Source organism: Triturus cristatus, chromosome 1_1, assembly GCF_964204655.1.
Source record: "Triturus cristatus chromosome 1_1, aTriCri1.1, whole genome shotgun sequence".
Classification (NCBI taxonomy): Eukaryota; Metazoa; Chordata; class Amphibia; order Caudata; family Salamandridae; genus Triturus; species Triturus cristatus.
Genome location: NC_140579.1, coordinates 404,152,435 through 404,289,119, shown reverse-complemented (window position 1 = coordinate 404,289,119; position 136,685 = coordinate 404,152,435).

Genomic DNA, 136,685 nt, shown 5'->3' with positions numbered 1-136,685 from the left:
GCGTTCGGACAATGTAGGGGTTGTGCAGGGAGTGGAGTTTCAGTGTTTAGGGCAGTGCAGTGGTGTTCGGGCATTGTATGGGGACGTGTTTGGGGTGGTGTTTCAGGGTTTAGGGCAGTGCAGTTTTGTTCGATCAGTGTAGGGGTCGTGCTTGGGGTGGTGTTTCAGGATTTAGGGCAGTGCAGTGGTGTTCGGGCAGTGTAGTGGGTCATGTTGGGGGTGGTGGTTCAGGGTTTAGGGCAGTGCAGTGGTGTTTGGCCAGTGTAGTGGGACGTGTTGGGGTAGTGTTTCACGGTTTAGTGCAGAGCAGTGGTGTTCGGGCAGTGTAGGGGTCATGCTGAGGGTAGTGTTTTAGGTTTTAGGGCAGTGCAGTGGTGTTCGGGCAGTGTAGGGGGTCGTAGAGGGGGTCGTGGAGCGGGTGGTGTTTCAGGTTTTAGGGCAGTGGTGTTCGGGTAGTGTAGGGGTCTTGCTGAGGGTGGTGTTTCAAGGTTTAGGGCAGTGGTGTTCGGGCAGTGTAGCGGGCCTTGCTGAGGTAGTGTTTCAGGGTTTAGGGCAGTACAGTGGTGTTCAGGATGTGTAGGGAGTCTTGCTGGGGTGGTGTTTCAGGGTTTAGGGCAGTGCAGTGGTGTTCGGGCAGTGTTGGGGTAGTGCTGGGATGGTGTTTCAGGGTTTATGGTAGTGCAGTGGTGTTAGGGTAGTGTAGGGGTCTTGCTGGGGGTTAGTGTTTTAGGGTTTAGGTCAGTGCAGTGGTGTTCGGGCAGTGTAGGGGTCGTGCTGGGGTTGGTGTTTTAGCATTTAGGGCAGTGCAGTGATGTTCGGGCAGTGTAGGGGGTCTTGCTGGGGATGGTGTTTTAGGGTTTAGGGCAGTGCAGTGGTGTTCGGGCCGGGTAGGGGGTCCTGCTGGGGTGGTGTTTCAGGGCTTAGGGCAGTGGTGTTCGGGCAGTGTAGGGGGTCTTGCTGGGGCTGGTGTTTCAGGGTTTAGGGCAGTACAGTGGTATTCGGTCATTGTAGGGGGTCGTGCTGGGGCTTGTGTTTCAGGGTTTAGGGCAGTGTAGTGGTGTTAGGTCAGTTTAGGGGGTCGTGCTGGGGATTGTGTTTTAGGGTTTAGGGCAGTGCTGTGGTGTTCAGGCAGTGTAGGGGGCCCTGCTGGGTTGGTGTTTCAGGGTTTAGGGCAGTGCAGTGGTGTTCGGGCAGTGTTGGGGTAGTGCTGGGATGGTGTTTCAGGGTTTATGGTAGTGCAGGGGTGTTAGGGAAGTGTAGGGGTCTTGCTGGGGGTTAGTGTTTTAGCGTTTAGGGCAGTGCAGTGATGTTCGAGCAGTGTAGGGGGTCTTGCTGGGGATGGTGTTTTAGGGTTTAGGGCAGTGCAGTGGTGTTCAGGCAGGGTAGGGGGTCGTGCTGGGGGTGGTGTTTCAGGTTTTAGGGCAGTGCAGTGGCGTTCGGGCAGTGTAGGAAGTCCTGCTGGAGGTGGTGTTTCAGGGTTTAGGGCAGTGCAGTGGCGTTCGGACAGTGTAGGGGTCGTGCAGGGGGTGGAGTTTCAGTGTTTAGGGCAGTGCAGTGGTGTTCGGGCATTGTATGGGGACGTGTTTGGGGTGGTGTGTCAGGGTTTAGAGCAGTGCAGTTTTGTTCGATCAGTGTAGGGGTCGTGCTTGGGGTGGTGTTTCAGGATTTACGGCAGTGCAGTGGTGTTCGGGCAGTGTAGTGGGTCATGTTGGGGGTGGTGGTTCAGGGTTTAGGGCAGTGCAGTGGTGTTTGGCCAGTGTAGTGGGACGTATTGGGGTAGTGTTTCACGGTTTAGTGCAGAGCAGTGGTGTTCGGGCAGTGTAGGGGTCATGCTGAGGGTAGTGTTTTAGGTTTTAGGGCAGTGCAGTGGTGTTCGGACAGTGTAGGGGGTCGTAGAGGGGGTCGTGGAGCGGGTGGTGTTTCAGGTTTTAGGGCAGTGGTGTTCGGGTAGTGTAGGGGTCTTGCTGAGGGTGGTGTTTCAAGGTTTAGGGCAGTGGTGTTCGGGCAGTGTAGCGGGCCTTGCTGAGATAGTCTTTCAGGGTTTAGGGCAGTACAGTGGTGTTCAGGATGTGTAGGGAGTCTTGCTGGGGTGGTGTTTCAGGGTTTAGGGCAGTGCAGTGGTGTTCGGGCAGTGTTGGGGTAGTGCTGGGATGGTGTTTCAGGGTTTATGGTAGTGCAGTGGTGTTAGGGTAGTGTAGGGGTCTTGCTGGGGGTTAGTGTTTTAGGGTTTAGGTCAGTGCAGTGGTGTTCGGGCAGTGTAGGGGTCGTGCTGGGGGTGGTGTTTTAGCATTTAGGGCAGTGCAGTGATGTTCGGGCAGTGTAGGAAGTCTTGCTGGAGGTGGTGTTTTAGGGTTTAGGGCAGTGCAGTGGTGTTCGGGCCGGGTAGGGGGTCCTGCTGGGGTGGTGTTTCAGGGCTTAGGGCAGTGGTGTTCGGGCAGTGTAGGGGGTCTTGCTGGGGCTGGTGTTTCAGGGTTTAGGGCAGTACAGTGGTATTCGGTCATTGTAGGGGGTCGTGCTGGGGCTTGTGTTTCAGGGTTTAGGGCAGTGTAGTGGTGTTAGGTCAGTTTAGGGGGTCGTGCTGGGGATTGTGTTTTAGGGTTTAGGGCAGTGCTGTGGTGTTCAGGCAGTGTAGGGGGCCCTGCTGGGTTGGTGTTTCAGGGTTTAGGGCAGTGCAGTGGTGTTCGGGCAGTGTTGGGGTAGTGCTGGGATGGTGTTTCAGGGTTTATGGTAGTGCAGTGGTGTTAGGGAAGTGTAGGGGTCTTGCTGGGGGTTAGTGTTTTAGGGTTTAGGTCAGTGCAGTGGTGTTCGGGCAGTGTAGGGGTCGTGCTGGGGGTGGTGTTTTAGCGTTTAGGGCAGTGCAGTGATGTTCGAGCAGTGTAGGGGGTCTTGCTGGGGATGGTGTTTTAGGGTTTAGGGCAGTGCAGTGGTGTTCAGGCAGGGTAGGGGGTCGTGCTGGGGGTGGTGTTTCAGGTTTTAGGGCAGTGCAGTGGCGTTCGGGCAGTGTAGGAAGTCCTGCTGGAGGTGGTGTTTCAGGGTTTAGGGCAGTGCAGTGGCGTTCGGACAGTGTAGGGGTCGTGCAGGGGGTGGAGTTTCAGTGTTTAGGGCAGTGCAGTGGTGTTCGGGCATTGTATGGGGACGTGTTTGGGGTGGTGTGTCAGGGTTTAGAGCAGTGCAGTTTTGTTCGATCAGTGTAGGGGTCGTGCTTGGGGTGGTGTTTCAGGATTTACGGCAGTGCAGTGGTGTTCGGGCAGTGTAGTGGGTCATGTTGGGGGTGGTGGTTCAGGGTTTAGGGCAGTGCAGTGGTGTTTGGCCAGTGTAGTGGGACGTATTGGGGTAGTGTTTCACGGTTTAGTGCAGAGCAGTGGTGTTCGGGCAGTGTAGGGGTCATGCTGAGGGTAGTGTTTTAGGTTTTAGGGCAGTGCAGTGGTGTTCGGACAGTGTAGGGGGTCGTAGAGGGGGTCGTGGAGCGGGTGGTGTTTCAGGTTTTAGGGCAGTGGTGTTCGGGTAGTGTAGGGGTCTTGCTGAGGGTGGTGTTTCAAGGTTTAGGGCAGTGGTGTTCGGGCAGTGTAGCGGGCCTTGCTGAGATAGTCTTTCAGGGTTTAGGGCAGTACAGTGGTGTTCAGGATGTGTAGGGAGTCTTGCTGGGGTGGTGTTTCAGGGTTTAGGGCAGTGCAGTGGTGTTCGGGCAGTGTTGGGGTAGTGCTGGGATGGTGTTTCAGGGTTTATGGTAGTGCAGTGGTGTTAGGGTAGTGTAGGGGTCTTGATGGGGGTTAGTGTTTTAGGGTTTAGGTCAGTGCAGTGGTGTTCGGGCAGTGTAGGGGTCGTGCTGGGGGTGGTGTTTTAGCATTTAGGGCAGTGCAGTGATGTTCGGGCAGTGTAGGAAGTCTTGCTGGAGGTGGTGTTTTAGGGTATGGGGCAGTGGTGTTCAGGCAGTGTAGGGGGTCTTGCTGGGGGTGGTGGTTCAAGGTTTAGGGCACTGCAGTGGTATTTGGACAGTGTAGGGGTCACGTGGGGGGTGGTGTTTCAGGGTTTAGGGCAGTGCAGTGGCGTTCGGGCAGTGTATGGGTCGTGCAGGGAGTGGTGTTTCAGTGTTTAGGGCAGTGCAGTGGTGTTCGGGAATTGTATGGGGACGTGCTTGGGGTGGTGTTTCAGGGTTTAGGGCAGTGCAGTTTTGTTCGAGCAGTTTAGGGGTCGTGCTTCGGGTGGTATTTCAGGATTTAGGGCAGTGCAGTGGTGTTCGGGCAGTGTAGTGGGTCATGTTGGGGGTGGTGGTTCAGGGTTTAGGGCAGTGCAGTGGTGTTTTGCCAGTGTAGTGGGACGTGTTGGGGTAGTGTTACACGGTTTAGTGCAGAGCAGTGGTGTTCGGGCAGTGTAGCAGGTCTTGCTGAGGTAGTGTTTCAGGGTTTAGGGCAGTGCAGTGGTGTTCGGTCAGTTTAGGGCGTCGTGCTGGGGCTGGTGTTTCATGGTTTAGGGAAGTGCAGTGGTGTTAGGGCAGTGTAGGGGGTCTTTGCTGGGGCTGGTGTTTCAGGGTTTAGGGCAGTACAGTGGTATTCGGTCATTGTAGGGGGTCGTGCTGGGTCTTGTGTTTCAGGGTTTAGGGCAGTGCAGTGGTGTTTGGTCAGTGTAGGGGGTCGTGCTGGGGATTGTGTTTTAGGATTTAGGGCAGTGCCGTGGTGTTCAGGCAGTGTAGGGGGCCCTGCTGGGGTGGTGTTTCAGGGTTTAGGGCAGTGCAGTGGTGTTCGGGCAGTGTTGGGGTAGTGCTGGGATGGTGTTTCAGGGTTTATGGTAGTGCAGTGGTGTTAGGGTAGTGTAGGGGTCTTGCTGGGGGTTAGTGTTTTAGGGTTTAGGTCAGTGCAGTGGTGTTCGGGCAGTGTAGGGGTCGTGCTGGGGGTGGTGTTTTAGCGTTTAGGGCAGTGCAGTGATGTTCGGGCAGTGTAGGGGGTCTTGCTGGGGATGGTGTTTAAGGGTTTAGGGCAGTGCAGTGGTGTTCGGGCAGTGTAGGGGGTCATGCTGGGGGTGGTGTTTCAGGTTTTAGGGCAGTGCAGTGTCGTTCGGGCAGTGTAGGAAGTCTTGCTGGAGGTGGTGTTTTAGGGTATGGGGCAGTGGTGTTCAGGCAGTGTAGTGGGTCTTGCTGGGGGTGGTGGTTAAAGGTTTAGGGCATTGCAGTGGTATTTGGACAGTGTAGGGGGTCACGCGGGGGGGGTGTTTCAGGGTTTAGGGCAGTGCAGTGGTGTTCGGGCAGTGTAGGGGTCGTGCAGGGGGTGGTGTTTCAGTGTTTAGGGCAGTGCAGTGGTGTTCGGGCATTGTATGGGGACGTGCTTGGGGTGGTGTTTCAGGGTTTAGGGCAGTGCAGTTTTGTTCGAGCAGTTTAGGGGTCGTGCTTGGGGTGGTGTTTCAGGATTTAGGGCAGTGCAGTGGTGTTCGGGCAGTGTAGTGGGTCATGTTGGGGGTAGTGTTTTAGGGTTTAGGGCAGAGCAGTGGTGTTCGGGCAGTGTAGGGGGTCATAGAGGGGGTCATGGAGGGGGTGGTGTTTCAGGTTCTAGGGCAGTGGTGTTCTGGCAGTGTAGGGGTCTTGCTGAGGGTGGTGTTTCAGGGTGTAGGGCAGTGGTGTTCGGGCAGTGTATCAGGTCTTGCTGAGGTAGTGTTTCAGGGTTTAGGGCAGTACAGTGGTGTTCAGGATGTGTAGGGAGTCTTGCTGGGGTGGTGTTTTAGGGTTTAGGGCAGTGCAGTGGTGTTCGGGCAGTGTAGGGGTCGTGCTGGAGGTGGTGTTTTAGGGTATGGGGCAGTGGTGTTCAGGCAGTGTAGGGGGTCTTGCTGGGGTGGTGGTTCAAGGTTTAGGGCATTGCAGTGGTATTTGGACAGTGTAGGGGGTCATGCGGGGGTGGTGTTTCAGGGTTTAGGGCAGTGCAGTGGCGTTCGGACAGTGTAGGGGTCGTGCAGGGGGTGGAGTTTCAGTGTTTAGGGCAGTGCAGTGGTGTTTGGGCATTGTATGGGGACGTGCTTGGGGTGGTGTTTCAGGGTTTAGGGCAGTGCAGTTTTGTTCGATCAGTGTAGGGGTCGTGCTTGGGGTGGTGTTTCAGGATTTAGGGCAGTGCAGTGGTGTTCGGGCAGTGTAGTGGGTCATGTTTGGGGTGGTGTTTCACGGTTTAGTGCAGAGCAGTGGTGTTCGGGCAGTGTAGGGGTCATGCTGGGGGTAGTGTTTTAGGGTTTAGGGCAGTGCAGTGGTGTTCGGGCAGTGTAGGGGGTCGTAGAAGGGATCGTGGAGCGGGTGGTGTTTCAGGTTTTAGGGCAGTGGTGTTCGGGTAGTGTAGGGGTCTTGCTGAGGGTGGTGTTTCAGGGTTTAGAGCAATGGTGTTCGGGCAGTGTAGCTGGTCTTGCTGAGGTAGTGTTTCAGGGTTTAGGGCAGTACAGTGGTGTTCAGGATGTGTAGGGAGTCTTGCTGGGGTTTTGTTTCAGGGTTTAGGGCAGTGCAGTGGTGTTCGGGCAGTGTTGGGGTAGTGCTGGGATGGTGTTTCAGGGTTTATGGTATTGCAGTGGTGTTAGGGTAGTGTAGGGGTCTTGCTGGGGGTTAGTGTTTTAGGGTTTAGGTCAGTGCAGTGGTGTTCGGGCAGTGTAGGGGTCGTGCTGGGGGTGGTGTTTTAGCGTTTAGGGCAGTGCAGTGATGTTCGGGCAGTGTAGGGGGTCTTGCTGGGGATGGTGTTTTAGGGTTTAGGGCAGTGCAGTGGTGTTCGGGCAGTGTAGGGGGTCGTGCTGGGGGTGGTGTTTCAGGTTTTAGGGCAGTGCAGTGGCGTTCGGGCAGTGTAGGAAGTCTTGCTGGAGGTGGTGTTTTAGGGTATGGGGCAGTGGTGTTCAGGCAGTGTAGGGGGTCTTGCTGGGGGTGGTGGTTCAAGGTTTAGGGCACTGCAGTGGTATTTGGACAGTGTAGGGGGTCACGTGGGGGGTGGTGTTTCAGGGTTTAGGGCAGTGCAGTGGCGTTCGGGCAGTGTAGGGGTCGTGCAGGGGGTGGTGTTTCAGTGTTTAGGGCAGTGCAGTGGTGTTCGGGCATGTATGGGGACGTGCTTGGGGTGGTGTTTCAGGGTTTAGGGCAGTGCAGTTTTGTTCGAGCAGTTTAGGGGTCGTGCTTGGGGTGGTATTTCAGGATTTAGGGCAGTGCAGTGGTGTTCGGGCAGTGTAGTGGGTCATGTTGGGGGTGGTGGTTCAGGGTTTAGGGCAGTGCAGTGGTGTTTTGCCAGTGTAGTGGGACGTGTTGGGGTAGTGTTTCACGGTTTAGTGCAGAGCAGTGGTGTTCAGGCAGTGTAGTGGTCGTGCTGGGGGTAGTGTTTTAGGGTTTAGGGCAGTGCAGTGGTGTTCGGGCAGTGTAGCAGGTCTTGCTGAGGTAGTGTTTCAGGGTTTAGGGCAGTACAGTGGTGTTCATGATGTGTAGGGAGTCTTGCTGGGGTGGTGTTTCAGGGTTTAGGGCAGTGCAGTTTTGTTCGAGCAGTTTAGGGGTCGTGCTTGGGGTGGTATTTCAGGATTTAGGGCAGTGCAATGGTGTTCGGGCAGTGTAGTGGGTCATGTTGGGGGTGGTGGTTCAGGGTTTAGGGCAGTGCAGTGGTGTTTTGCCAGTGTAGTGGGACGTGTTGGGGTAGTGTTTCACGGTTTAGTGCAGAGCAGTGGTGTTCAGGCAGTGTAGTGGTCATGCTGGGGGTAGTGTTTTAGGGTTTAGGGCAGTGCAGTGGTGTTCGGGCAGTGTAGGGGGTCGTAGAGGGGGTCGTGGAGGGGGTGGTGTTTCAGGTTTTAGGGCAGTGGTGTTCGGGCAGTGTAGCAGGTCTTGCTGAGGTAGTGTTTCATTGTTTAGGGCACTACAGTGGTGTTCATGATGTGTAGGGAGTCTTGCTGGGGTGGTGTTTCAGGGTTTAGGGCAGTGCAGTGGTGTTCGGGCAGTGTAGGGGGTCGTGCTGGGGCTTGTGTTTCAGGATTTAGGGCAGTGCAGTGGTGTTCGGTCAGTTTAGGGGGTCGTGCTGGGGCTGGTGATTCAGAGTTTAGGGCAGTGCAGTGGTGTTCGGGCAGTGTAGGGGGTCATGCTGGGGGTGGTGTTTCAGGTTTTAGGGCAGTGCAGTGTCGTTCGGGCAGTGTAGGAAGTCTTGCTGGAGGTGGTGTTTTAGGGTATGGGGCAGTGGTGTTCAGGCAGTGTAGTGGGTCTTGCTGGGGGTGGTGGTTAAAGGTTTAGGGCATTGCAGTGGTATTTGGACAGTGTAGGGGGTCACGCGGGGGGGTGTTTCAGGGTTTAGGGCAGTGCAGTGGTGTTCGGGCAGTGTAGGGGTCGTGCAGGGGGTGGTGTTTCAGTGTTTAGGGCAGTGCAGTGGTGTTCGGGCATTGTATGGGGACGTGCTTGGGGTGGTGTTTCAGGGTTTAGGGCAGTGCAGTTTTGTTCGAGCAGTTTAGGGGTCGTGCTTGGGGTGGTGTTTCAGGATTTAGGGCAGTGCAGTGGTGTTCGGGCAGTGTAGTGGGTCATGTTGGGGGTAGTGTTTTAGGGTTTAGGGCAGAGCAGTGGTGTTCGGGCAGTGTAGGGGGTCATAGAGGGGGTCATGGAGGGGGTGGTGTTTCAGGTTCTAGGGCAGTGGTGTTCGGGCAGTGTAGGGGTCTTGCTGAGGGTGGTGTTTCAGGGTGTAGGGCAGTGGTGTTCGGGCAGTGTATCAGGTCTTGCTGAGGTAGTGTTTCAGGGTTTAGGGCAGTACAGTGGTGTTCAGGATGTGTAGGGAGTCTTGCTGGGGTGGTGTTTTAGGGTTTAGGGCAGTGCAGTGGTGTTCGGGCAGTGTAGGGGTCGTGCTGGAGGTGGTGTTTTAGGGTATGGGGCAGTGGTGTTCAGGCAGTGTAGGGGGTCTTGCTGGGGTGGTGGTTCAAGGTTTAGGGCATTGCAGTGGTATTTGGACAGTGTAGGGGGTCATGCGGGGGTGGTGTTTCAGGGTTTAGGGCAGTGCAGTGGCGTTCGGACAGTGTAGGGGTCGTGCAGGGGGTGGAGTTTCAGTGTTTAGGGCAGTGCAGTGGTGTTTGGGCATTGTATGGGGACGTGCTTGGGGTGGTGTTTCAGGGTTTAGGGCAGTGCAGTTTTGTTCGATCAGTGTAGGGGTCGTGCTTGGGGTGGTGTTTCAGGATTTAGGGCAGTGCAGTGGTGTTCGGGCAGTGTAGTGGGTCATGTTTGGGGTGGTGTTTCACGGTTTAGTGCAGAGCAGTGGTGTTCGGGCAGTGTAGGGGTCATGCTGGGGGTAGTGTTTTAGGGTTTAGGGCAGTGCAGTGGTGTTCGGGCAGTGTAGGGGGTCGTAGAGGGGATCGTGGAGCGGGTGGTGTTTCAGGTTTTAGGGCAGTGGTGTTCGGGTAGTGTAGGGGTCTTGCTGAGGGTGGTGTTTCAGGGTTTAGGGCAGTGGTGTTCGGGCAGTGTAGCTGGTCTTGCTGAGGTAGTGTTTCAGGGTTTAGGGCAGTACAGTGGTGTTCAGGATGTGTAGGGAGTCTTGCTGGGGTTTTGTTTCAGGGTTTAGGGCAGTGCAGTGGTGTTCGGGCAGTGTTGGGGTAGTGCTGGGATGGTGTTTCAGGGTTTATGGTATTGCAGTGGTGTTAGGGTAGTGTAGGGGTCTTGCTGGGGGTTAGTGTTTTAGGGTTTAGGTCAGTGCAGTGGTGTTCGGGCAGTGTAGGGGTCGTGCTGGGGGTGGTGTTTTAGCGTTTAGGGCAGTGCAGTGATGTTCGGGCAGTGTAGGGGGTCTTGCTGGGGATGGTGTTTTAGGGTTTAGGGCAGTGCAGTGGTGTTCGGGCAGTGTAGGGGGTCGTGCTGGGGGTGGTGTTTCAGGTTTTAGGGCAGTGCAGTGGCGTTCGGGCAGTGTAGGAAGTCTTGCTGGAGGTGGTGTTTTAGGGTATGGGGCAGTGGTGTTCAGACAGTGTAGGGGGTCTTGCTGGGGGTGGTGGTTCAAGGTTTAGGGCACTGCAGTGGTATTTGGACAGTGTAGGGGGTCACGTGGGGGGTGGTGTTTCAGGGTTTAGGGCAGTGCAGTGGCATTCGGGCAGTGTAGGGGTCGTGCAGGGGGTGGTGTTTCAGTGTTTAGGGCAGTGCAGTGGTGTTCGGGCATTGTATGGGGACGTGCTTGGGGTGGTGTTTCAGGGTTTAGGGCAGTGCAGTTTTGTTCGAGCAGTTTAGGGGTCGTGCTTGGGGTGGTATTTCAGGATTTAGGGCAGTGCAGTGGTGTTCGGGCAGTGTAGTGGGTCATGTTGGGGGTGGTGGTTCAGGGTTTAGGGCAGTGCAGTGGTGTTTTGCCAGTGTAGTGGGACGTGTTGGGGTAGTGTTTCACGGTTTAGTGCAGAGCAGTGGTGTTCAGGCAGTGTAGTGGTCGTGCTGGGGGTAGTGTTTTAGGGTTTAGGGCAGTGCAGTGGTGTTCGGGCAGTGTAGCAGGTCTTGCTGAGGTAGTGTTTCAGGGTTTAGGGCAGTACAGTGGTGTTCATGATGTGTAGGGAGTCTTGCTGGGGTGGTGTTTCAGGGTTTAGGGCAGTGCAGTTTTGTTCGAGCAGTTTAGGGGTCGTGCTTGGGGTGGTATTTCAGGATTTAGGGCAGTGCAATGGTGTTCGGGCAGTGTAGTGGGTCATGTTGGGGGTGGTGGTTCAGGGTTTAGGGCAGTGCAGTGGTGTTTTGCCAGTGTAGTGGGACGTGTTGGGGTAGTGTTTCACGGTTTAGTGCAGAGCAGTGGTGTTCAGGCAGTGTAGTGGTCATGCTGGGGGTAGTGTTTTAGGGTTTAGGGCAGTGCAGTGGTGTTCGGGCAGTGTAGGGGGTCGTAGAGGGGGTCGTGGAGGGGGTGGTGTTTCAGGTTTTAGGGCAGTGGTGTTCGGGCAGTGTAGCAGGTCTTGCTGAGGTAGTGTTTCATTGTTTAGGGCAGTACAGTGGTGTTCATGATGTGTAGGGAGTCTTGCTGGGGTGGTGTTTCAGGGTTGAGGGCAGTGCAGTGGTGTTCGGGCAGTGTAGGGGGTCGTGCTGGGGCTTGTGTTTCAGGATTTAGGGCAGTGCAGTGGTGTTTGGTCAGTTTAGGGGGTCGTGCTGGGGCTGGTGATTCAGAGTTTAGGGCAGTGCAGTGGTGTTCGGGCAGTAACGGGGGTTCGTGCTGGTACTGGAGTTTCAGGGTATAGGGCAGTGCAGTGGTGTTCGGGCAGTGTAGGGGGTTGTGCTTCGGGTAGTGTTTCAGGGTTTAAGGCAGTGCAGTGGTGTTCGGGCAGTGTAGGGGATTGTGCTGGGGTGGTATTTCAGGGTTTAGGGTAGTGCAACGGTGTTCGGGCAGTGTAGGGGGACGTGCAGGGGTAGTGTTTCAGGGTTTAGGGCAGAGCAGTGGTGTTCGGGCAGTGTAGGGCTCATGCTGGGGATGGTGTTTTAGGGTTTAGGGCAGTGCAGTCGTGTTCGGGCAGTGTAGGGGGTCTTGCTGGGGGTGGTGTTTCAGGTTCTAGGGCAGTGGTGTTCGGGCAGTGTAGGGGTCTTGCTGAGGGTGGTGTTTCAGGGTGTAGGGCAGTGGTGTTCGGGCAGTGTATCAGGTCTTGCTGAGGTAGTGTTTCAGGGTTTAGGGCAGTACAGTGGTGTTCAGGATGTGTAGGGAGTCTTGCTGGGGTGGTGTTTTAGGGTTTAGGGCAGTGCAGTGGTGTTCGGGCAGTGTAGGGGTCGTGCTGGAGGTGGTGTTTTAGGGTATGGGGCAGTGGTGTTCAGGCAGTGTAGGGGGTCTTGCTGGGGTGGTGGTTCAAGGTTTAGGGCATTGCAGTGGTATTTGGACAGTGTAGGGGGTCATGCGGGGGTGGTGTTTCAGGGTTTAGGGCAGTGCAGTGGCGTTCGGACAGTGTAGGGGTCGTGCAGGGGGTGGAGTTTCAGTGTTTAGGGCAGTGCAGTGGTGTTTGGGCATTGTATGGGGACGTGCTTGGGGTGGTGTTTCAGGGTTTAGGGCAGTGCAGTTTTGTTCGATCAGTGTAGGGGTCGTGCTTGGGGTGGTGTTTCAGGATTTAGGGCAGTGCAGTGGTGTTCGGGCAGTGTAGTGGGTCATGTTTGGGGTGGTGTTTCACAGTTTAGTGCAGAGCAGTGGTGTTCGGGCAGTGTAGGGGTCATGCTGGGGGTAGTGTTTTAGGGTTTAGGGCAGTGCAGTGGTGTTCGGGCAGTGTAGGGGGTCGTAGAGGGGATCGTGGAGCGGGTGGTGTTTCAGGTTTTAGGGCAGTGGTGTTCGGGTAGTGTAGGGGTCTTGCTGAGTGTGGTGTTTCAGGGTTTAGGGCAGTGGTGTTCGGGCAGTGTAGCTGGTCTTGCTGAGGTAGTGTTTCAGGGTTTAGGGCAGTACAGTGGTGTTCAGGATGTGTAGGGAGTCTTGCTGGGGTTTTGTTTCAGGGTTTAGGGCAGTGCAGTGGTGTTCGGGCAGTGTTGGGGTAGTGCTGGGATGGTGTTTCAGGGTTTATGGTATTGCAGTGGTGTTAGGGTAGTGTAGGGGTCTTGCTGGGGGTTAGTGTTTTAGGGTTTAGGTCAGTGCAGTGGTGTTCGGGCAGTGTAGGGGTCGTGCTGGGGGTGGTGTTTTAGCGTTTAGGGCAGTGCAGTGATGTTCGGGCAGTGTAGGGGGTCTTGCTGGGGATGGTGTTTTAGGGTTTAGGGCAGTGCAGTGGTGTTCGGGCAGTGTAGGGGGTCGTGCTGGGGGTGGTGTTTCAGGTTTTAGGGCAGTGCAGTGGCGTTCGGGCAGTGTAGGAAGTCTTGCTGGAGGTGGTGTTTTAGGGTATGGGGCAGTGGTGTTCAGGCAGTGTAGGGGGTCTTGCTGGGGGTGGTGGTTCAAGGTTTAGGGCACTGCAGTGGTATTTGGACAGTGTAGGGGGTCACGTGGGGGGTGGTGTTTCAGGGTTTAGGGCAGTGCAGTGGCATTCGGGCAGTGTAGGGGTCGTGCAGGGGGTGGTGTTTCAGTGTTTAGGGCAGTGCAGTGGTGTTCGGGCATTGTATGGGGACGTGCTTGGGGTGGTGTTTCAGGGTTTAGGGCAGTGCAGTTTTGTTCGAGCAGTTTAGGGGTCGTGCTTGGGGTGGTATTTCAGGATTTAGGGCAGTGCAGTGGTGTTCGGGCAGTGTAGTGGGTCATGTTGGGGGTGGTGGTTCAGGGTTTAGGGCAGTGCAGTGGTGTTTTGCCAGTGTAGTGGGACGTGTTGGGGTAGTGTTTCACGGTTTAGTGCAGAGCAGTGGTGTTCAGGCAGTGTAGTGGTCGTGCTGGGGGTAGTGTTTTAGGGTTTAGGGCAGTGCAGTGGTGTTCGGGCAGTGTAGCAGGTCTTGCTGAGGTAGTGTTTCAGGGTTTAGGGCAGTACAGTGGTGTTCATGATGTGTAGGGAGTCTTGCTGGGGTGGTGTTTCAGGGTTTAGGGCAGTGCAGTTTTGTTCGAGCAGTTTAGGGGTCGTGCTTGGGGTGGTATTTCAGGATTTAGGGCAGTGCAATGGTGTTCGGGCAGTGTAGTGGGTCATGTTGGGGGTGGTGGTTCAGGGTTTAGGGCAGTGCAGTGGTGTTTTGCCAGTGTAGTGGGACGTGTTGGGGTAGTGTTTCACGGTTTAGTGCAGAGCAGTGGTGTTCAGGCAGTGTAGTGGTCATGCTGGGGGTAGTGTTTTAGGGTTTAGGGCAGTGCAGTGGTGTTCGGGCAGTGTAGGGGGTCGTAGAGGGGGTCGTGGAGGGGGTGGTGTTTCAGGTTTTAGGGCAGTGGTGTTCGGGCAGTGTAGCAGGTCTTGCTGAGGTAGTGTTTCATTGTTTAGGGCAGTACAGTGGTGTTCATGATGTGTAGGGAGTCTTGCTGGGGTGGTGTTTCAGGGTTGAGGGCAGTGCAGTGGTGTTCGGGCAGTGTAGGGGGTCGTGCTGGGGCTTGTGTTTCAGGATTTAGGGCAGTGCAGTGGTGTTCGGTCAGTTTAGGGGGTCGTGCTGGGGCTGGTGATTCAGAGTTTAGGGCAGTGCAGTGGTGTTCGGGCAGTAACGGGGGTTCGTGCTGGTACTGGAGTTTCAGGGTATAGGGCAGTGCAGTGGTGTTCGGGCAGTGTAGGGGGTTGTGCTTCGGGTAGTGTTTCAGGGTTTAAGGCAGTGCAGTGGTGTTCGGGCAGTGTAGGGGATTGTGCTGGGGTGGTATTTCAGGGTTTAGGGTAGTGCAACGGTGTTCGGGCAGTGTAGGGGGACGTGCAGGGGTAGTGTTTCAGGGTTTAGGGCAGAGCAGTGGTGTTCGGGCAGTGTAGGGCTCATGCTGGGGATGGTGTTTTAGGGTTTAGGGCAGTGCAGTCGTGTTCGGGCAGTGTAGGGGGTCTTGCTGGGGGTGATGTTTCAGGGTTTATGGCAGTGGTGTTTGGGCAATGTAGGGGGTCTTGCTGGGGGTGGTGTTTCAGGGTTTAGGGCAGTACAGTGGTGTTCGGGCAGTGTAGGGGGTCATGCTGGGGATGGTGTTTCAGGGTTTAGGGCTGTGTAGTGATGTTTGGGCAATGTAGGGGGTCATGCAGGCGGTGGTGTTTTAGGGTTTAGGGCAGTGCAGTGGTGTTCGGGCAGTGTAGCGGGTCTTGCTGAGGATGGTGTTTCAGGGTTTAGGACAGTACAGTGGTGTTCGGGCAGTGTAGAGGGTGTACTTTGCGTGGTGTTTGAGGGTTTAGGGCAGTGCAGTGGTGTTCGGGAAGTGTTGTGGGTCATGCAGGGGGTGTTGATTCAGCGTTTAGGGCAGTGCAGTGGTGGACAGGCAGGGTAGGGGGTCCTGCTGGGGGTGGTGTTTCAGGGCTTAGGGCAGTGGTGTTCGTGCAGTGTAGGGGGTCTTGCTGGGGCTGGTGTTTCAGGGTTTAGGGCAGTACAGTGGTATTCGGTCATTGTAGGGGGTCGTGCTGGGGCTTGTGTTTCAGGGTTTAGGGCAGTGCCGTGGTGTTCAGGCAGTGTAGGGGGCCCTGCTGGGGTGGTGTTTCAGGGTTTAGGGCAGTGCAGTGGTGTTCGGGCAGTGATGGGGTAGTGCTGGGATGTTGTTTCAGGGTTTATGGTAGTGCAGTGGTGTTAGGGAAGTGTAGGGGTCTTGCTGGGGGTTAGTGTTTTAGGGTTTAGGTCAGTGCAGTGGTGTTCGGGCAGTGTAGGGGCCGTGCTGGGGGTGGTGTTTTAGCGTTTAGGGCAGTGCAGTGATGTTCGGGCAGTGTAGGGGGTCTTGCTGGGGATGGTGTTTTAGGGTTTAGGACAGTGCAGTGGTGTTCGGGCAGTGTAGGGGGTCGTGCTGGGGTGGTGTTTCAGGTTTTAGGGCAGTGCAGTGGCGTTCGGGCAGTGTAGGAGGTCCTGCTGGAGGTGGTGTTTTAGGGTATGGGGCAGTGGTGTTCAGGCAGTGTAGGGGGTCTTGCTGGGGGTGGTGGTTCAAGGTTTAGGGCATTGCAGTGGTATTTGGACAGTGTAGGGGGTCATGCGGGGGTGGTGTTTCAGGGTTTAGGGCAGTGCAGTGGCGTTCGGGCAGTGTAGGGGTCGTGCAGGGGGTGGAGTTTCAGTGTTTAGGGCAGTGCAGTGGTTTTCGGGCATTGTATGGGGACGTGCTTGGGGTGGTGTTTCAGGGTTTAGGGCAGTGCAGTTTTGTTCGAGCAGTGTAGGGGTCGTGCTTGGGGTGGTGTTTCAGGATTTAGGGCAGTGCAGTGGTGTTCGGGCAGTGTAGTGGGTCATGTTGGGGGTGGTGGTTCAGGGTTTAGGGCAGTGCAGTGGTGTTTGGCCAGTGTAGTGGGACGTGTTGGGGTAGTGTTTCACGGTTTAGTGCAGAGCAGTGGTGTTCGGGCAGTGTAGGGGTCATGCTGGGGGTAGTGTTTTAGGGTTTAGGGCTGTGCAGTGGTGTTCGGGCAGTGTAGGGGGTCGTAGAGGGGGTCGTGGAGCTGGTGGTGTTTCAGGTTTTAGGGCAGTGGTGTTCGGGTAGTGTAGGGGTCTTGCGGAGGGTGGTGTTTCAGGGTTTAGGGCAGTGGTGTTCGGGCAGTGTAGCGGGTCTTGCTGAGGTAGTGTTTCAGGGTTTAGGGCAATACAGTGGTGTTCAGGATGTGTAGGGAGTCTTGCTGGGGTGGTGTTTCAGGGTTTAGGGCAGTGCAGTGGTGTTCGGGCAGTGTAGGGGGTCGTGCTGGGGCTTTGTGTTTCAGGGTTTAGGGCAGTGCAGTGGTGTTCGGGCAGTGTAGGGGGTTGTGCTTCGGGTAGTGTTTCAGGGTTTAGGGCAGTGCAGTGGTGTTTGGGCAGTGTAGGGGACTGTGCTGGGGTGGTGTTTCAGGGTTTAGGGAAGAGCAACGGTGTTCGGGCAGTGTAGGGGGACGTGCAGGGGTAGTGTTTCAGGGTTTAGGGCGGAGCAGTGGTGTTCGGGCAGTGTAGGGCTCATGCTGGGGATGGTGTTTTAGGGTTTAGGGCAGTGCATTGGTGTTCGGGCAGTGTAGGGGATCTTGCTGGGGGTGGTGTTTCAGGGTTTATGGCAGTGGTGTTTGGGCAATGTAGGGGGTCTTGCTGGGGGTGGAGTTTCAGGGTTTAGGGCAGTACAGTGGAGTTTGGGCAGTGTAGGGGGTCATGCTGGGGATGGTGTTTCAGGGTTTAGGGCTGTGCAGTGGTGTTTGGGCAGTGTAGTTGGTCATGCAGGTGGTGGTGTTTTAGGGTTTAGGGCAGTGTAGTGGTGTTCGGGCATTGTAGCGGGTCTTGCTGAGGATGGTGTTTCAGGGTTTAGGGCAGTATAGTGGTGTTCGGGCAGTGTAGGGGGTCGTACTTTGGGTGGTGTTTGAGGGTTTAGGGCAGTGCAGTGGTGTTAGAGAAGTATTGTGGGTCGTGCAGGGGGTGTTGATTCAGCGTTTAGGGCAGTGCAGTGGTGGTCAGGCAGGGTAGGGCATCCTGCTGGGGGTGGTGTTTCAGGGCTTAGGGCAGTGGTGTTCGGGCAGTGTAGGGGGTCTTGCTGGGGATGGTGTTTCAAGGTTTAGGGCAGTACAGTGGTATTCGGTCATTGTAGGGGGTCATGCTGGGGCTTGTGTTTCAGGGTTTAGGGCAGTGTTGTAGTGTTTGGTCAGTGTAGGGGGTCGTGCTGGGGATTGTGTTTTAGGGTTTAGAGCAGTACAGTGGTGTTCGGGCACTGTAGAGGGTCATACTTTGGGTGGTGTTTGAGGGTTTAGGGCAGTGCAGTGGTGTTCGGGAAGTGTTGTGGGTCATGCTAGGGGTGTTGATTCAGCATTTAGGGCAGTGCAGTGGTGGTCAGGCAGGGTAGGGGCTCCTGCTGGGGGTGGTTTTTCAGGGCTTAGGGCAGTGGTTTTCGGGCAATGTAGGGGGTCTTGCTGGGGCTGGTGTTTCAGGGTTTAGGGCAGTACAGTGGTATTCGGTCATTGTAGGGGGTCGTGCTGGGGCTTGTGTTTCAGGGTTAGGGCAGTGTAGTGGTGTTTGGTCAGTGTAGGGGGTCGTGCTGGGGATTGTGTTTTAGGGTTTAGGGCAGTGCCGTGGTGTTCAGGCAGTGTGGGGGGCCCTGCTGTGGTGGTGTTTCAGGGTTTAGGGCAGTGCAGTGGTGTTCGGGCAGTGTTGGGGTAGTGCTGGGATGGTGTTTCAGGGTTTATGGTAGTGCAGTGGTGTTAGGGTAGTGTAGGGGTCTTGCAGGGGGTTAGTGTTTTAGGGTTTAGGTCAGTGCAGTGGTGTTCGGGAAGTGTTGTGGGTCGTGCAGGGGGTGTTGATTCAGCGTTTAGGGCAGTGCAGTGGTGGTCAGGCAGAGAAGGGGGTCCTGCTGGGGGTGGTGTTTCAGGGTTTAGGGCAGTGGTGTTTGGGCAGTGTAGGGGGTCTTGCTGGGGGTGGCGTTTTAGGGTTTAGGGCAGTGGTGTTAAGGCAGTGTAGGAGGTGTTGCTGGGAGTGTTGTTGTAGGGTTTAGGGCAGTGTAGTGGTGTTCAGGCAGTGTAGGGGGTGTTGCTGGGGCTGGTGTTTCAGGGTTTAGGGCAGTGCAGTGGTGTTCGGGGAGTGTAGGTCGTACTGCTGGGGCTTGTGTTTTGGGTTTAGGGCAGTACAGTGGTGTTCAAGCAGTGTAGGGGTCTTGCTGGGGGAGGTGTTTTAGGGTTTAGGGCAGTGGTGTTAAGTCATTGTAGGGGGTGTTGCTGGGGGTAGTGTTTCAGGGTTTAGGGCAATGCAGTGGTGTTCGGGCAGTATAGGGGGTCGTCCTGAGGTTGGTGTTTCAGGGATTAGGGCAGTGTAGTGGTGTTCGGGCATTGTAGGGGGTCGTGCTGGGGCTGGTGTTTCAGGGTTTAGGGCATTGCAGTGGTGTTCGGGCAGTGTAGGTGGTTGTGCTGGGGTTGTTGTTTTAGGGTTTAGGGTAGTGCAGTGGTATTTGTGTAGTGTAGGGGTTCGTGCTGGTGGTAGTATTATAGGGTTTAGGGTAGTGCAGTGACGTTTGTGTAGTGGAGGGGGTAGTGCTTGGGGTAGATTTAGGGTTTAGGGTAGTACTGTGGTGTTTGTGTTCTGTAGGGGATCGTGCTGGGGGTAGTGTTTTAGGGTTTAGGGCAGTGCCGTGTTGTTTGGGTAGTGTAGGGGGTCGTGCTGAGGGTATTGTTTTAGGGTTTATGGTAGTGCAGTGGTGTTTGGGTTGTGTAGGGGGTCATACCTGGGTTAGTGTTTTAGGGTTTAGGGCAGTGCAGTGGTGTTCGGGCAGTGTAGGGGGTCATGCTGGGGGTGGTGTTTTAGGGTTTAAGGCAGTGCAGTGGTGTTCGGGCAGTGTAGGGGGTCTTTCTGGGGAGGGTGTTTTAGGGTTTAGGGCAGTGCAGCGGTGTTCGGGCAGTTAGGGGGTCGTGCTGGGGCTGGTGTTTCAGGGTTTAGGGCAGTGCAGTGGAGTTTGGGCAGTGTAGTGGGTCATGCTGGGGCTGGTTTTTCAGGATTTAGGGCAGTGCAGTGGTGTTCGGGCAGTGTAAGGGTCGTGCTGGGGCTGGTGTTTCAGGGTTTTTGGCAGTGCAGTGGTGTTCGGGCAGTGTAGGGGTCGTGCTGGGGCTGGTGTTTCAGGGTTTAGGGCAGTGCAGTGGTGTTTGGGCAGTGTAGGGGGGCGTGGTGTGGATGGTGTTTCAGGGTTTAGCGCAGTGGTGTTCGGGCAGGGTAGGGGGTCTTGCTGGGGTAGTTTTTCAGGGTTTAAGGCAGTGTAGTGGTGTTCGAGCACTGTAGGGGGTCTTGCTGGGGGTGTTGTTTCAGTGTTTAGGGCAGTGGTGTTCGGGCAGTGTAGGGGGTCTTGCTGGGGGTGGTGTTTCAGGGTCTAGGGCACTGGTGTTGGGCAGTGTACGGGTGATTCTGGGGCCGGTGTTTCAGGGTTTAGGGCAGTGCAGTGGTGTTCGGGCAGTGTAGGGGGTCGTGCTGGGGCTGGTGTTTCAGGGTTTAGGGCAGTGCAGTGGTGTTCGGGCAGTGAAGGGGGTTGTGCTGGGGCTTGTGTTTCAGGATGTAGGGCAGTGCAGTGGTGTTTGGGCAGTATAGGGGGACGTACTGGGGTAGTGTTTCAGGGTTTAGGGTAGAGCAGTGGTGTTCGGGCAGTGTAGGGGTCATGCAGGGGGTGATGTTTTAGGGTTTAGGACAGTGCAGTGGTGTTCGGGCAGTGTAAGGGGTCGTGCAGGGGGTGGTGTTTCAGGGTTTAGGGCAGTGCAGTTTTGTACGGGCAGTGTAGGGGGTCGTGCAGGGGGTGGTGTTTCAGAGTTTAGGGCAGTGCGGTGGTGTTTGGGCAGTGTAGGGGGTCTTGCTGGGATGGTGTTTCAGGGTTTTGGGCAGTGGTGTTTGGGCAGTGTAGGGGGTCTTGCTGGGGGTGGTGTTTTAGGGTTTAGGGCAGTGGTGTTAAGGCAGTGTAGGAGGTGTGGCTGGGAGTGTTGTTGTAGGGTTTAGGGCAGTGCAGTGGTGTTCAGGCAGTGTAGGGGGTGTTGCTGGGGCTGGTGTTTCAGGGTTTAGGGCAGTGCAGTGGTGTTCGGGGAGTGTAGGTCGTACTGCTGGGGCTTGTGTTTTGGGTTTAGGGCAGTGCAGTGGTGTTCAAGCAGTGTAGAGGGTCTTGCTGGGGGAGGTGTTTTAGGGTTTAGGGCAGTGGTGTTAAGTCATTGTAGGGGGTGTTGCTGGGGGTAGTGTTTCAGGGTTTAGGGCAATGCAGTGGTGTTCGGGCAGTATAGGGGGTCGTCCTGAGGTTGGTGTTTCAGGGATTAGGGAAGTGTAGTGGTGTTCGGGCATTGTAGGGGGTCGTGCTGGGGCTGGTGTTTCAGGGTTTAGGGCATTGCAGTGGTGTTCGGGCAGTGTAGGTGGTTGTGCTGGGGTTGTTGTTTTAGGGTTTAGGGTAGTGCAGTGGTATTTGTGTAGTTTAGGGGTTCGTGCTGGTGGTAGTATTATAGGGTTTAGGGTAGTGCAGTGACGTTTGTGTAGTGGAGGGGGTAGTGCATGGGGTAGATTTAGGGTTTAGGGTAGTACTGTGGTGTTTGTGTTCTGTAGGGGATCGTGCTCGGGGTAGTGTTTTAGGGTTTAGGGCAGTGCCGTGTTGTTTGGGTAGTGTAGGGGGTCGTGCTGAGGCTATTGTTTTAGGGTTTATGGTAGTGCAGTGGTGTTTGGGTTGTGTAGGGGGTCGTACCTGGGTTAGTGTTTTAGGGTTTAGGGCAGTGCAGTGGTGTTCGGGCAGTGTAGGGGTCATGCTTGGGGTGGTGTTTTAGGGTTTAAGGCAGTGCAGTGGTGTTCGGGCAGTGTAGGGGGTCTTTCTGGGGAGGGTGTTTTAGGGTTTAGGGCAGTGCAGCGGTGTTCGGGCAGTTAGGGGGTCGTGCTGGGGCTGGTGTTTCAGGGTTTAGGGTAGTGCAGTGGTGATTGTGTAGTGTAGGGGTTCGTACTGGTGGTAGTGTTTTAGTGTTTAGGGTAGTGCAGTGATGATTGTGTAGTGTAGGGGGTCGTGCTTGGGGTAGATTTAGGGTTTAAGGTAGTGCAGCGGTGTTTTTGTAGTGTAGAGGGTCGTGCAGGGGGTAGTGTTTTAGGGTTTAGAGCAGTGCAACGGTGTTTGGGTAGTGTAGGGGGTCGTGCTGGGGTAGTGTTTTAGGGTTTAGGGTAGTACAGTGATGTTTCGGTAGTGTAGGGGCTCATGCTGGGGGAAGTGTTTTAGGGTTCAGGGTAGTGCTGTGGTGTTTGGTTAGTGTAGGGGGTCGTGCTGGGCTAGTGTTTTAGGGTTTAGGATAGTGCAGTGGTGTTGGTGTAGTGTAGGGGGTCATGCTGGGGGTAGTGTTTTAGGGTTTAGGGTAGTGCAGTGGTGTTTGGGTAGTGTAGGGGGTCGTGCTGAGGGTAGATTTAGGGATTAGGGTAGTGAAGTGGTGTTTGGGTAGTGTAGGGGGTTGTGCTGGGGTAGATTTAGGGTTTAGGGTAGTACAGTGGTGTTTAGGCAGTGTAGGGGTCGCTCTGGGGGTAGATTTAGGGTTTAGGGTAGAGCAGTGGTTTTTGGGTAGTGTAGGGAGTCATGCTGGGGGAATGTTTTAGAGTTTAGGGTAGTGCAGTGGTGTTTGGGTAGTGTAGGGGGTCATGCTAGGGGTAGTGGTTTAGGGTTTAGGGTAGTGCAGTGGTGTTTGTGTAGTGTAGGGGGTCATGCTGGGGGTGGTGGTTTAGGGTTTAGGGGAGTGCAGTGGTGTTTGGGTAGTGCAGGGCATACTGCTGGGGGTGGTATTTTAGGGTTTAGGGTAGTACAATGGTGTTTGGGTTGTGTAGGGGGTACTGCTGGGTGTAGTGTTTTAGGGTTTAGGGTAGTGCAGTGGTGTTTGGGTAGTGTAGGGGGTATTGCTAGGGGTAGTGTTTTAGGGTATAGGGTAGTGCAGTGGTGTTTGGGTAGTGTAGGGGGTCATGCTGGGGGTAGTGTTTAAGGGTTTAGGGTAGTGCAGTGGTGTTTGTGTAGTGTAGGGGGTAGTGTTTAAGGGTTTAGGGTAGTGCAGTGGTGTTTGGGTAGTGTAGGGGGTCGTGCTGGGGTTAGTGTTTTAGGGTTTAGGGCAGTGCAGTGTTGTTCGGGTAGTGTAGGGGGTCGTGCTGGAGGTGGTGTTCTAGGGTTTAGGGCAATGCAGTGGTGTTCGGGCAGTGAAGGGGGTCGTGCTGGGGGTGATGTATTAGGGTTTAGGGCAGTGCAGTGGTGTTCGGGCAGTGTAGGGGTTCGTACTGGGGGTGGTGTTTCAGGGTTTAGGGCAGTGCAGTGGTGTACGGGCAGTGTAGGGGATCGTGCTGGGGGTGGTGTTTCAGGGTTTGGGGCAGTGGTGTTCAAGAAGTGTAGGGGGTCTTGCTGGGGGAGGTGTTTCAGGGTTTAGGGCAGTGCAGTGGTGTTCAGGCAATGTAGGGGGTCTTGCTGGGGGTGATGTTTCAAGGTTCAGGGCAGTGGTGTTCGGGCAGTGTAGGGGGTCTTGCTGGGGGGTGTTTTAGGGCTTAGGGCAGTGATGTTCGGGCAGTGTAGGGGGTCTTGCTGGGGGTGGTGTTTCAGGGTTTAGGGCAGTGGAGTGGCGTTCAGGCAGTATAGGGGGTCTTGCTAGCGGTGGTGATTCAGAGTTTAGGGCAGTGGTGTTCTGGCAGTGTAGGAGGTCGTGCTGGGGGTGGTGTTTTAGGGCTTAGGGCAGTTCAGTGGTGTTCGGGCAGTGTAGGGGGTCATGCTGGGGTGGTGTATCAGGGTTTAGGGTAGTGCAGTGGTGTTTGGGCAGTGTAGGGGGTCTTGCTGGGGGTGGTGTTTCAGGGTTTGGGGCAGTGGTGTTCAGGCAGTGTAGGGGGTCTTGCTGGGGGTGATGTTTCAGGGTTCAGGGCAGTGGTGTTCGGGTAGTGTAGAGGGTCTTGCTGGGGTGGTGTTTCAGGGTTTAGGGCAGTGGAGTGGCGTTCAGGCAGTGTTGGGGTCTTGCTAGGGTCGGGGTTTCAGGGTTTAGGGCAGTGGATTTCGGGGAGAGTAGGGGGTCATACTGGGGGAGGTTGTTCAGGGTTTAGGGCAGTGCTGTGGTGTTCGTGCAGTGTAGGGGGTTGTGCTGGGTCTTGTGTTTCAGGGTTTAGGGCAGTGCAGTTGTGAGATGGATTAGCCACGCCCTATTTACAACACTAAGTTAGCATAACCAAAATCATAGTTAACAAGCAAGCTTGTCGTTTCTGCTGCGCTGCACACGACACTGTTGTTATGTGTTATTCATTTTAGAAATGCTGACTCGATTTTGCCTTACAGGATAACAAACTGTTGTTTCACATTCTTAACCGTGAAATGTGCCCTTGGTCTGTACATCATGCAAAGAACGCGTCTGGGTCACTAGAAGGTACAGAGTGTTGTATTTAGATTGATCGTACCACTTGTTAGATATATCATGCATACAGCTGCCAATATTTGAAGGACAGGCGTCTTTAATATTGCAGAACAGTTTGGTTTTACATTCATTCGAACAAGAAGAGCTGATGCATGCTGTGAGAGCTGATCCTTTGATGTGATTCTACTAAGCTGATCTATACGGTATGGGGTCCCCCCTGTTAGCCTAAGAGACCTTCTAATAGTCTAATAATAATAATAATGTATTAGATTATAGTGAAAGGAGTGTGGCCGTATACCACTGTCATTAATAGTATGATTGCTCCTTTCATTCTATATGGTATTGTAATAATGCTAATGATTCTGATCTGTACTGTTAGTCTGCTAGTGTTAGCCAAAGTACTGCATCTTAGGACGCGAGGTTTATAAAATAAACTCTTTAAACTTTACCGTGTCTTTATTATTACGTTGTGGACTAACAAATAAGTACGAACAGGTATTTCGGATTCCCACCACTCCTGAGAAATATCTAAGTCGCTTGTTCTGGTTTGTCTATACATTGGGACCACCTAGCTAGATCTAGGTTAACGAATGAGATACTAAGCTAGTCGGATAAGGGGTTCTGGGTTCTGAGGGGAGTTTTCTGGTACACCACAATTCTCTGAGGTCCTGGTCTCCTGCGCATAGTTCTGTGCAAAAGCAGAATCCCTGCAACATGGCGCACCTAACGTTTGGTCTTAACGTCTGAGACGCTTTAGTAGTGCTGATTTATTCCACAACAACCCCCACTCTCGTTTCCGGACAACTTGAGTGACGGTTTAACCTACCTAGGTTTAGACTAAAGGTTCTATCAAGCTTGAAAATTAAAAAGGTTATAATTTTTGAGCCCAAGTGTTACTGTGTAAATCGTTGTTATTCTTTAAGGAGTCCTTATGGCGGTTAATATTCCCGCTCATAGTAGGGTTCCTCTGCGCGCTCATTTGAGGGCGCATGGGGTACCTGATGACGGGATGTCCGTAGTCTTTGTGGTCAGTGCTGATACCACCTACCCGTATGAGTTGTTTTACTCATGGGTGACCTTTGCGGAGGTGGATACAGACGATAATTTGTTCCACGAATATACAGCCTCGGCTGTTCCTGAGGCTTATGCCCCATATCGGACTCTAGAAATTCCTATTTCTGCCTGGCAGCATACAATTTGGTTTAATGGCGCCCTCCCCCATGAGGTCGTATCGGCGAGAATGGGCCCGTTGTCAATTGCAGGGGCTACATGGCCGGTACTGGCCGGATATACTCCACACCCACGCTACATGACGATAGGCGTGGGTGATTTGCTAACGCTACACACAGCCCTGATTACGGTCCATAGGGCTTTAGTGCAGTATGTGTCACGCACAGTTCAGGTGGGAGCACCTGCGGTTGCTGGACACGGGGCGGATCACCATCACGCGGTGGTGATTAGCCCTGTTATGGTTAACGCGGTTGTCGGCAAGCGCCCCCTCAGTAAGGATGAATTTCCTTACTGGCTTGCAGAAAATTTGATCAATTAGAAGCCGTGTTTCCAAACACTACACCTGTGGATAAACACAGGATACTCACCATTACTTTGCCGAAAGACCTGGTCCCTGAACTTGTAGATTGTGACAATTGGGGCAAGGTCTTTGCTGCGACATATTCGAAGTGCTACGGCACTCCGTCTATGGCTGTACTACCCTCCGTCATCAAGAAAGTTCAAGAAAGTCATGGTGCGGAGGCAGCTATTGAGTTGGGAATGAGGCTTGTCGACAGTTTCGATGTGGTTTGTTCCATGGTAATGGGCAACCTCAAAGGAGATGCCATGCAGTTCCAAGTTGGTAATATGCTGGAGCTTGTGGCTGATGCCGATAAGCCTAGGCAGTTCGCAAAAATTATTGCGAAAGCCTATAGGATGGTTGTACGTAGTGCCTCAGGTGTGAAACCCACCATCAAAATTCCAGATGTAGTGCAACAAACTAAGGTGAGTTCTTCTACAAAGGACGAAAAGCCCAACTTTCCTAAACAAAGTTGGCAAGCCAAAAAACAAGAGAAGCAGCAACAGAAACAGGTTTCTCGTCCTGCCTCACCAGTTCAGTCGTATAGTGAACGCACTTATGATTTGCGCGATCGTACTCGTATTAAGTCACCTGATAGGTTTCAGGTTTCTGAACAACGCTCTCCTCGTTCTTCACAGGAAACATCGACTTCGCACTCTGGTGGTGGAGAACGTGGAAGAGGACGGGGCACTCAAAGTCGAGACCAGCCCCGCCAGACTGACGGTAAAGGCAACCAGAAAGACGCTGCCAGACCGCGTCCACCGTTTCAGAAAAAGAAAGTTGCTGCTATCTCAGCGAGATATGCCTCAGATGGTCAGGACACAGCTTCGGAACCTGACATGGGCACTAACGCTGCTAGACAGCGCGACGGAAGTTACAGTAGTGCGGGAAGCATTGCGTCCATTTCTGGAGGCGACAGCAACTGACATTTATGTGACAGTTGAAACTGCTGATACTCGCGTAGCCCCCCCGGAAAGATTATTTGAAATAGTCCTTAATATTGAGGGTGACATACAACGCAAAATTAAAGTGGTTTTTTGGGATATTCTTACCACCACATATGATATTCTTTTGGCGGAAAAAGATTGGCCTCCGGCTTTCATTTTGGACGCCCCTAGGGGCGAGGAAGTTATACTTCCTTCCTTTGGGCACGCAGTGCCCACGGAGGAGTCTACTAGGTTGGCCGGGGAGTGGGCACAGGTGCTTGCGCCTGCGTTATATCGTAATCAGGTTGGCTGGGATAAATGTTCTCCCAATCATGAGATTCCATTGCGATCCGATCCCCAGCCTCAACCCCAATATCCGATGCGTCGCGAGGCTAGACCTCACGTCGCGTCAATCCTTGAACAATTGGAATATCAAGGAGTAATTGAGACATGTGTGTCACCCATGAATAATCCTTTATTCACTGTAACGAAGCCTGACGGGTCGTACCGCCTAGTTTTGGATTACCGGCATTTAAACTCACATTGCCGGACGTGTGTGGTACAAAATACTCATAGTTCGGCTCTCGTGGATAGTCTAGTGAGAAAGCGTTTCAAAACTACGCTTGACTTATCCAATGGCTTTTATTGCCATAATCTGGCCCCTCTTAGTTATGAGTGGACAGCATTCACCTCGGGTGGCAAACAAAAATTGTTCAAGAGGCTCCCGATGGGCTATAAAAACAGCCCTGGAGTTTTTGCCGCTCGCGTGGTCTCTCTATTGGAGATGGTAGACCCAGAAGCATACTCGTATGTCGACGACATCTATCTGACAGTCGACGAGTTGCTTCCACACCTTGCTCGTGTGGATAACATAGTGACTATGTTTGCAGACTTCGGTTACCAGTTTAACTTTAAGAAGTCGCACATTGCTGAATTTACAGTGTTGTTTTTGGGGTACGAACTCAATAATGAAGGTCTCTGGGTGGGCGGACCCCGTACACGATGCTCTTTGGAGTGAGAATGTTTGTTCCGGACCTTGATGGTCTAGACATGGCGGCAGCTGCCGCGCCTTTTGACCTCGATGACCACTGTGCTGTATTACAGAATCTACAAGAAGCAAGAGACACTCTAGCAAAGGAACACGTGCCCTCTACATCTGAAGAAGCGCTCCTGATTCCGGTGGTCGGCTGGCTGCCTCGAGTTGGTGATCTGGTCCATGAGAAGGTGGAGAACAAGAAGGAGTTTGGCCCCTCTTATCGAGCACCAGTCCCGGTGCTTGGAGTATTGGGTACACGTACAGTTGTTTTACCACCACTTCCTGGTCGCAAAGAAAAAAGGTACATTTCAATTGAAAATGTGAAGCTACACAGGGTGGCCGATTCTCCATAGTATGACACCTTCGGTTTCCTGCCCTTCAATGCTGAGACACTCTGTTGTGTTGCCACCATCTATCATCGTGCCTGAAGTTTCCATTGAGATGATTACAGTTAATGATCCGCCACCTACTGCTGGTGGTTTGCCCGCTGATCCTGAGTATGCTTATCCTACAGAAGTCGCTTTGCCCCTTTTAAATACAACAACACTTACGCAGTCACATTCTTCCTTTGAAACTGAATCATTGACTTCCACTGTCCCTTCCAAAATCTCTATATTTTTTGCCTGGTTCAAGAGACATTTTTTGGTTGCACCTTGGACTTACATCTGGTTGGTGCTGATTTGTATTTTTTTATTCATGACAATTGGCTTTGTGGTAGTGTTTTTTAAACTTATCAATGGACACTACCTGAATGAGCGTTCTACAATTCAATTAATTGATGGAACTTTGGCCCCCCATTCCTCATCACACATCATGAAAAGAGACCAGACGTTTGTGAACATCACCGCCTGGCCTGTACGTGATGGGATTGCTTGGGATGCGGTGAACTTTCAAATTCATGGTCCCACCGAAGTTATTAATGTGCCAACTGTTTTTCGTGTTTCTATGGGTGATGTAGTTAAACAAAACATCCGTTCAGATGATTGGGATGTACAAGCAATAGAAGCACTGTTTTCTGATTTAAAATATTATGCTGCATTTGATGCTGAAGATCTGTATTTAAATACTGCAATCTATAATGAGCAGTTTTGTTTTCAACATTATGGCACACATTTCCTACACAGAGCAAAAACTTTTAGAAATTTTGTTAATTTCACACAATGGGAACATTGTCCTGTCCCTATGCCTGGCAGCTCTGCCACTTTATTGAAAAAATTCACATACTTTTCGGATTTTAGTGTGTCAACCCCTGAGTCTTTTTATGTTAAGGTAGCGGTAGAACCCACTTCTAAGATCAGACTGACACACACAAAATTATTATATTCCAAATCCTTTATGGAGGAATTGGCTATTGGAGGTTATGACGTATGGAAAGCTACTATCGATCTTAAATCGGTTTGGGGAACTAAACCGTGGCAGGTACAAGGAACAGAGGCTTTGCATCGTGCCTGTCTTATCCCTAACCATATTTTATTTTTAAATTCATCTATTTTTCAGACCACCTGTTTTGGATTGGCTATATCTAAAAAATTAATTTCCCCCTCGATCCCTGATCTGGGTGCTTATCCTGGTTGGGAAAATAACTCAGATCTGTCCCTTACTATGTTGCAGTCGCTTGTTTCCAATGGCACCTTAAATATTTCAACATTGAATCCTGAGGGTTGGTTGGTATGGCAAACAAGCTCAGATTCCTGTCAACGTCGATTTCTAGATTTGGCTCCGGGGTATACACAACTTAGGGTTGACCCTCGTTTCACGTCTTCACACACGGTGACTACCTACTCTGTAGGTAAGTTATGTCAGTCATGGCTGCAACATTCCACGTTAACTTCAGTTAAGCTTCATTTGTCACGTTTAAATGAAAAAATAGATTTGAATGATTTCATTAAGGGTCCTGTAAATGGTAGATCTAAACGATGGGCTTATGCTATTTACAATGAAATTTGGAAGTTGTCGCAAATTGAAGCTGCTTCTAGACTACGTGCTATTGACCAGGCCAATATGGAAAAAGTATTGGCTGTGATAGATAATAGTATTAATACGTTGTCTTCTAGAATTTATACATTAGATAATATAGTTTCTTCTGTCGTAGACATTGTGCAAGATGATGTATCTGTGTTGTATCATGGTCAGAATCAGTTGCGTTCAATTATGCAGTTTGCATGGACATTGCAAACGTTAAAGGCAGGGAAAGTCCCTTGGGATTACATGAATATTTCATCATTGTTCCTTCCGTTTAATTTGACTGAAAAACAGCAGTTCATGTCCATGAAAGATGCAACTTATGCATTGCTGCACATTGAAAAATTAGAACCTTTACCTTTTTCAGTAGCTGAGGTAAATTCAGCCGTGTGGTTAATTCACGGATTAGTAACTTTACCGTTCAGTTTGTTCAAGTTTAGTTCGTGCATGAAACACTATGCTATTGGCAGATATGAACAACTTGGTGATGCATTTCTGCATGAAGTCTGGTCACTTCCGTTCACTTACAGATGCGTGAGGGATGGCAAGGAAGTTTACTTAAAAGGTGAAGAATGCAATTCCGCACCTGATCACTCTGTGGTTTGCAGAAATATACAATTATATGGCGCTTGCAATATACACGCACCTAATTTAGCTTGTGTCCTAAAGGGGATTCCAATGCCAGTTATAACGTCTTCTTTTAAGCTGCTTGCCAACGGTAGTTATTTGCTGTTAAATAGTGAAGCTTGCTGTGGGATGCTAGTGGGTATTCCTTACATAGTGACTGTTTCACAAAAAGTAGTTTGCTGTAATAACGTCCTTTTCCCGCCCCCGCAAGGCCGACTCGACATATCCATCTGGCCAGCGATTCCAACCTTGAACGCAGAGTTCAATAGGATGAGCAGAATAAGGGCTCTTTTGTCTAAAAAAGAGGTTGCGTTGACTTCATCCCTTGAAACATTTCTTCTTAATGTTGCAAACACACGCACTGAGGTACAAGCTCTTTTAAATACCGACCTCCCCCTCCATTTTGGGACCTTGATTCAAACTATCTTTAATGCTTCGTCTACGACTGGCCTTGTTCATTTTTTTTAAATTGTGGGCTCCGGCCTCGTGACATCTTTCCAGACTGTTTTTGGTGGGATCCCCGCATTTTTACATTCTATTTTTTCAAGTGTCTTCGGAGGGTTCCCCTTGCTCCTCGCTGTGGTGGCTGGGATCCTCGTGTTGATTTGCGCACTTCGATATGGCTGCACACCGGGAGTTGCAAGACAGAATGCTGCGCTTGCTCCATCTTCGTAGCCGGATGCTTGATTTCTACGGCACCTTACCACTGGCGGTATTAAGCGTCAAGTATGGATTGTCTTTCCGGTTTCCCTTTTTTACGTGTGTGCAACCTGTTTTTCATTGCCTAGATTGTCCCTTCCAATGGGCTCTGGACTTGTGCCTGTCAAACTTGGCGTCACCTGACCCGGATTTTGATGAATTAATGTGTCCCTTAGTGGCTCATGAATTCGACTGTTCTGGTGTCGGGTTTATGGCTTTGGGTGCTGCACACGGAGTCCTTGGAAACTGGGATATCGGAGAGGCAGCTATTGATTTCCTTGAAAGGAGTTATATTGAGGAGACTGACAGTTGTCCTATCATGGTGCTGGATGCTCCGATAATTGATGAACATGTATGTTCCTTTCCCTTGCTCAACTGGATGGCAGATAATTTTGCGGAACGCTCCAATGATTTCCTCTTGGAAGCAGTCGCAACTTACGGTGCATATACCCTCATGGATTGACTGATTGACAGTGTCAATGTAGCTTGCATCCAGAATTGTAAAAATGTTTACGAAAATTTTGCTTATTTTTTAACACATCATTTTTCATTTTTAAAACGAACATTTTTTTATTCTCGGACTTTACACTTACCTTATATGCCATTGGTTCCGTTCTATTTCACTTGAACTCTGCGTTCTTGATAAGTGTATCCCTATTGGTTAGTGCTCCGATCATGGGGGGGTGTGAGATGGATTAAGCCACGCCCTATTTACAACACTAAGTTAGCATAACCGAAATCATAGTTAACAAGCAAGCTTGTCGTTTCTGCTGCGCTGCACACAACACTGTTGTTATGTGTTATTCATTTTAGAAATGCTGACTCGACTTTGCCTTACAGGATAACAAATTGTTGTTTCACATTCTTAACCGTGAAATGTGCCCTTGGTCTGTACATCATGCAAAGAACGCGTCTGGGTCACTAGAAGGTACAGAGTGTTGTATTTAGATTGATCGTACCACTTGTTAGACATATCATGCATACAGCTGCCAATATTTGAAGGACAGGCGTCTTTAATATTGCAGAACAGTTTGGTTTTACATTCATTCGAACAAGAAGAGCTGATGCATGCTGTGAGAGCTGATCCTTTGATGTGATTCTACTAAGCTGATCTATATGGTATGGGGTCCCCCCTGTTAGCCTAAGAGACCTTCTAATAGTCTAATAATAATAATAATGTATTAGATTATAGTGAAAGGAGTGTGGCCGTATACCACTGTCATTAATAGTATGATTGCTCCTTTCATTCTATATGGTATTGTAATAATGCTAATGATTCTGATCTGTACTGTTAGTCTGCTAGTGTTAGCCAAAGTACTGCATCTTAGGACGCGAGGTTTATAAAATAAACTCTTTAAACTTTACCGTGTCTGTATTATTACGTTGTGGACTAACAAATAAGTACGAACAGGTATTTCGGATTCCCACCACTCCTGAGAAATATCTAAGTCGCTTGTTCTGGTTTGTCTATACATTGGGACCACCTAGCTAGATCTAGGTTAACGAATGAGATACTAAGCTAGTCAGATAAGGGGTTCTGGGTTCTGAGGGGAGTTTTCTGGTACACCACAATTCTCTGAGGTCCTGGTCTAGTGCGCATAGTTCTGTGCAAAAGCAGAATCCCTGCAACATGGCGCACCTAACGTTTGGTCTTAACGTCTGAGACGCTTTAGTAGTGCTGATTTATTTCACAACAACCCCCACTCTCGTTTCCGGACAACTTGAGTGACGGTTTAACCTACCTAGGTTTAGACTAAAGGTTCTATCAAGCTTGAAAATTAAAAAGGTTATAATTTTTGAGCCCAAGTGTTACTGTGTAAATCGTTGTTATTCTTTAAGGAGTCCTTATGGCGGTTAATATTCCCGCTCATAGTAGGGTTCCTCTGCGCGCTCATTTGAGGGCGCATGGGGTACCTGATGACGGGATGTCCGTAGTCTTTGTGGTCAGTGCTGATACCACCTACCCGTATGAGTTGTTTTACTCATGGGTGACCTTTGCGGAGGTGGAAACAGACGATAATTTGTTCCACGAATATACAGCCTCGGCTGTTCCTGAGGCTTATGCCCCATATCGGACTCTAGAAATTCCTATTTCTGCCTGGCAGCATACAATTTGGTTTAATGGCGCCCTCCCCCATGAGGTCGTATCGGCGAGAATGGGCCCGTTGTCAATTGCAGGGGCTACATGGCCGGTACTGGCCGGATATACTCCACACCCACGCTACATGACGATAGGCGTGGGTGATTTACTAACGCTACACACAGCCCTGATTACGGTCCATAGGGCTTTAGTGCAGTATGTGTCACGCACAGTTCAGGTGGGAGCACCTGCGGTTGCTGGACACGGGGCGGATCACCATCACGCGGTGGTGATTAGCCCTGTTATGGTTAACGCGGTTGTCGGCAAGCGCCCCCTCAGTAAGGATGAATTTCCTTACTGGCTTGCAGAAAATTTGATCAATTAGAAGCCGTGTTTCCAAACACTACACCTGTGGATAAACACAGGATACTCACCATTACTTTGCCGAAAGACCTGGTCCCTGAACTTGTAGATTGTGACAATTGGGGCAAGGTCTTTGCTGCGACATATTCGAAGTGCTACGGCACTCCGTCTATGGCTGTACTACCCTCCGTCATCAAGAAAGTTCAAGAAAGTCATGGTGCGGAGGCAGCTATTGAGTTGGGAATGAGGCTTGTCGACAGTTTCGATGTGGTTTGTTCCATGGTAATGGGCAACCTCAAAGGAGATGCCATGCAGTTCCAAGTTGGTAATATGCTGGAGCTTGTGGCTGATGCCGATAAGCCTAGGCAGTTCGCAAAAATTATTGCGAAAGCCTATAGGATGGTTGTACGTAGTGCCTCAGGTGTGAAACCCACCATCAAAATTCCAGATGTAGTGCAACAAACTAAGGTGAGTTCTTCTACAAAGGACTAAAAGCCCAACTTTCCTAAACAAAGTTGGCGAGCCAAAAAACAAGAGAAGCAGCAACAGAAACAGGTTTCTCGTCCTGCCTAACCAGTTCAGTCGTATAGTGAACGCACTTATGATTTGCGCGATCGTACTCGTATTAAGTCACCTGATAGGTTTCAGGTTTCTGAACAACGCTCTCCTCGTTCTTCACAGGAAACATCGACTTCGCACTCTGGTGGTGGAGAACGTGGAAGAGGACGGGGCACTCAAAGTCGAGACCAGCCCCGCCAGACTGACGGTAAAGGCAACCAGAAAGACGCTGCCAGACCGCGTCCACCGTTTCAGAAAAAGAAAGTTGCTGCTATCTCAGCGAGATATGCCTCAGATGGTCAGGACACAGCTTCGGAACCTGACATGGGCACTAACGCTGCTAGACAGCGCGACGGAAGTTACAGTAGTGCGGGAAGCATTGCGTCCATTTCTGGAGGCGACAGCAACTGACATTTATGTGACAGTTGAAACTGCTGATACTCGCGTAGCCCCCCCGGAAAGATTATTTGAAATAGTCCTTAATATTGAGGGTGACATACAACGCAAAATTAAAGTGGTTTTTTGGGATATTCTTACCACCACATATGATATTCTTTTGGCGGAAAAAGATTGGCCTCCGGCTTTCATTTTGGACGCCCCTAGGGGCGAGGAAGTTATACTTCCTTCCTTTGGGCACGCAGTGCCCACGGAGGAGTCTACTAGGTTGGCCGGGGAGTGGGCACAGGTGCTTGCGCCTGCGTTATATCGTAATCAGGTTGGCTGGGATAAATGTTCTCCCAATCATGAGATTCCATTGCGATCCGATCCCCAGCCTCAACCCCAATATCCCATGCGTCGCGAGGCTAGACCTCACGTCGCGTCAATCCTTGAACAATTGGAATATCAAGCAGTAATTGAGACATGTGTGTCACCCATGAATAATCCTTTACTCACTGTAACGAAGCCTGACGGGTCGTACCGCCTAGTTTTGGATTACCGGCATTTAAACTCACATTGCCGGACGTGTGTGGTACAAAATACTCATAGTTCGGCTCTCGTGGATAGTCTAGTGAGAAAGCGTTTCGAAACTACGCTTGACTTATCCAATGGCTTTTATTGCCATAATCTGGCCCCTCTTAGTTATGAGTGGACAGCATTCACCTCGGGTGGCAAACAAAAATTGTTCAAGAGGCTCCCGATGGGCTATAAAAACAGCCCTGGAGTTTTTGCCGCTCGCGTGGTCTCTCTATTGGAGATGGTAGACCCAGAAGCATACTCGTATGTCGACGACATCTATCTGACAGACGACGAGTTGCTTCCACACCTTGCTCGTGTGGATAACATAGTGACTATGTTTGCAGACTTCGGTTACCAGTTTAACTTTAAGAAGTCGCACATTGCTGAATTTACAATGTTGTTTTTGGGGTACGAACTCAATAATGAAGGTCTCTGGGTGGGCGGACCCCGTACACGATGCTCTTTGGAGTGAGAATGTTTGTTCCGGACCTTGATGGTCTAGACATGGCGGCAGCTGCCGCGCCTTTTGACCTCGATGACCACTGTGCTGTATTACAGAATCTACAAGAAGCAAGAGACACTCTAGCAAAGGAACACGTGCCCTCTACATCTGAAGAAGCGCTCCTGATTCCGGTGGTCGGCTGGCTGCCTCGAGTTGGTGATCTGGTCCATGAGAAGGTGGAGAACAAGAAGGAGTTTGGCCCCTCTTATCGAGCGCCAGTCCCGGTGCTTGGAGTATTGGGTACACGTACAGTTGTTTTACCACCACTTCCTGGTCGCAAAGAAAAAAGGTACATTTCAATTGAAAATGTCAAGCTACACAGGGTGGCCGATTCTCCATAGAATGACACCTTCGGTTTCCTGCCCTTCAATGCTGAGACACTCTGTTGTGTTGCCACCATCTATCATCGTGCCTGAAGTTTCCATTGAGATGATTACAGTTAATGATCCGCCACCTACTGCTGTTGGTTTGCCCGCTGATCCTGAGTATGCTTATCCTACAGAAGTCGCTTTGCCCCTTTTAAATACAACAACACTTACGCAGTCACATTCTTCCTTTGAAACTGAATCATTGACTTCCACTGTCCCTTCCAAAATCTCTATATTTTTTGCCTGGTTCAAGAGACATTTTTTGGTTGCACCTTGGACTTACATCTGGTTGGTGCTGATTTGTATTTTTTTATTCATGACAATTGGCTTTGTGGTAGTGTTTTTTAAACTTATCAATGGACACTACCTGAATGAGCGTTTTACAATTCAATTAATTGATGGAACTTTGGCCCCCCATTCCTCATCACACATCATGAAAAGAGACCAGACGTTTGTGAACATCACCGCCTGGCCTGTACGTGATGGGATTGCTTGGGATGCGGTGAACTTTCAAATTCATGGTCCCACCGAAGTTATTAATGTGTGTAGGAAGGTGGATATCTGACTATGGTTACCGCCAAATTTTTGCCTAGTGTCTAGCTGGTTTTTCGACTTAGTTGGCCTGAGATCCTGCTATTCAGGATCTCAGCCTGGCTGTTCTCTCTTTAAAATGGACTCCATGTACCCTAGGTACATACCCAATTGGTTGGATCACCCTGTCAGCCCCTGTACCAGTGTACACTAGGTACCCAGGGCATTGGTGTACCCAAGGCCTGCCAAGGGCTGAAGCATGTATTATGCCACCCCAGGCTTGGCCTAACAATCTGACACAACTGGCTGATCACTCAGCTGGGGTAAGTTGGTGTAATCACCTCTTACTTAGGTGTAGTATACCTATACCTAACCTTAAATGGGACACATGGTAACCTATAAGTCACTCCTATGGCAGGCCTTAACAATCCTGAAGGCAGAGTGCTTGGTTCCATGTGAGATGGTGCTCTGGCATGAGCTGAGCCTGTCTGCAGTGGTCGGAACAACTTCCTTCTACTGTTTCCAGATATCGTCATACCATATACTCCTAAGTGCATTATGAACCTCGCGGTTAAATGCTATCTTTGGTTTGGCTTTATCAAAACATGTCGAGTAAGGTGTCATACGAATTGGAATACTAACCCCTCGCCAATTCTGGCGACGGGGTTAGCATTCCACCCTTCTAGAGGGACACGACATGTACAGTACCTGAAACCCGGGTAAAATCAGACATAGCCTCAGCTCCACAAAATGGATGCTGCCACCACAGACACAAGTCTGCCCTCCTGCTGCTGGGAGTCCTTCCAGCTTGGGAGGTGTGGACAAAGGGTTTCCTGCCAGGGGAGGTGCATGCACCACCCCAGACAGGATTTTGTGTATTGGTCAGGTAGGGCTTGAAAGAAACCAGACATGCCTGTGGCTCACAAGGAGCCTCGGTGTATATGCCAGTTCAAACCGGTCCTGGGGCACACCAGTCCCGGGCCTGGGGCGAGCTGGACAAAGGATTGGGGGTGTAACCACCCCCCTTCCTGGTCCCACCCATAGGGAGGGACCTAGCAGGTAGTCCGGCCCCTAGAATCCGCTTAAAGGTAGGAGCTGTGTCCTAAGACTTCAGACATCCTGGAATCAACTTAACACTAAGAAGAAGACGGGAACTTCGATGCTCTGCTGCACAGAGGACTGAAGCCAATCTCCCCTGTGGTCAGGGAGTGACCACCTTGCTAACGCAAGCACCATCCAGCGAATCAATGTCTGCTTTGCCGCCGCCTCCCGCCAGAGCCCGAGCCCAGAGACTGACAAGACCTGGACCTCCAGACCTCTCACCGCCCGATCCACAGTCCCTGAAAAGAGGAGACCCGTGGAGGCACCGAGACACGTGGAGCCAGCCATCTTGGAACGACTACAACAAGCTGACAAGTGCAACAACCGAGGCTCCCTCCAAGTTGTGCTTTGGGATCTGAGAAGCCCAACACCCGAGCAGCATCTGCACCAAAGGTGAGCCCTCCAGCATCTCCACGATCTGCGTGGGGCCCTTCTGCATTTTGCCACTCGACGCGCCTAACCGGTTGCTGGCCCGCTGGCTAGTAGCCATCTTGGCGACGAACTCTACGAAATACACTGCTGGTCTGGTTGCTCCAGACTGGCCCTTGCTCCCCTCCAAAGGAGCAGTCCTTCTGACCTTGCTGGTCAGAACCATCAGCTTATTTCACCTCCTACAACAATTGCTTTTGCCAAGGCTTGTTTGCATCGATCAAGTCGCCGACACCGCCGACAGCGAGAGCCTGCGTGGGACAGCTCGTGAACCGACTCCTGGACGTCGTCGACCTCCAGGGACCACGTGGCTGCAGAGACAAGCTATACCTTTCTTCCTGTTTGCACCCGACATTGCCTGGTACCCACCTGGTGCCACGCAGATCACTGGCTAGTGACTGTGAACACTGTCCCCTCTGCTTACAGGTCTTCAACATCTCCGATCCACTCTTGGATCCACTGCATCTCTCCCGGACCGACCGCCTGCAGCATCTTTGTCTTCAGGCTCCACGGAACAGATAGAAGAAACCCGACGCACTTCGAGGCCTATGCACCCGCTTCCTGTGGGTGAGGTAAAGCTGGCACACCTGTGCCCAAGTGTAGTAATACATCTCTAGTGCCTGTGTTCCAAATCTTGAGTTCCTAGTCCATCCGGAAGATCCTCTTTGCAGTAACTTTGTACTTTTTACGCACCCATTGAAACCTATGGGAGCACGCGTGTGACTATTTGCTCTGCACACGCCACCCGTGGACCTCCTGGTCACTAACTGAGGTTAGCTCCTTGTAGGCCCAGCGATTCTAGAGGCCCTAGGCCTTTTCCCTTTTCTGTTCGTGGTACTTATACCACTATTTTAGTATATGGTTTGAGCGGCCACCAGGGCCTATCCATATCAAGTGCAACTTCTGTGTATTCTACTGTAATCTTGTTTGACGATTTGTGCTCCTGTGCTCATAAAGAGACTAGGGGTTACTTTGAGAAATAAATACATATATATTTTGAATATATATCTGTGTGGTGTCCTTTCATTGGTATAAAAGGGGGTTACATTTGGTAAAACAGCTGGCTTAACACGCTTCACGAGTTTAGCCTCAAAGACTGCTTAGCCTACGCTACCACTAGGGCAGCTAGTCCGAAAAGGTTGACTTACAACCACACCATAAGGGTTGCTTGGCATGGTACAAGGTGATCACTTTAACTAGTGAGCATCATATACCAGGCCAACTTCTCACATTGGTGAGCAGCGGTTGGATTTGAGCTTGCTGTGTTTTACCATTGTAATCTCTTGGTTACCAATTGAAAGATCACATAGGTACCTGTAGGTACATATAAAACAAGATTAGATATACATAAGTTCTACTGAACTTAGTTGTTGTAGAGCAAAGGGAGTAGCACACCCTGACTACAACTACTAGATAGGTTTAGTAGGTAAACACAAGTGTAGGTAGATTGCAACACATCCACCCACACTTAAGAGCAATGGCAGGGGCAGAGGGGTCCACTGTACCCATCTCTGCTGAGAGTGACCCCCAGAGGGCACCATCCAGCTTTGCTACCCTTAACCAGAATGAGCTCAGGCATTTGGCAACTCTTAGAGGCCTTAAACAGCCCAAGAACCCTACCTCTGCTGAGCTCAGAGAACTCTTACAAAATGATGAGAATCAGAGAGAACTCAGGAAAGCTTCCCAGTTAGCCCCCTTAGGGTCAGGAACAGGAGGCCCCCCTTCTGAAGATGCTACAGAGATACCCAGTTCCAATAGCCATCCCTTAGATGAGAATCATACTACAGGGGAGGAAAGTGGTGAGAATACAGAAAGTAGTGATGATGAAGGGAGAACTAGCCCAGTGCCAAGTGTTATACTTGGCCCAGCTAAACTAAGGCTATTGGGGATTGACAGTGGGTTTACCCCATTGGATCTCCCCAGTGGACTTAACACAGGGCTTGGGAGGCAAAGGAATCGCTCAGGTGACTCCAATGCTTCCCATGGCTCTAGAGGCTCTCAAGGTCACTCCAGGAAAAGGATGACCACCCCTCAGAGGAGGGAACATGAGGCCAGAATGCAGGAAGCCCAGCTGAGGATCAGGAAGCAGGAGCTAGAAGTAGCCCTGATGGAAGAAAAACTGAACAAGGCTAGGCAACCTAGAGAGAGTGGGTCTATACCCACTGGTGGCAGCATTGTCCCTAAGGACAAAGATAGGGTCTTTGATAATAGGAACCTGTCTAAGGTTGTGCCCCCCTACAAAAGTGGGGATGACATCCACAAATGGATAACTGCTCTTGAGAGAGCCTGCAAAGTACAGCAGGTTCCTGAAGACCAGTGGGCAGCAATCCTCTGGCTCTCCTTTGAAGGAAGAGGCAGAGACAGACTCCTCACTGTTAGAGAAGAGGATGTCAGAAATTACAGAGTCCTGAAGAGTGTTCTGGTAGATGGGTTAGGCTTAACCACTGAACAGTACAGGTTAATGTTCAGAGACACCCAAAAGACACAGACTCAGGACTGGTCTGAATATGTTGAATGTGCCACTAAGGCTTTGGAGGGTTGGTTGCTGGGAAGTAAGGTATCTGATTTTACAGGATTGTACAATTTGATGATGAGAGAACAGATTTTAAGTAACTGTCAAAACCAGCTCCTCCATCAACACCTGGTAGACTCAGATTTGACCTCTCCCCAAGAATAGGGAAAGAGGGCAGATAAATGGGTCAGGACCAGGATCAGGCCTAAGAATCAGGGTGGTGACCAAAAGAAAGATACCACCAAACCTCAAGAGAAGGGTGGGGATAAAGCAAAAGAGAAATCTTCCTCAGGGCCCCAAAACTCCACACAGGGTGGTGGGTCCCAAGCTCCCTCCTCTACCACAGGTAAAAAGCCTTACTGCCATGAGTGTAAAACTCCTGGGCATTGGAAAACTGACAGCAGTTGCCCAAGGGCTACAAACAAAACTGTTCCTCCAATTACTCCTGTCACACCACCTATTACTGTCAGCAGTAATCCCCCAGGTGGTGGGAGTGCCCCCAAACATTTGGGTGGGTTTACTTGGGGAACACAGGGGGACCCTGGCTTAGCCAATTCCCCTGCAGCAGATACTCTTGTCTGTGATGGTGGCATGGGGTTTGCCAACTTCACTGCCTGTCCCAACACTTTGGGTAGGTACAGACAGGAGCCCTACATCAATGGTACAAAAGCTGAGGCCTACAGAGACACTGGAGCTAGCATCACAATGGTGGCCCATTGGCTAGTTCCCTCTGAGCAGCTTTTGCCTGGTTTCTCCTACCAGGTGACCAACATTGATGGCAAACAGAACAGTCATCCCATGGCAGAGGTATGTCTCAGCTGGGGAGGTGTCACTGGCCCTAAAAGGGTGGCAGTGTCCCCAACCTTGCCTGTAGACTGCTTACTGGGGAATGACTTAGAACTCTCAGCTTGGGCTGGAGTTGAACAAGACACCCATTCTAAAATGGTAGGCCTTTCACAAAAGGGTAGTGGGGTTGTGCCATTCACAACCCCTGTCCAAATAGATTTCCTCCCTGGAAAGGTTGGAAGGGCAGTGGTAGCCACAGCCCAGGCACAGACAGACTTCCCTGTAGAGACTGGCAGAGCTGTGACAGTCACAGCTCAAACACAAACTGAGTGCCCCCCTGAAAAGGTTGGCAAGGCTGTAATGGTCTCAGCCTATACTCAGACTGACATAGGTGTAGTGAAGCCTGAAACTATGGATCACTCCACACAAACAGAGAGTAGTGGGGAGGAAGAAAAGTCTCCCTCTCCCCAGACATTAGGAAAAAGTAAGCCTCCTCAGGGAGCTGACTTCACCCCTTGTGAAGGAACTGCCCCAGAGGTAGCCAGGCCTGGCCTGGCAGAGCCTCTGATGTCAGTGGCCCCTTCCAAGGTGGGACCCAGTCTGGTGCAGGTAGCCTGCCTCTCTCTACCCTGCCTCAGTCAGCCCAGGGCTGCAGAGGTCAGGGAGGCCAGTGGACCCCAAGAGGGCCCCTGTCCACAAGAACCCCCCCATCAAAAGAATGAGGATTGCCTGGCTAGTAGCCCTAGTCAGGTGATGGGTAAAAACATTCCTGAGGGATCTCCTTTACAGGTAGTTAGGGACCTACCCCAGAGGGATTCTGTTGGGTACAGGCAAACATGGGACCTTAGGGCCCCAGACCTGACCTGTCCCTCCAGTAAGCCCACAAAAGGGACCCAGCCTCCAGCTTTAGGTAGCCAGAGGCTGACCCTGAGAGCACAGTGCAACTCAGTTAAGGAAAGAAAGGCATCCATGGTGGAGGGGGATTGGAGGAAGGTGAGGCCTCACTTTGAGGACACTCACTTCAGTACTCCATCTCAACACCAGGCTTTTACTTTGCCAAGACACACCAAAGGTAGAGATTCCCTATGGTGGAGACCCTCTGATACCCTTAGGGTGAGGGATTGCTTAGTGGACCATGAGACAGGGGGTAACCATGCCAGTGCTGGTTCCTCCTTATATGGCCACTTGGGCAATATAGGCTTACCTGGTCAAGGTCAGCCTTATCTCCCTTCGTTTGGGGGGGGGGTTGTGTAGGAAGGTGGATATCTGACTATGGTTACCCCCAAATTTTTGCCTAGTGTCTAGCTGGTTTTTCGACTTAGTTGGCCTGAGATCCTGCTATTCAGGATCTCAGCCTGGCTGTTCTCTCTTTAAAATGGACTCCATGTACCCTAGGTACATACCCAATTGGTTGGATCACCCTGTCAGCCCCTGTACCAGTGTACACTAGGTACCCAGGGCATTGGTGTACCCAAGGCCTGCCAAGGGCTGAAGCATGTATTATGCCACCCCAGGCTTGGCCTAACAATCTGACACAACTGGCTGATCACTCAGCTGGGGTAAGTTGGTGTAATCACCTCTTACTTAGGTGTAGTATACCTATACCTAACCTTAAATGGGACACATGGTAACCTATAAGTCACTCCTATGGCAGGCCTTAACAATCCTGAAGGCAGAGTGCTTGGTTCCATGTGAGATGGTGCTCTGGCATGAGCTGAGCCTGTCTGCAGTGGTCGGAACAACTTCCTTCTACTGTTTCCAGATATCGTCATACCATATACTCCTAAGTGCATTATGAACCTCGCGGTTAATGCTATCTTTGGTTTGGCTTTATCAAAACATGTCGAGTAAGGTGTCATACGAATTGGAATACTAACCCCTCGCCAATTCTGGCGACGGGGTTAGCATTCCACCCTTCTAGAGGGACACGACATGTACAGTACCTGAAACCCGGGTAAAATCAGACATAGCCTCAGCTCCACAAAATGGATGCTGCCACCACAGACACAAGTCTGCCCTCCTGCTGCTGGGAGTCCTTCCAGCTTGGAAGGTGTGGACAAAGGGTTTCCTGCCAGGGGAGGTGCATGCACCACCCCAGACAGGATTTTGTGTATTGGTCAGGTAGGGCTTGAAAGAAACCAGACATGCCTGTGGCTCACAAGGAGCCTCGGTGCATATGCCAGTTCAAACCGGTCCTGGGGCACACCAGTCCCGGGCCTGGGGCGAGCTGGACAAAGGATTGGGGGTGTAACCACCCCCCTTCCTGGTCCCACCCATAGGGAGGGACTTAGCAGGTAGTCCGGCCCCTAGAATCCGCTTAAAGGTAGGAGCTGTGTCCTAAGACTTCAGACATCCTGGAATCAACTTAACACTAAGAAGAAGACGGGAACTTCGACGCTCTGCTGCACAGAGGACTGAAGCCAATCTCCCCTGTGGTCAGGGAGTGACCACCTTGCTAACGCAAGCACCATCCAGCGAATCAACGTCTGCTTTGCCGCCGCCTCCCGCCGGAGCCCGAGCCCAGAGACTGACAAGACCTGGACCTCCAGACCTCTCACCGCCCGATCCACAGTCCCTGAAAAGAGGAGACCCGTGGAGGCACCGAGACACGTGGAGCCAGCCATCTTGGAACGACTACGACAAGCTGACAAGTGCAACAACCGAGGCTCCGTCCAAGTTGTGCTTTGGGATCTGAGAAGCCCAACACCCGAGCAGCATCTGCACCAAAGGTGAGCCCTCCAGCATCTCCACGATCTGCATGGGGCCCGTCTGCATTTTGCCACTCAACGCGCCTAACCGGTTGCTGGCCCGCTGGCTAGTAGCCATCTTGGTGACGAACTCTACAAAATACACCACTGGTCTGATTGCTCCAGACTGGCCCTTGCTCCCCTCCAAAGGAGCAGTCCTTCTGACCTTGCTGGTCAGAACCATCAGCTTATTTCACCTCCTACAACAATTGCTTTTGCCAAGGCTTGTTTGCATCGATCAAGTCGCCGACACCGCCGACAGCGAGAGCCTGCGTGGGACAGCTCGTGAACCGACTCCTGGACGTCGTCGACCTCCAGGGACCACGTGGCTGCAGAGATAAGCTACACCTTTCTTCCTGTTTGCACCCGACATTGCCTGGTACCCACCTGGTGCCACGCTGATCACTGGCTAGTGACTGTGAACACTGTCCCCTCTGCTTACAGGTCTTCAACATCTCCGATCCACTCTTGGATCCACTGCATCTCTCCCGGACCGACCGCCTGCAGCATCTTTGTCTTCAGGCTCCACGGAACAGATAGAAGAAACCCGACGCACTTCGAGGCCTATGCACCCGCTTCCTGTGGGTGAGGTAAAGCTGGCACACCTGTGCCCAAGTGTAGTAATACATCTCTAGTGCCTGTGTTCCAAATCTTGAGTTCCTAGTCCATCCGGAAGATCCTCTTTGCAGTAACTTTGTACTTTTTACGCACCCATTGAAACCTATGGGAGCACGCGTGTGACTATTTGCTCTGCACACGCCACCCGTGGACCTCCTGGTCACTAACTGAGGTTAGCTCCTTGTAGGCCCAGCGATTCTAGAGGCCCTAGGCCTTTTCCCTTTTCTGTTCGTGGTACTTATACCACTATTTTAGTATATGGTTTGAGCGGCCACCAGGGCCTATCCATATAAAGTGCAACTTCTGTGTATTCTACTGTAAACTTGTTTGACGATTTGTGCTCCTGTGCTCATAAAGAGACTAGGGGTTACTTTGAGAAATAAATACATATATATTTTGAATATATATCTGTGTGGTGTCCTTTCATTGGTATAAAAGGGGGTTACATTTGGTAAAACAGCTGGCTTAACACGCTTCACGAGTTTAGCCTCAAAGACTGCTTAGCCTACGCTACCACTAGGGCAGCTAGTCCGAAAAGGTTGACTTACAACCACACCATAAGGGTTGCTTGGCATGGTACAAGGTGATCACTTTAACTAGTGAGCATCATATACCAGGCCAACTTCTCACAATGTGCCAACTGTTTTTCGTGTTTCTATGGGTGATGTAGTTAAACAAAACATCCGTTCAGATGATTGGGATGTACAAGCAATAGAAGCACTGTTTTCTGATTTAAAATATTATGCTGCATTTGATGCTGAAGATCTGTATTTAAATACTGCAATCTATGATGAGCAGTTTTGTTTTCAACATTATGGCACACATTTCCTACACAGAGCAAATACTTTTAGAAATTTTGTTAATTTCACACAATGGGAACATTGTCCTGTCCCTATGCCTGGCAGCTCTGCCACTTTATTGAAAAAATTCACATACTTTTCGGATTTTAGTGTGTCAACCCCTGAGTCTTTTTATTTTAAGGTAGCGGTAGAACCCACTTCTAAGATCAGACTGACACACACAAAATTATTATATTCCAAATCCTTTATGGAGGAATTGGCTATTGGAGGTTATGACGTATGGAAAGCTACTATCGATCTTAAATCGGTTTGGGGAACTAAACCGTGGCAGGTACAAGGAACCGAGGCTTTGCATCGTGCCTGTGTTATCCCTAACCATATTTTATTTTTAAATTCATCTATTTTTCAGACCACCTGTTTTGGATTGGCTATATCTAAAAAATTAATTTCCCCCTCGATCCCTGATCTGGGTGCTTATCCTGGTTGGGAAAATAACTCAGATCTGTCCCTTACTATGTTGCAGTCGCTTGTTTCCAATGGCACCTTAAATATTTCAACATTGAATCCTGAGGGTTGGTTGGTATGGCAAACAAGCTCAGATTCCTGTCAACGTCGATTTCTAGATTTGGCTCCGGGGTATACACAACTTAGGGTTGACCCTCGTTTCACGTCTTCACACACGGTGACTACCTACTCTGTAGGTAAGTTATGTCAGTCATGGCTGCAACATTCCACGTTAACTTCAGTTAAGCTTCATTTGTCACGTTTAAATGAAAAAATAGATTTGAATGATTTCATTAAGGGTCCTGTAAATGGTAGATCTAAACGATGGGCTTATGCTATTTACAATGAAATTTGGAAGTTGTCGCAAATTGAAGCTGCTTCTAGACTACGTGCTATTGACCAGGCCAATATGGAAAAAGTATTGGCTGTGATAGATAATAGTATTAATACGTTGTCTTCTAGAATTTATACATTAGATAATATAGTTTCTTCTGTCGTAGACATTGTGCAAGATGATGTATCTGTGTTGTATCATGGTCAGAATCAGTTGCGTTCAATTATGCAGTTTGCATGGACATTGCAAACGTTAAAGGCAGGGAAAGTCCCTTGGGATTACATGAATATTTCATCATTGTTCCTTCCGTTTAATTTGACTGAAAAACAGCAGTTCATGTCCATGAAAGATGCAACTTATGCATTGCTGCACATTGAAAAATTAGAACCTTTACCTTTTTCTGTAGCTGAGTTAAATTCAGCCGTGTGGTTAATTCACGGATTAGTAACTTTACCGTTCAGTTTGTTCAAGTTTAGTTCGTGCATGAAACACTATGCTATTGGCAGATATGAACAACTTGGTGATGCATTTCTGCATGAAGTCTGGTCACTTCCGTTCACTTACAGATGCGTGAGGGATGGCAAGGAAGTTTACTTAAAAGGTGAAGAATGCAATTCCGCACCTGATCACTCTGTGGTTTGCAGAAATATACAATAATATGGCGCTTGCAATATACACGCACCTAATTTAGCTTGTGTCCTAAAGGGGATTCCAATGCCAGTTATAACGTCTTCTTTTAAGCTGCTTGCCAACGGTAGTTATTTGCTGTTAAATAGTGAAGCTTGCTGTGGGATGCTAGTGGGTATTCCTTACATAGTGACTGTTTCACAAAAAGTAGTTTGCTGTAATAACGTCCTTTTCCCGCCCCCGCAAGGCCGACTCGACATATCCATCTGGCCAGCGATTCCAACCTTGAACGCAGAGTTCAATAGGATGAGCAGAATAAGGGCTCTTTTGTCTAAAAAAGAGGTTGCGTTGACTTCATCCCGTGAAACATTTCTTCTTAATGTTGCAAACACACGCACTGAGGTACAAGCTCTTTTAAATACCGACCTCCCCCTCCATTTTGGAACCTTGATTCAAACAATCTTTAATGCTTCGTCTACTACTGGCCTTGTTCATTTTTTTTAAATTGTGGGCTCCGGCCTCGTGACATCTTTCCAGACTGTTTTTGGTGTGATCCCCGCATTTTTACATTCTATTTTTTCAAGTGTCTTCGGAGGGTTCCCCTTGCTCCTCGCTTTGGTGGTTGGGATCCTCGTGTTGATTTGCGCACTTCGATATGGCTGCACACCGGGAGTTGCAAGACAGAATGCTGCGCTTGCTCCATCTTCGTAGCCGGATGCTTGATTTCTACGGCACCTTACCACTGGCGGTATTAAGCGTCAAGTATGGATTGTCTTTCCGGTTTCCCTTTTTTACGTGTGTGCAACCTGTTTTTCATTGCCTAGATTGTCCCTTCCAATGGGCTCTGGACTTGTGCCTGTCAAACTTGGCGTCACCTGACCCGGATTTTGATGAACTAATGTGTCCCTTAGTGGCTCATGAATTCGACTGTTCTGGTGTCGGGTTTATGGCTTTGGGTGCTGCACACGGAGTCCTTGGAAACTGGGATATCGGAGAGGCGGCTATTGATTTCCTTGAAAGGAGTTATATTGAGGAGGCTGACAGTTGTCCTATCATGGTGCTGGATGCTCCGATAATTGATGAACATGTATGTTCCTTTCCCTTGCTCAACTGGATGGCAGATAATTTTGCGGAACGCTCCAATGATTTCCTCTTGGAAGCAGTCGCAACTTATGGTGCATATACCCTCATGGATTGACTGATTGACAGTGTCAATGCAGCTTGCATCCAGAATTGTAAAAATGTTTACGAAAATTTTGCTTATTTTTTAACACATCATTTTTCATTTTTAAAACGAACATTTTTTTATTCTCGGACTTTACACTTACCTTATATGCCATTGGTTCCGTTCTAATTCACTTGAACTCTGCGTTCTTGATAAGTGTATCCCTATTGGTTAGTGCTCCGATCATGGGGGGGTGTGAGATGGATTAAGCCACGCCCTATTTACAACACTAAGTTAGCATAACCGAAATCATAGTTAACAAGCAAGCTTGTCGTTTCTGCTGCGCTGCACACGACACTGTTGTTATGTGTTATTCATTTTAGAAATGCTGACTCGATTTTGCCTTACAGGATAACAAACTGTTGTTTCACATTCTTAACCGTGAAATGTGCCCTTGGTCTGTACATCATGCAAAGAACGCGTCTGGGTCACTAGAAGGTACAGAGTGTTGTATTTAGATTGATCGTACCACTTGTTAGATATATCATGCATACAGCTGCCAATATTTGAAGGACAGGCGTCTTTAATATTGCAGAACAGTTTGGTTTTACATTCATTCGAACAAGAAGAGCTGATGCATGCTGTGAGAGCTGATCCTTTGATGTGATTCTACTAAGCTGATCTATACGGTATGGGGTCCCCCCTGTTAGCCTAAGAGACCTTCTAATAGTCTAATAATAATAATAATGTATTAGATTATAGTGAAAGGAGTGTGGCCGTATACCACTGTCATTAATAGTATGATTGCTCCTTTCATTCTATATGGTTTTGTAATAATGCTAATGATTCTGATCTGTACTGTTAGTCTGCTAGTGTTAGCCAAAGTACTGCATCTTAGGACGCGAGGTTTATAAAATAAACTCTTTAAACTTTACCGTGTCTGTATTATTACGTTGTGGACTAACAAATAAGTACGAACAGGTATTTTGGATTCCCACCACTCCTGAGAAATATCTAAGTCGCTTGTTCTGGTTTGTCTATACATTGGGACCACCTAGCTAGATCTAGGTTAACGAATGAGATACTAAGCTAGTCGGATAAGGGGTTCTGGGTTCTGAGGGGAGTTTTCTGGTACACCACAATTCTCAGAGGTCCTGGTCTCCTGCGCATAGTTCTGAGCAAAAGCAGAATCCCTGCAACACTGTTGTGTTTGGGCAGTGTAGTGTGACGTGCTGGGGTAGTGTTTCAGGGTGTAGGGCAGAGAAGTGGTGTTTGGGCAGTGTAGGGGGTTATGAAGGGGGTGGTTTTTCAGGGTTTATGGCAGTGCAGTGGTGTTCGGGCTGTGTAGGGGGTCATGCAGGGGGTGGTGTTTCAGGGTTTAGGGCAATGCAGTGGTGTTTGGCAGTGTAGGGGGTCTTGCTGGGGGTGGAGTTTCAGGGAATTAGGGCAGTGGTGTTCGGGCAGTGTAGTTGTTCTTGCTGGGGGTGATGTTTCAGGGTTCAGGGAAGTGGTGTTCGGGCAGTGTAGGGGGTCTTGCTGGGGTGGTGTTTCAGGGTTTAGGGCAGTGCAGTGGTGTTCGGACAGTGTAGGGGGAAGTGCGCGGGTGGGGTTTCAGGGTTTAGGGCAGTCCAGTGGCGTTCAGGCAGTGTAGGGGTTCGTGCGGGGGTAGTGTTTCAGGGTTTAGGGCAGTGCAGTGGTGTTCGCGCATTGTATGGGGTAGTGCGGGGGTGGTGTTTCAGGGTTTAGGGCAGTGCAGTTATGTTCGAGCAGTGCAGGGGGTCATGCTTGGGGTTGTGTTTTAGGGTTTAGGGCAGTGCAGTGATGTTCAGGCACTGTAGGGGTGGTGTTTCAGGGCTTAGAGCAGTGCAGTGGTGTTTGGGCAGTGTAGAGGTTCGTGCTGGGGTGGCGGTTCAGGGTTTAGGGCAGTGCAGTGGTGTTTGGACAGTGTGGGGGGGTCATACTGGGGCTAGTGTTTCAGGGTTTAGGGCAGTGCAGTGGTGTTTGGGCAGTGTAGTGGGACGTGCTGGTGTACTGTTTCAGGGTTTAGGGCAGAGCAGTGGTGTTCGGGCAGTATAGGGCTCATGCTGGGGGTAGTGTTTCAGGGTTTAGGGCAGAGCAGGGGTGTTCGGGCAGTGTAGGGGGTCGTGCTGGGGCTGGTGTTTCAGGGTTTAGGGCAGTACAGTGGTGTTCGGGCAGTGTAGGTGGTTGTGCTGCAGGTGGTGTTTCAGGGTTTAGGGCAGAGCAGTAGTGTTCGGGCAGTGTAGGGGGACATGCTGGGTTAATGTCTCAGGGTTTAGGGCAGTACAGGGGTGTTTGGGCAGTGTAGGGGGTCGTGCTGGGGCTGGTGTTTCAGTATTTAGGGCAGTGCAGTGGTGTTCGGGCAGTGTAGGGGGTCATGCTGGGGCTGGTGTTTCAGGGTTTAGGGCAGTACAGTGGTGTTCGGGCAGTGTAGGGGTCATGCAGGGGGTGGTGTTTTAGGGTTTAGGGCAGTGCAGTGGTGTTCGGGCAGTGTAGGGGGTCAATCAGGGGGTGGTGTTTCAGGGTTTAGGGCAGTGCAGGGGAGTTCGGGCAGTGTAGGGGGTCATGCAGGAGGTGGTGTTTCAGGGTTTAGGACAGCTCAGTCGTGTTTGGGCAGTGTAGGGTGTCTTCCAGGGGGTGGTGTTTTAGGGTTTAGGGCAGTGGTGTTAAGGCAGTGTAGGGGGTGTTGCTGGGGGTGGTGTTTCAGGGTTCAGGGCAGTGCAGTGGTGTTCAGGTAGTGTAGGGCGTGTTGCTGGGGCTGGTGTTTCAGGGATTAGGGCAGTGCAGTGGCGTTCGGGCAGTGTAGGTCATTCTGCTAGGGCAGGTGTTTCAGAGTTTAGGGCAGTCCAGTGGTGTTCAAGCAATGTAGGGGGTCTTGCTGGGGGAGGTGCTTTAGGGCTTAGGGCAGTGGTTTTAAGGCAGTTTAGGGGTGTTGCTGGGGTTGGTGTTTCAGGGTTTTGGGCAGTGCAGTGGTGTTCAGGTAGTGTAGGGCGTGTTGCTGGTGCTGGTGTTTCAGGGTTTAGGGCAGTGTTGTGGCGTTCGGGCAGTGTAGGTCGTCCTGCTAGGGCAGGTGTTTCAGGGTTTAGGGCAGTGCAGTGGTGTTCAAGCAATGTAGGGGGTCGTGCTGGGGGAGGTGTTTTAGGGTTTAGGGCAGTGGTGTTAAGGCAGTTTAGGGGGTGTTGCGGGGGATGGTGTTTCAGGGTTTAGGGCAGTGCAGTGGTGTTTGGGCAGTGTAGGGGGTATTGCTGGGGCTGGTGTTTCAGGGTTTAGGGCAGTGCAGTGGAGTTCGGGCAGTGTAGTTCTTCTTGCTGGGGCTGGTGTTTCAGGGTTTAGGGCAGTGCAGTGGTGTTCGAGCAGTGTAGGGGGTCTTGCTGGGGCTGGTGTTTCAGGGTTTAGGGCAGTACAATGTTGTTCGGGCAGTGTAGGGGGTCATGCTGGGGCTGGTGTTTCAGGGTTTAGGGCAGTGCAGTGGTGTTTGGGCAGTGTAGTGGGTTGTGCAGGGGCTGGTGTTTCAGGGTTTAGGGCAGTGCATTGGTGTTTGGGCAGTGTAGGGGGTCTTGCTGGGGGTAGTTGTTAAGGGTTTAAGGCAGTGTAGTGGTATTCGGGGATTGTAGGGGATCTTGCTGGGGTGGTGTTTCAGGGTTTAGGGCAGTGGTGTTAGGGCAGTGTAGGGGGTCTTGCTGGGGTGGAGTTTCAGGGTTTGCGGCAGTGCAGTGGTGTTCGGGCAGTGTAGGGGGTGGTGCTGGGGCTGGTGTGTCAGAATTTAGGGCAGTGCAGTGCTGTTTGGTTAGTGTAGGTGGTAGTGCTGGGTGTAGTGTTTTAGGTTTTAGGGTAGTGCAGCGGTGTTTGTGTAGTGTAGGGGTGGTGCTTTAGGGTAGTGCAGTGGTCTTTGGGCATTGTATGAGGTTGTGAGGGGGTGCTGTTTCAGGGTTTAGGGCAGTGCAGTTTTGTTCGGGCTGTGTAGGGGGTCGTGCTGGGGTTGGTGTTTCAGGGCTTAGGGCAGTGCAGTGGTGTCCGGGCAGTGTAGGGGTCGTGCTGGGAGTGGTGTTTCAGGGTTTAGGGCAGTGCAGTGGTGTTTGAGCAGTGTAGGGGGTCTTGCTGGAAGAGGTTGTTCAGGGTTTAGGGCAGTGCAGTGGTGTTCGGGTAGTGTAGAGGGTCGTGCTGGGTCTAGTGTTTCAGGGTTTAAGGCAGAGCAGTGGTGTTTGGACAGTGTAGGGGGTCATGCAGGGGGTGGTGTTTCAGGGTTTAGGGTAGTGCAGTGGTGTTCGGGCAGTGTAGGGGGTCGTGCAGGGGGGTGGTGTTTCAAAGTTTAGGGCAGTGCAGTGGTGTTTGAGTAGTAAAGGGGGTCTTGCTGGGGGTGGTGTTTCAGGGTTTGCGGCAGTGGTGTTCAGGCAATGTAGGGGGTCTTGCTGGGGGTGATGTTTCAAGGTTCAGGGCAGTGGTGTTCGGGCAGTGTACGGGATCTTGGTGGGGTGGTGTATCAGGGTTTAGGGCAGTGGAGTGGCGTACTGGCAGTGTAGGGGGTCTTGCTTGGTGTGGTGTTTCAGGGTTTAGAGCAGTGGAGTTCAGGCAGTGTAGGGGGTCTTGCTGGGGGGTGTTTTAGGGCTTAGGGCAGTGATGTTCGGGCAGTGTAGGGGGTCTTGCTGGGGTGGTGTTTCAGGGTTTAGGGCAGTGGAGTGGCGTTCAGGCAGTATAGGAGGTCTTGCTAGCGGTGGTGATTCAGAGTTTAGGGCAGTGGTGTTCGGGCAGTGTAGGAGGTCGTGCTGGGGGTGGTGTTTTAGGGCTTAGGGCAGTTCAGTGGTGTTCGGGCAGTGTAGGGGTCGTGCTGGGCGTGGTGTTTCAGGGTTTAGGGCAGTGCAGTGGTGTTCGAGCAGTGTAGGGGGTCATGCTGGGGGAGGTTGTTCAGGGTTTAGGGCAGTGGTGTTCGGGCAGTGTAGGGGGTCGTGCTGGATCTAGTGTTTCAGGGTTTAGGGCAGTGCAGTGGTGTTTGGGCAGTGTAGTGTGACGTTCTGGGATAGTGTTTCAGGGTTTAGGGCAGAGCAGTGGTGTTTGGGCAGTGTAGGGGGTCACGCAGGGGGTGGTGTTTCAGGTTTTAGGGCAGAGCAGTGATGTTTGGGCAGTGTAGGGAGTAGTGCAGGGGGTGGTGTTTCAGGGTTTAGGGCACTGTTATGTTATTTTATGTTATGTTATTTCCACTTGTAACGCGCTCGGCTACTCAAGAGTGTTCCGGCGCGAACCTGAGGGCAAACAAAGACATTCAAGCAAAGAGGAATGTTTTAAGCTTCCTTTTAAAGGCTACGAGCTCCTGAGTGAGACAGAGATCAAGGGGAAGGGCATTCCAGGCCCTGCTGGCTCTAACCACCAGAGAGCAGCCCCGAATCCTCTGTAGTTTATATCGCGGGATCGAGGCCAGGCCTAAAGAAGCCGAGCGCAGGACCCGCGCGGGGATATAGAAGGAGAAGCGCCTCTGAAGGTATAGAGGACCCTGACCATGGAGAGCACGATGAGCCAGGACCAGAGATTTAAATTGGATTCTGGCCGCAACAGGTAGCCAATGAAGAGAGTGCAGATGAGACGTGACACTCTTCCTAGAGGAAATACCCAATAGCAGTCTAGCCGCCGTGTTCTGGACCACCTGCAGTTTCTTGATCAAATAACCAGGAGACCCAACATACAAGGAATTGGCATAGTCTAGCCGAGAAAGAATCAGAGCACAAGTAACTGTAACTCTGGCTGCCTGCGGAATAAGAGGAAAAAAGTTCCTAAGGGTTTTGATAAGACCAAAGCAGCAGCCAGCAGTTTTCTTGATATGGGTGGAAAATGAAAGATTCTCCTCAAACCAGACACCCAAATTCTTGGCGGGCTGTCCCTCAGAGAGAGGAAGAGGAAGCTCCTGTGGCCACAGCTGTTGACGAAAATCAGATGGAAAAGTGCCAAAGAGCAGAATCTCTGATTTCTGCTCATTACACTTGAGCTGAGCACCTGCCAGCCAAGTGAAAATGGAGCGAAGGCACTGTTGGGCCACAAGGACCGAACTGGAGGCCTTATCCCAGGTAAAGAGCAGCTGGGTGTCATCAGCATAGGCCAAGACCTTAGCACCAAGAGCTTCTGCCAGATGCATCAGAGGCGTACCATAAATGTTAAAAAGCAAAGGGCTAAGGGAAGAACCCTGCGGGACACCCATAGTGACCAGGTGGGGGGTGGAATGAAAGGGAGGGAGCCAAATCTGCTCAACCCTTTCATCTAAAAAGGACCTGAGCCAGCCCCATACGGCCCCAGACACGCCAATCTCAGTGAGACGAGTCAACAGAAGATCGTGCGGGACCGTATCAAAGGCTGCCGAGAGGTCCAGCAGAATCAGAGCTGCTCTGCCCCCAGCATCCAGGCACGTCCGAATTGCCTCCACAACCTCAACCAAGACCGTCTCAGTGCAGTGGCCGGCCCGAAACCCTGATTGCGCTGGGTGGAGGAGAGCCTCCGACTCCACAAAGTCAGACAGTTGTTTGTGCACCACCTTCTCACAAACCTTAGTGATGGCTGGCAGGAGAGAGATGGGGCGATAATTGCCTGGATTAAGCGGGTCTAAGGAAGGTTTTTTAAGCAATGGAAGAATCTTGGCCTGCTTCCAGACCTGAGGTACCACCTCCGACTGTAAGGAGAGATTAATAATCAGAGTGACTTCAAGATAAATGCTCTTAGCTACATCTGCCAGAAGTCTGGCCGGACAGGCATCTGCCGGGGACCCCGATTTAAGTCCTTTAAGAATTTTGAGAATTTCCAGAGGGTGGACAGGGATAAAGTCAGACAGCAAAGTAGGAGGAACTGCCCGATCAGTCCATGTCCCTGTCAGAGCACCAATGTCAGGAGAGAAAGAGGCCTGAATGGCCATGATTTTAGCTCTGAAAAACCCAGACAGGGTATTGCACCAATCAAATGAAGAAGGAGTCGCACTAGTTTGGGCCAGCGGGGAGGTGAAGCTCTGCACTATGGAGAAGATTTCTTTAGAGTTATTCCTGGCCGCATCAATGCGGGCCGCATAGAAAAGACCTTTAGTCACAGAAATGTCGGCATAATAAGATCTTTGCATCCCTCTAAGTCTGAATTTCGCCACAGGGCAGTAGTTGCTCCTCCGCCACACCCGCTCCAAAATTTTGCACTCATGTTTAAGCGCTTTAAGAGCAGGAGTAAACCAGGGTTTGGAGGGGTGACTCTAGCCGGTATGATGGGTCGACAAGAGGTGATGGAATTCACTGCTCCGGACACCCAACCCGTAAACCCTGACATACACTCCTCCAGACCTCCAGACAACACAGGCCTGGCTATGTCCAGAGCCTGAGCAAGTTCCAGAGGATCCACTTTCCCCAGAACAGGCTTCGAAGAGCCAAGCACCAGAGCCTCGACCCTGGAGACGGTCCAAGAGAAGTAGGATATAAAATGATCAGACCACGTCACTGGGAGAGGATCTGTTACCAGAATAGGGAAATTGGAGCAGATAGGGTCCAATATGTGACCAGCCCGATGAGTGGGAAGGCTGACGAGCAGTGCAGTGGTGTTTGGGCAGTGTAGGGGTCTTGCTGGGGGTGATGTTTCAGGGTTCAGGGCAGTGGTGTTTAAGCAGTGTATGGGGTCTTGCTGGGGTGGTGTTTCAGGGTTTAGGGCAGTGGAGTGGCGTTCAGGCAGTGTAGAGGGTCTTGCTAGGGGTGGGGTTTCAGGGTTTAGGGCAGTGGCGTTCGGGCAGTGTAGGGGGTCTTGCTGGGGGTGGTGTTTCAGGGTTTAGGGTAGTGGCATTCGGGCAGTGTAGGGGGTCTTGCTGGGGCTGGTGTTTCAGGGTTTAGGGCAGTGCAGTGGTGTTCGGGCAGTGTAGTGGGTCGTGCTGGGGCTAGTGTTTCAGGGTTTAAGGCAGTGCAGTGGTGTTCGGGCAGTGTAGGGGTCATGCAGGGGATGGTGTTTCAGGGTTTAGGGCAGTGCAGTTGTGTTCGGGCAGTGTAGGGGGTCGTGCAGGGGGTGGTGTTATAGGGTTTCGGGCAGTGCAGTGGTGTTTGGGCAGTGTAGGGGGTCTTGCTGGTGGTGATGTTTCAGGGTTTAGGGCAGTGGTGTTCAGGCAGTGTAGGGGGTCTTGCTGGGGTGGTGTTTCAGGGTTTACGGCAGTGGAGTGGCATTCAGGCAGTGCAGTTGTGTTCGGGCAGTGTAGGGGGTCGTGCAGGGGGTGGTGTTATAGGGTTTCGGGCAGCGCAGTGGTGTTTGGGCAGTGTAGGGGGTCTTGCTGGGGGTGATGTTTCAGGGTTCAGGGTAGTGGTGTTCGGGCAGTGTAGGGGGTCTTGCTGGGGTGGTGTTTCAGGGTTTACGGCAGTGGAGTGGCATTCAGGCAGTGTAGAGGATCGTACTGGGGCTGGTGTTTCAGGGTTTAGGGCAGTGCAGTGGTGTTCGGGAAGTGTAGGGAGTCGTGCTGGGGCTAGTGTTTCAGGGTTTAGGGCAGTGCAGTCGTGTTCGGGCAGTGTAGGCGGTCATGCTGGGGCTAGTGTTTCAGGGTTTAGGGCAGTGAAGTGGTGTTCGGGCAGTGTATGAGGTCATGCGGGGGGTGGTGTTTCAGGGTTTGGAGCAGTGCAGTGGCGTTCGGGCAGTGTAGGGAGTTGTGCGGGGGTGGTGTTTCAGGGTTTATGGCAGTGCAGTGGCGTTCGGGTAGTGTAGGGGGTCATGCGGGGGTGGTGTTTCAGGGTTTAGGGCAGTGGTGTTTGGGTGTTGTATGGGGTCGTGAGGGGGTGGTGTTTCAGGGTTTAGGGCAGTGCAGTTTTGTTTGGGCCGTATAGGGGATCTTGCTGGGAGTGGTGTTTCAGGGTTTAGGGCAGTGGTGTTCGGGCGTTGTATGGGGTCATGAGGGGGTGGTGTTTCAGGGTTTAAGGCAGTGCAGTTTGGTTCGGGCTGTGTAGGGGGTCGTGCTTGGGGTGGTGTTTAAGGGATTATGGCAGAGCAGTTGTGTTCGGGCAGTGTAGGGGGTCGTGCTGGGGGGTGGTGTTTTAGGGCTTAGGACTGTGCAGTGGTGTTCGAGCAGTGTAGGGGTCCATGCTGGGGGAGATGTTTCAGGGTTTAGGGCAGTGCAGTGGTGTTCGGGCAGTTTAGGGGGTCGTGCTGCGTCTAGTGTTTCAGGGTTTAGGGCAGTGCAGTGGTGTTTGGACAGTGTAGTGTGACATGCTGGGGTAGTGTTTCAGGGTTTAGGGCAGATCAGTGGTGTTTGGGCAGTGTAGGGGGTCATGCTGGGGGTGGTGTTTTAGGGATTAGGACAGTGCAGTGGTGTTAGAGCAGTGTAGGCGTTCATGCTGGGTGAGATTGTTCAGGGTTTAGGGTAGTGTAGTGGTGTTCGGGCAGTGTAGGGGGTCGTGCTGGGTCTAGTGTTTCAGGGTTTAGGGCAGTGCAGTGGTGTTTGGGCAGTGTAGTGTGACGTGCAGGGGTAGTGTTTCAGGGTTTAGGGTAGAGCAGTAGTGTTTGGGCAGTGTAGGGGGTCATGCAGGGGGTGGTGTTTCAAGGTTTAGGGCAGTGCAGTGGTGTTCAGGAAGTGTAGGGGGTCATGCAGGGGGTGGTGTTTCAGTGTTTAGGGCAGTGCAGTGGTGTTTGGGCAGTATAGGGGGACTTGCTGGGGGTGGTGTTTCAGGGTTTAGGGCAATGGTGTTCGGAAAGTGTAGGGGGTCTTGCTGGGGTGGTGTTTCACGGTTTAGAGCAGTGGAGTGGCGTTCAGGCAGTGTAGGGGGTCTTGCTAGGGGTGGAGTTTCAGGGTTTAGGGCAGTGGCGTTCGGGCAGTGTAGGGGGTCTTGCTGGGGGTGGTGTTTCAGGGTTTAGGGCAGTGGCGTTCGGGCAATGTAGGGGGTCTTGCTGGGGCTGATGTTTTAGGGTTTAGGGCAGTGCAGTGGTGTTCGGGCAGTGAAGGGGGTCTTGCTGGGGCTGGTGTTTCAGGGTTTAGGGCAGTGCAGTGGTGTTCGGGCAGTGTAGGGGGTCATGCTGGGGCTGGTGTTTCAGGGTTTACGGCACTGCAGTGTTGTTCGGGCAGTATAGGGGGTTGTGCTTGGGCTTGTGTTTCAGGGTTTAGGGCAGTGCAATGGTGTTCGGACAGTGTAGGGGGTCGTTCTCTTGGTGGTGTTTCAGGGTTTAGGGCTGAGCAGTGGTGTTCAGGCTGTGTAGTGGATCATGCAGGGGGTGGTGTTTCAGTGTCTAGAGCAACGCAGTGGTGTTCGGTGAGTGTAGGGGGTCATGCAGGGGGGGGTGTTTCAGGGTTTAGGGCAGTGCATTGGTGTTCGCGCAGTGTAGGGGGTCTAGCTGGGGGTGGTGTTTTAGGGTTTAGTGCAGTGGTGTACGGCTGTGTAGGGGGTCTTGCTGGGGGTGGTGTTTTAGGGTTTAGGGCAGTGGTGTTAAGGCATTGTAGGGACTGTTGCTGGTGGTGGTGTTTCAGGGTAAAGGGCAGTGCTGTGGTGATCGGGCAGTATAGGGGGTGTTGCTGGGGCTGGTGTTTCAGGGTTTAGGGCAGTGCAGTGGAGTTCGGCCAGTGTAGATCGTCCTGTTGGGGCTGTTGTTTCAGTGTTTAGGGCAGTGCAGTGGTGTTCGAGCAGTGTAGGGGGTCTTGCTGGTGGTGGTGTTTTAGGGTTTAGGGCAGTGGTGTTAAGGCAGTGTAGCGAGTGTTGCTGGGGGTAGTGTTTCAGGGTTTAGGGCAGTGCAGTGGTGTTCAGGCAACGTAGGGGGCCTTCCTGGGGCTGGTGTTTCAGGGTTTAGGGCAGTGCAGTGGTGTTCGGGCAGTGTAGGGGGTAGTGCTGGGGCTGGTGTTTCAGGGTTTATGGCAGTGCAGTGTTATTCGGCAGTATAGGGGTTGTGCTTGGGCTTGTGTTTCAGGGTTTAGGGCAGTGCAATGGTGTTCGGACAGTGTAGGGGATCATTCTGTTGGTTGTGTTTCAGGGTTTAGGGCAGTGCAGTGGTGTTCGGGCAGTGTAGGGGGTCTAGCTGGGGGTGGTGTTTTAGGGTTTAGGGTAGTGGTGTTCGGCAGTGTAGGGGGTCTTGCTGGGGGTGGTGGTTTAGGGTTTAGGGCAGTGGTGTTAAGGCAGTGTAGGGACTGTTGCTGGTGGTGGTATTTCAGGGTTTAGGGCAGTGCTGTGGTGTTTGGGCAGTGTAGGGGGTGTTGCTGGGGCTGGTGTTTCAGGGTTTAGGGCAGTGCAGTGGAGTTCGGCCAGTGTAGATCGTCCTGTAGGGGCTGGTGTTTCAGTGTTTAGGGCAGTGCAGTGGTGTTCGAGCAGTGTAGGGGGTCTTGCTGGGGGTGGTGTTTTAGGGTTTAGGGCAGTGGTGTTAAGGCAGTGTAGGGAGTGTTGCTGGGGGTGGTGTTTCAGGGTTTAGGGCAGTGGCGTTCGGGCAGTGTAGGGGGTCTTGCTGGGGATGGTGTTTCAGGGTTTAGGGTAGTGCAGTGGTGTTTGGGCAGTGTAGGGGGTCTTGCTGGGGCTGGTGTTTCAGGGTTTAGGGCAGTGCAGTGGTGTTCGGGCAGTGTAGGGGGTCGTGCTGGGGCTGGTGTTTCAGGGTTTAGGGTAGTGCAGTGTTGTTTGGGCAGTATAGGGGGTTGTGCTTGGGCTTGTGGTTCAGGGTTTAGGGGAGTGCAATGGTTTTCGGACAGAGTAGGGGATCGTTCTGTTGGTGGTGTTTCAGGGTTTAGGGCAGTGCAGTGGTGTTCGGGCAGTGTAGGGGTTTGTGCTGGGGCGAGTGTTTCAGGGTTTAGGGCAGTGCAGTGGTGTTCGGGCAGTGTAGGGAGATGTACTGGGGTAGTGTTTCAGGGTATAGGGCAGAGCAGTGGTGTTCGGGCAGTGTAGGGGTCATGCTGGGGGTGGTGTTTTATGGTTTAGGGCAGTGCAGTGGTGTTCGGGCTGTGTAGGGGGTCGTGCAGGGGGTGGTGTTTCAGGGTTTAGGGCAGTGCAGTGGTGTTTGGGGAGTGTAGGGGGTCATGCAGGGGGTGGTGTTTTAGGGTTTAGGGCAGTGGTGTTAAGGCAGTGTAGGGAGTGTTGCTGGGGGTGGTGTTTCAGGGTTTAGGGCAGTGCAGTGGTGTTTGGGCAGTGTAGGGGGTGTTGATGGGGCTGGTGTTTCAGGGTTTAGGGCAGTGCAGTGGAGTTCGGGCAGTGTAGGTCGTCTTGCTGTGGCTGGTGTTTCAGGGTTTAGGGCAGTGCAGTGGTGTTCGAGCAGTTTAGGGGTCGTACTGGGGCTGGTGTTTCAAGTTTTAGGACAGTGCAGTGGTGTTCCGGCACTGTAGGGGGTCTTGCTTGGGGTGGTGTTTTAGGGTTTTAGGGCAGTGGTGTTAAGGCAGTGTAGGGACTGTTGCTGGTGGTGGTGTTTCAGGGATTAGGGCAGTGCTGTGGTGTTCGGGCAGTGTAGGGGGTGTTGCTGGGGCTGGTGTTTCAGGGTTTAGGGCAGTGCAGTGGACTTCGCCCAGTGTAGATCGTCCTGTTGGGACTGGTGTTTCAGTGTTTAGGGCAGTACAGTGGTGTTCTAGCAGTGTAGGGGGTCTTGCTGGGGGTGGTGTTTTAGGGTTTAGGGCAGTGGTGTTAAGGCAGTGTAGGGAGTGTTGCTGGGGGTAGTGTTTCAGGGTTTAAGGCAGTGGAGTGGTGTTTGGGCAGTATAGGGGGTCTTGCTGGGGGTGGTGTTTCAGGGTTTAGGGCAGTGGTGTTCGGGCAGTGTAGGGGGTCTTTCTGGGGGTGATGTTTCAGGGTGCAGAGCAGTGGTGTTCGGGCAGTGTAGGGGGTCTTGCTGGGTTGGTGTTTCAGGGTTTAGGGCAGTGTAGTGGCATTCAGGCAGTGTAGGGGGTCTTGCTAGGGGTGGAGTTTCAGGGTTTAGGGGAGTGGTGTTTGGGCAGTGTAGGGGGTCTTGCTGGGGGTGGTGTTTCAGGGTTTAGGGTAGTGGCGTTCGTGCAGTGTAGGGGGTCTTGCTGGTGCTGGTGTTTCAGGGTTTAGGGCAGGGCAGTGGTGTTCAGGCAGTGAAGGGGGTCTTGATGGGGCTGGTGTTTCAGGGTGTAAAGGAAGTGCAGTGGAGTTCGGGCAGTGTAGGGGGTCGTGCTGGGGGGTGGTGTTTTAGGGCTTAGGACTGTGCAGTGGTGTTCGAGCAGTGTAGGGGTCCATGCTGGGGGAGATGTTTCAGGGTTTAGGGCAGTGCAGTGGTGTTCGGGCAGTTTAGGGGGTCGTGCTGCGTCTAGTGTTTCAGGGTTTAGGGCAGTGCAGTGGTGTTTGGACAGTGTAGTGTGACATGCTGGGGTAGTGTTTCAGGGTTTAGGGCAGATCAGTGGTGTTTGGGCAGTGTAGGGGGTCATGCTGGGGGTGGTGTTTTAGGGATTAGGACAGTGCAGTGGTGTTAGAGCAGTGTAGGCGTTCATGCTGGGTGAGATTGTTCAGGGTTTAGGGTAGTGTAGTGGTGTTCGGGCAGTGTAGGGGGTCGTGCTGGGTCTAGTGTTTCAGGGTTTAGGGCAGTGCAGTGGTGTTTGGGCAGTGTAGTGTGACGTGCAGGGGTAGTGTTTCAGGGTTTAGGGTAGAGCAGTAGTGTTTGGGCAGTGTAGGGGGTCATGCAGGGGGTGGTGTTTCAAGGTTTAGGGCAGTGCAGTGGTGTTCAGGAAGTGTAGGGGGTCATGCAGGGGGTGGTGTTTCAGTGTTTAGGGCAGTGCAGTGGTGTTTGGGCAGTATAGGGGGACTTGCTGGGGGTGGTGTTTCAGGGTTTAGGGCAATGGTGTTCGGAAAGTGTAGGGGGTCTTGCTGGGGTGGTGTTTCACGGTTTAGAGCAGTGGAGTGGCGTTCAGGCAGTGTAGGGGGTCTTGCTAGGGGTGGAGTTTCAGGGTTTAGGGCAGTGGCGTTCGGGCAGTGTAGGGGGTCTTGCTGGGGGTGGTGTTTCAGGGTTTAGGGCAGTGGCGTTCGGGCAATGTAGGGGGTCTTGCTGGGGCTGATGTTTTAGGGTTTAGGGCAGTGCAGTGGTGTTCGGGCAGTGAAGGGGGTCTTGCTGGGGCTGGTGTTTCAGGGTTTAGGGCAGTGCAGTGGTGTTCGGGCAGTGTAGGGGGTCATGCTGGGGCTGGTGTTTCAGGGTTTACGGCACTGCAGTGTTGTTCGGGCAGTATAGGGGGTTGTGCTTGGGCTTGTGTTTCAGGGTTTAGGGCAGTGCAATGGTGTTCGGACAGTGTAGGGGGTCGTTCTCTTGGTGGTGTTTCAGGGTTTAGGGCTGAGCAGTGGTGTTCAGGCTGTGTAGTGGATCATGCAGGGGGTGGTGTTTCAGTGTCTAGAGCAACGCAGTGGTGTTCGGTGAGTGTAGGGGGTCATGCAGGGGGGGGTGTTTCAGGGTTTAGGGCAGTGCATTGGTGTTCGCGCAGTGTAGGGGGTCTAGCTGGGGGTGGTGTTTTAGGGTTTAGTGCAGTGGTGTACGGCTGTGTAGGGGGTCTTGCTGGGGGTGGTGTTTTAGGGTTTAGGGCAGTGGTGTTAAGGCATTGTAGGGACTGTTGCTGGTGGTTGTGTTTCAGGGTAAAGGGCAGTGCTGTGGTGATCGGGCAGTATAGGGGGTGTTGCTGGGGCTGGTGTTTCAGGGTTTAGGGCAGTGCAGTGGAGTTCGGCCAGTGTAGATCGTCCTGTTGGGGCTGTTGTTTCAGTGTTTAGGGCAGTGCAGTGGTGTTCGAGCAGTGTAGGGGGTCTTGCTGGTGGTGGTGTTTTAGGGTTTAGGGCAGTGGTGTTAAGGCAGTGTAGCGAGTGTTGCTGGGGGTAGTGTTTCAGGGTTTAGGGCAGTGCAGTGGTGTTCAGGCAACGTAGGGGGCCTTCCTGGGGCTGGTGTTTCAGGGTTTAGGGCAGTGCAGTGGTGTTCGGGCAGTGTAGGGGGTAGTGCTGGGGCTGGTGTTTCAGGGTTTATGGCAGTGCAGTGTTATTCGGCAGTATAGGGGTTGTGCTTGGGCTTGTGTTTCAGGGTTTAGGGCAGTGCAATGGTGTTCGGACAGTGTAGGGGATCATTCTGTTGGTTGTGTTTCAGGGTTTAGGGCAGTGCAGTGGTGTTCGGGCAGTGTAGGGGGTCTAGCTGGGGGTGGTGTTTTAGGGTTTAGGGTAGTGGTGTTCGGCAGTGTAGGGGGTCTTGCTGGGGGTGGTGGTTTAGGGTTTAGGGCAGTGGTGTTAAGGCAGTGTAGGGACTGTTGCTGGTGGTGGTATTTCAGGGTTTAGGGCAGTGCTGTGGTGTTTGGGCAGTGTAGGGGGTGTTGCTGGGGCTGGTGTTTCAGGGTTTAGGGCAGTGCAGTGGAGTTCGGCCAGTGTAGATCGTCCTGTAGGGGCTGGTGTTTCAGTGTTTAGGGCAGTGCAGTGGTGTTCGAGCAGTGTAGGGGGTCTTGCTGGGGGTGGTGTTTTAGGGTTTAGGGCAGTGGTGTTAAGGCAGTGTAGGGAGTGTTGCTGGGGGTGGTGTTTCAGGGTTTAGGGCAGTGGCGTTCGGGCAGTGTAGGGGGTCTTGCTGGGGATGGTGTTTCAGGGTTTAGGGTAGTGCAGTGGTGTTTGGGCAGTGTAGGGGGTCTTGCTGGGGCTGGTGTTTCAGGGTTTAGGGCAGTGCAGTGGTGTTCGGGCAGTGTAGGGGGTCGTGCTGGGGCTGGTGTTTCAGGGTTTAGGGTAGTGCAGTGTTGTTTGGGCAGTATAGGGGGTTGTGCTTGGGCTTGTGGTTCAGGGTTTAGGGGAGTGCAATGGTTTTCGGACAGAGTAGGGGATCGTTCTGTTGGTGGTGTTTCAGGGTTTAGGGCAGTGCAGTGGTGTTCGGGCAGTGTAGGGGTTTGTGCTGGGGCGAGTGTTTCAGGGTTTAGGGCAGTGCAGTGGTGTTCGGGCAGTGTAGGGAGATGTACTGGGGTAGTGTTTCAGGGTATAGGGCAGAGCAGTGGTGTTCGGGCAGTGTAGGGGTCATGCTGGGGGTGGTGTTTTATGGTTTAGGGCAGTGCAGTGGTGTTCGGGCTGTGTAGGGGGTCGTGCAGGGGGTGGTGTTTCAGGGTTTAGGGCAGTGCAGTGGTGTTTGGGGAGTGTAGGGGGTCATGCAGGGGGTGGTGTTTTAGGGTTTAGGGCAGTGGTGTTAAGGCAGTGTAGGGAGTGTTGCTGGGGGTGGTGTTTCAGGGTTTAGGGCAGTGCAGTGGTGTTTGGGCAGTGTAGGTCGTCTTGCTGTGGCTGGTGTTTCAGGGTTTAGGGCAGTGCAGTGGTGTTCGAGCAGTTTAGGGGTCGTACTGGGGCTGGTGTTTCAAGTTTTAGGACAGTGCAGTGGTGTTCCGGCAGTGTAGGGGGTCTTGCTTGGGGTGGTGTTTTAGGGTTTTAGGGCAGTGGTGTTAAGGCAATGTAGGGACTGTTGCTGGTGGTGGTGTTTCAGGGATTAGGGCAGTGCTGTGGTGTTCGGGCAGTGTAGGGGGTGTTGCTGGGGCTGGTGTTTCAGGGTTTAGGGCAGTGCAGTGGACTTCGCCCAGTGTAGATCGTCCTGTTGGGACTGGTGTTTCAGTGTTTAGGGCAGTACAGTGGTGTTCTAGCAGTGTAGGGGGTCTTGCTGGGGGTGGTGTTTTAGGGTTTAGGGCAGTGGTGTTAAGGCAGTGTAGGGAGTGTTGCTGGGGGTAGTGTTTCAGGGTTTAAGGCAGTGGAGTGGTGTTTGGGCAGTATAGGGGGTCTTGCTGGGGGTGGTGTTTCAGGGTTTAGGGCAGTGGTGTTCGGGCAGTGTAGGGGGTCTTTCTGGGGGTGATGTTTCAGGGTGCAGAGCAGTGGTGTTCGGGCAGTGTAGGGGGTCTTGCTGGGTTGGTGTTTCAGGGTTTAGGGCAGTGTAGTGGCATTCAGGCAGTGTAGGGGGTCTTGCTAGGGGTGGAGTTTCAGGGTTTAGGGGAGTGGTGTTTGGGCAGTGTAGGGGGTCTTGCTGGGGGTGGTGTTTCAGGGTTTAGGGTAGTGGCGTTCGTGCAGTGTAGGGGGTCTTGCTGGTGCTGGTGTTTCAGGGTTTAGGGCAGGGCAGTGGTGTTCAGGCAGTGAAGGGGGTCTTGATGGGGCTGGTGTTTCAGGGTGTAAAGGAAGTGCAGTGGAGTTCGGGCAGTGTAGGGGGTCGTGCTTGGGCTGTTGTTTCAGGGTTTAGGTCAGTGCAGTGTTGTTCGGGCAGAATAGGGGGTTGTGCTTGGGCTTGTGTTTCAGGGTTTATGGCAGTGCAATGGTGTTCGGACAGTGTAGGGGGTCGTTCTGTTGGTGGTGTTTCAGGGTTTAGGGCAGTGCAGTGGTGTTCGGGCAGTGTAGGGGATTGTGCTGGGGCTAGTGTTTCAGGGTTTAGGGCAGTGCAGTGGTGTTCGGGCAGTGTAGGGGGTCGTGCTAGGAATAGGGTTTTATGGTTTAGGGCAGTGCAGTTGTGTTCAGGCTGTATAGGGGATCGTGCAGGGGTGGTGTTTCAGGGTTTAGGGGAGTGCAGTGGTGTTTGGGGAGTGTAGGGGGTCTTGCTAGGGGTGGTGTTTCAGGGTTTAGGGTAGTGGCGTTCGGGCAGTGTAGGGGCTCTTGCTGCGGCTGGTGTTTCAGGGTTTAGGACAGTGCAGTGGTGTTCGGGCAGTGTAGGGGGTCTTGCTGGGGCTGGTGTTTCAGGGTTTAGGACAGTGCAGTGGTGTTCGGGTTGTGTAGGGGGTCGTGCTGGGGCTAGTGTTTCAGGGTTTAGGGCAGTGCAGTGGTGTTCGGGTAGTGTAGGGGGTTGTGCTGGGGCTTGTGTTTCAGGGTTTAGGGCAGTGCAGTGGTGTTCGGGCAGTGTAGGGGATCCTGTTGGGGCTGGTGTTTCAGGGTTTAGGGCAGTGCAGTGGTGTTCGGGCAGTGTAGGGAGTCGTGCTGGGGCTAGTGTTTCAGGGTTTAGGGCAGTGCAGTTGTGCTCAGGCAGTGTAGGGGGTCATGCTGAGGCTAGTGTTTCAGGGTTTAGGGCAGTGCAGTGGTGTTCGGGCAGTGTATTAGGTCATGCGGGGGTGGTGTTTGAGGGTTTAGAGCAGTGCAGTGGCGTTCCGGCAGTGTAGGGGGTCGTGCGGGGGGTGGTGTTTCAGGGTTTAGGGCAGTGCAGTGGCGTTCGGGCAGTGTAGGGGCTTGTGCGGGGGGTGGTGTTTCAGGGTGTATGGCAGTAGCGTTTGGGCATTGTATGGGGTCGTGAGAGGGTGGTGTTTCAGGGTTTAGGGCAGTGCAGTTTTGTTCGGGCTGTGTAGGGGGTCATGCTTGGGGTGGTGTTTAAGGGATTATGGCAGTGCAGTGGTGTTTGGGTAGTGTAGGGGGTCATGCTGTGGGTGGTGTTTCAGGGTTTAGGGCAGTGCAGTGGTGTTCGAGCAGTGTAGGGGTGCATACTGGGGGACATTGTTCAGGGTTTACGGCAGTGCAGTGGTGTTTGGGCAGTGTAGGGGGTCATGCTGGATCTAGTGTTTCAGGGTTTAGGGCAGTGCAGAGGTGTTTGGGCAGTGTAGTGTGACGTGCTAGGGTAGTGTTTCAGGTTTTAGGGCAGAGCAGTGTTGTTTGGGTAGTGTAGGTGGTCATGCAGGAGGTGGTGTTTCTCAAAGTTTAGGGCAGTGCATTGGTGTTCGGGCAGTGTAGGGGGTCTTGCAGGGGGTGGTGTTTCAGTGTTTAAGGCAGTGCAGTGGTGTTAGGGCAGTATTAGGGGTCTTGCTGTGGTGGTGTTTCAGTGTTTAGAGCAGTGGTGTTCAGGCAGTGTAGGGGGTCTTGCTGGTGGTGATGTTTCAGGGTTCAGAGCAGTGGTGTTCGGGCAGTGTAGGGGGTCTTGCTGGGGTGGTGTTTCAGGGTTTAGGGCAGTGGAGTGGCATTCAGGCAGTGTAGGGGGTCTTGCTAGGGGTGGTGTTTCAGGGTTTAGGGCAGTGGCGTTCGGGTAGTGTAGGGCGTCTTGCTGGGCGTGGTGTTTCAGGGTTTAGGGCAGTGCAGTGGTGTTCGGGCAGTGTAGGGGGTCATGCTGGGGGAGGTGGTTCAGGGTTTAGGGCAGTGCAGTGGTGTTCGGTCAGTGAAGGGGGTCATGCGGGGGGTGGTGTTTCAGGGTTTAGGGCAGTGGTGTTCGGGCATTGTATGTTATCTGTTCCGGCTTAAAGTCCAACGGGATAGAATTAAATAGGTATGTGAATTTACGTAGTATACTCATTTTGATCAGGTTAGATTTACCCAAAAAGGACAGTTGTAAACCCGACCAGGCCTTAAGGAGTTTCTTTATATCTTTATGAGTTCTAGAAAAATTCATGCTAGCTATCCCGTCTAAGTCTTTTATGTATTCTATCCCTAAATATTTTATTTTTTCCTTTACTAATGGGTTTCCGGAGTTTGTATTCCACTCTGAGATTTCCGTTTTTGATTGATTCACAAAATATCCTGAAACTGCCCCAAACTGATCTATAACCTTTTCTATCTTTGGAAGTGAGCTATTTAGGTCGCCAGTGAATATCATTAAATCCTCTGCATATAATGCAACTTTCTTTTCCCAGACTCGATGTTTGAAAGATACTATCCCCTCTTCCTTTCTCAAAAGGCAGGCTAAAGGCTCTATATAAAGATTAAAAAGTAGCGGGGAGAGGGGGCACCCTTGTCTTGTGCCTCTTTATATCTTTATATTGTCTGTGAGAGCGTCATTAACCAGCACTTTGGCTGCTGAATTTTTATATATATTTATAATTGCACTCTCAAATGTATCCCCAAGATTAAATTTTGCTATGGTGGCGTTCAAGAAAGGCCAGCTAACCCTATTGAACGCTTTTGCAGCGTCGAAAGTTATCACTGCCAATGGTATGGAGTTATGGGTTGCAATGTCGATTGCTCTAACGAGCTCATTATATAGTTCAAATATTTGTCTGCCTTTGATGAACCCTTTTTGATTTGGATGGATCAGAGACCCTGCCACTTCCCCATGTCTCTTGGCCAGTATCTGTGTGTAGATCTTGTAGTCTGAGTTTAAAAGTGAGATGGGTCGGTGAGACTCACATTTGGCTGGATCCTTTCCTGTTTTTAATAAAATGCTCACTATTGCGTCATTCCATGAGTCTGGAATGTCATTTTTCCCAAAAAAGATATTGTTTAAAAGGTCTGTTAGGGGAGATAATAAAACTTCCTTTAAGATTGAGTATAATTCAATTGGTAGCACATCTGGGCATGACGCTTTTCCTTTCTTTAGGCCTTTTATTGCATCCGAGACTTCTTCTCTGGAAATCTCCTGGTTCAGGGCTATTCTCTGCTCGGGGGTTGTTGCTGGGGTTGTCATCCTATCTAGAAAACTTTGTATTTGCTCTTTAGGTCTAATTGTTTCTTCCATATATAGTTTATCGAAAAAATCTTTAAATTCTCGTCTAATTTCCATATCTTCCGAGTAACAGCCAGGTTGGGCTTCCTTCTGAATCTTCGTAACCCTATTTCGTGTTGATTCTGTTTTTGTTTTCCATGCCAGAATTCTCCCACAACCTTCACCATACTCGTATTGTGATAATTTACTGGCCTCCCATCTGTCTCTAACCTTTATATCAAGGAAATCTGCTAGTTCTACTCTCTTTTCTTTTTTTCCTCTATTACCATCTTTTCTTGAACAGTTTTTGCTTTCGTGTGCTCTACATCCAATATTACAAGATCTTTTTCAATTTGATTAATAAAGGACTTATTCTCCTTGTTTCTATGCCCTGAGATGCTTATGATTCTCCCCCTAAACAAGGCTTTATAGGCATCCCAGGCTATCTGTTTTGTTGTACCTTCTTTATTTAGTTGAAAGAAGAGATCTGTCTCTTCAGCCAGCTTATCGATGCAAGATGTAGCCGCAAAAATAGTTCTGTTCACTGTCCATCTCTGATTACAAGGGGGGGGGGTTTAGGTTGAGGCTGAGTTGCACAGCTGAGTGGTCTGAAATATGTTCTGGGATATGTTCAACCTTATTTGTGCAGACGACCAAGCTTCTATCAATCAAAAAGAAATCGATTCTAGAGGCATGCCCTAGCCTTTTATTCTGAAGGGTGAATCTGTGATTTTTATATCCCTTTTCTTTCCAAACATCTACAAGCCCCAAGTCCTTAATGCACATCCCGACCCATTCTCTCATTTTTGGTAGATTGGGAAGATTTTTTGCTGGATATCGATCTTCCTTGGGATTTCGTATTATGTTAAAATCCCCACCTATTATTATCGGGGCTTGTGCTGTCAGTAAATGAGAATATATTTTTTGCAGGGGCTCATGTTAGGGCAGTAGTATCCTGCTACAGTATAAGAATGATTGTATATTTTAGCTTTTACAATTATCCATCTGCCTTTTTTTCATCTATTTCTGTTTTTCAATGATTGCTTTCAAAGATTTTTTAAATATAATTGCTACGCCCTTTACATTGCAGTCTTGGTTTGTGCATATACAGTGATCCACCCATCTTTGATTTTTGCAGATCAACGCCCATTCTTCTTTTAATAAGTGAGTTTCCTGAAGTATGATTAGTTCACGATCAATATTTTTTATATATTCCAGGATCTTCAATCTCCGTTTTTTTTATCCTTAGCCCATTTGTATTCCAAGATAAAATGTTTAGCCTCTTTTCTTTGGTCTTATTACCGGCGGCCAGCATCTTCTTTAATCCTTTGTAATTTACTTTGGGGTACCCTTTCTCCTCTTGAATTTGCTTTTAGGACATTTTTTTCTTTTTTTCCCCATTTTGCTCCCCACCCCATGTTATGATTTTTTCTTTTTCAAGGTTTTGTGATGTACATTTTTTACGAAGGACCCCCACCCTCCCTGGAGAAGCCTTTTTGAGCTCCTTGCCCTTCACCAATATTTACAATGTTTGCCGTCTATCGCCTTTGAAGATCAGACTTATAGTTTATATCATATATTTTAGGAGTGATCTTTCCTTTGTGTTTTGATTTGTTCAATGAGGCCTTCAACTTCCTTCGGGTCTCTCATGTTATGCATTTTATTGTCCCACATGATTTTCAGGGAGGCTGGGAAGCGCATTTGAACAGTGGCACCGAGCGATCTTAATTGTGGCATATGCTGGCCCAACTCCCACTGCCTGTCTTGGGTTGTTCTAGATATGTCAGACCTGATTCTGTAAGACCAATCATCTTTGGGAAATGAGCCAGCTTCAAGACCCTCACTCAGGATTTTCTCTTTCAGGGAATATGTCATGAAATTAATCAAAATCTTTCTGGGGTTTTTCCTCGGTTTCCCTTTCCTGAAAGGATCTCGATGTATCCTTTGGATATCTTCTGCAAGGTTAACTGATTTGGTCCAGGGGGTTTAGGGCACTGCAGTGGTGTTCGAGCAGTGTAGGGGGTCTTGCTGGGGCTGGTGTTTCAGGGTTTAGGGCAGGACAGTGGTGTTCGGGCAGTGTAGTGGGTCGTGCTGGGGCTGGTGTTTCAGGGTTTAGGGCAGTGCAGTGGTGTTCGGGCAGTGTAGGGGTTCGTGATGGGGCTGGTGTTTCAGGGTTTTTGGCAGTGCAATGGTGTTCGGGCAATGTAGGGGTCGTGCTGGGGCTGGTGTTTCAGGGTTTAGGGCAGTGCAGTGGTGTTCGGGCACTGTAGGGGGTCTTGCTAGAGGTAGTGTTTCAGGGTTTAAGGCAGTGTAGTGGTGTTCGACCAGTGTAGGGGGTCTTGCTGGGGGTGGTGTTTCAGGATTTAGGGCAGTGGTGTTCGGACAGTGTAGGGGGTCTTGCTGGGGTGGAGTTTTAGGATTTAGGGCAGTGCAGTGGTGTTCGGGCAGTGTAGGGGGTCTTGCTGGGGCTGGTGTTTCAGGGTTTAGGGCAGTGCAGTGGTGTTTGGGCAGTGTAGGGCGTCGTGCTGGGGCTGGTTTTTCAGGGTTTAGGGTAGTGCAGTGGTATTTGTGTAGTATAGGGGGTGGTGCTGGTGGTAGTGTTTTAGGGTTTAGGGTAGTGCAGTGATGGTTGTGTAGTGTAGGGGGTCATGTTGGGGTATATTTAGGGTTTAGGGTAGTGCAGTGGTGTTTGTGTACTGTAGGGGGTTGTGCTGGGGTAGTGTTTTAGGGTTTAGGATAGAGCAGTGGTTTTAGTTTAGTTTTGGGGGTCATGCTGGGGGTAGTTTTTTAGGGTTTAGGGTAGTGCAGTGGTGTTTGGGTAGTGTAGGGGCCGTGCTGAGGGTAGATTTAGTGTTTAGGGTAGTGCAGTGGTGTTTGGTTAGTGTAGGGGGTCGTGCTGTGGTAAGTTAATTCAATATTACCTCATCTCAGAATTTCTATACTTAATAATCATAATTTCAGTCAAAGCAAAGAGAGGAGTCCGTGGTGTTCGAGTAAAAAAAGGGTCCAGTAACTCGAGTTAAGGGGAGAGCTCCAGCACCAAGCGGGTACAGGAGTGGTCTGCAGTTTTATTCACACATCAGAATATTTATACAGTTTTCAGTCAAGAAGAAAGGAGAAGTGACAAGAAAAAGGGAAGTGACAAGCAGTCATTTCCAACAGATGTGTCAAGGTAGGGGCGTGTCTTGTGTCTCGTGAGAGGGCATGTGATGTGTGGAAATGTGTTCCCTTTCAGTTGAAGGCCCTTACTCATTCGGGGGTTTATCTCTGGCTTAGAGTCAAGAACAGGAACCATCTTGTGTAAAACAGTAACTATCTTGCTGGTTCTGGGAATTGGCAGAACCGTAGAAATGTGTGTTCACAGTGTACAGCCTTGTGCTTCCTCTATTAGTTGGTGTGGTTTCAGGGCCTAACCTCATGCTTCCTCTTTCAGTTGGGGGTGGTCACAGGGCAGCTGGTGTGACAGGCTGAGTCACCAACAATGGACAGGATGTGGCTGAGTCTCTGGCACAACTGGGGGAAAGCACACAGGCAGGCTTCTTGGAATTGGCTCGACCACAAGGAGCAGGGGGTTGTGCAAGATTCAATGGGGATGTGAAGGACAGTTTTCAGACAAGTTGCTGAGAGCATGTCACACACAAAATGGGTGTTTGTCTGAGGCAAATGGCTACCAGGCAGAAACAGGGAAATGATGGGGCACAATTGTCAATTTTATTTCCACATTCCCTCCTTGCCCCAGAGTGTACCTATATTATATCTCAATTTGCATGATCAGCTATCAGCTGATGACGGCTGATAGCCAGAAACCGGTCCTAGGATGCTTGATTCCGGTCCAGGGAAGACATGGCTTGGCAGTTCGGGCTGGACTGTTCCCATGAGGCACAGGGTCAAGACTGATTTGCATATGGCCATGTCTAAACTGGGGTGGTGTAGTGGGCAAAAGAACGATGGATTTAACCCAGATCTCTTGACTGGGGGAGAATGTATGCATTGTCAGCATTCCGTCCATCATTTGTTTGTTGTAACGCTTTTCGCCCTAAGTGGGATGGGTATTCCCAGACGTGGGACCCGTGCTCACTACGCCACTGGAGTCAAGCTATCCTGGCTGATGACGGCTGATAGCCAGAAACTGGTCCTAGGATGCTTGATTCCGGTCCAGGGAAGACATGGCTTGGCAGTTCGGGCTGGACTGTTCCCATGAGGCACAGGGTCAAGACTGATTTGCATATGGCCATGTCTAAACTGGGGTGGTGTAGTGGGCAAAAGAACGATGGATTTAACCCAGATCTCTTGACTGGGGGAGAATGTATGCATTGTCAGCATTCCGTCCATCATTTGTTTGTTGTAACGCTTTTCGCCCTAAGTGGGATGGGTATTCCCAGACGTGGGACCCGTGCTCACTACGCCACTGGAGTCAAGCTATCCTGGCTGATGACGGCTGATAGCCAGAAACCGGTCCTAGGATGCTTGATTCCGGTCCAGGGAAGACATGGCTTGGCAGTTCGGGCTGGACTGTTCCCATGAGGCACAGGGTCAAGACTGATTTGCATATGGCCATGTCTAAACTGGGATGGTGTAGTGGGCAAAAGAACGATGGATTTAACCCAGATCTCTTGACTGGTGGAGAATGAATGCATTGTCAGCATTCCGTCCATCATTTGTTTGTTGTAACGCTTTTCGCCCTAAGTGGGATGGGTATTCCCAGACGTGGGACCCGTGCTCACTACGCCACTGGAGTCAAGCTATCCTGGCTGATGACGGCTGATAGCCAGAAACCGGTCCTAGGATGCTTGATTCCGGTCCAGGGAAGACATGGCTTGGCAGTTCGGGCTGGACTGTTCCCATGAGGCACAGGGTCAAGACTGATTTGCAAATGGCCATGTCTAAACTGGGGTGGTGTAGTGGGCAAAAGAACGATGGATTTAACCCAGATCTCTTGACTGGTGGAGAATGAATGCATTGTCAGCATTCCGTCCATCATTTGTTTGTTGTAACGCTTTTCGCCCTAAGTGGGATGGGAATTCCCAGACGTGGGACCCGTGCTCACTACGCCACTGGAGTCAAGCTATCCTGGCTGATGACGGCTGATAGCCAGAAACCGGTCCTAGGATGCTTGATTCCGGTCCAGGGAAGACATGGCTTGGCAGTTCGGGCTGGACTGTTCCCATGAGGCACAGGGTCAAGACTGATTTGCATATGGCCATGTCTAAACTGGGGTGGTGTAGTGGGCAAAAGATCGATGGATTTAACCCAGATCTCTTGACTGGGGGAGAATGTATGCATTGTCAGCATTCCGTCCATCATTTGTTTGTTGTAACGTCTGGTTTACAATAGCCTCTAAGGTCCTTGTCAACCTGCGTATAAGCTTGCTGTTCTGTACAGGGCCAACAAAGAAGAAGAACCCTTTGTTAAAATCTGTATACTGTTCCCATGAGGTTTCTGTTTGGTCAACCAAGGAGGTATCGATCGTTCTTTTATGTCTGACATGGGGCACTAGGAGGACTCGGTGTAAGTGGATGGGGCCACAAAGACAGGGGGTAACAGGAATGTTATATAACAAGTTCCCCCCCAGTTCAAGAGCAGCTGCACATAGGCAAGCTTCGGAGTCTTCCACCTGGGCTGAAGAGGACTGGTCCTGTCGAAGTTTCTTATCATCACCCAGTCGCCGGGTCGGATGGTGTGTTCTCCAGGGGCGGTTTTGTCAGGGAAGGCTGCAGCGACCTGTGAACGACAAGATTGGAGTGCAGACATCAAGGAAGCCAGGTAATCAGTCAATATTCTGCTGTCTACATCAGTAATCCTTTTAGGTATTGGCGTACCCCACATATTTGGTGGTCTGCCAAAGACCACCTCATACGGAGATAGACCAGTTCTGGAATGTGCTACCATACGCATGTAGAAGAGGGCAACCGGTAAGGCTACCATCCAGTCCACGCCTTTGTCTGTACATATCTTGGCCAATTTTGTCTTCAAAGTCTGGTTGTGTCTCTCTACTAGACCTGCTGCTTGAGGATGTCTTACGCAGTGAAATTTCCAAGTGTACCCTAACAGAAGAGACACTTGCTTTATGAGTTCAGAGGAGAAGGGCTAGCCGTTGTCTGAGTAGATGACGCGGGGCAACCCATATCTCGGGAAATATCTCGGGAAATATTCTCTTACTAGTTGCTTAGCAGTTGTCGTTGCAGTGTAATCTGGGACGGGATAGGCTTCTGTCCATCTGGTCAGAGCACATACTACAACTAGCACATATTTGTGACCTCTACATCACTCCATCTGGATATAGTCCATTTGGAGAACGTCAAATGGATGGTCAGGGGGTTGGAATCCACCCTGCTCCACCTTTGTGCCTTTACCTGGGTTGAACTGATTACAAATCATGCACGTTTTAACTTTTTGTTTGGCTGCAGCTCTCAAATGTTTTTTGTGCCATATGTTCTGTATGCTGTCTAACCTTGCTTTTTCTCCCAGATGCGCTGGTCCATGTATGGTGTTTATTATAACCTGTACCATAGCATCCGCCAGAAACCATACTGCTCTTTCAGGTGTCATCCAACCCTGATCTGTAAGGACCCCTCCTTTTTCCTTCCATTCTAGCAGTTCCTGTGGTGTGGTGTGACTTTGGACATCCTGGATGTCAGAAAAGGGGTCTCGTATTGCGTATTGGCGGTGTAGTATTTTCAATTCTGTGTTTGCTGCTAATTTGGCTGCACTGTCTGCGGAATCATTTCCTTTTGATATTTCATCGGTTCCTTTTGTGTGCGCTTTACACTTTAATACTGCAACTTTTGCTGGTAACTGACTGGCCTCTAAGAGGGCAGTGATGAGTGTAGCATGCTGTATTTTAGACCCGTGTGATGTGAGGAATCCTCTCTCTTTCCACAATGTGCCGAAGTTGTGTACAACCCCGAAAGCGTACTGTGAATCAGTGTAAATGTTAACTGATTTTCCTTTTGCTAAGTGACATGCTCGTGTTAGTACTATGAGTTCGGCTGCTTGTGCCGACAGAATCTCTATCTTGTGTGCTTCCAAGGTGTTTGTACCATTTGTGACGGCATAGGCTGCTGCTAGTTCTCCAGTGGGGAGTCTCATGCAAGAACCATCAACAAAAAGTGTCATTTCTGCCTTAGAAAGGGGAGTATCTTGTAAATCTGGTCTGGGTTTGGTCACTAAATCAATTATGTCAATACAATCGTGAAGTTGTTCAGTAGGAGAGGTCAGTGGCAACAGTGTTGCTGGGTTTAAAATGTTGCATCGTCTAATCTCAATATGTGGCTGAAAAAGCGTCATCTCATATCCGGTGAGTCTGGCTATTGTCAGATGCTGTGTTTGCGTTCTGTTTAGCAGAAGTTCTACAGCGTGTGGGACCTGGACTATCAGATGATGTCCCAATGCAATAACATCGCTTTGTCTAATAGCTTGTGCAGTAGCTGCTACTGATTTTAGACATGCAGGTAATGCTTGTGCTACTGGATCTAATGTACTTGAAAAATAACCACATGATCTATGTCTGTCTGCTTGAAGTTGGGTCAGGACTGATAGTGCTGTACCTGAGTTTTCTGTTACAAACAAGGTAAAATCTTTGGTGTAATCAGGTGTTGCTAACACTGGGGCTTGACACATAGCCTTTTTAAGAGACTGAAAAGCTTGCGTGTGTTCATCTGTCCAGGGTAATTGTGGAGTAGCGCCAGCTTCGAGTGTTGTCAGCTGCACTAATGGTTTAGAAATTAGTGCAAATTGCGGGATCCACTGTCTACAATATGAGGTGAGACCAACAAAAGCTCGAACTTGTTTCTGTGTTGTTGGTTGTGGTATTTGTTGTATGAGCTGGATGCGTTCCTGTGTAAGCTGCCTACCCTCCTTTGATAGCAAGTGCCCTAAGTATGCCACTTGCTGTAAACAAAATTGGAGCTTACCAGGGGAAACTTTATGACCATTTGCAGCTAGGAATTCTAGTACTAGTAGTGATGCTTCAGCACATGCTGCGTCAGATCTGGCCTTAATGAGGATATCATCAACATATTGTAGTATGGCTGTATCCGTGGGCATTTGAATAGTGTCCAATTGTCTTTTCAGTGCTTGGCTATATACACTTGGACTTTCGGTGAAACCTTGAGGAGCTCTTGTGAATTGGAAACTTCGTCCTTGTAAGGAGAAGCCGAAAAGGTATTGACTGTCTGGGTGAATGGGTATACTGAAGAATGCGTTTTTTAAGTCAATGACAGAAAAATGCGTTGCTTCTGCATCTATGGCTGTGAGTAAAGTGGAGATGTCTGGGACCACATGGTGTTGTGGAATGACACATTTATTGAGCTCTCTCAAATCCACCACTAGTCTGTAGACAGGTGGTGTTCCTGGTTCCACTTTTTTATGAACTGGTAAAACAGGGGAATTGCAAATGTTCGAAGTTGTTTCTTTAATCACACCTGACTGTATTAGGTCCTGAATAATTAACATTAATGCTTATTCAGCTTGAGGTGGAATTTTGTATTGTCTTATACATGGTAGTTGGGCTCCCTCTTTCAGTGTAACCTTGTGAGGTGTTTTTTCCATACATCCTACTGTGGTGGAATCAGTGGCCCAAAGGGTGTGTGGCAAATCTTTCAAACACTCGTCTAATTCTCTACTTGGGTAGTGGCCCTTAAAATCTCGTAGAAATAATCTGACATCTTTAGGTGAGCAAACAATAACAGCTCCTAATTCTTTCAATGTTTTTATACCAAGCAAATTTTCTGGACATGATTTTGTCAATATAAGATCTGTAGTTGTCGTGAGGGGACCAACCTGCAAGGGCAGTGGTTTTGACGTGGCGTTTGTCACAGGTTGTCGGGAGAAACCCAGAGAAATACTTTTTGAACCCGAGAGAGAAGCCTCTGGGACCTCTTGATGGCTTATTGTTGTTTTACTGGCCCCAGTGTCCAGTAGAAACTTTCTATCCTCCCCAAGAAGTCGGACCTCTATAAATGGGCCTTTCTGATCTACTGGGATGGGAATTAGGGGCAGTTTGTCATCTTCTCTCCCTGGGCAACATCATGAAAAATCTGGGTAGTATTCAGTGTAGTCGCTGTCTATAATGTTCATTTGGGCCATTTGTGTTGTCGGTGCAACTGAAGGTGTTGAACTGTCTTGGGAAACATTCTGTTTTGGCTGATATGGACGAGGCTGTGTATTACCAGTAGCCAAATTGTGCTTTAAGACAGGGCAGTCTTTAACAAAGTGTCCTGTCTTTTTACAATAATTACAAGTGCTCTTCACGTTTGTCTGGCTACCTGGTGTCTGTTGGCGCTGGGGTGCAGTTTGGGCTACTAACGCTTTCATCTTGGTGTCTTTCATGCGTTTCTTATCATTTTCTTCTTCATCCCTAATGCGATTTTGGTGGTATTGTAGCATTTGTAACACCTGTGGTGGTGTATGTGCTTGCCAGGTACTTTCTACTTTTAGTACTCTTTCCTTAACCCCTTCGATGCTCATGACGGAACGGTTCCGTCATGAGCATCGGTTGGGCTGTGCTCATGACGGAACCGTTCCGTCATGAGGACAGCCCCCAGGGGAAGCGCTGGCGCTCCCCCCCTTGTGCAGCGATCTTCACCCCCTTTACGGGGGTGGCAGCGGAAGAGCTTCCGCTGCCACCCCCGAGCCCCCCCGAGCCCCCCCACGCTTTCTGATGACGTCAGCGCGCACAGCGCGCGCCGGCGTCATCAGGAAGCGTTGGACGCGCTGGAATCCATTTCTTCCAGCGCGTCCAAGGGAGCAGAGGTAGGTTTTGTAGTCCGGTGGGGGCCGCGGCGGTGAAATTTGTAGTATTGAGGCATCGGGGGAGAGGAAAGAGTATTTCCTCTCCCCCGATGTCTCAATACAGGGCATTCCTGCTCCACGATCGCGCACAGCGTCGCGATCGTGGAGCAGGGATGCCCCACTAGACACCAGGGATGTGTTTTATTTTATTTTGGAAGCGACCCCTTGGGTAAGGGTCGCTTCCTGGGGGCCATATATTATTATAAGACTTTTCTGCCCCCTCTGGGGGCAGATCGGTGGTTTTTTTTCGCCGTTTCTGCTCCCAGGGGGGGCAGAAAAGCCCACTAGACACCAGGGATATCATTATTTATGTAGGAAGCGACCCCTTGAGCAAGGGTCGCTTCCTTGGGGCCCTAAATTGTTTGAAGACTTTTCTGCCCCCTCTGGGTGCAGATCGGTGTCGTTTGTTTTGCCGTTTCTGCTCCCAGGGGGGGCAGAAAAGCCCACTAGACACCAGGGATCTTATTATTATTGTAGGAAGCGACCCCTTGGGCAAGGGTCGCTTCCTTGGGCCCACAAATTTTTGAAAGACTTTTCTGCCCCCTCTGGGGGCCGATCGGTGTCATTATGTTGCCGTTTCTGCTCCTAGGGGGGGGCAGAAAAGCCCACTAGACACCAGGGATCTTATTATTATTGTAGGAAGCGACCCCTTGGGCAAGGGTCGCTTCCTTGGCCCCCTAAATTTTTTGAAGACTTTTCTGCCCCCTCTGGGGGCAGATCGGTGTTATTTTTTTGCCGTTTCTGCTCCCAGGGGGGGGGGCAGAAAAGCCCACTAGACACCAGGGATCTAATTTTTGTTGTAGGAAGCGACCCCTTGGGCAAGGGTCGCTTCCTTGGGCCCCTAATTATTTTGTAGATTTTTCTGCCCCCTCTGGGGGCAGATCGGTTTTATTTTTTCGCCGTGTCTGCTCCCAGGGGGGGGCAGAAAAGGCCACTAGACACCAGGGAATTAGTTCAAATAAAAATAGAAGTGACCCCTCGCTTCCAGGGTGTAATTTGTTTTCTGGCACACAACCCGATTGACCATTTGGGTAGTGACATAGCATGTTATAATGTTTATTGTTATATTTTTTGTGAATTCCAATTGTAATGTTTTTTTTTTGTTTACTTTTTTGTTCTAGGTGAAGGCTTTTCTTCATTTCACGTTGCAGTGTTGTGACTGGTGGTTCTGCTGTTTGTGTAGTTTGGTAAGAGACTTATTTTTGTACAATGTAAATGTGTTTGATTTCTCTGCCTGTTTTGCAAATGGTGTAATAATAGCAGTATGTTTGGTTTTTGAGTGTCAAAAACTTTTTGCATTGGTGCTCGATGTGTATTTTGTTGTCTTGTGAGTAATTTGTTTTTTTTTCTTCTTTCTAGTTTGATATCGTTGGTTTTTGCTGTGTCACTGCAGAGTTGGTTTCTGGTGAGTGCAGCTGTCTCTTGTAATTGGATTGTATAGTTTTTGAGTACATTGATCTTTGTGATAAAGGTACACATTTCTTTACTTACTTTGTTTGCACATTGTTGGTTGTTGTTGACTTGTTTGTGCAGTCTTCTATCTTAGTAAGTATAATGGCTAGCCGCAGGATGACTGCTCAGCAGGTTGTTGGTTTGCTGTTTGAGTCTTCCTCTGATATTGGTTCAGAGACTGACTCTGCATCTGAGGGAGAGGAGGCAGGGGACGATTCTGGCAGTGAGTTGTCTCTCCGTATGGAGTCATCGGATGATGAAGATACTCTTAGTGCGGATGAAGTGCCTGTGTTAGAGGAGGAGATTGATGTGCCGATAGTGCGGCAAGAGGCATCTGGGCTGCAGCCTGGGGCTGCAAGACTTCCCGTTGGTGTAGTGCGGCAAGAGGCATCTGGGCTGCAGGCTGGGGCTGCAAGTCTTCCCGTTGAAAGTGATGACCTCTGGGTTGCCCCTGGCATGGTGCAGCCAGAATTTCCAGAGTTTACTGGTGTTCCAGGGTCTAGAGTGAATACTGAGAACTTTTTGCCTGTAAATTTTTTTCAGTTGTTTATGGACGATGTGTTTTTGGCAGAGATTGTTGAGCAGACTAATTTGTATGCCGAACAGTTTTTGAGGGACAACAGTGCCAGTCTTAAGCCACACTCTAGAGCTACCCGGTGGACTCCCACAAATGTTGAAGAGATGAAGAAGTTCTTGGGTTTAACTTTTTTGATGGGCTTGCTAAGGAAGCCATCATTGGCTTCATATTGGTCTAGCAGTCCCTTGATGGCAACGTCTATTTTTCCGGCAGTCATGACTCGTGACAGGTATTTGCTTCTGCTTCGGATGATGCACTTTGTTGATAATGGTTTAGCGTTGCCACGAGATCACCCTGATTGTGACCGTCTTTTTAAGATTAGGCCTGTCCTTGATCACTTTGTTGATCGATTTTCTGAGATTTATGCCCCTGGTAGAGAAATTGCAGTGGATGAGTCTTTGGTGTTGTTCAAGGGCCGCTTGGTTTTTAGGCAATACATTCCTAGTAAGAGGGCACGCTATGGAATAAAGCTGTATATGCTGTGTGACAGTAGGACTGGATATGTCTCTAATTTCAGGGTGTACACCGGTAAGGAATCTAGGTTTAACCTCCCTGGTTGTCCGTCCACTTTTGGAGTGACTGAGAAAATTGTTTGGGAACTTGGTAGAGGATTTTTTAACAAAGGCCACCATTTATATGTAGATAACTTCTACACTGGTGTGCGGTTGTTCAGGGAATTGGCCAAAGTGGACACTTTTGCTTGTGGCACAATCCGCTGTAACCGTAAAGGTTTTCCGAAAGAACTTGTTTGTCAAAAGCTTGTGCGGGGACAGTGCAGTGCGTTGCGTTGCCAGGAGCTTCTTGCTGTGAAGTTTACAGACAGGAGAGATGTATACATGCTGACTTCCATCCATGATGAAAGCACTGCACCTGTGACTGTTTGGGGTCAGGTCGCTGAAGCGCACAAACCTGTGTGCATTTTAGACTATAATAGGCACATGGGTGGTGTTGACAGAGTAGATCAGAGGTTGGAACCTTACACTGCTCTTCGTAAGGCTTACATTTGGTACAAGAAGTTGGCTATCCATCTTTTCCACATGGCAATGTTTAATGCTTTTGTTGTGTTCCAGGATTCTTGCCCTGAGTCAAAGATGACTTTTGCTAAGTTTCAGGAGTCTGTAATAGGCAGCCTTGTTGTAGTGGAACAGGCAAGTGTTCCTAGAGTTGGACTGGTGGAGGATGTTGCTAGATTGAAAGAACGCCACTTTCCAGATCACATTCCTCCCACACCCGCAAAAGATTTTCCCAGTAGGAGATGTAGAGTCTGTTGGCGAAGAGGTTTGCGGAAGGAGAGTCGTATGTACTGCCCCGATTGTCCCTCTCATCCTGCACTGTGTCTCTCTGCTTGTTTCAGAGCATACCACATGCGTAAAAATTTCTGGGAACATTCATGAGTGGTAAAGTGAACTGCCTGGTCTGTATTCTTTGGAAAATATGATTCTGTTTCAAGGTTGGTGTTAGTGCAATGTATTTAGTTGCTGATTTTCTGTTAGAAGATTTGTATCTATTTGCAATTTGTTTGTGTTTTTATTTTTTTCTAAAAAAATCCAAAATGTGATGGCGGTGTGTGTAGGCTTGCGCTTGGCTGTTGGTGTGTGTGGACTGGCACTTGGTTGGTGGTGTGCGTGGAATGGTGCTTGGCTGACGGTGTGCGTGGACTGGCGGTGTGCATGGACTGGCGGTGTGCGTGGACTGGTGCGTGGCTGGTGGTGTGCGTGGAATGGTGCTTGGCTGGCGGTGTGCGTGGAATGGTGCTTGGCTGGCGGTGTGCGTGGAATGGTGCTTAGCTGGCGGTGTGCGTGGACTGTTACTTGGCTGGCGGTGTGTGTGGACTGGTGGTGTGTGCGGACTGGTGTTTGGCTGGTGGTGTCCGTGGACTGGAGCTTGGCTGGTGGTGTCCGTGGACTGGAGCTTGGCTGGTGGTGTGCGTGGACTGGAGCTTGGCTGGCGGTGTGCGTGGAATGGTGCTTGGCTGGCGGTGTGCGTGGACTGGTACTTGGCTGGCGGTGTGCGTGGACTGGTGGTGTGTGCGGACTGGTGCTTGGCTGGTGGTGTCCGTGGACTGGAGCTTGGCTGGCGGTGTAGGTGGATTGGCGATTGGCTGCCGGTGTGCCTGGACTGGCGATTGGATGGCGGTGTGCCTGGACTGGCGCTTGGCTAGCGGTGTGCGTGGACTGGCGTTTGGCTAGCGGTGTGTGTCGACTGGTGCTTGGCTGGCTGTGTGTGAGTAGTGACTTTCTGCTGGTCACTACACACACTGCTAGCTGAGTGCCACTCCACGCAATCCTTCAGCCTGTGTAGTTGCTGTGTCTGGATTGTGGGCGTGTGAAAGTGATGGGCCCTTGAATGGCGCTGTGTGCTGGTGTGAGTTTTGTTATGTGATGGGCCCGCGGCTGGCGGTGTGAATGGTTTTGTATGTCTCACACGTATGAAAGGTGTATGAATGGCCTGTAAAGAGGTTGGTGCCTTGTCGTGGCTTTACAGCTCACGAGCTGTGAGTCAATGGTTCAGTTTCTTGCCCTTTCAATTATTACCAGTGCATTTCATGTTTTGTGAAATCACTTGGTAATACAATTTTATCTACTGAACCATCACTCACCCTCGTGCCAAATCCAACCAGTATGTGTGTGTGCTTGCGGGTTAGATGACTGTGCAGTAATATTTGTCTTTCTGAAGCAGGGTGTACCTTGTCCCTTTTTGGTGATTTTTGTACTGTGTTGCTTTTGTACCTGGTGGTGCGAATGGTCTTGTTTGTATCACGTATGAAAGGTGTGTGAATGGCCTGTAAAGTGGTTGGTGCCTTGACGTGGCTTTACAGCTCACGAGCTGCAAGTCATTGGTTTGGTTTTTTGTGAATTTAATTATTGACAGTGCATTTCATTTTTGTGAAATCTCTTGTTAATAAAATTTAATACACTGAACCATGACTTGCCCTCGTGCCAAATCCAACCAGTATGTGTGTGTGTTTGAGGAATAGATGGTTGTGCAGGAATCTTTGTCTTTAGTTTCTCTGCCAAGGTACACTTTCCATGTAAGAATAACCCACCAACTGAAGATATTGTCGAAAACCCTTGGGAGTTCATGGTGATGTCTCTCTAGTAATTTGAAAAATATTTTTTATCCCCATTGTCCTGTAAACCTCAAATTGTCTGCCACATTTTCTTTGCAGTATTATTCCTAAATTCTCACGCTGTAGTAACAATAGGTAATCTGGTTTTGCAAGGGGGGTTACTTTGGTTTTTTGCCCAGGGCTCGGCGGCCATCTAGGGAAACCTTTCAAACCCACGCATTTCTGAAAACTAGACACCCGGCGGCTTCCAGGGAGGTATGGCTTGCATGGATCAAGTACCCGCGGCAGGCAAGGACAACAAACGTAGTGAGGCGACATCAACATTGCCTATCCCAAATGTCGCCTCACTACGTTTGTTGTCCTTGCCTGCCGCGGGTACTTGGGCCTTCCACACAAGTGAGGCACCATTTTTACCGGGAGACCTGGGGGAACGCTGGGTGGTGGTAAATTTGTGTGAGCCCGGTGATGCCACTACTTTCCCACCCCAAAATGTGTGAAAATAGTGATTTTTTGAGCAAAAAATGAGGTTTGCAGGGGATTCTGGGAAAGGAAACGTTGGGGGATCCACGCAAGCCATACCTCCCTGGAAGCCGCCGGGTGTCTAGTTTTCAAAAATGCCTGGGTTTGGTAGGTTTCCCTAGATGGCCGCCGCGCACCGGGCCAAAAACCAAAGTGACCCCCCTTGCAAAACCAGGTGGTTTGGCAATAGGCCATCTTGATGTCGCCTCACTACGTTTGGGGCCCTTGCCTGCCGCGGGTACTTGGGCCTCCCACACAAGTGAGGCACCATTTTTACCGGGAGACCTGGGGGAACGCTGGGTGGTGGTAAATTTGTGTGAGCCCGGTGATGCCACTACTTTCCCACCCCAAAATGTGTGAAAAAAGAGATTTTTTGAGCAAAAAATGAGGTTTGCAGGGGATTCTGGGTAAGGAAACGTTGGGGGATCCACGCAAGCCATACCTCCCTGGAAGCCGCCAGGTGTCTAGTTTTCAAAAATGCCTGGGTTTGGTAGGTTTCCCTAGATGGCCGCCGCGCACCGGGCCAAAAACCACAGTGACCCCCCTTGCAAAACCAGGTGGTTTGGCGATAGGCCATTTTGATGTCGCCTCACTACGTTTGTTGTCCTTGCCTGCCGCGGGTACTTGGGCCTCCCACACAAGTGAGGCACCATTTTTACCGGGAGACCTGGGGGAACGCTGGGTGGTGGTAAATTTATGTGAGCCCGGTGATGCCACTACTTTCCCACCCCAAAATGTGTGAAAAAAGTGATTTTTTGAGCAAAAAATGAGGTTTGCAGGGGATTCTGGGTAAGGAAACGTTGGGGGATCCACGCAAGCCATACCTCCCTGGAAGCCGCCGGGTGTCTAGTTTTCAAAAATGCCTGGGTTTGGTAGGTTTCCCTAGATGGCCGCCGCGCACCGGGCCAAAAACCAAAGTGACCCCCCTTGCAAAACCAGGTGGTTTGGCGATAGGCCATTTTGATGTCGCCTCACTACGTTTGGGGCCCTTGCCTGCCGCGGGTACTTGGGCCTCCCACACAAGTGAGGCACCATTTTTACCGGGAGACCTGGGGGAACGCTGGGTGGTGGTAAATTTGTGTGAGCCCGGTGATGCCACTACTTTCCCACCCCAAAATGTGTGAAAAAAGTGATTTTTTGAGCAAAAAATGTGGTTTGCAGGGGATTCTGGGTAAGGAAACGTTGGGGGATCCACGCAAGCCATACCTCCCTGGAAGCCGCCGGGTGTCTAGTTTTCAAAAATGCCTGGGTTTGGTAGGTTTCCCTAGATGGCCGCCGCGCATCGGGCCAAAAACCAAAGTGACCCCCCTTGCAAAACCAGGTGGTTTGGCGATAGGCCATTTTGATGTCGCCTCACTACGTTTGGGGCCCTTGCCTGCCGCCGGTACTTGGGCCTCCCACACAAGTGAGGCACCATTTTTACCGGGAGACCTGGGGGAACGCTGGGTTGTGGTAAATTTGTGTGAGCCCGGTGATGCCACTACTTTCCCACCCCAAAATGTGTGAAAAAAGTGATTTTTTGAGCAAAAAATGAGGTTTGCAGGGGATTCTGGGTAAGGAAACGTTGGGGGATCCACGCAAGCCATACCTCCCTGGAAGCCGCCGGGTGTCTAGTTTTCAAAAATGCCTGGGTTTGGTAGGTTTCCCTAGATGGCCGCCGCGCACCGGGCCAAAAACCAAAGTGACCCCCCTTGCCAAACCAGGTGGTTTGGCGATAGGCCATTTTGATGTCGCCTCACTACGTTTGGGGCCCTTGCCTGCCGCGGGTACTTGGGCCTCCCACACAAGTGAGGCACCATTTTTACCGGGAGACCTGGGGGAACGCTGGGTGGTGGTAAATTTGTGTGAGCCCGGTGATGCCACTACTTTCCCACCCCAAAATGTGTGAAAAAAGTGATTTTTTGAGCAAAAAATGAGGTTTGCAGGGGATTCTGGGTAAGGAAACGTTGGGGGATCCACGCAAGCCATACCTCCCTGGAAGCCGCCGGGTGTCTAGTTTTCAAAAATGCCTGGGTTTGGTAGGTTTCCCTAGATGGCCGCCGCGCACCGGGCCAAAAACCAAAGTGACCCCCCTTGCAAAACCAGGTGGTTTGGCGATAGGCCATTTTGATGTCGCCTCACTACGTTTGGGGCCCTTGCCTGCCGCGGGTACTTGGGCCTCCCAAACAAGTGAGGCACCATTTTTACCAGGAGACCTGGGGGAACGCTGGGTGGTGGTAAATTTGTGTGAGCCCGGTGATGCCACTACTTTCCCACCCCAAAATGTGTGAAAAAAGTGATTTTTTGAGCAAAAAATGTGGTTTGCAGGGGATTCTGGGTAAGGAAACGTTGGGGGATCCACGCAAGCCATACCTCCCTGGAAGCCGCCGGGTGTCTAGTTTTCAAAAATGCCTGGGTTTGGTAGGTTTCCCTAGATGGCCGCCGCGCATCGGGCCAAAAACCAAAGTGACCCCCCTTGCAAAACCAGGTGGTTTTGCGATAGGCCATTTTGATGTCGCCTCACTACGTTTGGGGCCCTTGCCTGCCGCGGGTACTTAGGCCTCCCACACAAGTGAGGCACCATTTTTACCGGGAGATCTGGGGGAACGCTGGGTTGTGGTAAATTTGTGTGAGCCCGGTGATGCCACTACTTTCCCACCCCAAAATGTGTGAAAAAAGTGATTTTTTGAGCAAAAAATGAGGTTTGCAGGGGATTCTGGGTAAGGAAACGTTGGGGGATCCACGCAAGCCATACCTCCCTGGAAGCCGCCGGGTGTCTAGTTTTCAAAAATGCCTGGGTTTGGTAGGTTTCCCTAGATGGCCGCCGCGCACCGGGCCAAAAACCAAAGTGACCCCCCTTGCCAAACCAGGTGGTTTGGCGATAGGCCATTTTGATGTCGCCTCACTACGTTTGGGGCCCTTGCCTGCCGCGGGTACTTGGGCCTCCCACACAAGTGAGGCACCATTTTTACCGGGAGACCTGGGGGAACGCTGGGTGGTGGTAAATTTGTGTGAGCCCGGTGATGCCACTACTTTCCCACCCCAAAATGTGTGAAAAAAGTGATTTTTTGAGCAAAAAATGAGGTTTGCAGGGGATTCTGGGTAAGGAAACGTTGGGGGATCCACGCAAGCCATACCTCCCTGGAAGCCGCCGGGTGTCTAGTTTTCAGAAATGCGTGGGTTTGCTAGGTTTCCCTAGGTGCCGGCAGGGCTAGGGTACAAAATCTACAGCTAGTCACTTTGCCAAAAAAAGGGTCATTTTTCGCTGCAAATCCACGTTGCGTTTTGCGCCGTTTCCTGTCGCGGGCACTAGGCCGACCCGCACAAGTGAGGTACCATTTTTCTCGTAGGACTTTGGGGAACGCGGGGTGGGTGGAAATTTGTGGATCCACGCAGATTCCAGAACTTTCCATCACAGAAATGTGGGGAAAATGTGTTTTTTTTGTCAATGTTTTACGTTTGCAAGGGATTCTGGGTAACAGACCATGGTGGGAGGCAGTCAAGTCACCCCATCCTGGATTCCCCTGGGTGTCTAGTTTTCAGAAATGTATAGGTTTGCTAGGTTTCCCTAGGTGCCGGCAGGGCTAGGGTACAAAATCTACAGCTAGTCACTTTGCCAAAAAAAGGGTCATTTTTCACTGCAAAACCACGTTGCGTTTTGCGCCGTTTCCTGTCGCGGGCACTAGGCCGACCCGCACAAGTGAGGTACCATTTTTCTCGTAGGACTTTGGGGAACGCGGGGTGGGTGGAAATTTGTGGATCCACGCAGATTCCAGAACTTTCCATCACAGAAATGTGGGGAAAATGTGTTTTTTTTGTCAATTTTTTACATATGCAAGGGATTCTGGGTAACAGACCATGGTGGGAGGCAGTCAAGTCACCCCATCCTGGATTCCCCTGGGTGTCTAGTTTTCAAAAATGTATAGGTTTGCTAGGTTTCCCTAGGTGCCGGCAGGGCTAGGGTACAAAATCTACAGCTAGTCACTTTGCCAAAAAAAGGGTCATTTTTCACTGCAAAACCACGTTGCGTTTTGCGCCGTTTCCTGTCGCGGGCACTAGGCCGACCCGCACAAGTGAGGTACCATTTTTCTCGTAGGACTTTGGGGAACGCGGGGTGGGTGGAAATTTGTGGATCCACGCAGGTTCCAGAACTTTCCATCACAGAAATGTGGGGAAAATGTGTTTTTTTTGTCAATTTTTTACGTTTGCAAGGGATTCTGGGTAACAGACCATGGTGGGAGGCAGTCAAGTCACCCCATCCTGGATTCCCCTGGGTGTCTAGTTTTCAAAAATGTATAGGTTTGCTAGGTTTCCCTAGGTGCCGGCAGGGCTAGGGTACAAAATCTACAGCTAGTCACTTTGCCAAAAAAAGGGTCATTTTTCGCTGCAAAACCACGTTGCGTTTTGCGCCGTTTCCTGTCGCGGGCACTAGGCCGACCCGCACAAGTGAGGTACCATTTTTCTCGTAGGACTTTGGGAAACGCGGGGTGGGTGGAAATTTGTGGATCCACGCAGGTTCCAGAACTTTCCATCACAGAAAAGTGGGGAAAATGTGTTTTTTTTGTCAATTTTTTACGTTTGCAAGGGATTCTGGGTAACAGACCATGGTGGGAGGCAGTCAAGTCACCCCATCCTGGATTCCCCTGGGTGTCTAGTTTTCAAAAATGTATAGGTTTGCTAAGTTTCCCTAGGTGCCGGCAGGGCTAGGGTACAAAATCTACAGCTAGTCACTTTGCCAAAAAAAGGGTCATTTTTCACTCCAAAACCACGTTGCGTTTTGCGCCGTTTCCTGTCGCGGGCACTAGGCCGACCCGCACAAGTGAGGTACCATTTTTCTCGTAGGACTTTGGGGAACGCGGGGTGGGTGGAAATTTGTGGATCCACGCAGATTCCAGAACTTTCCATCACAGAAATGTGGGGAAAATGTGGTTTTTTTGTCAATTTTTTACGTTTGCAAGCGATTCTGGGTAACAGACCATGGTGGGAGGCAGTCAAGTCACCCCATCCTGGATTCCCCTGGGTGTCTAGTTTTCAAAAATGTATAGGTTTGCTGGGTTTCCCTAGGTGCCGGCAGGGCTAGGGTACAAAATCTACAGCTAGTCACTTTGCCAAAAAAAGGGTCATTTTTCACTCCAAAACCACGTTGCGTTTTGCGCCGTTTCCTGTCGCGGGCACTAGGCCGACCCGCACAAGTGAGGTACCATTTTTCTCGTAGGACTTTGGGAAACGCGGGGTGGGTGGAAATTTGTGGATCCACGCAGATTCCAGAACTTTCCATCACAGAAATGTGGGGAAAATGTGTTTTTTTGGTCAATTTTTTACGTTTGCAAGGGATTCTGGGTAACAGACCATGGTGGGAGGCAGTCAAGTCACCCCATCCTGGATTCCCCTGGGTGTCTAGTTTTCAAAAATGTATAGGTTTGCTAGGTTTCCCAAGGTGCCGGCAGGGCTAGGGTACAAAATCTACAGCTAGTCACTTTGCCAAAAAAAGGGTCATTTTTCACTCCAAAACCACGTTGCGTTTTGCGCCTTTTCCTGTCGCGGGCACTAGGCCGACCCGCACAAGTGAGGTACCATTTTTCTCGTAGGACTTTGGGGAACGCGGGGTGGGTGGAAATTTGTGGATCCACGCAGATTCCAGAACTTTCCATCACAGAAATGTGGGGAAAATGTGTTTTTTTTGTCAATTTTTTACGTTTGCAAGGGATTCTGGGTAACAGACCATGGTGGGAGGCAGTCAAGTCACCCCATCCTGGATTCCCCTGGGTGTCTAGTTTTCAGAAATGTATAGGTTTGCTAGGTTTCCCTAGGTGCCGGCAGGGCTAGGGTACAAAATCTACAGCTAGTCACTTTGCCAAAAAAAGGGTCATTTTTCACTGCAAAACCACGTTGCGTTTTGCGCCGTTTCCTGTCGCGGGCACTAGGCCGACCCGCACAAGTGAGGTACCATTTTTCTCGTAGGACTTTGGGGAACGCGGGGTGGGTGGAAATTTGTGGATCCACGCAGATTCCAGAACTTTCCATCACAGAAATGTGGGGAAAATGTGTTTTTTTTGTCAATTTTTTACGTTTGCAAGGGATTCTGGGTAACAGACCATGGTGGGAGGCAGTCAAGTCACCCCATCCTGGATTCCCCTGGGTGTCTAGTTTTCAAAAATGTATAGGTTTGCTAGGTTTCCCTAGGTGCCGGCAGGGCTAGGGTACAAAATCTACAGCTAGTCACTTTGCCAAAAAAAGGGTCATTTTTCACTGCAAAACCACGTTGCGTTTTGCGCCGTTTCCTGTCGCGGGCACTAGGCCGACCCGCACAAGTGAGGTACCATTTTTCTCGTAGGACTTTGGGGAACGCGGGGTGGGTGGAAATTTGTGGATCCACGCAGATTCCAGAACTTTCCATCACAGAAATGTGGGGAAAATGTGTTTTTTTTGTCAATTTTTTACGTTTGCAAGGGATTCTGGGTAACAGACCATGGTGGGAGGCAGTCAAGTCACCCCATCCTGGATTCCCCTGGGTGTCTAGTTTTCAAAAATGTATAGGTTTGCTAGGTTTCCCTAGGTGCCGGCAGGGCTAGGGTACAAAATCTACAGCTAGTCACTTTGCCAAAAAAAGGGTCATTTTTCACTGCAAAACCACGTTGCGTTTTGCGCCGTTTCCTGTCGCGGGCACTAGGCCGACCCGCACAAGTGAGGTACCATTTTTCTCGTAGGACTTTGGGGAACGCGGGGTGGGTGGAAATTTGTGGATCCACGCAGGTTCCAGAACTTTCCATCACAGAAATGTGGGGAAAATGTGTTTTTTTTGTCAATTTTTTACGTTTGTAAGGGATTCTGGGTAACAGACCATGGTGGGAGGCAGTCAAGTCACCCCATCCTGGATTTCCCTGGGTGTCTAGTTTTCAAAAATGTATAGGTTTGCTAGGTTTCCCTAGGTGCCGGCAGGGCTAGGGTACAAAATCTACAGCTAGTCACTTTGCCAAAAAAAGGGTCATTTTTCGCTGCAAAACCACGTTGCGTTTTGCGCCGTTTCCTGTAGCGGGCACTAGGCCGACCCGCACAAGTGAGGTACCATTTTTCTCGTAGGACTTTGGGGAACGCGGGGTGGGTGGAAATTTGTGGATCCACGCAGATTCCAGAACTTTCCATCACAGAAATGTGGGGAAAATGTGTTTTTTTTGTCAATTTTTTACGTTTGCAAGAGATTCTGGGTAACAGACCATGGTGGGAGGCAGTCAAGTCACCCCATCCTGGATTCCCCTGGGTGTCTAGTTTTCAAAAATGTATAGGTTTGCTAGGTTTCCTTAGGTGCCGGCAGGGCTAGGGTTCAAAAACTACAGCTAGACTCTTTGCAAAAAAAGTGTAAATTTTCAGTGTGAAAATGTGGTGTGTTCACCTTAGGTTTTGAGCCACTTCCTGTCGTGGGCACTATGCCTACCCACACAAGTGAGGTACCATTTTTCTCGGGAGACTTAGGGTAGTTCAAATTTGTAAAGCAACTGTTATTACCTATTGATTTTTGATGCATTTCTCCCTTCCAAATGAAAGACATTGTGTAAAAAAAAAGTCATTTTGAAAAATGACCAATAATTGTCATGCAAATATGACTATTCCCAATTTCGAAAATGTGCAAATATGCACTGTTTCTGAACTCTGTAATTTGTTCCCATTTCAGAAATACATAGGTGACTTTCATACCGATTTTTCCATGTATACATTTTCCCACAATAATTGCTATATACCCGGACCAAAAAAAAAAAACATTACAAAATGCTGCTCATTTTTCTACTCTGGGTTCGTTGGGCTCTTGGTGAACCTACAAGTCCTATATGTCCCCACAACCAGGAAGGTCTACCGGATGTAACGGTACATTGCTTTCAAAGAGATGTCATAATTCGAAGAAGTTACAGGTAAAAACGTTGACTCAAAAGGCTGCTTTTTTCAACAAATTTTTAATTTTTCCTATATTTGCCTGTAAAATTCTATAAAGAAACCTTGATGGATCTACACAAATGACCCCTTGCTGAATTCAGAATTTTGTCTACTTTTCAAAAATGTATAGCTTTCCAGGATCCATTATTGTTTTTGTACCCATTTCTACCGTTAACTGGAAGGAGGTTGAAAGCACAAAAAATAGCAAAAATAGGGTATGTCCCAGAAAAATGCCAAAACTGTGTAAAAAATGTTGGTTTTCTAACAAAATTCTGTCATTCCCTAAAAGCTGGAGAAATTGTGATTTCAGCCCCACAAACCCTTTTTTGATACCATTTGCAGAGAAAAACCCAGAAGCTTTCATTTGCAGCCCGTTTTTCACATTTTTCACAAAAAAAAAAAAAATTGCTGTATTTTGACTAATTTCTGGGAACCCTCTAGGAAAATCCACAAACCCTGGGTACCTTTAGAATCCCCAAGATGTTGGAAGAAAAGGACGCCAATTTGGCGTGGATACCTAATGTGGTCAAAAAGTTACAGGGGCCTAAGCGCGCACTACCTCAAATAGCCCAAAAAGGGCTTAGCACAGGAGGGGAAAAGGCCTAGCAGCGAAGGGGTTAATAGCTGGCAAGGCGTTGTCTACTAATTTGGAAACAAACAGATGCGGGTAAGCTTCGCTTGTCGGCGTAAGTCCGCTATTTACCGCAAAACATTTTTCAAGTCTGGTGTAATAATCTCCTATGTCTTCACCATGTTTCTGTTTGCAGGAGGAAATGGTATCCCAGTCCTCCTTTTTCACTGTCAGTAACTGTGGTAGCACCTTTAAAATAGTGCCAGGAAGTGCTTTTAGTCTGTCTCCTATACCTTGACCTGCTACTCTAGTATTTTCGTCATTCTGAAGTTCGGTCCATTTAATGTGTTCACCTGCTACTTCCCAATCTTTCTCTCTTAGTTTGTCATATATACCCGATGGCAACAATAATTTCAGAACTGCTGTGATATCAGAAAGAGTATATGTTCCCATCATTAATACATCTCCTAATTCTTTAAAGAATCCAGCAGGATCCTTTGAGTGGGAGGGAACCATCTCTTTTATCCTTAGTAACTCAAGTTTTGTCAAGGGTACATAAATAAAAACGCGTTGTAGCGCGCCATTCGTGTCAGCTCTGGGGTGGACCTCTCTCATGGGGAACTGGCGTGTTTGAGGAAGTCTATTAATTGGTCCACAAGTATTATTGAAAGATTTATATTCAGTCGTTTTCTGGTATTTCTGTCTAAAATCTATAAGTGTGTTGAGAAAAACTGAACTATTGTGGAGGAACATGTTATCAGCGCAGTCAGACAGAAAATCTTCGAGTCTTGGATCATGTTTAAAATGAGTGTCATTGAGTGTGATGAGATGTTGTACCATGTAGAGACTTGCTAATCTTTGATGTGAGCGTGGTAATGCTAGAAAAAGTTGGGCTATGAGATCATTGTCATATATCTTATATTGAGAGACCCATAGGGTCGCAGTTCTGGCTATTTCCTCCTCCTCCGGTGTAAGCGGAGGTTCCTGGTCTAACCAGTAGTCTAATGCATTGGATGTTTTTTCAAATAACTCATCTGGAGATGACCGTTCAGAGTGACCTTGGAGCAATGTAGGTGGGGGTGTTTGTGAATTAGGGGCGGAAGAACGAACGGGTAGGACTTTTTCAGTAGGTTCAGTAATTTCCTCCTCAAGTTTCTTATTCTCTTCATTTGTTTCCAAGTTTTGCAGAATACGGGTCACATTACGGGTGAACCTGTCTAGTGCATCATTTATAAGTTCTAGACTAGTATGGTCGGATGCGGAATCTAATAAGTCAAAAAGTGAAACTGGTACATTTCTTTCCTCTGCTTGTATGTGTTTTATGAAACAGCAAAGGAGGAACCTATACATGTGCATTTTTACAGGGTGTGATCTTCTTGTAGTCATAGCGTTAATGGCTCGTGAGTTCTCTCCAGTACGAAGAAACTCAGAGGCCGCTTGAAGAAACGTGTCAATTGCTGGTAGATGTCTTATTTCTTCCCAGGAGTCATGAAGTATTTTACTTATTCGGCCCGCCTCCCCTGTGTTGCTCGGAGTCGGGTCATAGGGGCAGTCGGGAATTGTTTTACCTGGGTCTGGACCTACGGCACCCCCTTCTGGAGTGAGAGGTAGTGTGTTATGTTGTAAAAAGGGTGGCGGAGGCAGAGGGTGTTGAATTACTGGAACCTCATATGGAGGTGGAGTATCTAAGAGGAAATTGGTGAAAGTATCCTCTGGTGATGGGGCGGTAGGTTGTGTCTTAGGTGGTGCAATGTTAAGGTTTTCAGGTGCAGATGGCAATACAGGATAAAAACCAGTAGAAATGGCTGTTTGTTCCCTTTTATTCCTTTCACTAACTACTTCTTTCCCTATTTCTTGTAATTGTTCTTTCTTGGCCTGCTCTGACATTCTCTTACCCTTTTCAACTTTATGCAATTCCTTCTGTTGCCTCCTATGGGCTTCTTTTCTCCATAATTCCACCGAGTCACTTTGTGACTGGCGGACTCCCTTTTTCTTCCACAACTGTTCCTCTAATTTTATAATACATTCCATGTCAAAAGTACCATTTTCAGGCCATCTATATCTGTGTTCTAGGTCTTTAGTATAATCCACCCATAAATCACAATAAATAATTGCACCGACACCATGTTTTGCATACATGAAGTGTCCTGGAGTATCCCGAGGAGGAAGGGGAATTTCCTTCTCAAGAATACTCCTTTTGGTTGCTATCTTACGTATTTTCGAGAAAATAGGCATGGTGGCAAGATTTTTCAAAGATTTAGAATTGAGAGAAAAAGAAAAACAAACAGAACATATATCTTTACCGTACCCACGAAAGTGGTGAGTCCGTCTTTTATACTAGTTTAGCAGTCCTCACAAAATAAGTGAGAAACCAACAAAAACCTGTATCTTTACCGCACCCACAAAGTGGTGAGTCCGTATTTATACTTTTCAGCAGTACTCACCGAAAAAAAATAACTGGAAGGCCTCTTGAAGATCTTAAAAATGCGCGCAGCTTCTAAGGTGGGACTCGCAGAACCTCGGATTAGTCTCTTCACAGGTTGGGCTCTGGTTCAGGACGTTCCGCAATTTTCCTCACCGCCTCGTGTGGATGCCGGGCCGCAGTTGGTCCCCCTCTTTGCCTCGAGGGAGTTAGCGGGAATTCCCCGCGTTGTGCACTTTGAAGTCCGTCAAAGGTCAGGAGGGGACAGTACCGGGTCCAATATCGCCGGCGCATGGGGAAAAGGGAATGTCCCTGTGCGGGAGCCAATTTAATGTGGTAAATTAATTCAATATTACCTCATCTCAGAATTTCTATACTTAATAATCATAATTGCAGTCAAAGCAAAGAGAGGAGTCCGTGGTGTTCGAGTAAAAAAAGGGTCCAGTAACTCAAGTTAAGGGGAGAGCTCCAGCACCAAGCGGGTACAGGAGTGGTCTGCAGTTTTATTCACACATCAGAATATTTATACAGTTTTCAGTCAAGAAGAAAGGAGAAGTGACAAGAAAAAGGGAAGTGACAAGCAGTAATTTCCAACAGATGTGTCAAGGTAGGGGCGTGTCTTGTGTCTCGTGAGAGGGCATGTGATGTGTGGAAATGTGTTCCCTTTCAGTTGAAGGCCCTTACTCATTCAGGGGTTTATCTCTGGCTTAGAGTCAAGAACAGGAACCATCTTGTGTAAAACAGGAACTATCTTGCTGGTTCTGGGAATTGGCAGAACCACAGAAATGTGTGTTCACAGTGTACAGCCTTGTGCTTCCTCTATTAGTTGGTGTGGTTTCAGGGCCTAACCTCGTGCTTCCTCTTTCAGTTGGGGGTGGTCACAGGGCAGCTGGTGTGACAGGCTGAGTCACCAACAATGGACAGGATGTGGCTGAGTCTCTGGCACAACTGGGGGAAGGCACACAGGCAGGCTTCTTGGAATTGGCTCGACCACAAGGAGCAGGGGGTTGTGCAAGATTCAATGGGGATGTGAAGGACAGTTTTCAGACAAGTTGCTGAGAGCATGTCACACACAAAATGGGTGTTTGTCTGAGGCAAATGGCTACCAGGCAGAAACAGGGAAATGATGGGGCACAATTGTCAATTTTATTTTCACAGTGCTGGGGGTAGATTTAGGGTTTAGGGTAGTGCAGTGGTGTTTGGGTAGTGTAAGGGTCGTGCTGGGAGTAGATTTAGGGATTAGTGTAGTGCAGTGGTGTTTGAGTGGTACAGGGAGTTGTGCTGGGGGCATGTTTTAGGGTTTAGGGTAGTGCAGTGGTGTTTGGGTAGTGTAGGGGGTCGTGCTGGGGGTAGTGGTTTAGGGTTTAGGGTAGTGCAGTGGTGTTTGGGTAGTGTAGGGGGTCGTGCTGGGGTATTGGTTTAGGGTTTAGGGTAGTGCAGTGGTGTTTGGGTAGTGTAGGGGGTCGTGCAGGGGTAGTGGTTTAGGGTTTAGGGGAGTGCAGTGGTGTTTGGTTTGTGAGGGGGTAGTGCTGGGGGTAGTGTTTTAGTGTTTAGGGTAGTGCATTGGTGTTTGGGTAGTGTAGGGGATCATGCTGGGGATAGTGTTTTAGGGTTTAGGGTAGTGTAGTGGTGTTTGTGTAGTGTAGGGGGTATTGTTTTAGGGTTTAGGGTAGTGCAGTGGTGTTTGTGTAGTGTAGAGGGTCATGCTGGGTGTAGTGTTTTAGGTTTTAGGGTAGTGCAGTGGTGTTTGTGCAGTGTAGGGTTTTGTGTTTTAGGGTTTAGGGTAGTGCAGTGGTCTTTGGGTAGTGTAGGGGGTCGTGCGGGGGGTAGTGTTTTAGGGTTTATGGTAGTGCTGTGATGTTTGTGTTGTGTAGGGGGTTGTGCTTGGGGTAGATTTAGGATTTAGGGTAGTGCAGTGTTGTTTGGGTAGTGTAGGAGCTTGTGCTGGGGGCAGTGTTTTAGGGTTTAGGGTAGTGCTGTGGTGTTTGGTTAGTGTAGGGGGTCGTGCTGGGGGTAGTGGTTTAGGGTTTAGGGTCGTGCAGTAGTGTTTGGGTAGTGTAGGGGGTCGTGCTGGGGGTAGTGGTTTAGGGTTTAGGGTAGTGCAGTGGTGTTTGGGTAGTGTAGGGGGTCGTGCTGGGGGTAGGGGTTTAGGGTTTAGGGGAGTGCAGTGGTGTTTGGGAAGTGCAGGGGGTACTGCTGGGGGTAGTGTTTTAGGGTTTAGGGTAGTGCAGTGGTGTTTGGGTAGTATAGGGGATACTGCTGGGGGTAGTGTTTTAGGGTTTGTGGTAGTGCAGTGGTGTTTGTGTGGTGTAGGGGGTAGTGTTTTAGGGTTTAGGGAAGTGCAGTTGTGTTTGTGTGGTGTAGGGGGCCGTGCTGGGTGTAGTGTTTTATGTTTTAGGATAGTGCAGCGGTGTTTGTGTAGTGTAGGGGTTTGTGGTTTAGGGTAGTGCAGTGGTCTTTGGGTAGTGTAGGGGGTCATGTAGAGGGAATTGTTTTAGGGTTTATGGTAGTGCAGTGGTGTTTGGGCAGTGTAGGGGGTCGTGCTGGGGGTTAGCGTTTTAGGGTTTAGGGCAGTGCAGTGGTGTTCAGGTAGTGTAGGGGGTCGTGCTGGGGTGGTGCTTTAGGATTTAGGGCAATGCAGTGGTGTTCGGGCAGTGTAGGGGGCCGTGCTAGGGGGTGGTCTTTTAGGGGTTAGGGCAGTGCAGTGGTGTTCAGGCAGTGTAGGGGATCGTGCTGGGGGTGGTGTTTCAGGGATTAGGGTAGTACAGTGGTGTATGGGCAGTGTAGGGGATCGTGCTGGGATAGGGTTTGGGGCAGTGGTGTTCGGGCAGTGTAGGGGTTCGTGCTGGGGTAGATGTTTCAGGATTTAGGGCAGTGCAGTGGCATTCGGGCAGTGTAGGGGGTCGTGTGGGGGGTGGTGTTTCAGGGTTTTGGGCAGTGCAGTAGTGTTCTGGAGTTGTATGGTGTCATGAGGGGGTGGTGTTTCAGGGTTTAGGGCAGTGCAGGTTTGTTCAGGCAATGTAGGGGGTCGTGCTTGGGGTGGTGTTTCAGGGTTTAGGGCAATACAGTGGTGTTCGGGCAGTGTAGGGTGTTGTGGTGGGGGTGGTGTTTCAGGGCTTAGGGAAGTGCAGTGGTGTTCGGGCAGAGTAGGGGGCCATGCTGGGGGAGGTGTTTCAGGGTTTAGGGCACTGCAGTGGTGTTCAGGCAGTGTAGGGGGTCGTGCTGGGGGAGGTGGTTCAGTGTTTAGGGCAGTGCAGTCGTGTTCGGGCAGTGTAGGGGATCATGCTGGGGATAGTGTTTCAGGGTTTAGGGCAGTGCAGTGGTGTTTGGGCAGTAAAATGTGACATGCTGGGGTAGTGTTTCAGGGTTTAGGGCAGAGCAGTGGTGTTCGGGCCATGTAGGGGTCATGCTGGGGTAGTGCTTTAGGGTTTAGGGCAGTGCAGTGGTGTTCGGGCAGAGTAGGGGGTGGTGCAGGGTGTGGTGTTTCAGGTTTTAGGGCAGTGCAGTGGTGTTCGGGCAGTGTAGGGGGTCGTGCAGGGGGTGGTGTTTCAGGGTTTAGGGCATTGTAGTGGTGTTCGGGCAGTGTAGGGGGCTTGCTAGGGGTGGTGTTTCAGGGTTTGGGGCAGTGGTGTTCGGGCAGTGTAGGGGTTCGTGCTTGGGTAGATGTTTCAGGGTTTAGGGCAGTGCAGTGGTGTTTGGGTAGTGTAGGGGGTCGTGCTGACGGTAGTGTTTTAGGGTTAAGGTTAGTTCAGTGTTGTTTGGGTAGTGTAGGAGCTTGTGCTGGGGGCAGTGTTTTAGGAATTAGGGTAGTGCTGTGGTGTTTGGTTAGTGTAGGGGGTCGTGCTGGGGTAGTGTTTTAGAGTTTATGATAGTGCAGTGGTGTTAGTGTAGGTTTGGGGGTCGTGCTGGAGGTAGTGTTTTAGGGTTTAGGGTAGTGCAGTGGTGTTTGGGTAGTGTAGGGGGTCATGCTGAGGGTAGATTTAGGGTTTAGGGTAGTGCAGTGGTGGTTGGGTAGTGTAGGGGTCGTGCTGGGGTAGATTTAGGGTTTAGTGTAGTGCAGTGGTATTTGAGTAGTGCAGGGAGTTGTGATGGGGGAATGTTTTAGGGTTTAGGGTAGTGCAGTGGTGTTTGGGTAGTGTAGGGGGTCGTGCTGGGGGTAGTGGTTTAGGGTTTAGGGTAGTGCAGTGGTGTTTGGGTAGTGTAGGGGGTCGTGCTGGGGGTAGGGGTTTAGGGTTTAGGGGAGTGCAGTGGTGTTTGGGAAGTGCAGGGGGTACTGCTGGGGGTAGTGTTTTAGGGTTTAGGGTAGTGCAGTGGTGTTTGGGTAGTATAGGGGATACTGCTGGGGGTAGTGTTTTAGGGTTTATGGTAGTGCAGTGGTGTTTGTGTGGTGTAGGAGGTAGTGTTTTAGGGTTTAGGGAAGTGCAGTTGTGTTTGTGTGGTGTAGGGGGCCGTGCTGGGTGTAGTGTTTTATGTTTTAGGGTAGTGCAGCAGTGTTTGTGTAGTGTAGGGGTTTGTGGTTTAGGGTTTAGGGTAGTGCAGTGGTCTTTGGGTAGTGTAGGGGGTCATGTAGGGGTAATTGTTTTAGGGTTTATGGTAGTGCAGTGGTGTTTGGGCAGTGCAGGGGGTCGTGCTGGGGGTTAGCGTTTTAGGGTTTAGGGCAGTGCAGTGGTGTTCAGGTAGTGTAGGGGGTCGTGCTGGGGGTGGTGCTTTAGGATTAAGGGCAATGCAGTGGTGTTCGGGCAGTGTAGGGGGCCGTGCTGGGGGGTGGTCTTTTAGGGGTTAGGGCAGTGCAGTGGTGTTCGGGCAGTGTAGGGGATTGTGCTGGGGGTGGTGTTTCAGGGTTTAGGGTAGTACAGTGGTGTATGGGCAGTGTAGGGGATCGTGCTGGGATAGGGTTTGAGGCAGTGGTGTTCTGGCAGTGTAGGGGTTCGTGCTGGGATAGATGTTTCAGGGTTTAGGGCAGTGCAGTGGCATTCGGGCAGTGTAAGGGGTCGTGTGGGGGGTGGTGTTTCAGGGTTTTGGGCAGTGCAGTAGTGTTCTGGAGTTGTATGGTGTCATGCGGGGGTGGTGTTTCAGGGTTTAGGGCAGTGCAGGTTTGTTCAGGCAATGTAGGGGGTCGTGCTTGGGGTGGTGTTTCAGGGTTTAGGGCAATACAGTGGTGTTCCGGCAGTGTAGGGAGTTGTGGTGGGGGTGGTGTTTCAGGGCTTAGGGAAGTGCAGTGGTGTTCGTGCAGAGTAGGGGGCCATGCTGGGGGAGGTGTTTCAGGGTTTAGGGCAGTGCAGTGGTGTTCAGGCAGTGTAGGGGGTCGTGCTGGGGGAGGTGGTTCAGTGTTTAGGGTAGTGCAGTCGTGTTCGGGCAGTGTAGGGGATCATTCTGGGGATAGTGTTTCAGGGATTAGGGCAGTGCAGTGGTGTTTGGGCAGTGAAATGTGACATGCTGGGGTAGTGTTTCAGGGTTTAGGGCAGAGCAGTGGTGTTCGGGCAGTGTAGGGGTCATGCTGGGGGTAGTGTTTTAGTGTTTAGGGCAGTGCAGTGGTGTTCGGGCAGAGTAGGGTGTGTTGCAGGGTGTGGGGTTTCAGGGTTTAGGGCAGTGCAGTGGTGTTCGGGCAGTGTAGGGGGTCGTGCAGGGGGTGGTGTTTCAGGGTTTAGGGCATTGTAGTGGTGTTCGGGCAGTGTAGGGGGCTTGCTAGGGGTGGTGTTTAAGAGTTTGGGGCAGTGGTGTTCGGGCAGTGTAGGGGTTCGTGCTTGGGTAGATGTTTCAGGGTTTAGGGCAGTGCAGTGGCATTCGGGCAGTGTAGGGGTTCATGTGGGGGGTGGTGTTTCAGGGTTTTGGGCAGTGCAGTAGTGTTCTGGAGTTGTATGGTGTCATGCGGGGGTGGTGTTTCAGGGTTTAGGGCAGTGCAGGTTTGTTCGGGCAATGTAGGGGGTCGTGCTTGGGGTGGTGTTTCAGGGTTTAGGGCAATACAGTGGTGTTCGGGCAGTGTAGGGGGTTTTGGTGGGGGTGGTGTTTTAGGGCTTAGGGAAGTGCAGTGGTGTTCTGGCAGAGTTGGGGGTCATGCTGGGGGAGGTGTTTCAGGGTTTAGGGCAGTGCAGTGGTGTTCAGGCAGTGTAGGGGCTCATGCTCGGGGAGGTGGTTCAGTGTTTAGGGCAGTGCAGTCGTGTTCGGGCAGTGTAGGGGTCATGCTGGGGATAGTGTTTCATGGTTTAGGGCAGTGCAGTGGTGTTTGGGCAGTGAAATGCGACATGCTGGGGTAGTGTTTCAGGGTTTAGGGCAGAGCAGTGGTGTTCGGGCAGTGTAGGGGGTGGTGCAGGGTGTAGTGTTTCAGGGTTTAGGGCAGTGCAGTGGTGTTCGGGCAGTGTAGGGGGTCGTGCAGGGGGTCGTGCAGGGGGTGGTGTTTCAGGGTTTAGGGCATTGTAGTGGTGTTCGGGCAGTGTAGGGGGCTTGCTAGGGGTGGTGTTTCAGGGTTTAGGGCAGTGGTGTTCGGGCTGTGTAGGGGATCTTGCTGGGGTGGTGGCTCAGGGTTAAGGGCAGTGCAGTGGTGTTCGGACACTGTAGGGGTCATGCTGGGGCTAGTGTTTCAGGGTTTAGGGCACTGCAGTGGTGCTTGGGCAGTGTAGGGGGTCGTGCACCGGTGGTGTTTCAGGGTTTAGGGCAGTGCAGTGATGTTCGGGCAATGTAGGGGGTCTTGCTGGGGATGGTGTTTCAGGGTTTAGGGCAGTGCAGTGGTGTTCGGGCAGTGTAGGGGGTCGTGCTGGGGGTGGTGTTTCAGACTTTAGGGCAGTGCAGTGGTGTTTTGGCAGTGTAGGGGGTTGTGCTGGAGGTGGTATTTCAGGGTAAGGGGCAGTGATGTTCAGGCAGTGTAGGGGGTCTTGCTAGGGGTGGTGTTTCAGGGTTAAGGGCAGTGCAGTTTTGTTCGAACAGTGTAGGGGTCGTGCTTGGGGTGGTTTTTCAGGGTTTAGGGCAGTGCAGTGGTGTTTGGGCAGTGTAGGGGGTCATGTTTCAGGGCTTAGGGCAGTGCAGTGGTGTTCGGGAAGTGTAGGGGTTCGTGCTGGGGTGGTGGCTCAGGGTTAAGGGCAGTGCAGTGGTGTTCGGACACTGTAGGGGTCATGCTGGGGCTAGTGTTTCAGGGTTTAGGGCACTGCAGTGGTGCTTGGGCAGTGTAGGGGGTCGTGCACCGGTGGTGTTTCAGGGTTTAGGGCAGTGTAGTGGTGTTCGGGCAGTGTAGGGGTCATGCTGGGGGTAGTGTTTTAGGGTTTAGGGCAGTGCAGTGGTGTTCGGGCAGAGTAGGGGGTGGTGCAGGGTGTGGTGTTTCAGGGTTTAGGGCAGTGCAGTGGTGTTTGGGCAGTGTAGGGGGTCGTGCAGGGGGTGGTGTTTCAGGGTTTAGGGCATTGTAGTGGTGTTCGGGCAGTGTTGGGGGCTTGCTAGGGGTGGTGTTTCAGGGTTTGGGGCAGTGGTGTTCGGGCAGTGTAGGGGTTCGTGCTTGGTAGATGTTTCAGGGTTTAGGGCAGTGCAGTGGTGTTTGGGTAGTGTAGGGGGTCATGCTGACGCTAGTGTTTTAGGGTTTAGGGTAGTTCAGTGGTGTTTGGGTAGTGTAGGAGCTTGTGCTGGGGGCAGTGTTTTGGTGTTTAGGGTAGTGCTGTGGTGTTTAGTTAGTGTAGGGGGTCGTGCTGGGGTAGTGTTTTAGAGTTTATGATAGTGCAGTGGTGTTAGTGTAGGTTTGGGGGTCGTGCTGGAGGTAGTGTTTTAGGGTTTAGGGTAGTGCAGTGGTGTTTGGGTAGTGTAGGGGGTCATGCTGAGGGTAGATTTAGGGTTTAGGGTAGTGCAGTGGTGGTTGGGTAGTGTAGGGGTCGTGCTGGGGGTAGATTTAGGGTTTAGTGTAGTGCAGTGGTATTTGAGTAGTGCAGGGAGTTGTGATGGGGGCATGTTTTAGGGTTTAGGGTAGTGCAGTGGTGTTTGGGTAGTGTAGGGGGTCGTGCTGGGGGTAGTGGTTTAGGGTTTAGGGTAGTGCAGTGGTGTTTGGGTAGTGTAGGGGGTCGTGCTGGGGGTAGGGGTTTAGGGGAGTGCAGTGGTGTTTGGGAAGTGCAGGGGGTACTGCTGGGGGTAGTGTTTTAGGGTTTAGGGTAGTGCAGTGGTGTTTGTGTGGTGAAGGGGATAGTGTTTTAGGGTTTAGGGAAGTGCAGTTGTGTTTGTGTGGTGTAGGGGGCCGTGCTGGGTGTAGTGTTTTATGTTTTAGGGTAGTGCAGCGGTGTTTGTGTAGTGTAGGGGTTTGTGGTTTAGGGTTCGGGCAGTGTAGGGGTCATGCTGGGGGTAGTGTTTTAGGGTTTAGGGCAGTGTAGTGGTGTTCGGGCAGTGTAGGGGTCATGCTGGGGGTAGTGTTTTAGGGTTTAGGGCAGTGCAGTGGTGTTCGGGCAGAGTAGGGGGTGGTGCAGGGTGTGGAGTTTCAGGGTTTAGGGCAGTGCAGTGGTGTTTGGGTAGTGTAGGGGGTCATGCTGAGGGTAGATTTAGGGTTTAGGGTAGTGCAGTGGTGGTTGGGTAGTGTAGGGGTCGTGCTGGGGGTAGATTTAGGGTTTAGTGTAGTGCAGTGGTATTTGAGTAGTGCAGGGAGTTGTGATGGGGGCATGTTTTAGGGTTTAGGGTAGTGCAGTGGTGTTTGGGTAGTGTAGGGGGTCGTGCTGGGGGTAGTGGTTTAGGGTTTAGGGAAGTGCAGTGGTGTTTGGGTAGTGTAGGGGGTCGTGCTGGGGGTAGTGTTTTAGGGTTTAGGGTAGTGCAGTGGTGTTTGGGTAGTATAGGGAATACTGCTGGGGGTAGTGTTTTAGGGTTTATGGTAGTGCAGTGGTGTTTGTGTGGTGTAGGGGGTAGTGTTTTAGGGTTTAGGGAAGTGCAGTTGTGTTTGTGTGGTGTAGGGGGCCGTGCTGGGTGTAGTGTTTTATGTTTTAGGGTAGTGCAGCGGTGTTTGTGTAGTGTAGGGGTTTTTGGTTTAGGGTTTAGGGTAGTGCAGTGGTCTTTGGGTAGTGTAGGGGGTCATGTAGGGGGAATTGTTTTAGGGTTTATGGTAGTGCAGTGGTGTTTGGGCAGTGCAGGGGGTCATGCTGGGGGTTAGCGTTTTAGGGTTTAGGGCAGTGCAGTGATGTTCGGGCAATGTAGGGGGTCTTGCTGGGGATGGTGTTTCAGGGTTTAGGGCAGTGCAGTGGTGTTCGGGCAGTGTAGGGGGTCATGCTGGGGGTTAGCGTTTTAGGGTTTAGGGCAGTGCAGTGATGTTCGGGCAATGTAGGGGGTCTTGCTGGGGATGGTGTTTCAGGGTTTAGGGCAGTGCAGTGGTGTTCGGGCAGTGTAGGGGGTCGTGCTGGGGGTGGTGTTTCAGACTTTAGGGCAGTGCAGTGGTGTTTTGGCAGTGTAGGGGGTTGTGCTGGAGGTGGTATTTCAGGGTAAGGGGCAGTGATGTTCAGGCAGTGTAGGGGGTCTTGCTAGGGGTGGTGTTTCAGGGTTAAGGGCAGTGCAGTTTTGTTCGAACAGTGTAGGGGTCGTGCTTGGGGTGGTTTTTCAGGGTTTAGGGCAGTGCAGTGGTGTTTGGGCAGTGTAGGGGGTCGTGTTTCAGGGCTTAGGGCAGTGCAGTGGTGTTCGGGAAGTGTAGGGGTTCGTGCTGGGGTGGTGGCTCAGGGTTAAGGGCAGTGCAGTGGTGTTTGGACACTGTAGGGGTCATGCTGGGGCTAGTGTTTCAGGGTTTAGGGCACTGCAGTGGTGCTTGGGCAGTGTAGGGGGTCGTGCACCGGTGGTGTTTTAGGGTTAAGGGCAGTGTAGTGGTGTTCGGGCAGTGTAGGGGTCATGCTGGGGGTAGTGTTTTAGGGTTTAGGGCAGTGCAGTGGTGTTCGGGCAGAGTAGGGGGTGGTGCAGGGTGTGGTGTTTCAGGGTTTAGGGCAGTGCAGTGGTGTTTGAGCAGTGTAGGGGGTCGTGCAGGGGGTGGTGTTTCAGGGTTTAGGGCATTGTAGTGGTGTTCGGGCAGTGTAGGGGGCTTGCTAGGGGTGGTGTTTCAGGGTTTGGGGCAGTGGTGTTCGGGCAGTGTAGGGGTTCGTGCTTGGGTAGATGTTTCAGGGTTTAGGGCAGTGCAGTGGTGTTTGGGTAGTGTAGGGGGTCATGCTGACGCTAGTGTTTTAGGGTTTAGGGTAGTTCAGTGGTGTTTGGGTAGTGTAGGAGCTTGTGCTGGGGGCAGTGTTTTGGTGTTTAGGGTAGTGCTGTGGTGTTTGGTTAGTGTAGGGGGTCGTGCTGGGGTAGTGTTTTAGAGTTTATGATAGTGCAGTGGTGTTAGTGTAGGTTTGGGGGTCGTGCTGGAGGTAGTGTTTTAGGGTTTAGGGTAGTGCAGTGGTGTTTGGGTAGTGTAGGGGGTCATGCTAAGGGTAGATTTAGGGTTTAGGGTAGTGCAGTGGTGGTTGGGTAGTGTAGGGGTCGTGCTGGGGGTAGATTTAGGGTTTAGTGTAGTGCAGTGGTATTTGAGTAGTGCAGGGAGTTGTGATGGGGGCATGTTTTAGGGTTCAGGGTAGTGCAGTGGTGTTTGGGTAGTGTAGGGGGTCGTGCTGGGGGTAGTGGTTTAGGGTTTAGGGTAGTGCAGTGGTGTTTGGGTAGTGTAGGGGGTCGTGCTGGGGGTAGGGGTTTAGGGTTTAGGGGAGTGCAGTGGTGTTTGGGAAGTGCAGGGGGTACTGCTGGGGGTAGTGTTTTAGGGTTTAGGGTAGTGCAGTGGTGTTTGGGTAGTATAGGGGATACTGCTGGGGGTAGTGTTTTAGGGTTTATGGTAGTGCAGTGGTGTTTGTGTGGTGTAGGGGGTAGTGTTTTAGGGTTTAGGGAAGTGCAGTTGTGTTTGTGTGGTGTAGGGGGCCGTGCTGGGTGTACTGTTTTATGTTTTAGGGTAGTGCAGCGGTGTTTGTGTAGTGTAGGGGTTTGTGGTTTAGGGTTTAGGGTAGTGCAGTGGTCTTTGGGTAGTGTAGGGGGTCATGTAGGGGGAATTGTTTTAGGGTTTATGGTAGTGCAGTGGTGTTTGGGCAGTGCAGGGGGTCATGCTGGGGGTTAGCGTTTTAGGGTTTAGGGCAGTGCAGTGGTGTTCAGGTAGTGTAGGGGGTCGTGCTGGGGGTGGTGCTTTAGGATTTAGGGCAATGCAGTGGTGTTCGGGCAGTGTAGGGGGCCGTGCTGGGGGTGGTCTTTTAGGGGTTAGGGCAGTGCAGTGGTGTTCGGGCAGTGTAGGGGATCGTGCTGGGGGTGGTGTTTCAGGGTTTAGGGTAGTACAGTGGTGTATGGGCAGTGTAGGGGATCGTGCTGGGATAGGGTTTGGGGCAGTGGTGTTCGGGCTGTGTAGGGGTTCGTGCTGGGGTAGATGTTTCAGGGTTTAGGGCAGTGCAATGGCATTCGGGCAGTGTAGGTGGTCGTGTGGGGGTGGTGTTTCAGGGTTTTGGGCAGTGCAGTAGTGTTCTGGAGTTGTATGGTGTCAAGCGGGGGTGGTGTTTCAGGGTTTAGGGCAGTGCAGGTTTGTTCAGGCAATGTAGGGGGTCGTGCTTGGGGTGGTGTTTCAGGGTTTAGGGCAATACAGTGGTGTTCGGGCAGTGTACGGAGTTGTGGTGGGGGTGGTGTTTCAGGGCTTAGGGAAGTGCAGTGGTGTTCGGGCAGAGTAGGGGGCCATGCTGGGGGAGGTGTTTCAGGGTTTAGGGCAGTGCAGTGGTGTTCAGGCAGTGTAGGGGGTCGTGCTGGGGGAGGTGGTTCAGTGTTTAGGGTAGTGCAGTCGTGTTCGGGCAGTGTAGGGGATCATGCTGGGGATAGTGTTTCAGGGTTTAGGGCAGTGCAGTGGTGTTTGGGCAGTGACATGTGACATGCTGGGGTAGTGTTTCAGGGTATAGGGCAGAGCAGTGGTGTTCGGGCAGTGTAGGGGTCATGCTGGGGGTAGTGTTTTAGGGTTTAGGGCAGTGCAGTGCCCTTCGGGCAGAGTAGGGGGTGGTGCAGGGTGTGGTGTTTCAGGGTTTAGGGCAGTGCAGTGGTGTTCGGGCAGTGTAGGGGGTCGTGCAGGGGGTTGTGTTTCAGGGTTTAGGGCATTGTAGTGGTGTTCGGGCAGTGTAGGGGGCTTGCTAGGGGTGGTGTTTCAGGGTTTGGGGCAGTGGTGTTCGGGCAGTGTAGGGGTTCGTGCTTGGGTAGATGTTTCAGGGTTTAGGGCAGTGCAGTGGCATTCGGGCAGTGCAGGGGTTCGTGTGGGGGGTGGTGTTTCAGGGTTTTGGGCAGTGCAGTAGTGTTCTGGAGTTGTATGGTGTCATGCGGGGGTGGTGTTTCAGGGTTTAGGGCAGTGCAGGTTTGTTCGGGCAATGTAGGGGGTCGTGCTTGGAGTGGTGTTTCAGGGTTTAGGGCAATACAGTGGTGTTCGGGCAGTGTAGGGGGTTTTGGTGGGGGTGGTGTTTCAGGGCTTAGGGAAGTGCAGTGGTGTTATGGCAGAGTTGGGGGTCATGCTGGGGGAGGTGTTTCAGGGTTTAGGGCAGTGCAGTGGTGTTCAGGCAGTGTAGGGGGTCATGCTGGGGGAGGTGGTTCAGTGTTTAGGGCAGTGCAGTTGTGTTTGGGCAGTGTAGGGGTCATGCTGGGGATAGTGTTTCAGGGTTTAGGGCAGTGCAGTGGTGTTTGGGCAGTGAAATGCGACATGCTGGGGTAGTGTTTCAGGGTTTAGGGCAGTGCAGTGGTGTTCGGGCAGTGTAGGGGGTGGTGCAGGGTGTGGTGTTTCAGGGTTTAGGGCAGTGCAGTGGTGTTCGGGCAGTGTAGGGGGTCGTGCAGGGGGTGGTGATTCAGGGTTTAGGGCATTGTAGTGGTGTTCGGGCAGTGTAGGGGGCTTGCTAGGGGTGGTGTTTCAGGGTTTAGGGCAGTGGTGTTCGGGCTGTGTAGGGGGTCTTGCTGGGGTGGTGTTTCAGGGTTTAGGGCAGTGCAGTAGTGTTCGGTCAGTGTAGGGGGTTGTGCTCGGGCTTGTGTTTCAGGGTTTAGGGAAGTGCAGTGGTGTTCGGTCAGTGTAGGGGTTGTGCTGGGGCTTGTGTTTTAGGGTTTAGGGCAGTGCAGTGATGTTCGGGCAATGTAGGGGGTCTTGCTGGGGATGGTGTTTCAGGGTTTAGGGCAGTGCAGTGGTGTTCGGGCAGTGTAGGGGGTCGTGCTGGGGGTGGTGTTTCAGACTTTAGGGCAGTGCAGTGGTGTTTGGGCAGTGTAGGGGGTTGTGCTGGAGGTTGTATTTCAGGGTATGGGGCAGTGATGTTCAGGCAGTGTAGGGGGTCTTGCTAGGGGTGGTGTTTCAGGGTTAAGGGCAGTGCAGTTTTTTCGAACAGTGTAGGGGTCGTGCTTGGGGTGGTGTTTCAGGGTTTAGGGCAGTGCAGTGGTGTTTGGGCAATGTAGGGGGTCGTGTTTCAGGGCTTAGGGCAGTGCAGTGGTGTTCGGGAAGTGTAGGGGTTCGTGCTGGGGTGGTGGCTCAGGGTTAAGGGCAGTGCAGTGGTGTTCGGACACTGTAGGGGTCATGCTGAGGCTAGTGTTTCAGGGTTTAGGGCACTGCAGTGGTGCTTGGGCAGTGTAGGGGGTCGTGCACCGATGGTGTTTCAGGGTTTAGGGCAGTGTAGTGGTGTTCGGGCAGTGTAGGGGTCATACTGGGTGTAGTGTTTTAGGTTTTAGGGCAGTGCAGTGGTGTTCGGGCAGTGTAGGGGTCATACTGGGTGTAGTGTTTTAGGTTTTAGGGCAGTGCAGTGTTGTTCGGGCAGTGTAGGGGGTCGTGCACCGGTGTTGTTTCAGGGTTTAGGGCAGTGTAGTGGTGTTCGGACAGTGTAGGGGTCTTGCTGAGGGTGGTGTTTCAGGGTTTAGGCCAGTGGTGTTCGGGCAGTATAGGGGTGTTGCTGGGGCTGGTGTTTCAGGGTTTAGGGCAGTGGTGTTCAGGCAGTGTAGGGGGTTGTGCTGGGGCAGGTGTTTCAGGGTTTAGGGCAGTGCAGTGGTGTTCGGCCAGTGAAGGGGGTTGTGCTGGGGCTTGTGTTTCAGGGTTTAGGGCAGTTCAATGGTGTTCAGACAGTGGAGGGGTCGTTCTGTTGGTGGTGTTTCAGGGTTTAGGGCAGTGCAGTGGTGTTCGGGCAGTGTAGGGGATCGTGCTGGGGCTGGTGTTTCAGGGTTTAGGGCAGTGCAGTAGTGTTCGGAATGTGTAGGGGGTCATGCTGGGGTAGTGGTTTAGGGTGTAGGGGAGTGCAGTGGTGTTTGGGCAGTGTAGGGGGTACTGCTGGGGGTAGTGATTTAGGGTTTAAGGTACTGCAGTGGTGTTTGGGTAGTGTAGGGGGTACTGCTGGGGGTAGCGTTTTGGGGTTTAGGGTAGTGCAGTGGTGTTTGGGTAGGGTAGGGGCTCGTGATGGGGGTAGTGTTTTAGGGTTTAGGGTAGTGCAGTGGTGTTTGTGTAGTGTAGGGGGTAGTGTTTTAGGGTTTAGGGTAGGGCTGTGGTGTTTGTGCACTGTAGGGGGTCGTGCTGGGTGTAGTGTTTTAGGTTTTAGGGTAGTGCAGCAGTGTTTGTGTAGTGTAGGGCGTCGTGAGGGGGTAGTGTTCTAGGGTTTATGGTAGTGCAGTGATGTTTGGGTAATGTAGGGGGTCATACTGGTGGTTAGAGTTTTAGGGTTGAGGGCAGTGCAGTGGTGTTCGGGCAGTGGAGGGGGTTGTGCTCGGGTTGGTGTTTTAGGGTTTAGGGCAGTTCAGTGGTGTTCGGGCAGTGTAGTGGGACGTCCTGGGGATGGTGTTTCAGGGTTTAGGGCATTGCAGTGGTGTTAGGGCAGTGTAGGGGCTCTTGCTGGGGGTGGTGTTTCAGGGTCTAGGGCAGTGCAGTGGTGTTTGGGCAGTGTATGGGGTCATGCGGGGGTGATGTTTCAGGGTTTAGAGTAGTGCAGTGGCGTTCGGGCAATGTAGGGGGTCGAGCGGGGTTTTTTGTATCAGGGTTTAGGGCAGTGCAGTGGCATTCGGGCAGTGTATGGGGTCGTGCGGGGGTGGTGTTTCAGGGTTTAGGGCAGTGGTGTTTGGGCATTGTATGGGGTCGTGAGGGGGTTGGTGTTTCAGGGTTTAGGGCAGTGCAGTGGTGTTCGGGCAGTGTAGGGGGTCGTGCAGGGGGTGGTGTTTCAGGGTTTAGGGCATTGTAGTGGTGTTCGGGCAGTGTAGGGGGCTTGCTAGGGGTGGTGTTTCAGGGTTTGGGGCAGTGGTGTTCGGGCAGTGTAGGGGTTCGTGCTTGGGTAGATGTTTCAGGGTTTAGGGCAGTGCAGTGGCATTCGGGCAGTGCAGGGGTTCGTGTGGGGGGTGGTGTTTCAGGGTTTTGGGCAGTGCAGTAGTGTTCTGGAGTTGTACGGTGTCATGCGGGGGTGGTGTTTTAGGGTTTAGGGCAGTGCAGGTTTGTTCGGGCAATGTAGGGGGTCGTGCTTGGAGTGGTGTTTCAGGGTTTAGGGCAATACAGTGGTGTTCGGGCAGTGTAGGGGGTTTTGGTGGGGGTGGTGTTTCAGGGCTTAGGGAAGTGCAGTGGTGTTATGGCAGAGTTGGGGGTCATGCTGGGGGAGGTGTTTCAGGGTTTAGGGCAGTGCAGTGGTGTTCAGGCAGTGTAGGGGGTCATGCTGGGGGAGGTGGTTCAGTGTTTAGGGCAGTGCAGTTGTGTTTGGGCAGTGTAGGGGTCATGCTGGGGATAGTGTTTCAGGGTTTAGGGCAGTGCAGTGGTGTTTGGGCAGTGAAATGCGACATGCTGGGGTAGTGTTTCAGGGTTTAGGGCAGAGCAGTGGTGTTCGGGCAGTGTAGGGGGTGGTGCAGGGTGTGGTGTTTCAGGGTTTAGGGCAGTGCAGTGGTGTTCGGGCAGTGTAGGGGGTCGTGCAGGGGGTGGTGATTCAGGGTTTAGGGCATTGTAGTGGTGTTCGGGCAGTGTAGGGGGCTTGCTAGGGGTGGTGTTTCAGGGTTTAGGGCAGTGGTGTTCGGGCTGTGTAGGGGGTCTTGCTGGGGTGGTGTTTCAGGGTTTAGGGCAGTGCAGTAGTGTTCGGTCAGTGTAGGGGGTTGTGCTCGGGCTTGTGTTTCAGGGTTTAGGGCAGTGCAGTGGTGTTCGGTCAGTGTAGGGGTTGTGCTGGGGCTTGTGTTTTAGGGTTTAGGGCAGTGCAGTGATGTTCGGGCAATGTAGGGGGTCTTGCTGGGGATGGTGTTTCAGGGTTTAGGGCAGTGCAGTGGTGTTCGGGCAGTGTAGGGAGTCGTGCTGGGGGTGGTGTTTCAGACTTTAGGGCAGTGCAGTGGTGTTTGGGCAGTGTAGGGGGTTGTGCTGGAGGTTGTATTTCAGGGTATGGGGCAGTGATGTTCAGGCAGTGTAGGGGGTCTTGCTAGGGGTGGTGTTTCAGGGTTAAGGGCAGTGCAGTTTTTTCGAACAGTGTAGGGGTCGTGCTTGGGGTGGTGTTTCAGGGTTTAGGGCAGTGCAGTGGTGTTTGGGCAATGTAGGGGGTCGTGTTTCAGGGCTTAGGGCAGTGCAGTGGTGTTCGGGAAGTGTAGGGGTTCGTGCTGGGGTGGTGGCTCAGGGTTAAGGGCAGTGCAGTGGTGTTCGGACACTGTAGGGGTCATGCTGAGGCTAGTGTTTCAGGGTTTAGGGCACTGCAGTGGTGCTTGGGCAGTGTAGGGGGTCGTGCACCGGTGGTGTTTCAGGGTTTAGGGCAGTGTAGTGGTGTTCGGGCAGTGTAGGGGTCATACTGGGTGTAGTGTTTTAGGTTTTAGGGCAGTGCAGTGGTGTTCGGGCAGTGTAGGGGTCATACTGGGTGTAGTGTTTTAGGTTTTAGGGCAGTGCAGTGTTGTTCGGGCAGTGTAGGGGGTCGTGCACCGGTGTTGTTTCAGGGTTTAGGGCAGTGTAGTGGTGTTCGGACAGTGTAGGGGTCTTGCTGAGGGTGGTGTTTCAGGGTTTAGGCCAGTGGTGTTCGGGCAGTATAGGGGTGTTGCTGGGGCTGGTGTTTCAGGGTTTAGGGCAGTGGTGTTCAGGCAGTGTAGGGGGTTGTGCTGGGGCAGGTGTTTCAGGGTTTAGGGCAGTGCAGTGGTGTTCGGCCAGTGAAGGGGGTTGTGCTGGGGCTTGTGTTTCAGGGTTTAGGGCAGTTCAATGGTGTTCAGACAGTGGAGGGGTCGTTCTGTTGGTGGTGTTTCAGGGTTTAGGGCAGTGCAGTGGTGTTCGGGCAGTGTAGGGGATCGTGCTGGGGCTGGTGTTTCAGGGTTTAGGGCAGTGCAGTAGTGTTCGGAATGTGTAGGGGGTCATGCTGGGGTAGTGGTTTAGGGTGTAGGGGAGTGCAGTGGTGTTTGGGCAGTGTAGGGGGTACTGCTGGGGGTAGTGATTTAGGGTTTAAGGTACTGCAGTGGTGTTTGGGTAGTGTAGGGGGTACTGCTGGGGGTAGCGTTTTGGGGTTTAGGGTAGTGCAGTGGTGTTTGGGTAGGGTAGGGGCTCGTGATGGGGGTAGTGTTTTAGGGTTTAGGGTAGTGCAGTGGTGTTTGTGTAGTGTAGGGGGTAGTGTTTTAGGGTTTAGGGTAGGGCTGTGGTGTTTGTGCACTGTAGGGGGTCGTGCTGGGTGTAGTGTTTTAGGTTTTAGGGTAGTGCAGCAGTGTTTGTGTAGTGTAGGGCGTCGTGAGGGGGTAGTGTTCTAGGGTTTATGGTAGTGCAGTGATGTTTGGGTAATGTAGGGGGTCATACTGGTGGTTAGAGTTTTAGGGTTGACGGCAGTGCAGTGGTGTTCGGGCAGTGGAGGGGGTTGTGCTCGGGTTGGTGTTTTAGGGTTTAGGGCAGTTCAGTGGTGTTCGGGCAGTGTAGTGGGACGTCCTGGGGATGGTGTTTCAGGGTTTAGGGCATTGCAGTGGTGTTAGGGCAGTGTAGGGGCTCTTGCTGGGGGTGGTGTTTCAGGGTCTAGGGCAGAGCAGTGGTGTGCGGGCAGTGTATGGGGTCATGCGGGGGTGATGTTTCAGGGTTTAGAGTAGTGCAGTGGCGTTCGGGCAATGTAGGGGGTCAAGCGGGGTTTTTTGTATCAGGGTTTAGGGCAGTGCAGTGGCATTCGGGCAGGGTAGGGGGTCGTGCGGGGGGTGGTGTTTCAGGGTTTAGGGCAGTGGTGTTCGGGCATTGTATGGGGCCGTGAGGGGGGTGGTGTCAGGGTTTAGGGCAGTGCAGTGGTGTTCGGGCAGTGTAGGGGATCGTGCTGGGGCTGGTGTTTCAGGGTTTAGGGCAGTGCAGTGGTGTTCCGGTAGTGTAGGGAGTAGTGCTGGGGCTAGTGTTTCAGGGTTTATGGCAGCGCAGTCGTGTTCGGGCAGTGTAGGGATTCATGCTGGTGCTAGTGTTTCAGGGTTTAGGCCAGTGCAGTGGTGTTCGGGCAGTGTATGAGGTCATGCAGGGGGTGGTATTTCAGGGTTTAGAGCAGTGCAGTGGCGTTCGGGCAGTGTAGGGGGCCCTGCTGGGGTGGTGTTTCAGGGATTAGGGTAATGCAGTGGCGTTCGGGAAGTGTAGGGGGCCATGCTGAGGGTGGTGTTTCAGGGTTTAGGGCAGTACAGGTGTGTTCGAGCAGTTTAGGGGTTCATACTGGGGAAGATTGTTCATGGTTTAGGGCAGTGCATTGGTGTTCGGGAAGTGTAGGGGGTCGTGCTGGGTCTAGTTTATCAGGGATTAGGGCAGTGCAGTGGTGTTTGGGGAGTGTAGTGTGACGTGCTGGGGTAGTGTTTCAGGGTTTAGGGCAGAGCAGTGGTGTTCAGGCAGTGTAGGGGGTCGTGCAGGGGGTGGTGTTTCAGTATTTAGGGCAGTGCAGTGGTGTTTGGGCAGTATAGGGGGTCTTGCTGGGGATGTGTTTCAGGGTTTAGGGTAGTGGTGTTCGGGCAGTGTAGGGGGTCTTGCTGGGGTGGTGTTTCAGGGTTTAGGGCAGTGAAGAGGCGTTCAGGAAGTTTAGGGGGTCGTGCTGGGGGAGGTGGTTCAGTGTTTAGGGCAGTGCAATCGTGTTCGGGCAGTGTAGGGGATCATGCTGGGGATAGTGTTTCAGGGTTAAGGGCAGTGCAGTGGTGTTTGGGCAGTGAAATGTGACATGCTGGTGTAGTGTTTCAGGGTTTAGGGCAGAGCAGTGGTGTTCGGGCAGTGTAGGGGTCATGCTGGGGGTAGTGTTTTAGGGTTTAGGGCAGTGCAGTGGTGTTTGGGCAGAGTAGGGGGTGGTGCAGGGTGTGGTGTTTCAGGATTTAGGGCAGTGCAGTGGTGTTCGGGCAGTGTAGGGGGTCGTGCAGGGGGTGGTGTTTCAGGGTTTAGGGCATTATAGTGGTGTTCGGGCAGTGTAGGGGGCTTGCTAGGGGTGGTGTTTCAGGGTTTGGGGCAGTGGTGTTCGGGCAGTGTAGGGGTTCGTGCTCGGGTAGATGTTTCAGGGTTTAGGGCAGTGCAGTGGCATTCGGGCAGTGTAGGGGGTCGTGTGGGCGGTGGTGTTTCAGGGTTTTGGGCAGTGCAGTAGTGTTCTGGAGTTGTATGGTGACATGCGGGGGTGGTGTTTCAGGGTTTAGGGCAGTGCAGGTTTGTTCGGGCAATGTAGGGGGTCGTGCTTGGGGTGGTGTTTCAGGGTTTAGGGCAATACAGTGGTGTTCGGGCAGTGTAGGGGGTTTTGGTGGGGGTGGTGTTTCAGGGCTTAGGGAAGTGCAGTGGTGTTCTGGCAGAGTTGGGGGTCATGCTGGGGGAGGTGTTTCAGGGTTTAGGGCAGTGCAGTGGTGTTCAGGCAGTGTAGGGGGTCATGCTGGGTGAGGTGGTTCAGTGTTTAGGGCAGTGCAGTCGTGTTCGGGCAGTGTAGGGGTCATGCTGGGGATAGTGTTTCAGGGTTTAGGGCAGTGCAGTGGTGTTTGGGCAGTGAAATGCGACATGCTGCGGTAGTGTTTCAGGGTTTAGGGCAGAGCAGTGGTGTTCAGGCAGTGTAGGGGGTAGTGCAGGGTGTGGTGTTTCAGGGTTTAGGGCAGTGCAGTGGTGTTCGGGCAGTGTAGGGGGTCGTGCAGGGGGTGGTGTTTCAGGGTTTAGGGCATTGTAATGGTGTTCGGGCAGTGTAGGGGGCTTGCTAGGGGTGGTGTTTCAGGGTTTAGGGCAGTGGTGTTCGGGCTGTGTAGGGGGTCTTGCTGGGGTGGTGTTTCAGGGTTTAGGGCAGTGCAGTGGTATTCGGTCAGTGTAGGGGGCCGTGCTCGGGCTTGTGTTTCAGGGTTCAGGGCATTGCAGTGGTATTCGGTCAGTGTAGGGGTCGTGCTGGGGCTTGTGTTTTAGTGTTTAGGGCAGTGCAGTGGTGTTCGGGCAATGTAGGGGGTCTTGCTGGGGATGGTGTTTCAGGGTTTAGGGTAGTGCAGTGGTTTTCGGGCAGTGTAGGGGGTCGTGCTGGGTGTGGTGTTTCAGACTTTAGGGCAGTGCAGTGGTGTTTGAGCAGTGTAGGGGGTTGTGCTGGAGGTGGTATTTTAGGGTATGGGGCAGTGATGTTCAGGCAGTGTAGGGGGTCTTGCTAGGGGTGGTGTTTCAGGGTTAAGGGCAGTGCAGTTTTGTTCGAACAGTGTAGGGGTCGTGCTTGGGGTGGTGTTTCAGGGTTTAGGGCAGTGCAGTGGTGTTTGGGCAGTGTAGGGGGTCGTGTTTTAGGGCTTAAGGCAGTGCAGTGGTGCTCGGAAAGTGTAGGGGTTCGTGCGGGGGTGGTGGCTCAGGGTTAAGGGCAGTGCAGTGGTGTTCGGACACTGTAGTGGTCATGCTGGGGCTAGTGTTTCAGGGTTTAGGGCACAGCAGTGGTGCTTGGGCAGTGTAGTGGGACATGCTGGGATAGTGTTACAGGATTTAGTGCAGAGCAGTGGTGTTCGGGCAGTGTAGGGGTCATACTGGGTGTAGTGTTTTAGGTTTTAGGGCAGTGCAGTGGTGTTCGGGCAGTGTAGGGGGTCGTGCACCGGTGGTGTTTCAGGGTTTAGGGCAGTGTAGTGGTGTTCGGGCAGTGTAGGGGTCTTGCTGGGGGTGGTGTTTCAGGGTTTAGGCCAGTGGTGTTCGGGCTGTGTAGGGGTGTTGCTGGGGCTGGTGTTTCAGGGTTTAGGGCAGTGGTATTCGGGCAGTGTAGGGGGTTGTGCTGGGGCAGGAGTTTCAGGGTTTAGGGCAGTGCAGTGATGTTCGGCCAGTGAAGGGGGTTGCGCTGGGGCTTGTGTTTCAGGGTTTAGGGCAGTTCAATGGTGTTCAGACAGTGGAGGGGTCGTTCTGTTGGTGGTGTTTCAGGGTTTAGGGCAGTGCAGTGGTGTTCGGGCAGTGTAGGGGATTGTGCTGGGGCTGGTGTTTCAGGGTTTAGGGCAGTGCAGTGGTGTTCGGAATGTGTAGGGGGTCATGCTGGGGTAGTGGTTTAGGGTGTAGGGGAGTGCAGTGGTGTTTGGGCAGTGTAGGGGGTACTGCTGGGGGTAGTGTTTTAGGGTTTAGGGTACTGCAGTGGTGTTTGGGTAGTGTAGGGGGTACTGCTGGGGGTAGCATTTTGGGGTTTAGGGTAGTTAAGTGGTGTTTGGGTAGGGTCGGGGGTCGTGATGGGGGTGGTGTTTTAGGGTTTAGGGTAGTGCAGTGGTGTTTGTGCAGTGTAGGGGGTCGTGCTGGGTGTAGTGTTTTAGGTTTTAGGGTAGTGCAGCGGTGTTTGTGTAGTGTAGGGCGTCGTGAGGGGGTAGTGTTCTAGGGTTTATGGTAGTGCAGTGATGTTTGGGTAATGTAGGGGGTCATACTGGTGGTTAGAGTTTTAGGGTTGAGGGCAGTGCAGTGGTGTTCGGGCAGTGGAGGGGGTCGTGCTGGGTTGGTGTTTTAGGGTTTAGGGCAGTTCAGTGGTGTTCGGGCAGTGTAGGGTGACGTCTTGGGGATGGTGTTTCAGGGTTTAGGGCAGTGCAGTGATATTCGGGCAGTGTAGGGGCTCTTGCTGGGGGTGGTGTTTCAGGGTCTAGGGCAGTGCAGTGGTGTTCGGGCAGTGTATGGGGTCATGCGGGGGTGATGTTTCAGGGTTTAGAGTAGTGCAGTGGCGTTCGGGCAGTGTAGGGGGTCAAGCGGGGTTTTTTGTATCAGGGTTCAGGGCAGTGCAGTGGCATTCGGGCAGTGTAGGGGGTCGTGCGGGGGGTGGTGTTTTAGGGCTTAGGGCAGTGCAGTGGTGTTCGGGAAGTGTAGGGGGTCATGCTGAGGGTGGTGTTTCAGGGTTTAGGGCAGTGCAGGTGTGTTCGAGCAGTGTAGGGGTTCATACTGGGGGAGATTGTTCATGGTTTAGGGCAGTGCAGTGGTGTTCGGGAAGTGTAGGGGGTCGTGCTGGGTCTAGTGTTTCAGGGTTTAGGGCAGTGCAGTGGTGTTTGGGCAGTGTAGTGTGACGTGCTGGGGTAGTGTTTCAGGGTTTAGGGCAGAGCAGTGGTGTTTGGGCAGTGTAGGGGGTCATGAGGGTTGGTGTTTAAGGGTTTAGGGCAGTGCAGTGGTGTTCAGGCAGTGTAGGGGGTCGTGTAGGGGGTGGTGTTTCAGTATTTAGGGCAGTGCAGTGGTGTTTGGGCAGTATAGGGGGTCTTGCTGGGGTGGTGTTTCAGGGCTTAGGGTAGTGGTGTTCGGGCAGTGTAGGGGGTCTTGCTGGGGTGGTGTTTCAGGGTTTAGGGCAGTGAAGAGGCGTTCAGGCAGTGTAGGGGGTCTTGCTAGGGGTGGTGTTTCTGGGTTTAGGGTAGTGGTGTTCGGGCAGTGTAGGGGGTCTTGCTGGGGCTGGTGTTTCAGGGTTTAGTACAGTGCAGTGGTTTTCGGGCAGTGTAGGGGTTCTTGCTGGGGCTGGTGTTTCAAGGTTTTGGGCAGTGCAGTGGTGTTCGGGCAGTGTAGGGGGTTGTGATTGGGCTTGTGTTTCAGGATTTAGGGAAGTGCAGTGGTGTTCAGACAGTGTAGGGGGTTGTACTGTTGGTGGTGTTTCAGGGTTTAGGGCAGTGCAGTGTTGTTCGGGCAGTGTAGGGGATCGTGCTGGGCTAGTGTTTCAGGGTTTAGGACAGTGCAGTGGTGTTCGGACACTGTAGGGTGTCGTGCTGGGGCTAGTGTTTCAGGGTTTAGGGCAGTGCAGTGGTGTTTGGGCAGTGTAGAGGTTATGCTGGGGGTGGTGTTTTATGGTTTAGGGCAGTGCAGTGGTGTTCGGGCTGTGTAGGGGGTCATGCAGGGGTGGTGTTTCAGGGTTTAGGGCAGTGCAGTGGTGTTCGGGGAGTGCAGGGGGTTATGCAGGGGGTGGTGTTTCAGGGTTTAGGGCAGTACATTGGTGTTCGGGCAGTGTAGGGGGTCTTGCTGGGGGTGGTGTCTCAGGATTTAGGGCAGTGGTGTTCGGCAGTGTAGGGGGTCTTGCTGGGGGTGGTGTTTTAGGGTTTAGGGCAGTGGTGTTAAGGCAGTGTAGGGACTGTTGTTGGGGCTGGTGTTTCAGGGTTTAGGGCAGTGCAGTGGAGTTCGGCCGGTGCAGATCGTCCTGCTGGGGCTGGTGTTTCAGGGTTTAGGGCAGTGCAGTGGTGTTCGGGCAGTGTAGGGGGTGTTTCTGGGGCTGGTGTTTCAGGGTTTAGGGCAGTGCAGTGGAGTTCGGGCAGTGTAGGTAGTCTTGCTAGGCCTGGTGTTTCAGGGTTTAGGGCAGTGCAGTGTTGTTCGAGCATTGTAGGGGGTCTTGCTGGGGCTGGTGTAATAGGGTTTAGGACAGTGCAGTGGTGTTCGGGCAGTGTAGGGGGTCGTGTTGGGGCTAGTGTTTCAGGGTTTAGGGCAGAGCAGTGGTGTTTGGGCAGTGTAGGGGGTCATGAGGGTTGGTGTTTAAGGGTTTAGGGCAGTGCAGTGGTGTTCAGGCAGTGTAGGGGGTCGTGTAGGGGGTGGTGTTTCAGTATTTAGGGCAGTGCAGTGGTGTTTGGGCAGTATAGGGGGTCTTGCTGGGGTGGTGTTTCAGGGCTTAGGGTAGTGGTGTTCGGGCAGTGTAGGGGGTCTTGCTGGGGTGGTGTTTCAGGGTTTAGGGCAGTGAAGAGGCGTTCAGGCAGTGTAGGGGGTCTTGCTAGGGGTGGTGTTTCTGGGTTTAGGGTAGTGGTGTTCGGGCAGTGTAGGGGGTCTTGCTGGGGCTGGTGTTTCAGGGTTTAGTACAGTGCAGTGGTTTTCGGGCAGTGTAGGGGTTCTTGCTGGGGCTGGTGTTTCAAGGTTTTGGGCAGTGCAGTGGTGTTCGGGCAGTGTAGGGGGTTGTGATTGGGCTTGTGTTTCAGGATTTAGGGAAGTGCAGTGGTGTTCAGACAGTGTAGGGGGTTGTACTGTTGGTGGTGTTTCAGGGTTTAGGGCAGTGCAGTGTTGTTCGGGCAGTGTAGGGGATCGTGCTGGGCTAGTGTTTCAGGGTTTAGGACAGTGCAGTGGTGTTCGGACACTGTAGGGTGTCGTGCTGGGGCTAGTGTTTCAGGGTTTAGGGCAGTGCAGTGGTGTTTGGGCAGTGTAGAGGTTATGCTGGGGGTGGTGTTTTATGGTTTAGGGCAGTGCAGTGGTGTTCGGGCTGTGTAGGGGGTCATGCAGGGGTGGTGTTTCAGGGTTTAGGGCAGTGCAGTGGTGTTCGGGGAGTGCAGGGGGTTATGCAGGGGGTGCTGTTTCAGGGTTTAGGGCAGTACATTGGTGTTCGGGCAGTGTAGGGGGTCTTGCTGGGGGTGGTGTCTCAGGATTTAGGGCAGTGGTGTTCGGCAGTGTAGGGGGTCTTGCTGGGGGTGGTGTTTTAGGGTTTAGGGCAGTGGTGTTAAGGCAGTGTAGGGACTGTTGTTGGGGCTGGTGTTTCAGGGTTTAGGGCAGTGCAGTGGAGTTCGGCCGGTGCAGATCGTCCTGCTGGGGCTGGTGTTTCAGGGTTTAGGGCAGTGCAGTGGAGTTCGGGCAGTGTAGGTAGTCTTGCTAGGCCTGGTGTTTCAGGGTTTAGGGCAGTGCAGTGTTGTTCGAGCATTGTAGGGGGTCTTGCTGGGGCTGGTGTTATAGGGTTTAGGACAGTGCAGTGGTGTTCGGGCAGTGTAGGGGGTCGTGTTGGGGCTAGCGTTTCAGGGTTTAGGGCACTGCAGTGGTGTTCGGTAGTGTAGTGGGTTGTGCTAGGGCTGGTGTTTCAGGGTTTAGGGCAGTGCAGTGGTGTTCGGGCAGTGTAGGGGTTGTACTGGGGCTGGTGTTTTAGGGATTAGGGCATTGCAGTGGTGTTCGGGCAGTGTAGGGGGTCATGGTGGGAATGGTCTTTCAGGGTTTAGGGCAGTGCAGTGGTGTTCCGGCAGTGAAGCTGGTCTTGCTGGGGGAGGTGTTTTAGAGTTTAGGGAAGTGGTGTTCGGGCAATGTAGGAGGTCTTGCTGGGGTGGTGTTTCAGGCTTTAGGGCACTGCAGTGGTGTTCGTGCAGTGTAGGGGGTCGTACTGGGTATTGTGTTTCAGGGTTTATGGCAGTGCACTGGTGTTCGGGCAGTGTAGGAGGTTGTGCTGGGGCTGGGGCTGGTGTTTCAGGGTTTAGGTTAGTGCATTGGTGTTTGTGTAGTGCAGGGGGTTGTGCTGGTAGTGTTTTAGGGTTTAGGGTAGTGCAGTGATGTTTGTGTAATGCAGGGGGTCGTGATTGGGGTGGATTTAGGATTTAGGGTAGTGCAGTGGTGTTTGTGTACTGTAGGGGTCGTGCTGGGGTTAGATTTTTAGGGTTCAGGGCAGTACAGTGGGGTTTGGGTAGTGTAGGAGCTCGTGTTGGGGGCAGTGTTTTAGAGTTTAGGGTGGTGCTGTGGTGTTTGGTTAGCGTAGGGGTCATGCTGGGGTAGTGTCTTAGCTTTTATGATAATGCAGTGGTGTTAGTGTAGTTTAGGGGGTCGTGCTGAGGGTAGTGTTTTAGGGTTTAGGGTAGTGCAGTTGTGTTTGGGTTTTGTAGGGGGTCGTGCTTAGGGTAGATTTAGTGTTTAGGGTAGTGCAGTGGTGTTTGGGTCGTGTAGAGAGTCGTGCTGGGGTATATTTAGGGTTTCGGGTCGTGCAGTGGTGTTTGGGTAGTGTAGGGGGTTGTGCAGGGGGTAGTGGTTTAGGGATTAGGGGAGTGCAGTGCTGTTTGGGTAGTGCAGGGGGTACTGCTGTGGGTAGTGTTTTAGGGTTTAGGGTAGTGCAGTGATGTATTGGTAGTGTAGGGGGTACTGCTTGGGGTAGTGTTTTAGGGTTTAGGGTAGTGCAGTGGTGTTTGGGTAGTATATGGGGTCGTGCTGGGGTAGTGTTTTAGGGTTTATGGTAGTGCAGTGGTGTTTGGGTTGTGTAGGGATTTGTGCTGGGGGTAGTGGTTTAGGGTTTAGGGTTTAGAGTAGTGCAGTGGTTTTTTGGTAGTGTAGGGGGTTGTGCTGGGGGTAGTGGTTTAGGGATTAGGGGAGTGCAGTGTTTTTTGGATAGTGCAGGGGGTACTGCTGGGGGTAGTGTTTTAGGGTTTAGGGTAGTGCAATGGTGTTTGGGTAGTGTAGGGGGTACTGCTGGGGGTAGTGTTTTAGGGCTTAGGGTAGTGCAGTGGTGTTTGGGTAGTGTATGGGGTCGTGCTGGGGTAGTGTTTTACAGTTTAGGGTAGTGCAGTGGTGTTTGTGTAGTGTAGGGTGTAGTGATTTAGGGTTTAGGGTAGTGCAGTGGTGTTTGTGTGGAGTAGGGGGCCGTGCTGGGTGTAGTGTTTTATGTTTTAGGGTTGTGCAGCGGTGTTTGTGTAGTGTAGGGGTTCATATTTTAGGGTTTAGGTTAGTGCAGTGGTCTTTGGGTAGTGTAGGGGGTCGTGTGGGGATATTGTTTAGGGTTTATGGTAGTGCAGTGGTGTTTTTGTAGTGTAGGGGGTCTTGCTAGTGGTGGTGTTTCAGGGCTGAGGGCAGTGGTGTTCAGGCAGTGTAGGGGGTCTTGCTGGGGGTGTTGTTTCAGGGCTTAGGGCAGTGCAGTGGTGTTCGGGCAGTGTAGGTGTCCGTGTTGGGGGTGGTGTTTCAGGGTTTAGGGCAGTGCAGTGGTGTTTGGGCAGTGTACTGGGACATGCTGGGTTAGTGTTTCAGGGTTTAGGGCAGAGCAGTGGTGTTCGGGCAGTGTAGGGGTCATGCTGGGAGTAGTGTTTTAGGGTTTAGGACAGTGCAGTGGTGTTCGAGCATTGTAGGGGGTCTTGCTGGGGCTGGTGTTATAGGGTTTAGGACAGTGCAGTGGTGTTCGGGCAGTGTAGGGGGTCGTGTTGGGGCTAGCGTTTCAGGGATTAGGGCACTGCAGTGGTGTTCGGTAGTGTAGTGGGTTGTGCTAGGGCTGGTGTTTCAGGGTTTAGGGCAGTGCAGTGGTGTTCGGGCAGTGTAGGGGTTGTACTGGGGCTGGTGTTTTAGGGATTAGGGCATTGCAGTGGTGTTCGGGCAGTGTAGGGGGTCATGGTGGGAATGGTCTTTCAGGGTTTAGGGCAGTGCAGTGGTGTTCCGGCAGTGAAGCTGGTCTTGCTGGGGTGGTGTTTCAGGCTTTAGGGCACTGCAGTGGTGTTCGTGCAGTGTAGGGGGTCGTACTGGGGATTGTGTTTCAGGGTTTATGGCAGTGCACTGGTGTTCGGGCAGTGTAGGAGGTTGTGCTGGGGCTGGGGCTGGTGTTTCAGGGTTTAGGGTAGTGCATTGGTGTTTGTGTAGTGCAGGGGGTTGTGCTGGTAGTGTTTTAGGGTTTAGGGTAGTGCAGTGATGTTTGTGTAATGTAGGGGGTCGTGATTGGGGTGGATTTAGGATGTAGGGTAGTGCAGTGGTGTTTGGGCAGTGTACTGGGACATGCTGGGTTAGTGTTTCAGGGTTTAGGGCAGAGCAGTGGTGTTCGGGCAGTGTAGGGGTCATGCTGGGAGTAGTGTTTTAGGGTTTAGGACAGTGCAGTGGTGTTCGGGCAGTTTATGGGGTGGTGCAGGGTGTGGTGTTTCAGGGTTTAGGGCTGTGCAGTGGTGTTCTGGCAGTGTAGGGGGTCGTGCAGGGGGTGGTGGTTCAGGGTTTAGGGCAGTGCAGTGGCGTTCGGGCAGTGTAGGGGGTCGTGCTGGGGGTGGTGTTTCAGGGTTTGGGGTAGGGCAGTGGTGTTCAGGCAGTGAAGGGGGTCATGCTGGGGGTGGTCTTTCAGAATTTATGGTAGTGCAGTGGTGTTCGGGTAGTGTAGGCGGTCGTGCTGGGGGTTAGTATTTTAGGGTTTAGGGCAGTGCAGTGGTGTTCTGGCAGTGTAGGGGTCGAGCTGGGGTGGTGTTTTAGGGTTTAGGGCAGTGCAGTGGTGTTTGGGCAGTGTACTGGGACATGCTGGGTTAGTGTTTCAGGGTTTAGGGCAGAGCAGTGGTATTCGGGCAGTGTAGGGGTCATGCTGGGAGTAGTGTTTTAGGGTTTAGGACAGTGCAGTGGTGTTCGGGCAGTTTATGGGGTGGTGCAGGGTGTGGTGTTTCAGGGTTTAGGGCAGTGCAGTTTTGTTCGCGCAGTGTAGGGGTCGTTCTTGGGGTGGTGTTTCAGGGTTTAGGGCAGTGCAGTGGTGTTCGGCCAGTGTAGGGGTTCATGCTGGGGGTGGTGGTTCAGGGTTAAGGGCAGTACAATGGTGTTCGGACAGTGTAGGTGTTGATGCTGGGGCTAGTGTTTCACGGCTTAGGGCAGTGCAGTGTTGTTTGGGCAGTGTAGTGGGACATGCTGGGGTAGTGTTTCAGGGTTTAGGGCAGAGCAGTGGTGTTCGAGCAATGTAGGGGTCATGCTGGGGGTAGTGTTTTAGGTTTTAGGGCAGTGCAGTGGTGTTCGGGCAGTGTAGGAGGTCCTGGGGGGTGGTGTTCAGGGTTTAGGGCAGTGCAGTGCAGTGGTGTTCTGGCAGTGTAGGGGGTCGTGCAGGTGTGGTGTTTCAGGGTTTAGGGCAGTGTAGTGGTGTTTGGGTAGTGTAGGGGGTCTTGTTGGGGGTGGTGTTTCAGGGTTTAGGGCAGTGGTGTTCGGGCAGTGTAGGGGGTCTTGCTGGGGGTGGTGTTTCAGGGTTTAGGGCAGTGGTGTTCGGGCAGTGTAGGGGGTCTTGCTGGGGTGGTGTTTCAGGGTTTAGGGCAGTGCAGTGGTGTTCAGGCAGTGTAGGGGGTCTTGCTAGGGGTGGTGTTTCAGGGTTTAGGGCATTGGTGTTCGGCAAGGGAAGGGGGTCTTGCTGGGGGTGGTGTTTCAGGGTTTAGGGCAGAGGTGTTCGGGCAGTGTAGGGGGTCCTGCTGGGGCTGGTGATTCATGGTTTAGGGCGGTGCAGTGGTGTTCGGACAGTGTAGGGGGTCTTGCTGGGGCTGGTGTTTCAGGGTTTAGGGCATTGCAGTGGTGTTCGGGCAGTGTAGGGGGTCATGCTGGGGCTGGTGTTTCAGGGTTTAGGGCAGTGCAGTGATATTCGGGCAGTGTAGGGGGTGTTTCTGGGGCTGGTGTTTCAGGGTTTAGGGCAGTGCAGTGGAGTTTGGTCAGTGTAGGTAGTCTTGCTAGGCCTGGTGTTTCAGGGTTTAGGGCAGTGCAGTGTTGTTCGAGCATTGTAGGGGGTCTTGCTGGGGCTGGTGTTATAGGGTTTAGGGCAGTGCAGTGGTCTTCGGGCAGTGTAGTGGGTCGTGCTAGGGCTGGTGTTTCAGGGTTTAGGGCAGTGCAGTAGTGTTCAGGCAGTGTAGGGGTTGGTGCTGGGGCTGGTGTTTCAGGGTTTAGGGCAGTGCAGTGGAGTTCGGTCAGTGTAAGTAGTCTTGCTAGGCCTGGTGTTTCAGGGTTTAGGGCAGTGCAGTGTTGTTCGAGCATTGTAGGGGGTCTTGCTGGGGCTGGTGTTATAGGGTTTAGGGCAGTGCAGTGGTGTTCGGGCAGTGTAGTGGGTCGTGCTAGGGCTGGTGTTTCAGGATTTAGGGCAGTGCAGTGGTGTTTGGGCAGTGTAGGGGTTGGTGTTTGTGTTTTAGGGTTTAGGGCAGTGCAGTGGTGTTCGGGCAGTGTAGGGGTTGTACTGGGGCTGGTGTTTCAGGGTTTAGGGCAGTGCAGTGGTGTTCGGGCAGTGTAGGGGGTCATGGTGGGAATGGTCTTTCAGGGTTTAGGGCAGTGCAGTGGTGTTCCGGCAGTGAAGCTGGTCTTGCTGGGGGAGGATGTTTTAGAGTTTAGGGAAGTGGTGGTTGGGCAATGTAGGGGGTCTTGCTGGGGTGGTGTTTCAGGCTTTAGGGCAGTGCAGTGGTGTTCGTGCAGTGTAGGGGGTCATGCTGGGGATTGTGTTTCAGGGTTTATGGCAGTGCACTGGTGTTCGGGCAGTGTAGGAGGTTGTACTGGTGCTGGGACTGGTGTTTCAGAGTTTAGGGTAGTGCATTGGTGTTTGTGTAGTGCAGGGGGTTGTGCTGGTAGTGTTTTAGGGTTTAGGGTAGTGCAGTGATGTTTGTGTAATGTAGGGGGTCGTGATTGGGGTGGATTTAGGATTTAGGGTAGTGCAGTGGTGTTTGTGTACTGTAGGGGTCGTGCTGGGGTTAGTGTTTTAGGGTTCAGGGCAGTACAGTGGTGTTTGGGTAGTGTAGGAGCTCCTGTTGGGGGCAGTGTTTTAGAGTTTAGGGTGGTGCTGTGGTGTTTGGTTAGCGTAGGGGTCATGCTGGGGTAGTGTCTTAGCATTTATGATAATGCAGTGGTGTTAGTGTAGTTTAGGGGGTCGTGCTGAGGGTAGTGGTTTAGGGTTTAAGGTAGTGCAGTTGTGTTTGGGTTTTTTAGGGGGTCGTGCTTAGGGTAGATTTAGTGTTTAGGGTAGTGTAGTGGTGTTTGGGTCGTGTATAGAGTCGTGCTGGGGTATATTTAGGGTTTAGGGTCATGCAGTGGTGTTTGGGTGGTGTAGGGGAAGTGCTGGGGGTAGGTTTAGGGTAGTGCAGTGGTGTTTGGGTTGTGTAGGGGGTCGTGCTGGGGTAGTGGTTTAGGGTTTAGGGTTTAGAGTAGTGCAGTGGTGTTTGGGTAGTGTAGGGGGTTGTGCAGGGGGTAGTGGTTTAGGGATTAGGGGAGTGCAGTGCTGTTTGGGTAGTGCAGGGGGTACTGCTGGGGGTAGAGTTTTAGGGTTTAGGGTAGAGCAGTGATGTATTGGTAGTGTAGGGGGTACTGCTTGGGGTAGTGTTTTAGGGTTTAGTGTAGTGCAGTGGTGTTTGGGTAGTATATGGGGTCGTGCTGGGGGTAGTGTTTTAGGGTTTATGGTAGTGCAGTGGTGTTTGGGTTGTGTAGGGTTTTGTGCTGGGGGTAGTGGTTTAGGGTTTAGGGTTTAGAGTAGTGCAGTGGTGTTTTGGTAGTGTAGGGGGTTGTGCTGGGGGTAGTGGTTTAGGGATTAGGGGAGTACAGTGGTGTTTGGGTAGTGCAGGGGGTACTGCTGGGGGTAGTGTTTTAGGGTTTAGGGTAGTGCAATGGTGTTTGGGTAGTGTAGGGGTTACTGCTGTGGGTAGTGTTTTAGGGTTTAGGGTAGTGCAGTGGTGTATGGGTAGTGTAGGGGTACTGCTGGGGGTAGTGTATTAGGGTTTAGGGCAGTGCAGTGGTGTTTGGGTAGTGTATGGGGTCGTGCTGGGTTAGTGTTTTACGGTTTAGGGTAGTGCAGTGGTGTTTGTGTAGTGTAGGGTGTAGTGATTTAGGGTTTAGGGTAGTGCAGTGGTGTTTGTGTGGAGTAGGGGGCCGTGCTGGGTGTAGTGTTTTATGTTTTAGGGTTGTGCAGCGGTGTTTGTGTAGTGTAGGTGTTCATGTTTTAAGGTATAGGTTAGTGCAGTGGTCTTTGGGTAGTGTAGGGGGTTGTGTGGGGGTATTGTTTTAGGGTTTATGGTAGTGCAGTGGTGTTTTTGTAGTGTAGAGGGTCTTGCTAGTGGTGGTGTTTCAGGGCTGAGGGCAGTGGTATTCAGGCAGTGTAGGGGGTCTTGCTGGGGGTTGTGTTTCAGGGCTTAGGGCAGTGCAGTGGTGTTCGGGCAGTGTAGGGGTTCATGCTGGGGGTGGTGTTTCAGGGTTTAGGGCAGTGCAGTGGTGTTTGGGCAGTGTAGGGGGTCGTGCTTGGAGAGGTGGTTCAGGGTTTAGTGCAGTGGTGTTCGGGCAGTATAGGGGTCATGATGGGGCTAGTGTTTCAGGGTTAAGGCAGTGCAGTGGTGTTTGGGCAGTGTACTGTAACATGCTGGATTAGTGTTTCAGGGTTTAGGGCAGAGCTGTGGTGTTCGGGCAGTGTAGGGGTCATGCTGGGGGTAGTGTTTTAGGGTTTAGGACAGTGCAGTGGTGTTCGGGCAGTTTATGGGGTGGTGCAGGGTGTGGTGTTTCAGGGTTTAGGGCTGTGCAGTGGTGTTCGGGCAGTGTAGGGGGCCGTGCAGGTGTGGTGTTTCAGGGTTTAGGGCAGTGTAGTGGTATTTGGGTAGTGTAGGGGGTCTTGTTGGGGGTGGTGTTTCAGGGTTTAGGGCAGTGGTGTTCGGGCAGTGTAGGGGGTCTTGCTGGGGGTGGTGTTTCAGGGTTTAGGGCAGTGGTGTTCGGGCAGTGTAGGGGGTCTTGCTGGGGTGGTGTTTCAGGGTTTAGGGCAGTGCAGTGGTGTTCAGGCAGTGTAGGGGGTCTTGCTAGGGGTGGTGTTTCAGGGTTTAGGGCAGTGGTGTTAAGGCAGTGTAGGGACTGTTGTTGGGGCTGGTGTTTCAGGGTTTAGGGCAGTGCAGAGGAGTTCGGCCGGTGCAGATCGTCCTGCTGGGGCTGGTGTTTCAGGGTTTAGGGCTGTGCAGTTGTGTTCGGGCAGTGTAGGGGGTGTTTCTGGGGCTGGTGTTTCAGGGTTTAGGGCAGTGCAGTGGAGTTCGGGCAGTGTAGGTAGTCTTGCTAGGCCTGGTGTTTCAGGGTTTAGGGCAGTGCAGTGTTGTTCGAGCATTGTAGGGGGTCTTGCTGGGGCTGGTGTTATAGGGTTTAGGACAGTGCAGTGGTGTTCAGGCAGTGTAGGGGTCGTGTTGGGGCTAGCGTTTCAGGGTTTAGGGCAGTGCAGTGGTGTTCGGTAGTGTAGTGGGTTGTGCTAGGGCTGGTGTTTCAGGGTTTAGGGCAGTGCAGTGGTGTTCGGGCAGTGTAGGGGTTGTACTGGGGCTGGTGTTTTAGGGATTAGGGCATTGCAGTGGTGTTCGGGCAGTGTAGGGGGTCATGGTGGGAATGGTCTTTCAGGGTTTAGGGCAGTGCAGTGGTGTTCCGGCAGTGAAGCTGGTCTTGCTGGGGGAGGTGTTTTAGAGTTTAGGGAAGTGGTGTTCAGGCAATGTAGGAGGTCTTGCTGGGGTGGTGTTTCAGGCTTTAGGGCACTGCAGTGGGGTTCATGCAGTGTAGGGGGTCGTACTGGGGATTGTGTTTCAGGGTTTATGGCAGTGCACTGGTGTTCGGGCAGTGTAGGAGGTTGTGCTGGGGCTGGGGCTGGTGTTTCAGGGTTTAGGGTAGTGCATTGGTGTTTGTGTAGTGCAGGGGGTTGTGCTGGTAGTGTTTTAGGGTTTAGGGTAGTGCAGTGATGTTTGTGTAATGTAGGGGGTCGTGATTGGGGTGGATTTAGGATTTAGGGTAGTGCAGTGGTGTTTGTGTACTGTAGGGGTCGTGCTGGGGTTAGATTTTTAGGGTTCAGGGCAGTACAGTGGTGTTTGGATAGTGTAGGAGCTCGTGTTGGGGGCAGTGTTTTAGAGTTTAGGGTGGTGCTGTGGTGTTTGGTTAGCGTAGGGGTCATGCTGGGGTAGTGTCTTAGCTTTTATGATAATGCAGTGGTGTTAGTGTAGTTTAGGGGGTCGTGCTGAGGGTAGTGTTTTAGGGTTTAGGGTAGTGCAGTTGTGTTTGGGTTTTGTAGGGGGTCGTGCTTAGGGTAGATTTAGTGTTTAGGGTAGTGCAGTGGTGTTTGGGTCATGTAGAGAGTCGTGCTGGGGTATATTTAGGGTTTCGGGTCGTGCAGTGGTGTTTGGGTAGTGTAGGGGGTTGTGCAGGGGGTAGTGGTTTAGGGATTAGGGGAGTGCAGTGCTGTTTGGGTAGTGCAGGGGGTACTGCTGTGGGTAGTGTTTTAGGGTTTAGGGTAGTGCAGTGATGTATTGGTAGTGTAGGGGGTACTGCTTGGGGTAGTGTTTTAGGGTTTAGGGTAGTGCAGTGGTGTTTGGGTAGTATATGGGGTCGTGCTGGGGTAGTGTTTTAGGGTTTATGGTAGTGCAGTGGTGTTTGGGTTGTGTAGGGTTTTGTGCTGGGGGTAGTGGTTTAGGGCTTAGGGTTTAGAGTAGTGCAGTGGTGTTTTGGTAGTGTAGGGGGTTGTGCTGGGGGTAGTAGTTTAGGGATTAGGTGAGTGCAGTGGTTTTTGGGTAGTGCAGGGGGTACTGCTGGGGGTAGTGTTTTAGGGTTTAGGGTAGTGCAATGGTGTTTGGGTAGTGTAGGGGTACTGCTGGGGGTAGTTTTTTAGGGCTTAGGGTAGTGCAGTGGTGTTTGGGTAGTGTATGGGGTCGTGCTGGGGTAGTGTTTTACGGTTTAGGGTAGTGCAGTGGTGTTTGTGTAGTGTAGGGTGTAGTGATTTAGGGTTTAGGGTAGTGCAGTGGTGTTTGTGTGGAGTAGGGGGCCGTGCTGGGTGTAGTGTTTTATGTTTTAGGGTTGTGCAGCGGTGTTTGTGTAGTGTAGGGGTTCATATTTTAGGGTTTAGGTTAGTGCAGTGGTCTTTGGGTAGTGTAGGGGGTCGTGTGGGGATATTGTTTTAGGGTTTATGGTAGTGCAGTGGTGTTTTTGTAGTGTAGGGGGTCTTGCTAGTGGTGGTGTTTCAGGGCTGAGGGCAGTGGTGTTCAGGCAGTGTAGGGGGTCTTGCTGGGGGTGGTGTTTCAGGGCTTAGGGCAGTGCAGTGGTGTTTGGGCAGTGTAGGTGTCCGTGTTGGGGGTGGTGTTTCAGGGTTTAGGGCAGTGCAGTGGTGTTTGGGCAGTGTACTGGGACATGCTGGGTTCGTGTTTCAGGGTTTAGGGCAGAGCAGTGGTGTTCGGGCAGTGTAGGGGTCATGCTGGGAGTAGTGTTTTAGAGTTTAGGACAGTGCAGTGGTGTTCGGGCAGTTTATGGGGTGGTGCAGGGTGTGGTGTTTCAGGGTTTAGGGCTGTGCAGTGGTGTTCGGGCAGTGTAGGGGGTCATGCAGGGGGTGGTGGTTCAGGGTTTAGGGCAGTGCAGTGGCGTTCGGGCAGTGTAGGGGGTCGTGCTGGGGATGGTGTTTCAGGGTTTAGGGTAGGGCAGTGTTGTTCGGGCAGTGAAGGGGGTCATGCTGGGGGTGGTCTTTCAGAATTTATGGTAGTGCAGTGGTGTTCGGGTAGTGTAGGCGGTCGTGCTGGGGGTTAGTATTTTAGGGTTTAGGGCAGTGCAGTGGTGTTCTGGCAGTGTAGGGGTCGAGCTGGGGGTGGTGTTTTAGGGTTTAGGGCAGTGCAGTGGTGTTTGGCCAGTGTACTGGGACATGCTGGGTTAGTGTTTCAGGGTTTAGGGCAGAGCAGTGGTATTCGGGCAGTGTAGGGGTCATGCTGGGAGTAGTGTTTTAGGGTTTAGGACAGTGCAGTGGTGTTCGGGCAGTTTATGGGGTGCTGCAGGGTGTGGTGTTTCAGGGTTTAGGGCAGTGCAGTTTTGTTCGCGCAGTGTAGGGGTCGTTCTTGGGGTGGTGTTTCAGGGTTTAGGGCAGTGCAGTGGTGTTCGGCCAGTGTAGGGGTTCGTGCTGGGGGTGGTGGTTCAGTGTTAAGGGCAGTGCAATGGTGTTCGGACAGTGTAGGTGTTGATGCTGGGGCTAGTGTTTCACGGTTTAGGGCAGTGCAGTGGTGTTTGGGCAGTGTAGTGGGACATGCTGGGGTAGTGTTTCAGGGTTTAGGGCAGAGCAGTGGTGTTCGAGCAATGTAGGGGTCATGCTGGGGGTAGTGTTTTAGGTTTTAGGGCAGTGCAGTGGTGTTTGGGCAGTGTAGGAGGTCGTGGGGGGTGGTGTTCAGTGTTTAGGGCAGTGCAGTTCAGTGGTGTTCGGGCAGTTTATGGGGTGGTGCAGGGTGTGGTGTTTCAGGGTTTAGGGCTGTGCAGTGGTGTTCGGGCAGTGTAGGGGGCCGTGCAGGTGTGGTGTTTCAGGGTTTAGGGCAGTGTAGTGGTGTTTGGGTAGTGTAGGGGGTCTTGTTGGGGGTGGTGTTTCAGGGTTTAGGGCAGTGGTGTTCGGGCAGTGTAGGGGGTCTTGCTGGGGGTGGTGTTTCAGGGTTTAGGGCAGTGGTGTTCGGGCAGTGTAGGGGGCCTTGCTGGGGTGGTGTTTCAGGGTTTAGGGCAGTGCAGTGGTGTTCAGGCAGTGTAGGGGGTCTTGCTAGGGGTGGTGTTTCAGGGTTTAGGGCATTGGTGTTTGGGCAGTGTAGGGGGTCTTGCTGGGGGTGGTGTTGCAGGGTTTAGGGCAGAGGTGTTCGGGCAGTGTAGGGGGTCCTGCTGGGGCTGGTGATTCATGGTTTAGGGCAGTGCAGTGGTGTTCAGACAGTGTAGGGGGTCTTGTGGGGCTGGTGTTTCAGGGTTTAGGGCAGTGCAGTGGTGTTCGGGCAGTGTAGGGGGTCATGCTGGGGCTGGTGTTTCAGGGTTTAGGGCAGTGCAGTGGTATTCGGGCAGTGTAGGGGGTGTTTCTGGGGCTGGTGTTTCAGGGTTTAGGGCAGTGCAGTGGAGTTCGGTCAGTGTAGGTAGTCTTGCTAGGCCTGGTGTTTCAGGGTTCAGGGCAGTGCAGTGTTGTTCGAGCATTGTAGGGGGTCTTGCTGGGGCTGGTGTTATAGGGTTTAGGGCAGTGCAGTGTGTGTTCGGGCATTTTAGTGGGTCGTGCTAGGGCTGGTGTTTCAGGGTTTAGAACAGTGCAGTGGTGTTCGGGCAGTGTAGGGGTTGGTGCTGGGGCTGGTGTTTCAGAGTTTAGGGCAGTGCAGTGGAGTTCGGTCAGTGTAGGTAGTCTTGCTAGGCCTGGTGTTTCAGGGTTTAGGGCAGTGCAGTGTTGTTCGAGCATTGTAGGGGGTCTTGCTGGGGCTGGTGTTATAGGGTTTAGGGCAGTGCAGTGGTGTTCGGGCAGTGTAGTGGGTCGTGCTAGGGCTGGTGTTTCAGGGTTTAGGGCAGTGCAGTGGTGTTCGGGCAGTGTAGGGGTTGGTGCTGGGGTTTGTGTTTCAGGGTTTAGGGCAGTGCAGTGGTGTTCGGGCAGTGTAGGGGTTGTACTGGGGCTGGTGTTTCAGGGTTTAGGGCAGTGCAGTGGTGTTCGGGCAGTGTAGGGGGTCATGGTGGGAATGGTCTTTCAGGGCTTAGGGCAGTGCAGTGGTGTTCCGGCAGTGAAGCTGGTCTTGCTGGGGGAGGTGTTTTAGAGTTTAGGGAAGTGGTGGTTGGGCAATGTAGGGGGTCTTGCTGGGGTGGTGTTTCAGGCTTTAGGGCAGTGCAGTGGTGTTCGTGCAGTGTAGGGGGTCGTGCTGGGGATTGTGTTTCAGGGTTTATGGCAGTGCACTGGTGTTCGGGCAGTGTAGGAGATTGTGCTGGGGCTGGGGCTGGTGTTTCAGGGTTTAGGGTAGTGCTTTGGTGTTTGTGTAGTGCAGGGGGTTGTGCTGGTAGTGTTTTAGGGTTTAGGGTAGTGCAGTGATGTTTGTGTAATGTAGGGGGTCGTGATTGGGGTGGATTTAGGATTTAGGGTAGTGCAGTGGTGTTTGTGTACTGTAGGTGTCGTGCTGGGGTTAGAGTTTTAGGGTTCAGGGCAGTACAGTGGTGTTTGGGTAGTGTAGGAGCTCCTGTTGGGGGCAGTGTTTTAGAGTTTAGGGTGGTGCTGTGGTGTTTGGTTAGCATATGGGTCATGCTGGGGTAGTGTCTTAGCGTTTATAATAATGCAGTGGTGTTAGTGTAGTTTAGGGGGTCGTGCTGAGGGTAGTGTTTTAGGGTTTAAGGTAGTGCAGTTGTGTTTGTGTTTTGTAGGGGGTCGTGCTTAGGGTAGATTTAGTGTTTAGGGTAGTGCAGTGGTGTTTGGGTCGTGTATAGAGTCGTGCTGGGGTATATTTAGGGTTTAGGGTCATGCAGTGGTGTTTGGGTGGTGTAGGGGAAGTGCTGGGGGTAGGTTTAGGGTAGTGCAGTGGTGTTTGGGTTGTGTAGGGGGTCGTGCTGGGGTAGTGGTTTAGAGTTTAGAGTAGTGCAGTGGTGTTTGGGTAGTGTAGGGGGTTGTGCAGGGGGTAGTGGTTTAGGGATTAGGGGAGTGCAGTGCTGTTTGGGTAGTGCAGGGGGTACTGCTGGGGGTAGAGTTTTAGGGTTTAGGGTAGTGCAGTGATGTATTGGTAGTATAGGAGGTACTGCTTGGGGTAGTGTTTTAGGGTGTAGTGTAGTGCAGTGGTGTTTGGGTAGTATATGGGATCGTGCTGGGGGTAGTGTTATAGGGTTTAGGGCAGTGCAGTGGTGTTCGGGCAGTGTAGTGGGTCGTGCTAGGGCTGGTGTTTCAGGGTTTAGGGCAGTGCAGTGGTGTTCGGGCAGTGTAGGGGTTGGTGCTGGGGTTTGTGTTTCAGGGTTTAGGGCAGTGCAGTGGTGTTCGGGCAGTGTAGGGGTTGTACTGGGGCTGGTGTTTCAGGGTTTAGGGCAGTGCAGTGGTGTTCGGGCAGTGTAGGGGGTCATGGTGGGAATGGTCTTTCAGGGTTTAGGGCAGTGCAGTGGTGTTCCGGCAGTGAAGCTGGTCTTGCTGGGGGAGGTGTTTTAGAGTTTAGGGAAGTGGTGGTTGGGCAATGTAGGGGGTCTTGCTGGGGTGGTGTTTCAGGCTTTAGGGCAGTGCAGTGGTGTTCGTGCAGTGTAGGGGGTCGTGCTGGGGATTGTGTTTCAGGGTTTATGGCAGTGCACTGGTGTTCGGGCAGTGTAGGAGATTGTGCTGGGGCTGGGGCTGGTGTTTCAGGGTTTAGGGTAGTGCTTTGGTGTTTGTGTAGTGCAGGGGGTTGTGCTGGTAGTGTTTTAGGGTTTAGGGTAGTGCAGTGATGTTTGTGTAATGTAGGGGGTCGTGATTGGGGTGGATTTAGGATTTAGGGTAGTGCAGTGGTGTTTGTGTACTGTAGGTGTCGTGCTGGGGTTAGTGTTTTAGGGTTCAGGGCAGTACAGTGGTGTTTGGGTAGTGTAGGAGCTCCTGTTGGGGGCAGTGTTTTAGAGTTTAGGGTGGTGCTGTGGTGTTTGGTTAGCATATGGGTCATGCTGGGGTAGTGTCTTAGCGTTTATAATAATGCAGTGGTGTTAGTGTAGTTTAGGGGGTCGTGCTGAGGGTAGTGTTTTAGGGTTTAAGGTAGTGCAGTTGTGTTTGTGTTTTGTAGGGGGTCGTGCTTAGGGTAGATTTAGTGTTTAGGGTAGTGCAGTGGTGTTTGGGTCGTGTATAGAGTCGTGCTGGGGTATATTTAGGGTTTAGGGTCATGCAGTGGTGTTTGGGTGGTGTAGGGGAAGTGCTGGGGGTAGGTTTAGGGTAGTGCAGTGGTGTTTGGGTTGTGTAGGGGGTCGTGCTGGGGTAGTGGTTTAGGGTTTAGAGTAGTGCAGTGGTGTTTGGGTAGTGTAGGGGGTTGTGCAGGGGGTAGTGGTTTAGGGATTAGGGGAGTGCAGTGCTGTTTGGGTAGTGCAGGGGGTACTGCTGGGGGTAGAGTTTTAGGGTTTAGGGTAGTGCAGTGATGTATTGGTAGTATAGGAGGTACTGCTTGGGGTAGTGTTTTAGGGTGTAGTGTAGTGCAGTGGTGTTTGGGTAGTATATGGGGTCGTGCTGGGGGTAGTGTTTTAGGGTTTATGGTAGTGCAGTGGTGTTTGGGTTGTGTAGGGTTTTGTGCTGGGGTAGTGGTTTAGGGTTTAGGGTTTAGAGTAGTGCAGTGGTGTTTTGGTAGTGTAGGGGGTTGTGCTGGGGGTAGTGGTTTAGGGATTAGGGGAGTGCAGTGGTGTTTGAGTAGTGCAGGGGGTACTGCTGGGGGTAGTGTTTTAGGGTTTAGGGTAGTGCAATGGTGTTTGGGTAGTGTAGGGGTTACTGCTGGGGGTAGTGTTTTAGGGTTTAGGGTAGTGCAGTGGTGTATGGGTAGTGTAGGGGTACTGCTGGGGGTAGTGTATTAGGGTTTAGGGCAGTGCAGTGGTGTTTGGGTAGTGTATGGGGTCGTGCTGGGGTAGTGTTTTACGGTTTAGGGTAGTGCAGTGGTGTTTGTGTAGTGTAGGGTGTAGTGATTTAGGGTTTAGGGTAGTGCAGTGGTGTTTGTGTGGAGTAGGGGGCCGTGCTGGGTGTAGTGTTTTATGTTTTAGGGTTGTGCAGCGGTGTTTGTGTATTGTAGGTGTTCACGTTTTAGGGTTTAGGTTAGTGCAGTGGTCTTTGGGTAGTGTAGGTGGTCGTGTGGGGGTATTGTTTTAGGGTTTATGGTAGTGCAGTGGTGTTTTTGTAGTGTAGAGGGTCTTGCTAGTGGTGGTGTTTCAGGGCTGAGGGCAGTGGTGTTCAGGCAGTGTAGGGGGCCTTGCTGGGGGTTGTGTTTGAGGGCTTAGGGCAGTGCAGTGGTGTTCGGGCAGTGTAGGGGTTCATGCTGGGGGTGGTGTTTCAGGGTTTAGGGCAGTGCAGTGGTGTTTGGGCAGTGTAGGGGGTCGTGCTTGGAGAGGTGGTTCAGGGTTTAGGGCAGTGCAGTGGTGTTCGGGCAGTGTAGGGGTCATGATGAAGCTAGTGTTTCAGGGTTAAGGCAGTGCAGTGGTGTTTGGGCAGTGTACTGTGACATGCTGGATTAGTGTTTCAGGGTTTAGGGCAGAGCAGTGGTGTTCGGGCAGTGTAGGGGTCATGCTGGGGGTAGTGTTTTAGGGTTTAGGACAGTGCAGTGGTGTTCGGGCAGTTTATGGGGTGGTGCAGGGTGTGGTGTTTCAGGGTTTAGGGCTGTGCAGTGGTGTTCGGGCAGTGTAGGGGGCCGTGCAGGGGGTGGTGGTTCAGGGTTTAGGGCAGTGCAGTGGCATTCGGGCAGTGTAGGGGGTCATGCTGGGGGTGGTGTTTCAGGGTTTAGGGTAGGGCAGTGTTGTTCGGGCAGTGAAGGGGGTCATGCTGGGGGTGGTCTTTCAGAATTTATGGTAGTGCAGTGGTGTTCGGGTAGTGTAGGCGGTCGTGCTGGGGGTTAGTATTTTAGGGTTTAGGGCAGTGCAGTGGTGTTCTGGCAGTGTAGGGGTCATGCTGGGGGTAGTGTTTTAGGGTTTAGGACAGTGCAGTGGTGTTCGGGCAGTTTATGGGGTGGTGCAGGGTGTGGTGTTTCAGGGTTTAGGGCTGTGCAGTGGTGTTCGGGCAGTGTAGGGGGCCGTGCAGGGGGTGGTGGTTCAGGGTTTAGGGCAGTGCAGTGGCATTCGGGCAGTGTAGGGGGTCATGCTGGGGGTGGTGTTTCAGGGTTTAGGGTAGGGCAGTGTTGTTCGGGCAGTGAAGGGGGTCATGCTGGGGGTGGTCTTTCAGAATTTATGGTAGTGCAGTGGTGTTCGGGTAGTGTAGGCGGTCGTGCTGGGGGTTAGTATTTTAGGGTTTAGGGCAGTGCAGTGGTGTTCTGGCAGTGTAGGGGTCGAGCTGGGGTGGTGTTTTAGGGTTTAGGGCAGTGCAGTGGTGTTTGGGCAGTGTAGGGGGTCTTGCTGGGGATGGTGTTTTAGGGTTTAGGGCAGTGCAGTGGTGTTCGGGCAGTGTAGGGGGTGGTGTTGGGGTGGTGTTTCAGGCTTTAGGGCAGTGCAGTGGTGTTTGGGCTGTGAAGGGGGTTGTGCTGGAGGTGGTGTTTCAGGGAATGGGGCAATGTTTTCAGGCAGTGTAGGGGGTCTTGCTGGGGTGGTGTTTCAGGGTTTAGGGAAGTGCAGTTTTGTTCGAGCAGTGTAGGGGTCGTGCTTGGGGTGGTGTTTCAGGGTTTAGGGCAGTGCAGTGGTGTTCGGGCAGTGTAGGGGTTCATGCTGGGGGTGGTGGTTCAGGGTTAAGGGCAGTGCAATGGTGTTCGGACAGTGTAGGGGGTGATGCTGGGGCTAGTGTTTCACGGTTTAGGGCAGTGCAGTGGTGTTCGGGCAGTGTAGGGGTCATGCTGGGGTTAGTGTTTTAGGTTTTAGGGCAGTGCAGTGGTGTTCGGGCAGTGAAGGAGGTCGTGGGGGTGGTGTTCAGGGTTTAGGGCAGTGCAGTGCAGTGGTGTTCTGGCAGTGTAGGGGGTAGTGCAGGTGTGGTGTTTCAGGGTTTAGGGCAGTGTAGTGGTGTTTGGGTAGTGTAGGTGGTCTTGTTGGGGGTGGTGTTTCAGGGTTTAGGGCAGTGGTGTTCGGGCAGTGTAGGGGGTCTTGCTGGGGGTGGTGTTTCAGGGTTTAGGGCAGTGGTGTTCGGGCAGTGTAGGGGGTCCTGCTGGGGTGGTGTTTCAGGGTTTAGGGCAGTGCAGTGGTGTTCAGGCACTGTAGGGGGTCTTGCTAGGGGTGATGTTTCAGGGTTTAGGGCACTGGTGTTCGGGCAGTGTAGGGGGTCTTGCTGGGGGTGGTGTTTCAGGGTTTAGGGCAGTGGTGTTCGGTCAGTGTAGGGGGTCCTACTGGGGCTGGTGATTCAGGGTTTAGGGCAGTGCAGTGGTGTTCGGGCAGTGTAGGGGGTCTTGCTGGGGGTGGTGTCTCATGGTTTAGTGCAGTGGTGTTCGGGCAGTGTAGGGGGTCTTGCTGGGGGTGGTGTTTCAGGGTTTAGGGCAGTGGTGTTCGGTCAGTGTAGGGGGTCTTGCTAGGGGTGGTGTTTCAGGGTTTAGGGCAGTGGTGTTCGGTCAGTGTAGGGGGTCCTACTGGGGCTGGTGATTCAGGGTTTATGGCAGTGCAGTGGTGTTCGGGCAGTGTAGGGGGTCATGCTGGGGCTGGTGTTTCACGGTTTAGGGCAGTGCAGTGGTATTCGGGCAGTGTAGGAGGTCATGCTGGGGCTTGTGTTTCAGGGTTTAGGGCAGTGCAGTGGTGTTCGGGCAGTTTAGGGGGTCATGCTGGGACTGGTGTTTCAGGGCTTAGGGCAGTGCAGTGGTGTTCAGGCAGTGTAGAGGGTCATGCTGGGGGTGGTGTCTCAGGGTTTAGGGCAGTGCAATGGTGTTCGGGCAGTATAGGGGCTCATGCTTTTGGTGGTGTTTCAGGATTTAGGGCAGTGCAGTGGTGTTTGGGCTGTGAAGGGGATTGTGCTGGAGGTGGTATTTCAGGGTATGGGGCAGTGGTGTTCAGGCAGTGAAGGGGGTCTTGCTGGGGTGGTGTTTCAGGGTTTAGGGCAGTGCAGTTTTGTTTGAGCAGTGTAGGGGTCGTGCTTGGGGTGGTGTTTCAGGG